Source organism: Aythya fuligula, chromosome 27 (assembly GCF_009819795.1).
Source record: "Aythya fuligula isolate bAytFul2 chromosome 27, bAytFul2.pri, whole genome shotgun sequence".
Classification (NCBI taxonomy): domain Eukaryota; kingdom Metazoa; phylum Chordata; class Aves; order Anseriformes; family Anatidae; genus Aythya; species Aythya fuligula.
The window spans coordinates 3,040,682-3,166,745 of record NC_045585.1 but is presented as its reverse complement, the minus strand read 5'-3'; the positions used below and the strand labels follow the sequence as shown (position 1 = coordinate 3,166,745).

The window sequence follows — 126,064 nt, the reverse complement described above, 5'->3', positions numbered from 1 at the left end:
CGCCGCCAGTATTTCCCTCCCCCTGCTCCAGAGCCTGATGACACCAGCAAATATCCAAATAGCTTCTTGCAAAGGCTTGCCTTAACCAGAAAGAGGATCTCTCATTAAAGCATAAAATTAAACACTTCAGAACAAAGATATCGGCACATTAATATGGAGATTCTGCCTCCCCCCCCCCCCCCCTTCATCAAAATGCATTAGCCCTTCATGTGCAATTTGCATTGGAAAGCGTAGGAGCCACATAGCATTAACAGCTGTGAAATTGGTGTCATTCTTAAAGGTTAAAATAAACCCAGCTATTCTCTAAAGCTGCCAAGCATTTCTTTGCAAGATCTATGGCCAGAGCCTTCATGAATCATGAATTTGCTTTTTTTTTTTTTTTTTTTTTTTTTTTTTTTTCTTCTTTCTCTCGTGTGTGCTGTGGAAGGATCCTTGTGAAGATCTTTCCCCTGCTTACAGGCAGGCAAGAGCATTCCCTGCTCAGCCTCTCGCAGGGTGTCCTCAGCACTAGGTGTGAAATAAGGCAGGCAGGAATCTGCCAGCAATATACGTTTCAATTTGCACAACAGCTTTTTTTTTTTTTTTTTTTTTTGTTAAAGAAATAAAGGGAATGACATGGCAGCATTCTCACTTTACTCTTGAGAAAGTCTCTTGAAACTTTTCTAGCCAATAGTTACTGGAATTTGTTTTGCAAGAGTGTCATTTTGTATTTTTTCTTTTTATTACCGTAACAAGTTACAGATCCTAAAGTTAGTATATTAAACATTCTGGTTACTCTACTGACAAGAACATTTAACATGGGAATCATTCTTTCCCCGTGATTTTCAGAAGCTAGAAAAATTATTCTCATGGAAAAACTATTAATTGCCAAGCCCTAAATAACACAGTGTCTTGTTAAATAAGAGGAGCTGAGTGAGTAGAGCGTAATTCAAAACATATAGGAGCAAATGGGAAAGCTCCCATGGGGATTACGGATCTGGAGCCCATGCCAGAGGCTGACTTGCAGCCGATGCAAGCTCAGGGCTGCAGAGGTCCCTTGGAATCACTGTGCCTCCAGGATCTGGGGCTAGTCGAAGCTCAGACCCCTGGATGCTCCTCGTCCTGGTCCCAGGTGGAGGCCAGGAGAGTTTTCCTTATCTTCCCTGAGGTTCCACATCCTCAGTACAGACCCTTGTGCTCTTTGTAGGGCTCCTGGTAGAAACACCCAGCTCAGCGATGGTCTTGGAAAGAGAGACATCCCCCATACCCTCACCAACCGAGAATTCAAGCAAAATGAGTGCGTTTCATTGCCCTTAGGAGCTTTATCACTTAATTTTTGTTGTGCTAACTCGAGGGCAAGGCAGCACCATCCTCCTCTTTGCTCCCAACCCCTCATGGAGATGAGCTCGGCTGCTTTGCCTACCAAGTCCCGCTCGCCATGCAAAACCCCAGCAGCATCCGGAGCATAGCATGACTTCCAGTTCAGCCAGGAGGTTAAATCCAAGCAGCAACAGGCCTCGAACAGTTTGTTCCCAACCCTGCTCTGCCTGCCGCCCTCCGTGGCGCGTGCTCTCCTCCCCATCTGCTGCTTTGGATGTTAAACCCTGCACGTTGCTGAACGAGTAGGGCTGCGAGGAGTCGCGTGTGTTGTCTGGCTGAAGTTCGCTGCGGGTTGGCCTCCAGGGGAGACGCAGATGAACTCAGCAGCACACTTTGGGCGGCGAGAAGGGCTGGGTAGTGTCAAGAAACAAGTCAGCATCTCCAGCCCCTTGCCTGCCACCTCCTCCAGCAGGTACAGCGCGAGCAGCGTTGTCCCTGCCGCTCACACCTCCTGCCAGCGAGCAGGAAAAAGAAGCAGGGAGCTCTGAATAATGTATTGTGGCTTCCAAGCTGATTCCTTTTTTTTTTTTCTTCTCTCCCCCATCCTCTTTTTTGATCAAAACTGAACTTAAAATAGAAGAGGAAAAGGGCTTGCATAAATATCTGACAGCTGCTCCGAGCTTTCTCGCTAGCGCAGTAAGCAGCAGAACAGCGAAGAACCTGATTTTTTAGCTTAGTCAGAGAACCTGTTTTGGCCCCTTTATTAGGATTAGAGACTGGAGAAGGTGCTAGCAAAGCAGCTAGCGGAGGGAGGTCTGGGGACATAAGTGTCTTAAAAGAGACCACAATCTGGGGAGCAGACCGAATGAAAGGGAAAAGGATAAAGGACACTAAGGGGGGCGACAATGGAAAAGCTGATCTGAGGCTGTCCCCTCACTGGGAGGAGGCCATGGGAAATTTCACCTCCACCCAGTTCCTAACGGGGCACGCAGTGATGCAGGAGAGGTCGCAGCTCCGTGCTTTTAAAACAGGCTTTTGCCCTTTTCATACCATTCATCACAAGGGAGAGGGTGGAGGATTTTCCAGGACAGAGCTTCAAACATCCCCATCACCCCCACAAAACTCAATGCCAGGGCAAACAGGTGAAATTTAGGGTGCGTGAAAAGGCAGAGAGAGAAGAGGTGGGATTTTAAGGGATTGTGAACGGTCCTTTCTCAGTCACAATCCCAACACCTATGGCCCCAATTTTTCAGCAGCTCCTTCCAAACCAGCTATGGGAAAGCAGAGACATCACTAAACGGGACAATCAATTTGCACGGGAGATAACAGCCTGGACGGCAGCACGTTATCTTCTGAGAGAACAATCCCTTTGTAGTCCTAAATTGAGATTCATCTTCCAGATTGCAGTTGCATCAGATGGAAACTAAAACCAGAGCAGCCACAAATTGATTGTCTTTTCTAATTGTCGCTTATCTGGTGTTCAGCCCTAAGAATATGCATCGTAAAGGCCTCATACGAAGTGGGAATTTGCTCCAGCCAGCACATTGAAAGATTTGGCCAGGGATTCCTGGTTGACATCTGCCAGCACGGAACAGCAGCTTTGTCAATCACAAACACCTAAAGGCATTTTTTTTTCTGGGAAACTCCACTGTCTAAGCCGAGAGTTTTAATTCTAAACAGAACAAAGGAGTTCTTTTATCCCCTTGAAAGTGTTGGGAAACTGATACAGGCACTTATAAGGCCTGATCCACAAGTGGATGGTGGATATCAAGCAGCTAACGTCTCAGCTAGAACACAGAACAAAAAAAATCAGGATTTGGGTCCTGCTCTGCCTGTACTAAATGAGCCAGGATAGGATAATAATGGCCACAATCCTCATTTCAATATTAGCAGAATTTAATCTTGCATGCTTTTCATTCAAAACTTCAAGACTGGGCTCTACGTAAAACAAAAAGCCCCCTCTCCTCCCCCCCCTCCCAAAATAACCAACCCTCCAAAAAAAATCCCAAACCCATTAACTTAATTAGAAAAAACAATGGAATTTATGAAGCCTGCTGTGATTTTCAAATCCATCCTTGGTAATTTTAGCCTGATTTAACAAGGTGACATTTCCACAAACGCACTGCATATGCATAGGCGTGAGCACATTTCTGATCATTTTAATTCTCTGGGCACCTTCAGCTGCGTCTGATGGAGGCATAAATGCCTCAGAGTTCCCCATCACCCCAGCTTTGTGAAAAATAACTTGCTAGCAAGGACAGTTGTTAGAAGACAACCCTAAAAACCCCCTCCACTCAAATCCTACAGCATCTGAGCACCCCACACTGGATACCAGAGACTCCAGGGGGAAGAAGGGGGAAGGGAGAGAAGGGAGATGTCAAATGCCCCAATTGTGGGAAAAGCTTCAATCGCAATTAACAATTGCCCACAAGACACAAATCTGTGGGAAACCAGGCTTTGTTAATCCCTGTGCTCAAGGAAATACTTATTTGTACCCTGAGGAAGGGGCCCGCTTCCTGCCAGCTGCCTTCCCACTTAAGGGACCCGGGTGGGTGTCTGCAGGCCCCGCGTGCACCATGGCAGCATCCAGCCACTCACTGAGATCTAAATATTTAAGACCTGGCCGGACATGATACACCAGTAATCCGAAGCTTGGTCTCTTGTGATATTTAAGACATGGCTGGACAAAGCCTGAGAAAAGTGGAAGCCAACCTGTGCTATTCAGAAGGGCGGGCTGAATGAGCGGATAGATTTTACCAGTTTTATCCTCATTCTTCCACCTTTTGGCCAATTTATCTGGAAAGTACCATTCTTCCCCAAATACACCCTGTCCTTCACCAGAGTAATCATACTTCCCAGCTGGTGGCAGCTCTGTGAAAGCTCTGATGTTGCACATTGCTCTAGCTGGGGAGCTACGAAGGGGTCTGTAAGACGATGGTGACCCCTGGATAGCTACTGAGCACCTAATCCAAATTGTTTGCCAAATCTTTGAAAAGCTTTAAGCAATTTTATACCAGAAAGCTCCTGATTTCTCAGCTGAGATTGTCTCTCCTTATGGAGAACTTATGCTGGCTGACAGGTATTTGCAGGTATTATTTTGAGGGATTTCAGAGCTATGCTGAAGCCTCTGAATTACCACATGGCTTTCATATGAGAAAAAGGAGCATGGAGTAATAAGGGAAAAATGCTTAAATCTTTTCCAGAAATCACAGGCAAGAATTGTGGTCTCACTTTGAAATACTCACCATGCCTGGATCAAGGGTAGCAAAGACATCCCAAAGCTCCAGGGTGAAGACCAACCTGTTAATAGCCCTTCACAGACAACTAGAGGGGTGGGTGCACCAATGTCATACTCGAGTCCATGTCACAGAAACCAAAAATCACTTCTTTGGGGCAATTATGCTTTTGGGGCTACTGGAGCAACAGTGTAGCCCAAAGTAGTGAACAATAGGGGAAAAAAAAATCAAGGCAGGAAGCTTTTGAGAATGCTCTAGTTCTAAAAATAGCCTGGAGTTTTGGTTATTTTAGTGTACAATGCCACCAGGCAGCCAGCTCACACAGCAAAATCTGCAAACTCATTCCCTTCACACCAGCTCTGCACTTCAGCGTGGCTTCCGGGAATAAAAGTGCAAATTTGGGCAAGGATGCAAAGAATGCAGAGTTGCTCAGCTACTCTGGTTATGAGAAGCAGTGGAAGGCCCTAATACAGGCACAGAATCCCATCTAAATATATAGACAGAAACTGAGAATAGCCTGCGACAGCCCTGCTCCGAAAGCCCACTCCAAGCTCTCGGAAAGCCTCCCTGACTTCAGCAGGCTTTGGGTCATGCCCTGTCCATACCGAAGGGCATGTTAAATTGGGTTTACAATAGCCCTTTTCCATCCGAGCTGTCCGACGGGCAGGCAACGCCTCCAGGAACCTATTGACTTTTTTTTTTTTTTCTTTTTTTTTTCAGAGGCTACGAGAATAAAATTACAATTTGGAACTGAAATCGCCGCCGTGGCTGTGATGGAGACCAGTGCTATTTAGGGATTAGATTAACACAGAGACTTTATGAAGCATCAGCTGTATGGCCGCTGTGAGTGAATCAGCAGGCTGTTAGCCTGGGGACCAACTGTTAATTGAAAAGGGGGGCAGGGAGGGGGAAGGAAGGCTGGAGTTTCATATCTAACAGTTAAATACATTTCAGTCGCTGGTCCAAACTGTTCAAAGGATTTGCCAGACTTGTGCTTGCCTTCCCATCCCCCCTGCAGCCGCTCAGCCTCAGCTTCCTCATTAAAAAGGCTGAATAGAGCCGCATTTTTTTTTTTTTTAAGCACTTTTCTCCCTGCAAAGGCAATAGCAGCCCTGGCATCCAGGCAACCCTGCTCCCTTCCCAAATTCATCTGCAGGGTCTTTACCTGCATGGTAGAAAGCTTCTCGTCGTAGCAAAATTGATCATTTTTGGGTGGGTGGAGCGGGTGCTGCAGCCCGGCGGCTGTAAAACACATCTTAACACCTCTGGATACCACGGGACCTGGCACAGGCTGAGCACAGGTGTCCTCGGCAGAATTAAATAACACAAAATCTGCTCACTTACACTCACCGAGACACTGCCGTGCAGGGGAGCTGTACTCCCTGCACACCCTGCCCATTTTTAGGGGAAGAAAATAGGTGACAGCACAGGACAGCGCACGGCCAGAGCTCCATCAGGTATCCTCTGAGCGACCTATTCAGTATCAGAAAGCATTTAACACAAAAAGTTTTGTCATCTGTTAAACAAGGTGAGTTTTCCAGCACAGTTACGGGTAGAAACAAGAGGCACGAGAACAGGCTGTGAATTTCTGGGCAAGAGATGCCTTGCATAAAGTTTTTCTTGCAATATATTATGTAGCTGCCTGAAGTCTCTATGGGTTATATTAGAGCCCTAGACAGTTGTCTGACAAATTCCTGGTAAACAAAGAAGACAAAGCTGGAACTCAAGCTATGTGCGAGTCTATTTATGTTTGTTAGTTGCAAGTTATTTCTTCAGTAAATGATTCCTGCTTAAGAAACATACAGATTTTTAGTTCAACATGCCTGCAACGAAGTGCCTCTGTGCCCTTGCTCAGAAAAAACAATCGTCATTTCCCAGCTTATGTTGGTCAGATCCAGCCTTTCTCATACATCAGAGGTTTAAAATGCATCTTTAAGAGATTTTATCTGCAACGTTTTTTTTTTTTCTTCTTCTTCTTTTTTTTTTTTTTTTTTTTTTTTTTTTAAATAAAAGAGGCCTAACCAGGAGTTACTGCACCGAACATGTTTCCAGGAAATTGGAAGCACTCATCACTACAAAGTTAATCTCTCCAAGCATAACTCACTTCCAACTACGTTATTACACAAATGAACACTACGATGGACAGCAGCTTTTGAGAAATACACATACATAAGCTATGTGATATGGTAAGCACATGGTGCTGTTGGACATGCAATAAAATTTGATTTTACCCTATTTACATTCACGTGCTGATTCGGTTTGCCTTTTTATTTCTAAGAGAATAAATACAAGCCAAACTGACGAGTTCATTTTAACCACAGAGTGCAAAACATGAACACAAGAAATAAAAAGGACAGTGTCTCTTCTCCCCCCAGCACCGTTGAGTGTATTTAATTTGTGAAGGTTCATAAACTTTGATCAAGGGGAACCTTCTGCCCATTTTTTACAGAGGGAAAAACTGATGGACAGAGATAACCAGAACTTGATGAGGTCTGAGGCATCTTGCCCCTTGAATGATCACCTGTAGATGAAAATCCCTTCCTAGAGGCATGACCAGAACCTCAAATCCCCACCGCTCCCCTATTTCACCACCACATCCCTCTTTCTGCCAGCACAGGAACATCGCTCCGGCATCCCAACTTCTCCTCTCCTTCCCCCCTCGCCCTCCTGACAGTGCTGCTTATTGCTCTGGAAGCCCCAGCTGCTTCGCCCTTATCAATTCCAAAATCATCTTTGGTGACATTATAACAAAGCTGTTTGCCTTTGCATCCTCGAGCATATACGATGCAACCCCTCCCACACGCGCTTTTGTTCCGAGCCAGCCGATAGCTGGGAGGGGAGGCAGCACTTCAGCCTCCCACCCAGAGCGTTTCTGTGGTCCCAGCTTCCGCACAACATAACGGCATGAAAGGAGCAGGGAGGCAGCTCTGCTCCCTGCCTCTGCTCTCAAAGGCTCAGCGACTCTTGTGTCAGCAGAGCTGTGGTAAGCCACATGCCGCTGCTTCAGTTCAAAGCATCGTTCCCGGGAGGATGGCCAGCAACATCCCAAACTGAAACCACATACTTGATAGCGAGCACCCTAATCAGCCTCATCTCAAACTTAGCACATATTAGCTCATTAAAAAAAAAAAAAAAAAAAAGAGAAAAACTATGTGAATCCAACCGGGATCCTTTCTTTGGGGCCCAGCTCAGCAGGTAGTTTGGTGCATGCTTAGCTTCATCATCGGGTGCAAACCAACTGCTTCCCAAGGGCCAGGCTCACAGCACAGCAGATCCTGATTTCCACCAGCCTTTAGGCTCTGGAGAGTCCAGGTCCTTCTCTGGATGATGTTCACATCGTGAAAGGTCTCTCTGCACGTGTCCTCCCTCTTGGGTAGGGCAGATTTTGGCAGGCAGGCCACCGAGCAGTGCATGTGTAGCTCATTAAAGCCAGAGCCTTTTTCACCTAATCAGTTCTAGAAGTTTTTGAAACAAAACATAAAAGCCCTCTTCGTTTTTATCTCAGGTCTTACGGAAACGTGCCAACAAAGGACAAAACACAGGTGGGGTACAACAAGCTCTCCAAGAAATGATTTCTGCTTTATGCGATGCAGACACACCACGCTACACGTTGCCCTCTCCCCTTCGACAAATTTGGGCTGGAGCTGAGCTCTCCAGTCCCTGGATGCTGGCACAGCAGCAACCTGAGTGCATCTCCTCCATGCAGAAGCGAGAGGGGCTCGGAGGGGCTGCGTGGCGACATGGGAGGTAGAAACACACCAGCTGTGAATTTGAATGGAGCTGCTTTGCAAGAGAGCAGAACGCTGCTGCTATATTTGGCTAGTCCCTGAGAGATTTTGCTGGGAAGGAGCATCTGTTTCATTTGATGCGGTGCCCATCACCCCCTAAACGACAGCATCTTGCAACCAGCCATCACCAAGAGCAGTACGAGAGGGGACAACCTGTTGCCAGCCTAAGGGGGGTGGCTGGGGGCTGCCTCTCAGAGGATGGGGATGCTCATGGCAAGATGGGGATGCTCGGGTTTGGTTCACCATAAACACCCCTTCCTACCTGAGCTGGAGGGCTCACAGCAAGACAAAACGACACGCTGCATCACACCCACCAGGCAGGGCGGAAAGCACTGAGCTGTGCCTTATTCTTCACCCGGACAAAGACGTGACCTAACAGCAAAACCTGTTTTTCCATTAGCTTCATGTTGTGATGAACGTGTGAGCGATACCGTCCCCTGCTCTACCTATTTCATCTTGGGGCCGATCCAAGGTGCTAAGTGTCTTTAAATTACAGCAGAGAAGAAAGGAGCAGGCAGCCACCTACAGAAACCTGATAGCCGCCTGCTGTAGCTGTAAACCACGTCCACACGCAGCTCTCCCTCCCCAGAGGCCACAGGTTTGTCCTTTCCATTCACCTCACGCTTCCCCCACCTCCAAAATTCATCCAAAAGAGCAGAACCAGTGCAAGGACCAGACTTTTCGGAGCATCCAAATTGAAGTATCCTTGTTTCCGAAGGCTTTCTGTAGATCCAATACTTGCTACGATCACTGCATGGATTTCAGCATAAAACCACTGTTCTGCCACAAAACTGAGAATTACAAAGCAACGTCATGCTGCCCGAGCCCAAGGCAACATTTGGGAGCCCAGAAGGGCATTTTGGGGCTATCACACTGCTCATGGATAGAAATAGAGCAGCATGAGCAGAAGGGACACATCCTAAAGCACCACAGGCTTGGAGGTCCCACGCAGGGCGGTTGCGGCACAGTAATACCTACACGCTCACCGCAGCTGGGGCTGGCCATCCCATGCTGGTCCCAAAACACAGCTCGGCGGGGGAATCAGGGCGAGAGCGAGCCGCTTCCTCCCAATAGATGGCAGCAATGCATGGAGACACGGGCGCTTCTCCCAGCCTTCGCCCAGCCTCAGCCCCAGGTGAGCGGCCGGGCGCAGGACACGGCCTCCGCTTGCGAGGCAGAGGCCAAGAAGAGGCTGGCCACCAGACCCCGCTGCCTTCCCTCCCGAGCTGCTGCTCCTCCTTCGGGCTTTGTGCCTTGAATGCGAGCCTCTTCCTCTCCCCAGCCCTCCCGTCGCTCTCATCCTGCTCCGTCCTCCGCGACTTTTGTTCGGCGGTGGAGGCTACGAAACGCCGACCGGGGACGAGGCCGTCGTGGCGAGCACAAGCACTAGACGTACTCTGAAAATAGACCATGTCAATGGAGCTGGGGTTTTGTTGCTAAGTGTCCCTAATCGAACTCTTTGTGACTTAATCACGCTTTTGGCAGCTGCAGGAGAAACAAGCAATGAATCAAGTTATTGTATTTCCTGGATTTTTACTCCGCTATTGTAGTGTGCGACCCCAGTGAATATGCCGACTCCGCTTCTTCCCTCGGGTTAATTCCTCCAGCCCTCTGAGCCCAGCCAAAAGTTTTTTTTTTTTTTTTTTTTTTTTGAAAGAGTAGTTTCACTACCACTATGCAGTATATAATGGTTGAAAAATCTCATCTAGGACTTAAATCTCTGCAGGAGGAACAGGGGCAAGAGCAGAAAGGGAAAACGGAAAAGGTTCAGACATGTTGCAAGCCGGGAAACTGGGGAAAGAAAAAGCAGTAAGAAGTTGCTTTACAAATACAGGCCTCCTACTTTGTTAACACGTTTAAGTAATGTTAATTGCAGTGCACTGCAGTATAAAGAGGCATTTGTAATTGATTAATCTATGTTTGCCATTTTCTAATTAAAGAGAAAAGAAACCCTAATTATTCCACTCTGTACTAGGCAGCGGAACAGTCATTATGGAATAAGCAATTTTCCCTCCTCAGACACTGGGCTCCCCTATTCTCCCACGTTACATAAAACCCTCGCCACACAACGCTGCCTGCAGCACGGCCGATTTCTGCTTGTTAGGCACTACCGGCGGCGCTGGGCTTCACAGCATCCCACTGTGCAGGAGCAGGGGGAGAGGGCCGCGAGCTTCAGTTCAAGCTCCAGACCTAGACAGGATGATTGCGTGAGGTTTTCCAGCCCCTCCTCATCTCTATAATTAAATCAGAGGGAATGATGGATTTTGGGACCCACTCCCATCACTGCAGGTAGATTGGAAAGAAATTGAGAGGGTCATTACAAATAAAAAAGCGTGTGCCCTAATAGAGGGCCTGGGTCAGGTGGGAAGAGATGACATCAAGCTTGAGCTGCTGCTGCTTTGTTCTGCATCATTTCACCAAGAGATAAAGGCAGAAATGGCATTTGCTGTCCCCAGGGTGGAAATCACAACCTCTGGTCCAGGGCGATGGAGCCAGTCCCAGCTGCTGTCGTAGCTCCTGACTCTCTCCCAAGAAAAAAACACCCAGCCTGAGTCCAGCTCCCTGTCCTGACCCCTCTGAACAGCTCCACGTCCTCTCCCATCCCCCTTTTTGCACCCCAAACTACTGTGATCCTCTCCCCCTTGCTTGGGGAGGGCAGTCTGTGGTCCCAGAGGTGCAGAAAGGGGAAAAGCCTCCAGGAATATTGGAGGTGCTGAGTCTCTCCTTACCCCAAAAGGTTGATATCTACAGTAAAGTTGAGGAAGACAAATTCAGAGCTAGGTACATTATTTCAGTGATGTAGAGGCTAGCTGATGGAGAAAGCTGCAAGAAGAACAAGTTCTCCTCTCCTTGGCTTAAATAAGGCAGGCTGGAACATTGTAATTTGGAAGACATGATGGTGATACGGTGCCTGCTGATAAAACCTACACCGTTGCCTGACTTGAGAAGCTGGGAAAATTACAATATGCTCATTTGCTGCAATCATACACCTGCCACACAAGCCGTGGTCATTTCAGCACACATCTCCAGGAATAGTGAACCCGCACTGCTGTGCACCTGTAGCACAGGTAATGCGACTGGCTGATTTTATTCAAGTTTTTCGGTCCTTGGTTCCTGTAAAGGCCCTGCTGGTGCTGAGGGGACGATGCTGATCACGCACCACCCAGCTCAGAGCAGAGTTTGGAGCTCTTGCTGCAGAGGTATTGTTGGGTTGGGCTGTAACTTTTAAACTTTTCTTGATTTTTTTTTTTAAAAAAAGCTTTGAGAGAAAAAATATTTCATAATTAGACTCATTATTCCAAGATATTGTTGAAGACACGTAGGAGGATTTTTAAAAAGAGCTTAGACATGAATAAAGATAAAGAATATGCAGTTTTAAGCCAGGCAAGGGTTTAAAAGGGAACATAAAACCCTCATGCTTCAAATTGAGACCCATTTTTAATAATTGGGGGCTGAGAGGAGTACTATTTTCTGCCAAGCACCAATGTTCTCCTCCTTGCTAGCACATCTTAACTGGTAGAAGAAAGTTGTTGTCAATCTCACACGGAATCATTATTCCCAGCCTCAAAGCAGACCCAATGCAATGGCTTACATTACACAAAAAGCACAGAAGTGACAGAATGGGAGGGTTTTAAAGTAAAGCTCTTTCAGGGCAGATGAATAAAACATGGCGAGACTAAGTTTCTGCCCCTTGGCTGGAGCAGATCCTAAAAAAATATTAAAAAATAATTAAAAAAAAGGAAAAGAAAAAAAAAAAAAGATGCTAGAAGTGCAGGTAGATGACAAGGATGGAATCAGTGCAGGGTTAGCACTCAGCTTTTCCTGTATTGGTATAGCAGAGGTCCCAAATAATTGCAGGTGTCCTTTGTGCTAGGTGCTGTACAATCCCCTAGACATTGCTGATAAGATTATTTTGTTAATTACAATAAAATGAGCTACATGAGCATAGGAGGTGCTGTTGCCTCCAAGATAGAAGCGGCCAGTTCAGGCGCAGAGAGATTGAAGATCCAGTTCCCTGTATCCATACATGTGTATTTAATTTTAAGCATGAGTAATCCTTTAAATCACAGACTTTAAGGAACCACTCATGCTTAAAATTAAGCACACATGTGCGTGCTTGCAGGGTCAGGCCTGGAAGATGGTTTGCCTCAGTTTCCACCTGTTAGGGGAGAGTCCCTTTTCACGTTGCCATTTTGGCTATTTGGCCCCATTTCAGCTCCGTCCTGCAGCACCTAGACCTGTGTGGCACAGCAGTTAGGACACGCTGCTCCTTGTGTTGGGGCTTGAGAGGTTCCTTTTATACAAGTAATACAATTAGTCCATTATCAGCAATCTCCTGAAGAGGCAAAAAAAAAAAAAAAAAAAAGTAAAATTGAAAATGCAGAGAGTAAATCAAATAGAGACTCTGCCATTCTGATTCAGTGCCAAGGCAGCTCAGAGGTGAATTTTCACCCTCCCATCAGCTGGATTTGGCCATGTCATGGATAGATGAAGCCCACGGCATCTCCCCATAGACTAGGAAACCAGGAAAATAAAAATTTCCTGCCAATGCCAGCCAAAGGCCTCCTTGGGGAAGAGGCATCAGAGGGACATTGGAAGCCCCTTGGGCCAACACCACGGGGTGTTGGTGGGTCCCCCAACCTTTCTCAAAGGACAGATAAAAGGTATCAGGGTTAGTCCTGAGATGAACAATTACTTGCTTTTAAGTGGCAGGGGAGACTTTGGTTGGAAAGCTCCTGTTCTGTATCTGTGACGGCATGCCTGAGAACAGAAGCAAGATTGCCGCTTTGTTGCCTTATTTTGCTGAGTTACAGACCCTTCAAATAAATAATTCCAGATATGACCTACTCCTGGAGCTCCCTGCCCTGCTGATAACACAGCTGACATCTCCTCTAATGACTAAAACAGTCCTTTATCATCTCGGGCTGTTATTATTACCTGCCTTCTCTTCAGGAGCAGGCTTACAATGTTCCTGTGATTAAGATACACATATTTCATAATCCGAGGCACACTCTTATTCTGGCAAATGTAGTATCTGAAGACCAGCCAGCCCATTAACTGTACATTTATGGTTAACTAAATTTGGATAAAGGACTTATTTGAACTGAAAATTGAATTTTATTTGTTCCCAAACTGAGCCAATGTTTGCATGGAAACAAAAATATCCTGTAAATGATACACCAGAATATTCGCACTGCAAAAGTCACGGCTAGCTCCACACTACGCAGCAGCCACAGGACTATAAATATTCATACAGTTCACAATCAGTATTTCAGAGCAAGACACAAGCAAATCGGCAAGACATTATGAGATCCATGGCCTATTTCTAGCTGTGCTGCACAATGTCGGGCAATTTATATAATTTTTGTGCCCCTGTTTTTCCTACCTTTCCTCTGTCCATCTTGTCTATTCTTAGTTGAAGCTGCTCAAGAGAAAAAAAATGTATTACAACAGTTCTTAGAGATCCCACCTGAGCTCAGGGCTAAATTATACCAGACCTCAGACAAGGCAGCAACCACCAGAAGCACCACAGGCAGCCAGGACAACCAACCAAGACCATAAACAAGTTGGTGTTTTTTTTTTTTTTGGAAACCACCTCTTTCCTTGTGTGAATCAAACCAAAGACTCAAAGACACAATCAGCCAGCAAATCAGATGCACCTGAAAACCTCAGACAGAGCTTTGCATATCACTGAAAACCACTCTGAGCAGTTGCTTTTGATGGCCTACCATTTTCTTTAGAATAAAAAGATGAGCAATAATGAAAATTACAAAATGATCAAAAAGAAACAAACAGAAAACTTACCACTTAGAGGGAATATAAGCCCATAGGAACCAGCTGGCAAACTGCTACCCCAGCAGAAACACATTTTCTCTCTTTCCCATCCCAATTTAAAGGGCCTGAGGGCAGGTAAACAGTGAAATGCAACTCAGGCTTGATTTTTATTTCTGTAATAAAAATAATAAAAATGAAAATAATAAAATGGGAAATTCTAAACCTCATAGATCTTCATTTCAGTGCATCTTGTGAGACTATAAATTGTTACTTTGCTCAGGGAGTACAAGACAAGTTGGAGTATGACAGATAGATGGCTAACAAATCTGGGGAATGTAAATGGAGGAAGAACACTACATAATAACAGGGTGTATTGGTAAAGAAGACCGTGGATATGTTTTCCCATATGATGCTTGCTTTAGTGTTTAGGTACATGCACGTGGGCACTCCTCTGGTCTACTGAGGTGTTTCACTGATCCTGGACTTGGTTTTCTTTATGGACACTGCCATGGCCTGCCCTCAGCACATTCCTCAAAGGGGAAGGACAGGAGATCTGCCAGTCTTCCTAGACGAGGTTGTGCTTTGACCTCTGGATGAAATGCTTCTGAGCATCTTTAGAAGGGCAATAGCATCATCCCAGCACCAAACCAGCACTGGATGTGTAGCAAGTGATGTGTGATGGAATTTCATTCTCATTCTGTGCCCATTTGGTCCTTTTTACTCTGCTCACTATTGGAGACTCTCAGCCAGTCCTTGCCTTCTCCCCATGCCAAACATAGGATGCAGGAACGAGGGGGTGAAATAACAGAACTACTGTCCTTTCAGTGATTTAGAGAAAGAGTGAAACTGTTGAAATCCTCCCATTGTTAAGCAGGCGATTCATCCCTTACCTGTCATCACATTCAATTTCAGGAGGATTTTCTCCTCCTCTGCCTTTACGCTCAATCCGATGGGCTGGGAGCCCTCCTGAGCAGATGTAATCCCCAGGTACAGCAGTGCGAGCGGCTGCTCCCAGCAGGATCTGTCCATGACTCTGTTTCATAGCCCTGAAATGTCACCAGAACATAGTTCTCTGCAGAGGGAACTAAATGAAGGAAACCACCAAGAATTTGGCTCCACATTATCACCCAAATCACTAGTAAATTATCTACTTTGTTTTAAGAAAGAAGTACTTGGAGCAAAGAAAGACAAGGAAGTTCATCCAAACCCTTGATCTGAATCCCCTTTGGGCACAATAAAAATATGTTCTGGCTTTCTATTCCTTTATAGATTGTAGGCAATGAAAGCTTCAAGTTCACCAACCCTCCACAGTGCTTGGCTTCAATCAGCATAGATGGTATCTGGGGCTTTTGGAAAAAAATTAAAAGGGTTGGAAGATGTCTGCAGCTCTGACACGATTATTTATGGGCCTTCAATGAGCGTTGGCTGGAAAAATAATCAAGAGTGGGAAGTGAGGGGAAAAAAACAAGACAATGAAGCTCAAAAGGCTTCATTTTGCTAATACAGAACCCCACAAAACTAATGGGGCTTCTGGCCCTCTGTAGGCATCCACAGGGTTCGCTGCAAGATCACTGTAAGAATTTAAATGTACAAACAGAGACAGGGCTCATTTTTGACCTCAAACAAAACAAAATAAAACATAAATCATCGATCATATTGGGAGTAACAGTCACTTGAGGCATCCTGGCTTAAAGCCTTGTGCCTGCATGGGTACAAACCTCTAAGTTTCAGTGCACAGGTGCTTTGTAGCCTGAAATGATAGAAAAGGGTCTATCAGCCAAAGAGCTGAAATTAGCCTTCTGCTCAGCAAGAGAATACACAGGGGAGAAGACAGACCTGCATTGAGAAGACAGACCTGCATTTTCCCATATTTTGGGGCAGTCAGAGGTTTTGCCGGGCCAGTGCAGTCCCTAATGGGCAGCACAGAGAGCCTGAACAACTGCAGTGCCCAGCAGAAGCTCCAACAAAATCAGGGCTGAAGGGGGACAGGCAGAGCCTTGTGCTCTTCTTCTCCCCAGAGATGCATCTACCCATGGAGAGAACAGCATCCAGAACAGTAGAAGGCAACTTTCTACGGTCTCCAAACATATTACTGGTGGAGAAACTATTAAAAAAAGCAGATTTATGGCCTCTGCTCCAGCAGCCCTTTGGTGATTTCTTGTTGAGTCGCAGACAAATGTGCTCTGAGACCTGCGGGAGCGCTCGGAGCAGCCTCTGGTGTTGGTGAGGCTGAGCACGGAGAGCAGCACAGCCCAAGGTGGAGTAACAGTAGCTGAAGCTACTACGGGTTAGGATCCTAGAGCCTACGGAGAAGGTGGGGCTGAGAGCCCTTCCAGAGAACTGAGCAGGCTTTGGCAAGATAAACAAACAGTAGTTATTCACTTCTCGGGAGAGACTTAAACGGGATTCAAGAGTTTTCTCATGGCTCCACAAACAACTGTCTTTATCCAGAGCTCATCTCTGTGTCAAACTGAGGTTTCTTCTCTCCCTCCGCCCCCCCCTCCCCGACATGTTGAAAGAAGAAGTGAAAAGGTTACACATTTATCTTATTTCTTCGTCTCCCAGGACTTGTCTTTACTTTTCTCCTATTTCCTTAATGCAGGGGGAGAGAAGGAGAGAGAGAGAAAAAGGAAACAAAAAAGTTCTCCATGGAGAATTCAATTCAGCAGAATTACACTGCTCTTACGTCCGCTTCGAGGCTCTCTCCCACGCACAGCCTGTGGCTTCCAGCACAATATCTGCACAGCCCCAGCACTGTGTCAGCTTTGATAAGAGCCCCTGTGTAATCAGTGCAGTACCAGTTATCCGGCTACAATACTGTATGATTTCCTCTTGTGGCTTCTTCATTCCTGTTTATAATTAAAGAAGGACTTCTTGCCATGCCAAAGGCTATATAAAAATAAGTAATAAGTAATAAAGCGATGGCACGGATCCAAGAGCTTGCTGCTGCCGCTCTTGTTCTTGCAACATGGTAATATCCAGCAGTGGTTAATAGCATTAAGGTTCTGGGCTTTGATTAGACTATTTGCTTTTAGCAGTTACAGGAGGATGCAGCCAGCCTAGGTGAAGAAAAGGGCTGATGTGGTTTAGGATTACTGGATATTTAGCCTTTATATTTAGCTAAAAGTTGGATCATTTGCTGGGCTATCTTGACGGCATTGTGTTCACTCTGCGGCAATCAAGTTGGCCTAAAGTCATAAGCAGGGCAGGTGGTTAGAAGCTCAACCCTGGAGCCAGAACTTGTTCCATCCATTAATTATTTGTGTTGGATAATTAGCACGAGCGCTATGGAAATCGTGGCCCCATTGTGTAAATACATATGGTGCCCCCAAGAGCTTCAGATTTAAATAGCCAAGAGAGACAATGGGCAAATTAGCCAGTGCTACACAACAGGTCATCAGAGCCAGCGGTCCCACCCGACTTCCCATTTTCCAGGACAAAGTGTTCTCTTCATTAGCCCATGCAACTTCAAAGTGCTGCAACTCACAGCCCCGCTTAAAAATTCCTTATCTCCCTCCAAGTGCCTTCAGTCCCTGTCTCTTAGCCCAAAGAATGAAGGGGTAAGGAGGAGGTGTCCCAAGCCATGCTATTTCTTTAACCTTGCTTGCGGGTGAAGCTTGTGGGAGAAGCTCCTTCACAAACCAAACAGCCTTGCTCTGTTGCATGTGGGAGAGAAATTCTCTTCCTAACCATGTACATTTGTGGGGCGTAGCTATTGAGCAATGCACTGTTATGTATTCTGACTTCTTAAGTAACTTCTGAAGGCTTTGTGAAATCAGCACAGGGCTGGGGACGGCGGACACCCAGGCAGTCACTTCTCCAGGGACACTGCAGGTGTTGCCATTTTGCAGGGGAGGGTCTAAAAATGGAAGGAGTGGATTATTTAGGGTCCTGAATGAGTTAGCACCATAACCACAAGACCGTTTGACTGCATTCAGCACCCTCTTGCTGAGGGAACCATGCTCAGAACAGGCACAGGGCAGGACTTATCTAAGCAGTACTAAAGACCATTTAAAACGCTTGTGTTAAAAACTCAGGGAGGTTTCTGCACCTGTCTCCAGCATGTTTTATCTGCTGACCTCACTGAGATGAACTCGCTCGGGGAGTAGCAAAGGTTCCCAAACAAAGGCTCCTACCCATTCCGATTACACATGAAAAACATCGCTCCCCGTCACTCTGAGTCACTCCTCGGCTGCTGAGCCAAGCCTAACCAAACCCCACCAGCCCAACAGCCTGGGGAGGGGGTTCCCTGCCTTTGATATCTTTGGCTAGAAACAGTCTTCCCCTTTCTCACACCTGAGAAAACATTCTGCAAAGAGTCGCCTTTCCTTTCGCTTTGCTGCTGTCTTGAAGACTCCCTTTTCTTCCTTTACTGACTCTGCTTTCCTTAATAAGAATGTAAATACGGTGCAGCTGTGCAACTACGAGGCTCTCAAAATACTTAATAAAGATGGATCAGTTAAACTTACAATCCTGCATGAGGCAGAGAGGCATGAAAGTGCTTCTTGGAGCCATCTTCTATTGCTATGAAGAACCTTTCCTCATGCACTGTAGGCATCATCTATTTTACTGGGAGTCCTCAAATTTCGCCCGTCTCAGCTGGTACCCTCCTCTGATGGAGGCTCCCTTACAAACGCTGAATATGGCCACCAGAAAAAAAGGTACTTTCTAGGTACACTCCCCTTTTAAAAGAAATTACAGTCATCTGGGGTGAACGGCAGGCAGAAGGGACTGGATGAGACTGGTAACAGTTTGGATCATGCCTTTAGGATGGCTCTTATTTTATTACCATTATTATCCCTCTACTTCAGTGTTTAGGAGGCTCTGGAGTATCAGGTTGCTTAGAAAAGTTTCCATTATTAGGCCTGATTTTCTACTCATTTAGGAAGACACAATGCTGAAATTGTTGGAGCTGCATTACTGTAAATCCTTCTGGAAGCTCAATTCAAAGCCCATTGTGGTTACGGCCTCAGCCATTCAAGCACTCTGCCTTAGACCAGAGGTGTGATGTGTATCTGTCCTGGCTTCTTCTTAAAGGACTTTGAAGCCCTAACTGGCAGCTTGTTTAGTGTCTTTGATTCATCCTGGTGCTCACGTGCTCAGCACCACACCACTTAACCACGTTCCCCTTGGTGCAGAGCTGGAATTGGGGCTGTTCTCTGCCCTTGGCAGATCTCGTGGGGAAGCTGTCAGGACAGGCTGTTTCTAATTTCTCCACTTTGAGTAAGACTTGCTACTCCAGCGTATCCAGCTTGGGCTGAGAAGATAGATGCTAGCCACAGAGCCTCCCTTTTGTGGTTTCCCAAATGTTTTGGTTTGAGACTCCTTTTTCCCCCCTCTCCCTGCAAAGACTCAATTTTATTCCGGAGATACGGAAATCTGCAGTGCAAGCTCCTTAAAGTACCAGATAGTTTTTGGTGGTGTTGGTGGTAGAACAGAACAGATCCTTACTGGTTTGACTGAAGTTTTCCCAACTTAAGCCTGCCACAAATATGCAGTTGCCTTCCTGCAAGAATGATCTAAACAAGAGTGGACATGTGGATGCGGCTACTCAACGCTCCAGCCAAACAGAGGGCTTATTCACTGGTAAATCACAACCAGAAGTTACATACCTGGTTGCCCACTTCTCATTTGTGTTTACTCTCCACTTCTCTCCCTGCCACAGGCCAGGCAATGGTCAGATCCAAACCTCATTGAAATGAAGAGGGATCGTTCCCCTGTTTTCACTGTCCTTTGGGATACCGTGTGTTTTTTTAACCAGCTATTTTATTATGTTTGCCATCTTAACTTTAAGAATCCAGCACATCCTTGAAAGAGGCTGTTTTAATGAAAATAACAGGCTAAAGCTCCAGGTGGGATTTATCCATCACATGTATTTACACAGGCCACAGTACCTGGCATCTGACACGCCAGCGTTTAGCCGTATCTATCCTCAAATCACCCAAACTAAGGCTATGAACACCCTGCTGCCTGGAATTTCCTCCAAGACCAGCTTGAGGTCAAATTTGCTCCCTGTCCTCATTGCTTACCTGTTGCTCACCTTCCTATCTGGTTCTGGGGTGTCTCAGCAGCTCTGCCTGGATGGAAAAGCCTCAGCAACACCTTTGCACTGCCCCTCAAATTCTTCTTGTGGTTCTGAGCAGTTGAAGCGAGTGAGGTTGTATCGTGATCTCCTGCAGATTTTCTCAGTTTAGTTCCTCCTAAGAATAAAAAGGATGCAAATATGAGTTATGGGAAAATGAACTGCCTGAAATGACAGAGAGCATGTGAGTTACTGGGCTTGGAAGAAACCTGCTCCCGAGCTTTCTATTGCCACTAAAATTTCGACAAAACCAGAGAGTTTTGGCAGACAAAGAAGTCCAATGGTATATCTTTGTTCAAAATGAGAAGTGATACTGTAGGGCTGTAATAGCGTTTCTAACAGGACAAGCTCTGCAAGCAAACACGATGAAAGCTGTGTTACATCAAGCTGCAGTCTCCCCTTAGGCATTTTGAGTAATGCAAAGGTAAAGACACGTTCCTGTCTTTTTGACCATGTTCCTTTAAATCCCATCCAGCTGTGCAGATAAAGATGATTTATGGAACATTTCACTACTAATATCACTTATCTCATATTCCAAGAGATGATGACATGTTATCTTAAGCCTTTTTTCGTACCTGATCACTGTGTCTTCCAAACAGATGAACTAATGAAAAGGTTGAGGCTGATGGATATGTGCAATAAGCAGATGGGTCACAGAAGTGTAGAAAAAGCAATAATGCAAGAGCACAGGCTGCAATTTTCTACTTTGGTTCAGGAAGATACAGATTTTATTCAAAAAAAATCAGGAATTGCCTGGAACAAGAAGAGCAAATGGGTTTGTCACCACTTGCACTGCTTAGTAACAGGATTTCAGAAAGATTAGAGGCTTGACTCCCTTTATCATGAAATGCCTTTATCGTGTATCTGGTTTCAATAACTGTGTTTGCAGTGAAGATGAAACTAAGTGTTACTGACCAGAAGGAAACGGAGTAATTATCAGGACTATCAAATCTGGGCCTTGAGCAAGTGCAAATAAAATCTGAACAGCTGCTACATTAACTCTGACTACAGCACAGGTATTTTTTATCTTGCTCTAGCATGCAATACTGATCATGAACTGAGAGGAGATGAATGGACATAAGACAAATCTGACTCTTCAGCACAAGTGAGGTGGGCCAGAAAGGCCTGTTTAATTCTTTTGTTATTAAACATGAAGCAAAGTGCCACTTATATATCACAGGCACACAAATGAATTACAGCTTCCTCTGGCATGATAATAAAAGAATCTAAATCACAACAAGGTCCTGTCTTAAGAAGTGCCTTTATGTTTCATATGTGATGTGACAAATTGCTTCAAGTGACACAATGTCAAAGTGCTAGTTAATTTGATGAGCTTAAATTATATTCTATAGAGGAAGAATCCATGTTCTTATACATCAGATTTTTTTATATAGTATCTCCTATGGGAAAAGCCTCATATAAAAGAAACCTACTTGTGTCTGGCTTTTATTATTTATTGAACAATGCTCCATTGAGTCTCAGATCCTCTCCAGACAGCTCATAAACAAGGCCTGTAGTGCAAAGTTTAGACAAGGACAAAGATTTCTGAACTCTTAAGCATAACACAAAGCTCTGTGATTACCCACACCGGAAGGAATGGACGGAGCTGGAATTTATAAAAGAGAAATGCAAGAAATGCAAAGATATTTTTCTGAAGAAAAAAATCAGATTTCTATGAAAACTTCAGTTGCATGCTTTCTTCCCTCTGTACCATGCTCTTTGTACACTTGTTCCAGAAGTGTTTCTAATGAACTTATTAACTATTAGTTGTTCCAGAACTTCTTGCCCTGAGGAACACCCAGCATTTTTTTTTTGGATCTGCACCCAATTTTTCTTAGACCTTTGGTTGAAAGCTCTATCTACTTAAAATGCACATTAACAAGGAGGGTTTTGTGCAGTTTGGGACTTACAAGCTAATATAAAAAAGGGCCATGTTTCAAGCAAAAGGTTTTCTGGAGTACCACCTTGTTTCCCTGTGGCCTGTAGTGCTAGAGAAAGCTTGAAATAGTATTTCTGCTGGACTATCTCTCCGGCAGTTCATGTGAAATCAAACTGTGATCATGACAAAATCAATGTCATTCAAGCTTCAAATCATGCCCTCACTTTCCTGGGGGCATGGTGGGGCTGGCTTCACCTCCCTTTCACTTTGGGGCCTTACGAAGCTCACTGTCCCAAATTGGTGCTCAGGTCTGGGATTTCCACAGACACCATATATAAGCCCTTAAATTGGCTTACTTGCTTGGAAGCCAGTCCAGCTCCTAAAACCAATGGAACAACTTTAGTGGCAGTCACATCTCCTTATGTCCAGCTGTTAAATCATTTAAAGGCAGCTAAAGCTACATTCAATTCTCTCCCATTACCGTCACTTCCCACGTAAGCAACTGCTGAAGCTGCCTCTCTTTCCAATGGAAGGAGAGGTGGGGTCCGTGGGATCATGTTCTCACCAGAGAATCTCAGCACTAAAACATCATCCACCCTACGAAAAGGGTTGAGAACCCCTTGGCCTCCGTGAACCCTGAAGGAGCATTTCCAGCACTGTCAGAGTGGCTCCCTCTGTTATTGCAGGCAGCCCTGTCCTAGCCTGGCTCTCGTTCGTGTTGATGATTGTCATTTCTAATCTTTTGGCAACGTGCACAGTCCAAAAAAAAAAAAAAAGTAAAAAAAAAAAAAAAAAAAAAAAGTTCCTCTGAGTTGGCTGCATCTCAGCTTCCTGGCTTGAGGGATGAACTGCTCTGCCCCAGATCCAGCTCTTCTTAATATCCAAAATATGCTGCAAGAAAGGTCATTGGAAGGGAGTGGGCTAATTCAAGGCACAGTTGTATGCGACTTAAAAACATGAGGCCGATGAACCTATTTTCCACCTGACAAGCAGTACCCTGCAATTGTCAAAGTACTACAGTCCCACTGAGATTTCTATACAGAGTCCCCGTAAGCTGAATGACATTAAATTTCCATGTCAAAATTAAGACAATATTGCAACTTTTTGTCTTCCACTGACATTTTCTGCCACCTTTTCTCTTCCACTGACATTTTCTGCCTTGCTCTCTGTTCCAGCCTGGGTACTTCACCCTCCGGTGTCACCGAGAAGGGACATGCTTTAGGCTGGCATGAACAGCGATCTGTTGACTCCCATGGCATTACACACCACAACCCCCCGGCTGACAAACACAGCTCATTAAAATGGAAGCTCCTGCCTGGTGGGACATGAGGCACACAGGGATCCAGAGGAATTTGGTTTAATTATTTTGTTGCATAAGATTCTTACTTATGGTCTGGGCTTTTGATTATTAGCAAATATATTCCCTTTGATATCTCAGTAGTTGTAGTAAAATCCAGGTCATTCCTTTATATGACACTGAGAAGTCTGGTGTCAGCTTCATTTTCAGGCCAGTCAATGTTATATCTTTACACATTAGGCTATGAAAGATACACTTAGATTCCTGTTCAGCAGAACAAATACCCCAACTACTCCCAAATAGACTTCCATAAAGCCATCAGGGCCAAAGATTTCTTTCATATCAAGTAATAAGTCAGTATGTGATGATATTTGTGCCCAGAACATCTATTTCACTTCATTTCAAATACAAAATGGACTGTGGTCATTTCTGTAATTGATGCAATTATAAAAACTTCCTAGTTATCTACTCTTTTAGTGTTATTGTGCCTCCCTTTGGAAATGGTTTCAGTTACTTTTCCATCACTGGATTCAGAATATTCTGGTTTCTCGGCTAAAAACTATAATATTGAACCCTATCAGAGTCTCTAGAATTCACTTTAGCATCTGGGTTGTGTTTGGGTTTTGGCTTTCCTTTATAGAATAGCAAATAGCAGCTGGAGGAGAATGAAAATCGTTGGGATTCATCTCCTGCTTCAAGACAATGAAATTACATAATAAAATAGGAGCTTTAGCAGGCAAACTGAGAGAAGTAGAAAATCAGTTTTACTGCTAAAAATTATGCAGAGGACCGGATGCAGATATAACAAAAATAGCAGTGTATGTGGAGTCACGCCTTTGGGTCCACTCGCTGACTTAGCTCCATGGATGTACATCAGCCAAAGATCTCGCCCATCAGTGCTGATTCATTGTCATTTATTAATGCTGAGACACATCCCTCCTTCTTCTACTCGTGGCACGCACTGCAGCACTGTGCCTGGGCCCTTTTCCCTCTCACTGATCACAGCCTCTCTCTGTCTTTCCTGCCCGATTCAGATTTCATGAGAGCTCCAGTAAAGGAACCAAAACCAAGGGGAAGAGGAAGGAGAAATTTCCCTGCTGTAGCAAGAAGATATTTTCTACTCTGGGAAACGCTGTCCTTTCTGAAGAAAACTGCTGTCCAATAGAGACTGCATATCCCAGAGCAGAGGTTTCAACCACGAAGCTATTATTTTTAAGAAGCTGTAGCTGGACTCTTACGGTCCCTGCCTAAGTATTATTATCCCTGGGAGGATCATTTTCAATTATGTGGGATTAAAACTGGAGTTCTTTTATGCTGTAACAACATCAATACCTAGAAGGTAGCTACAATGGCTATACATTTTCTATTGTCACGTCTATATATTCATCTCAGTAAGAAACAACTCCCACTGGGACTGGAAACTGTCTTATGTTGTTTTTCTTTTTCTTTTTCTTCTTTTTTTTTTTTCTTTCTCTTTCTTTTTCTTTTAAGATTCCCTTTCAAAACTTAAAAAATCAGATTGCATACAAAAATACTTAAGAGGTATACAGTTAGCTGCATTCCTTTAAGGTTCAAGGAGGAGAACTCTGTCCCCATAGTTAAAACAGCCAGTTAGCACACAGCACGTCTGAGTTAAAACACCAGCACTGGGAAAACAGCATGTCCTAGCAGCTCTTGACAAATGCAAGGTCCAAAAAAATGTCTAGCAGCTTTCTTAGGCAACAGCCTGAGCAGGAATATGAGGATTCCTGCAGGAGAACAAGTTGCGTTGTCATCGTGCAAAAGAAATATAAGTCCTTAATTTGGGAGATCTGGCATATGGCAGTTACTGTAGGTGGGACACACTGTGTAAAACCTAATCTGTTCAGCATATGCTTGGGAATAGTTCCTGTGAGAATATTCAAAGGCTGTGTGTAGGTATGAGTGAGCGCGTGTGGTCTGCCTCCCCACCCAGTGGTGACTGTGACACCTCCAGACAAAAATATTTCGGTCCCAACAAGGAGCATTTGCCATCTATCAGCTCTTGTTTTCTGTTACTCTTCCAAGCATTTGTTGCTATCTTTGTGGAGTTTCAGGAGTTTATATTTGCCCAGATACTCCGATGCACAGAGGTGTAATCCTGCTTTGAGTGGTATCCATGGCAAAATTCCAGTTCCATTAAGTGAAATGTGTATTTATGCAGGGAGCTTAAATGAATCATTTAAAGCTACAAGAAAAGGAGTTAATTAGGACGTGCAGGGCTTGTGTTGACTAGCTGGTTTTAATCCTTTCAACGTAGAAAGGATAATATGTAATGGGAATTTTTCATTTAGTTTTCTGAAGCTTTGAAAAATGTTAGAATAGTGATGCTATTAATGCTGTTTCACAGTCCAAAAAAATGTCATCCATTTCTACTGCTAAAATAAAACAATCTGCTTCTGAAATGAAGCTATATTTAGGGCCATAATCTGGTATAAGGACTTAAGCTAACATCTAACAAGGGAGTCTGGGAAGGAAATTCCCTGAAGGCTGGTTGTTTCAGAGCTGTTCACTGCAGAACATGCTTTCTTTTGAAGCAACTGGTACCAGCCATTACAGGAGGCAGCTCATGAGGGCAACTGGGCTACTGAACCAGTCTGGCCCTTTCTCTGTCCTATCTATAAACATTTATCTGCCTTGGCAGACCTTGAGAGACTGAAGGACTGTGCATCACACTGTAAGATAAAGGTTTGTTCAGCTCACACGTGTATCTGTGCCATGGCGTGAGTGTGCCCAGCACTTGTTATCAAGGCTCTATCACACCAAACATCCTGCAATAACCAAACTTTCCACAGAAGGCTTTTGCAACTGAACCTTTCTCATGCACTGAACTCAATGCCCTCCCCGCAAGAACAGCTTTTATGGGCACTGCTCCTTTCACCTTCAGGACTGTGCATTTGAAGATATAGCAAGTTAAGAATTTCCTTATTGCATATTAATGCCCTTTAATGTGCTTTGAACCTTTTCATTTTAATTACATTAGTTGCCATTCTATTTAAAGTTCCTACAATCTGGTTACTCTTATTCAAATCAGGTTTCCGATTCTCCACACTTAGCTGCTGTTTTTCCGCTTTGCTAAATGCAGAGCTCTTTCTCCCGCGACCTTAAAATCAGCATTAGCACCTTGCAAAGGACAAACAGGAAAAGACGACCCCCCTTCTCTGCAACATAGGACCCGATCCTATTCCCACTCAAGCAAAGGAAGTGGGCAACTGGTGATTTTTCCCTCAGGCCTTTTTTTAATTTTCACTTGTCTGCTTAATGTTTCTGGATGGGTGAAACTGAGGCAAGGATAAATCCATATTGCTGGTGGAAACTAGCACAGTCATCTGTCCTTGCCTCAGTTTCCTGGTGGCAGGAGGTAAGAGCACAGACCACTGAAGTTTTATCCTGCTGCTGTGCCACTATGTTGGACTTGGTAGAAAAAAAAAATGCAATTAAAGAGGATCAGCTGCAATTAAGCAGGATCAAAATAGTTCCCCTCCCATTTAAACACGCAAATTAAGGGCAAATTTTTTGCATGTGCCCATTTATCAGCTGTTTCTATGGTAACACTTGTTTTTCTTAATACTGTGTCTCATTTGTATCATGGTAACACCCTGTAATCCTGGTCCCATTGTCCTGGGTTCAATGAAAATGTGTATAAAAGAGAGTCCTTTCCTCTAAAAATCTGTCTACTCACAGACTTTCACATTGGTTTACTTCACCGCTACAAATTTACAATGGTCACTTTTATTTTGGTTGCAGTGGCTTAGCCCAGCATAGGCTAAATATTCTCCTTCCTGGCTTGAACTGAACTGAAACAAATCTGATTGAAGTTGAAGAATCAACATTTACTCAGCAATTTGCAACCCTTCAACTGCACTAGTTTAAAATCACAGCTTCAATAAACTGCTTTAACTCCCTTGAGTGGAATGAGACTATTCCTCACTGTCAGATGCTTTGTATTTTCTGTAGTGAAATACTCCTTTTGGTGTTAAATTCCAAAAGATATAAGACCATATATTTTTTTAATCTGGATGCAGGTAACAAATATCTGCCACTGCAGGGCTGCACCATCCTGTCCAATCTACTTGTTTCCACAGCCTTCAAGTTATAACTTCATGCTTTTTGTTCCAAACCTCGTTTTAATGTGGTGTGTGATGAATGACCTGGAGGTGCTGCAGAACCTTCTGCATGAGGAGCTATTAAGCAGCTGCGTCATGGTGGTTGTTTCTTCCCGTGGTCATCTCATCTAATCACCATGAAGAGAAAACTACCTGTCATCTGAAAAAAAAAATAATAAATCAACAAACCAAAAACCAACAACAGGATTTTCATGGAGCAAAGTTGCTGCTGGACTGATATTCTTGTCTCTCTTTCACAGACAGAAGGAATTCAGAGCATCTCTGCAGAACTCCTGTAAAGCTGCTCTGCTGTTTTTGGGTCTTTGCAAGTACAGGTCCTCTTGGTTTATCCCATCCAGCCCTTAAGACAAAGCTGCAACCCCTACCACCAAGACAAACCTTCCCTGAAAATCCCTTAGGCTCTCTGAAGCACACGGGGATACCTGGGTTTGTCCTGAGGACACATCCCATTAACGCTTAAAAGTGTCCCATCTGCCATACACTTCCTGAAGATTAATGGATGATTGAAGGCCATGTACATCGGTCTTTCCTGCTAGCATCTCTCAGTGAAATTAATATCACAACAGAGATTACACGGGTGCTTTCAAATGACAATTAATTATATTCAGAGGCCAGAAATAGCTGTGTGCTATTTCTACTGTATGCTGCCTTTGATCTGCTTTAGTGAATGTACAAAAGTTTGAGGAGTCTCTGATGAGCAACCTGCATCTCCAAACTTTTTCTCATGTGAGTGGTTGAACATCTCCTAGCAAACTCCCAAGACTGGTTTTTGCAGCCTAGGACTGCTTGCATGGGTAAAGTTTTGCAGAATCAGGCCCTTCTTGGCCTCTGCTCCCTGCTTAATTTGCTGTTATTTGTTTAGCTCCTGTGCAACAGAGGTTTCCTTAGCAACTGCTGTATCCTTTTACAAGTCATTGTTAATGACACACATTGACGTCGGCTGTGTACGAGGATGCTAAAAAGGATGGCACCCAATAAAAAATAACCTTTGTGATTACCCAGTTTCCTTAAGTAAACACCACTATTATCCATCAGGAACTTGCTAGAGGCACTTCTCTTTTGAACAATAATGTATGTTGCCTTTAGCATTACCAATGGGAGCCTTTTTCAAGTTTGCAAAGGTCAATAGGAAAATCTCTTGTCCTTTTCTCTTTGTGCCTAATGCCAACACTTACTGGCATATGCCTGGCCAGGAGAGAGGCAATTGCTCTCTAGACTGTCTTGCCTCTAAAGACTGAGATCCAATTTCCTGCACAGAGAAAAATATCACTTTGTTGTTAGGTGACGGGAGGTGGCAGAGATCTGGGCCCTGTGCTCGGCTTTCCTCACACACTTCCCGCCTGATGCTCCACAAATCACTCAGCTTCAGAGTCCCCAAAACAAGGGACCTTGGCTGCTCCCTGTTACAAAGCAAACGAAACTGGTGGTTCATTTCTTCTACAGATTTCCCCATACTGAAGCTGTAGAGAAGAGACCAGGTGCAGAATAAAACTCCCCAACAGTGAAGGCCATAAGTTTTCTTCACTGGCTGTGTTCACCCCAGACATCTGGTACTGAAGATAGAATGGGACCTGCATTTTTATTGCTGAGCTCATTAATGTTTTTCCAAAGATATTGGCCAAAGGCAAAGGAAAAAAAGGCTCAGAGCCACAATCCAACATGGCATGAATAGGAGCTTGTGCATGTAGCTGATTCCAGTCAGAGAAGTGGATAGAGTAGTCTATGCTGAGTTGATATTGCCAGTGCTAGACTCTTACTGGTACTGGAGCGAGCTAGTTTAAAGCTTTTCTGTGTATCTGTGTTATTTGTCTAGAATGTAGACATGCCCTTAAATGGAATTTGGAGGTTTTCCCATGGAAAGTTATGACTTTGCATAAAAAAATGATTATACTTCAATTCTGATTACTATTTTTTGACAAAAAGCTGAGACTACTTGTTTGCAGATAAAACTGGATTTGCTGTTTTCTGATGGAAACATGAAAAATTAGGGCAAATGTTTTCTGTGGGTGTTTTCAATTTAGCTTGAAAACTGAAGTTTCTGTAAGAAAATGAGAGAAGAAAGTTTAAAAAGAATTTTCTACCATTCCTGAAGCCTTGACTTTTCTGATTTAGCACATTAAATGGGTGCTTACATTTTTTAGATGGGAAACCAGATCCAGCATGGGAGACCAGCCTGGGACTCTGTTTTTACTTTTCCCCGTATATTTAGGGGTGTACAGATCCAGGGTTTAATTCAGGCTTATCTCTGTAAGAATTTCATCCACAGGCTAATTACATGCAATATACTCTTGCTCTTCCCTCCAAATTCAAGAGAATCCTGGGTTCAGTGGGAAGGAGATTTGGTTGATATCAACAATGAATTCTTGATAAGCTTCACACTAATTCCAGGCTTGGCTACGTAAGTAAGGTAACATAAGGAGAAGCAGTCTATAATTTATCATCTGAGCTGAGAATCTCACCAATACCCCCTGTATTTTAATGGCTGAAACCCATTTCAAAATCAACACTATCCTTTTCAAGTTCTTGAATACTAAACAATGTTAAAATTAGAGGACAGTGACTGTAACCTCAAAATAAGAACAGTGTTCTTGAATAAAAATTGCTTTGCTATTGTAATTGGTTTCAATCTCTGGACACAATCATTTAAAATGAATGGTCGTCACTACTACTGTAATGACCAATATTCCTTTCTAATTCTTAATTGCTCAGTGTATACTTGCTGCATTTTTTAATCACTTTTCAAAAGTGTCAAAAAATTATCAAAGAAATGTTATTGGCTTGGGAAGAATTGCATGGGCCAAACCATTCATCTTCAGGCAGCTCCTGCCTGCTGTGACAGTGGAAATCTCCTAGAGCTGGTGTGACTTGGTACTGCACAAATGCTACACACTGTCTGTCGAGCAAGTGCAAGTGGCCCAGAAACAGGCATCCCTCTGGCCACACATTGGTACTCTAGTCCATACAATGAGCTTTTGAGGAGCTAAGCTAGAAGATAAGTTGGTCTGGATGTACTGGTCTACTCTTGAACAGCAGGTAAAGGTTCCTTTCAAATGCTGAAGCAATGAATGAAAGTCTCAAACTTGAAGGCAGAAAAGGCCTACAATGAACCCATTATTTACTTTTATTTCTTTCCTTTTTATTTTTATTTTTTATTATTTCTTACTTTTTAGCTTGCCCCCATGGAGAACAGACCTAAGTTCTACTTGCAGTTTTGCTTCATGACGTTGGATATGGCCTTTCACTGCTCTCTGCCTTCATTTCCCATGCATAGAGTGGGGATATTCATAGAAGCAGAGTCAGAAGTGAACTCTAGGTCACCGTCCACTACCCTCTTCCAAGACAGGAGCTGTTTTGCCCATGTCATTTCCAAAACTAGCTTTTTAGGCCTGTTCATAAGGACTGCTTGATCTGGAAATTGCACTTGAAAAGCAATAAGTTCTTTGTAAATGTCTATGAAGTTTAAGCTCTCAAAAACTTTCTTTCTTTATTGCTAGGATGTTTTTCCAAATAGTTAACCTGAGCTACTCTTGCTGCAGCATAAGCCTGCACATTAATTTGTGCACTGGGGCCCTGGAGAACAAAGGTCTATAGCAGTGACTTGTTTAAAGTCACTTTAATTGCATTATCAAACAATTACAACTCTACACATAGGAAGCAGTATCTAAGATGCAGGTATCATCGTTACTATTACTGTTTTTTCATCAAAAGGAAATCTTCTATACAAATATTCAAAGGATACACGAACAAACAACGTGCCTAATCTAAGGGATTTGAGTGCACAGCTCCCAGAACTGGAAAACAAAACACATTTAGCGTCAAAACAGGATGTGATTAGAGACTGATGGCATCTCTATGACCACAAACTTAATTGAACCTTTAGTTCTCACTGTGGAGCAAAGCTGCCCATGATGAAGAATTCTGATTTCTTCTACCTTCCAGAGTAATTGCAATTTTTGAGCATGTAGGTTAGAGCCTTGTTATTAACCTCTGGCAGGAAACACACTGTCAGGCTTATGAACACAGAACGTGGGCATTTTCTACTCAAACTGAGGCAGCAGTTTTTATGAGTACGAATGACTCCACGTGGTATGAAGCAAGGGAAAAGCAGGTTCTTTTAGAGAGTGATTGCCACTAAACTACAAGATGCCTTAAGTGGTCTACAACCAGTCTTGCTGAATCCTCCCTGTTATTACTTTCTTATTGAAAACTAGATTTGCATCCATATTGTGTGGCTGAATCTCTCAGGATACATTTCTCCCTCCAAAAAAAGTCTATTTAATGTTACTTGAGGTAGGAAAAACAAGGATAATTAGTCCTACTGAAAACTGCAAACAGTCGTGACCGAGTTTGAAGTCATTGGATAAACTTCTGTGACTTACTGTTCAGTGTGACGTGAAAGAAGAATACATGGTCGTGCTTTGAAGCACTAGATGTTCAGATCTCTTACCCATGCATTTATAAGCAAACACTTTTCATTGTCGGAAAGTTGCAAGGAAATAATAAAAAATAAAAAATAATAAAAAAGCAAGGTGCTATTTCAGTCCAAATAAATAAATAAACACATCAATGTTGATAGTAACCAAGCCTAGCAGCTTAATATCTAGTGAAAATCCTGCTCGTGGCTTTTCATTCCAGCATTAGCTATTAGAGACCACATTCTGTAAAATACATAGAGCAGTGAAAACGTGCCTGGTTAATCTGCCCAAGCAATCTTGCCCCTTTCCCACTAAGGGGGAGTTTATGAGAAGTTTCTTTGGATTATTAGAGAAGACATTTAAAAGGATGCATAAAAAGGCTATTAGAAAAGTCAGTGTTTAGCTGTAATAATAAACATGACTTTGGGGAAGGGGGAATAGTCATAAAACTGTTTAGCCAAAATAATGATTGACAACGTGTGTGTGTATGGGGGGAAGCAGGGGTAAACATCCATTACCGTATTTGTTATTTGGAGAGAGGTTAGCTGGAACAGTTTCAGACCGAGAGATTTGAAAAAAGCAGGATTCTTTCTCGGCAGGATGTTTATAACAACTCCGGGCCTGACGATTGTGTCCTTCGCCCATCCCTCCATCTGCATACAGCAATGCTTTGTCTTTTGTCCCCACCAGTGCGTCACCCCACTGGTCCCTTGCTGCATCATCCACTTATCCTTTGTCCTCTTCTCCTTCTTGCTCAATTTCTACTGAACAGCCTGCCTCTCCCTGGCACACACAATGTGGGATGGTCCCCAGCTCCCGGCCACTGCTACCTGCCCGAGCCACCAAGCCTTGTAGCCCTGCACCTTGCAGTTTCACCTCCTTTTTCTCCTCCTTTTCTGGCTCTACTCTATTCAGCTCTGATCCCTCTCTGTGACATCTGCGCTCTGCTCTGCACTCTCCTTCACCTCAGCCCCTTTTCCCCCTCTCGCCTCCCGGTTCAAAGCCGGGATGTGAAAACACTGGTGCCTGGTATCCAAAACAGATCGATACGAAGAGACACAAGTCCCACTCACATAGACTAACCCGAACGGGCTTCCCAGCTGACTGCTGAGAAAGTGCATCTGAGCTGTTGACTCAGCCCCCACCCCCGCCCTGCTCTTTTCCTGGGGGCCTGGGAGCCGGCGCAGGGGGGGGACGCGCTGGCCCCAAGCCATGCCAGCAACTTGTTCGAATTAAAGTCTCATGCATTTACTTTGGTTATTCCGCTCCTGCCTCCCAGGGGGAAAGGGGGGAGGATGCGCACAAAAAGGCGGCGATGCTTTGCTTTTCTAGCCTTTGCTTGCTGATTTTTTTTTTAATTTTTTTTTTTCTGTTCTTTGTCGCTTTAAAGTCTTGTTTTAAAGAAAGGCTTCACACTGTCACTGGGGACCTGGCAGGGCTCCTGAACAGGGAGGCAGGATGGGAAGAAGACAGCATTGGAAGGGAAGAAAAGGGCTCTGATTCACAGAGCAGGTCTGTGACTCAAAGTGCTCCTGCTCTTTGAAAGGGCAGCCTTTTACAATGTTATCATTATTACAAATGAGGCAAGCAAAGGAAATCACTGGCGTGATAAAGACGGGAATGCAAATGGAGAGAAGAGCACAGGCAGCCTAGAAACCCTGTGGCACCACCTTCAGCAAAACTCCTTGACCCCCTTGTTCGTAGGTCTGTGACCCCAGAAACCCAGAATATGAGACATCCCCACAGCCCGTGACTTAGCAGCCTGGCAGAGCCCTTGGGCTCCTCCTGCAGATATATCCTAACACTCAAGCCCCAAAGCAGCCGCTATGGGATGAGAGGACTGACCTGGTGTGCTTGCTGATGCTCTTGACACAAGGGCAGGCTGAGCATTTTACTCCTGAGAAATGCCCCAGCAACTCCTTCAACCCTCTGCTTAGGGACCCTGTGATTCAGGGGCTCCATAAATCTGAGCATGTTACTGTGTGATTAAAACAAGCTGCAGGGCCGAGGAGGCAGTGAAGAGGGAGACTCTGAACAATGCGCTGGTTGATTAATGTTGTGATGAAGTGGGGAGATGGAAGACAATTTTTCTTGCACGGGCCAACTCGCAACAAGCGGAAGTTGTAAGCACTCTTTAGCCCTCCACAGCAGGGAAGAAAAAATCATCTGTAGTCATTCTCAGTGGACTTGCAGAGATGCTGGTGCAAATCTCCCTGTCTTCAAGTGCTCGTCTTCACTTGAGTCCTACCTGTCCAGTGCAAAAGAGAACAGGTTCACATGTTCGGATGTTTTAGAGGGCACTGTCTAACTTAGGTTAAGTGGATACCAGTAAGGGTTAGCTAAAGCTGTTGAAAATTCAACCTTGCACTGTAGGAAGTGTCTCTATGACGCTGATTATTATCCTAAGCATTCTTAGTAAAAGAGGAATGCGAAGAACATATCCTGAAAGTACAAAGTGCTTCATCCAAGGCAGTTTGCAAGCAAGCTATTTAGTTTAAGAACCTGATGTACCAGAAGCAGTTTGCTTTGAAAAAACGTCACAATTCCTTGAGATATATTAGAAAACATGGTCTGAAAATGTCATGCGGAAAACCAGGAAGGTTTTTGTCTCCTCTAAAATTGTGCCTCGAAATTTCTTTTTAGTACTTTAACAATGTTATTTCATTTACTTTTATGTAAATGAGTTTTTAACGTATTTTTAAGGAAGCGAATTACCCTTATCCTAAATGTCTGTAATTGGTTTGCAGAAAAATAGTTGAGATTTCTGATCACTTATGCATATAATTACCGGTCTTAGAGAAAATTGAGAGTTTAGTTCCTTTGTAAGACAGTAACATGCGAAAGGAGGGGGAAAAAAAAGTAAAAAAAAAAAGTAAGAGAAAGCAGAAATCATTTGGAATTAATTAAAGTCTGGCACAATGCAAAATATTCCATAAAATTAACCTGGGAACTGAAACAGCAACTACTGATCTGCAATGTTACTGAACCTGAAAATCTAGTTTGCTTACAAACCACTGTAAAATTCCACCGCCTTCATCATCAGATGTTATTTACATGGAAAAAAAGGATATTATGGTGGTTTGGTCGTCAAGCTCCATGTCAGAAGTTCTAAGCTCTGGCTCTTTAGTCACTTCCAGTTACTTCTTCCCTCTGTTCCCCAACATCCCTCTACAATAAATGACGACAACCACAATATTTGTTTGAACTTCTGTACGAAACCTGAAATGCCTTTCTGCAATGCAATAGCTCACTTGACTTCCCCCAGTTTATCCCTGCAGATGCTGTGCTATTCCTCAGAGCTTCTCAGTGCTGAATTTAACCCAAACCATTTAGAACAACACATATTTTAAGATGCCCAATAGAATTCATCAAAAGCATAAGGAGAGAAATGTTGAGTGACTGAGAAACTGCACTCGGCCAGAGAAGAAAAAGGTAACTGTGCTCCTAATACAGGCATCTCAGAGCCTAAAATTAGTTATTAATATGGAGCTTGAGCAGCATTAGTAAAATGACTCTTCTGAGGGGTGGTCGGGTGAATATTGGATGTAGGAGATTTAAATTGTTAGGTACATAGCACCCACAAGAAGTTAGGATCCTGGTTATCTTTCTGAATATTGTCCTTAGGACTTCTTATTTTGTTTAATTTTACGTTTGAGGAGCTGAACATCCTTCTGACACTTTGAGGATCTTATTTCAGCTTCTTGGCATAAGGACTACTGTGACCTGCATCAGTGAGCTATTCATTTCAGGGAATCACAGGAAGGTTTTTATTACAGACACTTCTCACTTCCCTGTGCTTTCCTGACCTCTGAGCAGCGTTCCATTGAAAGAAACTTGGGAGAGGGGTTTCGAGCAACAACACTGCTTAACACCCTCTCGTTTTCTGTTTTAAAAAATGGCCATTAGTGGAAGGACTAATGCTCAAGACTTCTAATATTTAACAACTTATCAAGACGTGTGTATGCCCAAAAGCTTACAGAATCTGTAAGAAGGTGATATTACAACCAGTCTCCATATAGAGAAGAACTGAAAGAACAACATTCAGCCAACTTAATTTCACCTAATGTAAGGATTTTCTTCAAGACCATATTGAAAGCTTTCCTTCTGAATCTTAAGAGTTTTATCTGCTGAAGCGAAGATTGCCACCTCTGCTGACGATCTCTTAGAGGACCCACAGTGAGGTCCGACTGGATCTAAAATGTCCTATAAACATTCCTGCCCTCTATTCATTTGTGAGAGTTCACTGTGTGTTACAGTATTTAGGCATGATTCAGGCACAGACTCCTTACTGTGTGTTTGCCTAGTGTTGTCCCACTTCAGTACCGGGCCTTGTTAGCATTACTGCAATAAAACGAAATAATTAGTAAAGCCTGTAATAATGGAAAATCATCATTCAAAACAGCCTCCAAACAAGACTGTGGTTGAACAGTTTAGACCCTCCAGTTGTCTAATGTATACCGCAGAGTCTGGTGACTGGAGCCAGATTTATTAGCCTTCGAATGACAGTCCGTAAGTGAATGCGGTTAAAAAGCAAGAACCCATTGTGACGATCACTGCAGGCTTAGGGAAGACGACCTATGAATCACTTTGTAGGAAGTCCAGACTGGTTCCCTAATAAAAATGTACATCGAAGCAGCTGAACAGAAGGTTGGTTGTCCAGGCTGGTTCAGTTCCAAGGGTTTCATAACGAATTCAGGCTTGAGGTTCCCCTGTTACCTGTTAACATGAATGATAGCTTTGATGGATAAGTACCGAGCGAGGAAGTGAAGCAGGTCTAATGGCGGGTGGCTGCGTGCCTTCCATGGAACAGTTTGCAATGGCCTGTGCAGACAGCGGTTTGAAAGTGTGGTTAAAGTTCTGTGGTCTTTATTCAGGCAGTGTTCAACAATAATGCTGCCATTAATAATATTTGGGCTCCTTTTTTTCCAACGGGCCGATAAAACCTGACTACTTCTACATCCCTCACATTCTGTCCCCACTCAAATTTTGTTGGTCTCCAAGCCCATAACCTGAGATGACCGAAAACCCATCTGAGATTCCAAACCTACACTTTATAGAGGTATATGCACCCATTTCCTCTGATCCGTTTTAAAGCGTTGGGTTGGGACTTGGGGAATCTAGGTTGTCACCCTAGCTCTACACAATTTTTGGCAAGCCACTTCCTCATCCTCTGCCTGTTTTTCTATTTGTGGAAAGGAACTAATAATTCTTCCTCTGTCATACTATTTCCCTGGCCTATTTAGGCTCCTTGGAGAAGAGTCAGTCTCGCAAATTGTTTATGCAGTGCCTAGCGCAAGGGAGCCAAGATCTTGACTGGGACCTATGGAGTCTACCATAAATATATACAACGAGCTTACTCCAACTATATGATACATCTGCTCTCAAAGAGTTTAGCCTTCGTCTTCAGCACAAGTTTTATTCTGGTAACCACAAACATTAATAAACGTATGCAAATAAACTTGTTATTTCCAATGAAATTTGACATCCTCAAACATCCTACGGCCATCATATGCATTTTATTGAAAGACAGCTGCTATTTGTTCAGCTTTTTTCCCTCGTCCCTGAGACAAAGGCATATTGACTTAATCTATGGGTTATGAAAAAAATGCTCCCATCAGTTCATAAGTTTACAGAAAAGAACGGAAAGAAAAAGTGAGCTTATATCTAACCAATAGTTGAGCTACGTGGCAGCTGCAGTATATGAAAATGCAGACAACAGGCAAACATATTTATAGGAACAAATGTACCTCCGGCTGAAAATAAGTGCACTTTTTTATGCTTGACTGCGAAGACAGAGATATGCATCTACATGTATAGAAAGGCAGAAATGGAGAGATAAAGACATAATGACATGCATATGTTTGTGGATATATCTATCTGTCAGGGTTATATACCTGCATTTTTATATGACATTTGCAGTCCCCTCTCCAAACCTAAAGCTATGTACAGTTAGATACATGGTAGGAAGCAGATCATTGCTTTGTTTGTGATGTAGGGGTTGAACATGAAAGGACGTGTTTCCTTGCATGTTCCTCATGCCACACGAGCAGCCAACAATGACAGTCAACAACGTGTCCAAGTTGTTATTTGAGATATTTTCTAAACCACAAAATAAGTGGATTACTAACCAAAAAATCACAACTCCTGCCAAAGCACATTTATAAAAGAACACAAAATGAAAAAAAAAAAAAAAATTAACCCATGGGGGAAAAAAAATTTAAAAAAAAAAAACAACAATAATTTGAGAAAGAAAGAGAGAGGCTAATCTGGTGGGTAAACTAAGGTGTCAGGAAGAATAATTTTTCTTTCCTGCTCTGCCAGAGAAATCACAAACGGAATCAACTATGCTCACCAGAGCTTTCTTTTTGCAATCTCTCAAAGAGGGACAGGAGAACTCTGCAAACTCACAGTGCTGCTTTAGGTCTTAATTCCCTTGAAGCAAATTGAACCTTGCAATCTAGCCAGTAAACTCTTTGACCACAATGTGTTTAAGCAATGCCCAGGCACACAAGGATATGGAGGTATTATTGGCTTGTAATCAGCAAGATAAAGGAAAAGGGTGTATCAGTTGTTCCTGGTTACATAACAGTATTAATATTAAATAAGTACTGGCTGGATTCTCAGCTGGTAGAAATGGATGCTATTCTGCTGCTGCCAATGGAGCCACGCTGGTTTGTACCAAAAGCAGTCCTTTCCTTCATCAGCAGTAGCACCAATCCTAAAGCTATTTTCAGGGTAACAGCTAATCAGTGCGAGTGAATCAGAGTACAGCTGGTTGCATTATAACAGCTATTGGGAAATATTTTATATCCAGGTTATGGTTCATTGCCTATACTTTAAAGAATTTTGATTAGCTTGGCCTCCAAAGCTTCTTCAAGTTAATTCCTTACATAGTTCGTATTACTTTAACCGTGAAATATAAAATATGGCCATATGTGTTGTTCAGTAAAATTCTTCAGTGAATACCTCATGCCATGTGGCCCTCTATCAGTTGTGTTTGGTTGGGATGTCAGTCAGAGCTGCTAATTCAGAGTCACTCTAATGGGATAACGCTGACGCTGGCCCGGTGTTACTCTTGCCTTGGATTTCTATGACTTCCATGCTGTGATGCAGATTTGATGATCTAAAAGGCCGTTTCTCGTCTTTGACATCTATGATCCTCTGACATTTAAACAAAAGGCGATCATCCCACGGCTTCAGTTATGAAGAACTGGAACCCGGCCATTCACAATATTACCCTCATCTTTCCACTGACGCGGTAAAGACTGCCTGCGTGCTTCAAAGGAGCGTTTAAGCAGGATAAATCCATAGTGCCGATCAGTAAAAACCGCGCTATAGCTTCAGTCAAAGGCTAAAACAGGAATGGCATAGTTGCTTAATCTACAACTTGTGGTTGATAATCGTTAGGGCTGGTTGCAGACTGTTAAAAATAGTTGGTTAAAAATCAAAAGTCTTAATGGGAAATGGTCACTTAGGGAGAATTTCCCCTTTCGAAACAAGTCCAGAAAAGCAAGTCGTTATTTACAATAAATTCCATTTAAATGTCATCATATGCAAGTGCTCCTTCTGAGCCAGGGGGTGTCAAAATATCTCCCAGATTAGAACATTAAAACTCACCTGTGTAAAGAGAAGATACACACCTCCCAAAATTATTTGAGAGAGGTAATTTGGAAATTATTCAGCGCTTAACTTCTTGCCTCACCTTTGGAAGGGGAAAAAAATTCTACAGCTCTTAAACTCTTCTAGGACTAAAAAATTGTCGTCTGCTCTTGCCATAACACTAGCAAAACTGTCCTAATGATCACTGAGTTCTCATAATGGCTGTGCCACCAGTTTTGCAGGGCATAAGACGGTGGAGATAGACTCCATAGATCCTATTCCTCATGCAATGGATGGTGATTCATGTGCAGATTGCCCAGCTATGAGCTAAGCCTGTTTAAGTGTTCTCTCTCTCTGGTGTGTACTCCCCTCCCTTATCCCAAGGGACCTGCCATGGCAGTGATTACTTCTGTTCTGAATTTCAATTTGTCTCAAGAGAGAACAAAAGATGTACCCTGTGACTTATATAAAGGAAGAAATATACTGTCATCATCAAACAATTAAGAATAATAAAAAAGGTCATAAAAACATACACAAGGCCAACATTTTAGCTGGTGGAAGTAACTGAGTTCCACTGGTGACACTGCTTCATAAACTTTAATGGCATGATGCAGTCATACGCCATTTGGAGCTGCGGACCACAATTTGCTGATGAACAATTTATGAATAGGAAAAAAAAAAGGAAAACAATCCCAAAAGTCCAGCCAAACCTAGCAGATACATTACTTTCAGTACATGGTTCTTTCTGATTTATTCCCCAGCTTCTTGTTGATGAAATACTCCTTTTCAATACGTTCTTATTTTCCTCTTTATTGCACAACTGTTTCAAAGGATTGCAAAGCTCCAAGGACTGCTAGGGCTACTGGCTAGGTTTATTTATTAAATTGTTCCCTGAGTCCTTCATCATTAAACTGACAACTCCAGATGGCACAGACCAAATGCCATTCACTTCAGCTGACTGCTCAGTGGCCTGCGGGGAGATCCTACAGAAACGCGGTATGAATTGCAAAAGGCAAATGTTCGGTGTTTTATTGGCACTATTAGGATGAAGATATCAAGGACCCCTTTTCTCTACTCTCCTTTTTCCTTGTAGTATCCCTTAGGCTCGCCACAGAAGCAAATAGCGAAGGGAGCCACCAAGGTCCTCACTGCTGTTTTTTGAGGCTCGGCATTCCTGTTCACTAAAAGCCAAATCTCAAGGCATTTACTCTTCCAAACCCATCCCACTCCCTTCACTGAGGGTTTTCCATAAGTAAGAGCTAAGATATGAAGGAGAGAGGACTTGAGAAGCTGGCTCTGGATGCATGGAGAATTCTTGTCTCCAGGACTGTTAGCAGTAACACGCACTCATTATTATTTTGATGTTGGATATTGTTCCAAGCCAAAGTGCCGCTTTCAAAGCCGAATAAAAGTTCTTCCTCGTGATGAGTTTGTCCCCATTTATTTATTGCATAACCAGCCCTCGAAAAAAATTCAGAAAGGTTGAGTGTGAGGCAGGCTTGTGCCGTTTACACGCATGGGATATTCCCTTTGTATTAGTCACTGAACAGATGTGTCTTGTCATATGATGCATGAAATAGCATTGGGGAAAAAAAGAAAAATAACTTATCCCTCTGAATTGGGGAAGTTCGTTGAGAATTTTCTCACCCAAGCATCAGATCTACCTATTTATCCTTGGTCATTAAGACCACAGAAGGGCAGAAAAGAAGTAGCCAACAAATCCATTAAAATTTAGCTGTCCTTTCCAAGCAAGACATCAGTTGGACGTCATTTGGATATCTTCAAAAAGAAAACCAAAGTGTTTCTTTTTCTGAAAAAGTTATTGTGATGATGTAGTTATTTCAGTTCCTTGTTTTGGGAGGTAGTAAGTTAAATTTAGGTTTTTCTTTCCCTGGGTGGTGGTGACACATGGGAAAGTTGTAGAAGATGTAGAAAGACTAACCAGAGCACGCTAATTTTACAGCACATAATCTATTGTCACCAAGTTCAGTATGAACGATAAAAGCATGAAATCCCCATATTTTGTCGGACTGATGAAACGTATACAGTGCAAAATCAATTTTTTGGTATCTGCTCAAGCTACATCTTAACATTACCTCTCAGACTGTGCATGACCATATATTTCCCCAGTGTTTCAGTTCATGATGTGGGATCCCCCTAATCTTCCTCGGGCTGTACTTCCAGATAGATGGCTGTGATTCCTGGCAGAAGTGAAAATGAGAAACAGTTCCTTGTTAGTTCCATGAAGTTGTTTAAATCCATAATGCAAACCAAGACAAAAACTATCTTCAGTTGCAGACAGTAATGCTGAATGGAAACAGTAGGGTATTTCCCTGATATAAGACACGTGTTGGTGCTACTACTAAAAAGCAAGAGTTGAAAAGTGAATTCTATTCCCATTGCTGGAAAAGCACAGGAGCTGTAATAAATACAATACAACTCTAAACAGGTCTTCAGAGCCCTGGTTATGATACCAGCATCTTGACCATTGGTGGGAGCTGTGGTTTTATTTTATATGTAAAAATAAAAGAGGGCCCTGTGCATAAGAGCAGCAATAAGCACATGTGGCAACTTACTTTAAGGTAAGCTGGGGCTCAGATCCAGCCCCGACCCTCCTAGCAAGAGCTTTTTATTGAAACTGGAAGAAACTTTGCAGGACTGACCAATTTTTCAGCTGCAATTTAACTAGACAAAACAAAGCAAGTGCCACACCTTATAAAAGGGAATTGGTGTTGAATCTTTAGGTCACAACCTCCTGAAGATTTGGGAAAAATCTTCTCCCATGCCTCTTCGCAAACTCACTGATCTTTGTCACTCAGCCACTACAACCCCCTTAAAAATAGTAAAATGTTTCCTATTGCATATAAAAGCTTAACATATGTCTTTTGTAGGAGGTTTTTCAACTTTTTTTTTTTCTCTCCAATGAAATAAGAATGTTCTGCTTACTAGGCAGCATCCTTTTCTTTCTTAGAATTCATATAACAGACTGGCTAGGACACTGTGAACTTACCATGTCTCCTTCAGGTTAAAAACCTAGGAAATTTGGCTTTCAGCACATATGGGAACATAATGGAAAACATTTTTATTATGTTTCTCCTCTGGTTCCAAATCTTGTCTTAATTTAACTCCCGTGTCTGAAAACCAGAATTTTTGAATTTTTTCTTTTCAGTTTTTCAAACTGAACATAAATTTTCTTTTTCTCCAGAACTTGAGTAATGTTAATTTCTACTAAAAGAAGTTTGTAAATCTTTTACTATTAAATCAGAGCAAGATATTTCAAAATGCTTGAAACACACTGCTTCAAGTACCCCAGTCCACATTTTTAATCTCACTGTTTTTCCTTTTTTTTTTTTTTTTTCCTTTCAAACGATCAATTTATGAGCTGCTGCTTTTTTGTCCCAGAGAAGAAAGTAAATGTTGAAATAATGATGGAATGGGAAAATGGTGAACTACCAGTTACAGATTATTGAGAGGAGCCCTTACTTTCTATACCCCAGCATTTTTTCCTGTCAGTGCAAAAGCTAATCCTTGAAAATCCACCACACTCTGGAGAGCAAGAGGTGCAGCTCTCAGACCTGCCAACTGAAGACGTTGCTATAGGTCAGAGTTGGCTTACTGAAATCCCTAAAAGAGCTGATGCAGACCCAGGCTCCCTGGAAGCATGATGCAGGGACCCATCTGGCCTTCAAAGTGTTTGATTCAAAAGTGCTAGAAGAGTTTTCCAAGGCAAAGCCTTTTAAGTGACATGAGCAAAATAAATGACCAATCCATTTTGGGTGGATGGAAGAAAAAAGATTCCAGAAAAACGTCCTTTGAATGATGATGGACAGCCACTGACAGCCATTTACAGCCCCTGCAGTGCATGCATGCAAGCTGATTTTTTGTAAGCTGGAAGTGCTTTGGGACTGAAAGGCTTTATTAGAAATGGAAAAGCTTATTTAAAGGCAGATCTGAGTCTGGTCTGTTAGTGATTCCTCTCCTACACAACCCTGAAGCTGAAACTGGGGTCGGGTGAGGAAACCAGGATTTCAGGTCCTAAAGCTATTTCTGAATTTCTCTGCTAGAAACAGCTCTCTGATGGTGCTTATCCTGATCTGAAACAGGATTAACTTAACTGGAATCAACAGCAATGGATCCAGGTGGAATCAGAACTGAGCTCCTTAATCCTAACACATTTCATGCTGAAACACAAGGTAAGATCCCATTAGCCACGGTGGAAACAAGAAGGGGGGCCTAGTTTTTTTAATTCTTTTTGCCAAAACAAAGTTCCACCCTTGTGTCATTGGTTCTGTATGCTTTGTTGAAGCATCCTCCAATACAACACAATTAAGTGCAAGGTGTCAATCATATCACATACAGCTCCAGATTTATGAAAGCTTATCTGTTTATTCCGAACAAGCTTTCCAGTTGTGATAATTAGGCAGAGCATCCATCTCCTCATCAGCTGAAGGCAAAAATACACCTTTAGCAATTTTTAACTCAATAACCCTAACTTCTTAGATGAGCCTCAGTGGACCAGCTTTTCTGCTGGCATAAGTCACCGTCATATCATCAGCTCCTATGGGGACAATTTGTTCCAGATTCCTTTAATTACCTTCTTCTGCCTGCTTGCTTGTCCAGTAATAATATTCCAATCCTGTCTGTCTGGTGCAGTAGCACGACAGACCTGTGGCTGTTCTGTATCACTGCAGACATTACACTTCATCCTTTGCACAGAATACAGATAATGCCTTGGTCTTACTTCTTGTTCCAGGGTGGATGGTTGGTGTAATTTAAGAATAGATTTATACACGAGACATTAAAACCCACTGCAGATAGCCGGATGCTGCTGTTGATAATTGCCAGGTGTATGAGAACTGCAGAACCAAGGTTGCCTGGAGCAAGAAACACTAATTTGTTACTTGTGTGGGAGACTGTACGCTTGCAGGATCTGCAGAGGTATAAGATCTGCATGCGTAAAGCAAAAAATCCCATAGAAGTTACCCTCGTAGCACAGTCAAACAGAGATTATTTGGTTTTCAGAGGCGACGCAAATCCCTCAAGTTCTGGGAACAGTCTCACCACCGTCCCTGAAGAGGAGATATCAAAGTGCACAAACTGATCTTTCTCCTTGAACTCGTAAGGACAGCTGGCTCAGCAGAATGACAGACTCCACGAGGTGATGGCAGTCGACAGGCTGAAGCTCCAGCACTGCCTGTGTCTGTAAATGTAGCCACAAGAAGAATTTCTCAGTGGAAAGCCATTCATGGGAATGAGCTGTATTAGTGGGTCTGCAACTAATTAACTTGGTGACTTCATTTCTCCATACTTGTTCCTCTCCCGTGTTATACCCACCTCGCTAACCAGAGCATTGCACCTTTTATCTACTTACATAACGCCTTCTGTAACAGGGGTTTTATTTTTCCTGGGAACTCGAGGAGATATTCATAAACAATAATAAAGTGGAAGAAATGTGTTTTGAATAGCTTAGTGTTTTGTCACATGAAAATTCCTAAATAATGTGGTGGTAAATAATTATGTATATATGTTTGTTGACATTCACTGACTTCAAAGCAATTCACAATTAACTTAGCTAAACTTTCCAGCAACCGGTCTATACTCGCTGGCTTTTCTTAAATTTGTTTGGGAAATTGCAATCTATTCTTTGTGGTTACATTTGCATTTAAGCTCTTTTCTTCCACTGGCACTAATTAGTAGCCTGGTCATTAGTCCCAGATGAGACACAGAACAACAACAAAAAAAAGATGATGACTGAGGACTCAATTCAACATCGCTATATTCCCAGTTCAGGGTATAAGGCTTCTTGCTACTCTTTGGGTTTCTACTGAATTGTGTACTAAGGTCCTTATGTCCTCAGTAAATGGTTGGTGCCAAGAATCTTGGAAAGACAGGAATTGAGGCTGCATAACATTCAACAGAGCAACATATGGATGCATCAGGCTCTACGTTTTCAAACCTAAAGGTCACCTCTGGAGCATACTGTTGGGCTATTGCAGCAAACCACTCACCTTGCTCTTTGTCTAAGCAAGTAATTGTGGTCACAGAGCCACATCCATCAACATTTAATAAAACATTTGCCTTTATCTCCTAGCTCATTTCTGTGGCTTTCTAACCTACTGTTTAAATTTCCCAGCCTTGCTCCTGTAGCTAAGCCAATCAGGTACATGACGATCTCGGACCAGACTCTTTTCTCTGGCTACAACTGGTGCAAAATAACTCATCAGTGGGAATAAGATGGAGAGCAGCCACGTCCCTTCTCAGCACACCCCGCATGGCTGGAGAGGGCAACCGAGTGCGGCAAGCCTGGCAGAGTTCTGCACCATTAATTCCCTAGGAGCATAATTCAGCACAGCTCCCAAGATGTTTTAACTACACGCAGAACCTAAGAGCATTAACAGTTTCAAGTGGCAATGAGGTGATGTTGGGCAGAGTTAAATACACACAGTTTGGTTCTGGACTATATTCCTTTTAAAAATAGGAGGAGGTTGCAAAATATAACAATCACAGAAGCCTCTTATAGTCCCATCCCCACTTCTGTTATGAATAATCGTGTGGCAAGATAAGTGGGTGAAGTATTACAAGATGACGTTTCTGTCGACCGTGATTATAAACAACAACAGAAAAGAAATGTAAGAGCTCTTGGTTAATTTTTCCCATTAGAAAACCACTTGGTATTTCAAATGAAACTGCCAGGGAAATGCTTGTTTTAAAGTTCCACTGATGTAGCTACAAATCATCTTGTTTGTAAATATTGGTTATTGGTGGTGGGAAGGGGATGCAGGGGAGGGAGGGATCTTGTTTACTTTACGTGCTGCACATCCAGCCTGGTCAAGGGCCCTGGCGCAGCGGTTTTCTTGCTGACACACTGTCCGCTTACATCAGCTGCAAGACGCCCACTGGGGCAGGGTCCCAGTGGGAGAGAGGATGCCGGCTCCGGGCTGTGTTGTGACCGTGATTCTCAAGCACTGGTATGTACGAGGCTGCAATGGTGTCTGTGTGAATTTGCTGTTCACTGCTGCTGTTGTTTAACAGAAAGAAAACATGCATTAGCCGTAATAACACTCTGGGAATATTTAATCCCAAGAGGGGTGAAGGGATAGGGCCGTGTATTTATTTGTTTTAGGCTTTTGTAAAATGTCTATGGTAAAAAACATCTGGATTGTTGAATAGAGAGAGCCAGACGCTGACAGAAATGGGCCTGAGATACCAGCCATTCTTATAACCCGCAGAGAAATGGGCAAATGAAAATCTGATCCACAAACAACAATTAACAAAGGACGTAGGCTAAAATGACCTAGGGCTGCCTGTTCTGCTTTGGAAGGCACATGCCTGGTGCTCTATTACACTACCTACAATTTTTTAACACTCTGGGGCATATGGGATCTCTAAACTGGACACCAATTTTATTCTCCTGAATCCGGAGGCAATAATATAAAGGAAGCTTGGAAGAATTCAGATAACTCCTTGTGTCTCCAAGACTTTAGCCAAACAATTCCTGGGCCTGCAATGTAAAAGTGAGCTCAGAGCTGTTTTGACACGGTCAAGATGAAATTCTGCGTGTGTTAAATTCAAACCTGCAAGAAGGTGTTTAACGCAGAAGGGGATGTTCTGCTTGGGAATGCAGGAATTGAAAGTCTGCCAGAAATAAGCTGCCATTTATCTGCATTCAAGGTCATGATACAAAAAGGATCTCTTCCAAGCTCCACGTTTAAGCAGCAGACAGGGTAAGATGTTCATCCCAGACAACAGGATGTTTTCTTTTCTCTTCTCCTGATGATGTATTCGGCATCAAAAAGGGCTGGGGTATTTAATCAGTGCCTTCCAGTAATCCTGGCTAATGCTTTTCCCTAATTACTAGGCAATGGGAAAAGTCAGAGAGACCTTGAGGTTTCAGACTTAGACCAGACTCAAAAATTGGACAAGAATTAAAACCAAAGGCAGTTAAGGAAATAGTCCAAGGCTCATTCATTAACTACCACTTGATTGGACTAGGCTTTACTGGGGCAATTATTATCTTTGCAGAGGTCCAACAGAGGAATCACAAACTACTGAAACCACATCTAACTCCTAACATACGGGGTCATACAGCCCTTATATACCTTTCATTTGCAGAAGGGATGGATGAAGGGCAGATGGGTAAAGTGTAAATATAAGTTTCAGAGGAATAAATAGGTTCAGCAGGCCTGAAATCCTGGGAGCCTTCCACTGGGGTGTCTGGTTTTCATATTCAGGATTGCTTGGATTGCATGCCTATAGCTCATTAGCTGCTTTGTGGATCAAGTTAAAAAGCGTATTGTTTTCAGAGCAAACTATAAAATTAGCGATGCTGTATAAAAGGAAATAACTCAAATTGGACCTTTGTCCTTGATGTCCTAACTGTAAAGAGAATGCTGCCTTTTGCAAACCCAAAGCAAGCAGTGATAAGGGAGGGAAGGCCCTTTAATCCTCAGTCCAGGCAACTAGACAAATTAAAAATGGCAAATCTTCTGACAGCTTTGTTATAAGGATCTTAACCTGCAGTCACTGCCTGGTCTTTTAACCAATGCTATCTCGAAGTAATGAGTTCTATAGGATTAACAAACTTTACTCTTACATTTTATTCCCTTTGGTTTGAGCATGCTTGCAACTGAAGTACTCACTTGTCCCTATCCTAAACTACAAACCACAGATGAAATAGGCCAAGTGAGACAGAAAAACTGACTCATGGCACTGCTCTGGACTCCTAAGGTAGCTCAGTCCACCGGGTGGCCAGTCAAGGTCATCCTGAGTGGCCTAACTTATACGACTGTGTGCTGTATCACAGACTTAAGTGTTTGCAGAATAAATACCTTCAGGAATAGACAATAGTTCATATATAATTCAGATTTTTATTCAGACTCTACTTGGGAAGGTGTTTGTACAAGACTGTGCCCAAATGATACCTATAAATTCCTGTTTAATAAGTTCCCTTCTGCTACCACTGGATCCACTGATTTGCCTAACTACTGCAAAAGATATTTCCACAGACACAAGCATAAAACAGCTCTTGATTTTAAGAGGCAACAGATTACAGGAGGTCCATGGCATGACATGTGTCTAAGGACAGCGGTTTTCAGAGAAGCATGGTCAATTTTTGAAGAGGGAGTGATTCAAGGTGGATGCTTTAGCCTGATATTGGATAATCTCTCACCTTTTAGTAGAAATTTTTCAGTCGAAGTTAATCCACAGTGACTGCAAAGGACATCATCAGACAAATGACACAATAAGGATGCACCTTTGCTGTTACAAGTCAGGAGGATTCAACACAAGAGGGCGACTAATGGGTCATGTAGGCTAGGAATTTGAATATTCACCTCTGATGTAAACAGCATAGGTTCAAGTTTTTTGTGTTTCAGGCAAAAGAGGGATTTAAATGTGGGTTCTCTACATCCCAGGTGATGTAATCACTGAGTTATTTTCTTATTTTGGAATCTCTCAGCTTTTTCCATGAAACACGTCAAAATATTTGTTTTATCCTGTTGCGAAACACAAAAAGTTCAAAATCTTAAAAAATTTTGCAGAACAGGAAAGCTATTTCCCTCTCAGCTCCATTTCTACATGTGCTTTGTGTATCCAGATATACATCTGAAAGGGGGATCTTAGCACTAAGGCTGGTTGTAGTCGGACAAGAAGCACTGTTCAGGGCCATCCACATTTATCCTTTTTCAGTAATTCCAGATCTCCTTGGTTTAGCTTACAAATCAGATAGCAATTGCATCACATCCTCTCCGTCAGAGCAATCATTGCCCAAGCAGAACAGCCGTCTTTCCATCTCTATTGTTACTAAATGAGAGTGTTTGATGATCAAAACTTTGCTGATGCTGTTTGTCGGAGAGCCATGAACTAGAACAGCCTTGAGGGGTTCTCTCTCAAGTGGAGCTGGCTTCGCAGGGCGAATGGGAGTGAAAGCTGCTTTTGAGAAGGGAGGCCTTGACCTTGCAAATACAGAAGCAGGCAAGTAGCTCTTCTCCTACAGCCAGCCAGCCAGCTGTTGGGCAGAGACCACTGTCCATCAGATTTGAGCACCAGTGCACAATTGTTTCCTTGTGTTTTTCTGTCTGCTTCTCTCTGTCTGCCATCCATTGTTGCAGCTAAACTCCCTGGCATGGAGGCTGCTGCTTTGATTTATGTTCCTACAATATACAGCACTTCGAATTCATGCTCTGCAGTGAGAACGTGTAAAAGCAGGCAATGTAAAAAATAAATATTGACGCAGTGGATATCCTGCAGAAACTCACAGTACCACTCACATAAATAAAGCTCCCGATGTGCTCTGAGTGTCTCAAACATAAAGGTGTAACAGAGAGCAGGTGGTGTCTCTTGAGAAGATGCCGTTGTGTGTCATCGCTTCCTGTCAGTTTAGTTGCTGTAATGTCACTGAGAAGGAGATGGGAAACAAACACTTGTCTATGCATAGTAGGTAAAATGTAACAGGCAAGATGTAGGGCAGATCAACAACCAGACTTCTTGGAAAGGTTTGCCAGCTCTCAAAAGTCTACAGGTAGCATCACAGTAAGTGAAGAAATGCTCTTAACAATCTACTTCTATTTTGCCACAGCTCCAGTATTATTTTTTTAGGAAAGGCACATAAAGACCTAAAATCTGAATGCTGTTCTTCTAATCGAACCACCTGGTTATACTATTCCTAACTCTGCTCTTTCTTTTGGCCGAGTTAGTAACCAAAACCTTTGTGAGCAATGCTGATGGGTACTGCTATGATGGGCCCTGATCCATTCTCTACGCTTGACTTGGGACATTATACTTTAAAATCAGTAGATCATTACAAATTCTACACATTCGATAATTGGTTTGTGATTATTTTTAGCCCCTTGGGCTCTTTTTAGGTTTCAATTAAGTGCCACTAGGTAATTAACTCACAGATAAAGTCAGCTGCTAGGGCCGATAAGTGAAAAAAACATATGTTGAATCCTGAACGAATGGAAAGCTTTTTCCTTGGCAGATACTTTTGGGGGACTCTTTTTTTTTTTAAGGTCAACATTTTGTGCTCCTATTATGGGAGAAAAGCTTTGAAAACATAAACTAATTTTATGATGTATCTTCTCTGCTCCTCATTCTGTACTCAGAAGGAAGAAACACACATATGCAAGTGTATGTAAAAGCAATCATGATAGCTCTATACCAAAACCTTTTTTTAAAACCTTAAGTAAATGTTTAAAGAGTTCCAGAGCTGAACAACTCCAAAATCAAATTTACAACTTCCCTTCCTCAAAGCCAAAGGAAGTGGGGAATTCTTTACAAGCTCTGTTTGACAGAGTAGAATATTTCAGCTTCTCTTAGGACATATTCCAGGAGGTCATTTTGACTGCTAATAATTTCAGCCATATTTTTTATTACGCTTCCATTTATAAGTGGTTTGCAAAAGGTTAATAACTGAAGATGAGCCCGCTAAAGATAGCAATATATATCACAGGTTAAGAACACGTCCCTTCAAGATATTATTTACGATCATAAACACGTTGCTGGAAGCATTGCTAGCTGGTGCAGATAATTAATTGCCCTACAGGATTAAGTCATTAAAAGTAGTCGATCAACTGTCAGCATTCCTTTAACTCTATGAGCCATGTGCAAGTGGAGCATAAATTCTCCATATTACCAAGTTCTGGATGACAAACACCCATTGTAAGTATTGAGCCTGCAGAGGCTCACAAAGATACGATATGAATTGTTGTGTTTTTGTAACTCCAAATAACCGAGCTGTGATAGCAGTGTTAGAGGCTGGGACTGGATAAGATACTAAGGAGATGCGGCACAAGGAGCATCCATAACAGAGCACGCAATCAAGTGCAATCAGAGAACGCAAGCAAGCAACCCTGAAGCAATACATATGAATCAAGGTTTGCAGATATATAATCCATCAAAAATACGAAGTATGAAAGACATTATTTAAACCTAGTTCCCCTGTGAAAACAGCACATAATTGTACAGTACATCTTCTTTCTTTTTTTCTTTTGGTAGCAAACAGAACCAATTCCTAGTGGATAGGAGATAAAGCACATAAAAAGAGAAATAAATTTTGAAACGAAATAGTCTCCTAGGCCTGCTGGAAATTATGGAATCAGATGTTGGTCTGGTTCTGGCAAGGATTTCTTTTCCTACAGCCATAGCTTTGGTAAATTTCATACCACACCTTTTTATTGTGCTCAGGCCTCTCTTAGGTTCTCAGCCTGCTTTTCCATCCTGGGGCTTTTTAAACTATGCCTTTAGTGGAGTCTTCTATGGTCTTATTTGATCTGAAATGGCGGAGTAGAGCAGCAGTAGCTGCAATGAATCATCCAACTCTTGGGAAGCAGAGCAAAATCTGTCTTTAAATATATCATCTCGCACTGCAAAGCCTTCCTGGAGAAGCCTAGTATCTTCCCAAGAAAAGCTCTGACTTGGGAACCTGGCTCTGAGTGTTTGGACACTAACCAGGTTTCAATATTACTATGAACTTCATAGAAAAGGCTTTGTCCCCACCTTTACAAGAACTCTTGTTTGGAGGACACAGAGTAAGCTCCTGCTGTAAAGCTTGGCTCTGATAACTCCCTGATAACTGGGGCCTTTTAACTACGCAATAAGATCTCTCAAGAGTTGGCATCTTCAATAAGAACCAAGTATATTTAAGAATAACACTGAAAGCTGAAGTTCAGTTATGTGGTTTAGGCCTTACTGGCATCATCATTCACTGAGCTTTACAAGACAAATGTCACCGATCAGTCAAACCAGATGGAGGACACAAAACCAGCAGATCAACGACAGAAGGAAGGAGAACCCCTTGGTCTCCAGGCAAATCCGTAGAGTAGTTTAATACAAGGATTTTTTAGTCTACAGAGTACTATTTATTAAGAAATCGATTCACAAATTTACACATGGCCCCATTATGCTGGAAAAAAAAATTAAATACTCAGATCTTTTGCAAGTGTGTGTAAAAATATTCTACCACCTACAGTGAAGAAAGCTAAGACTTCAGTAGACTTAAAATAAACAAGACAGCGAGAGAACATCTCACAGACTTCGTTCCAACTACATGCCTCTATCTGAAATATCCATTGCTTCTAAAGCCATTGCAAATAAAATAGAAGTTTTATAGCCATGCAAATAAATGTAAACGTCAAACATATTTTATTGTCTGTCTTTTAGGTTTGCAATAAATTATAGTGAGTAGAACCCAGGCCTTTAATGAGAATGGTGACTTCTCTCAGATACCCCATAACTTACCCATCTGTACGGTTGCAACATGTGCACTCTCAGCAATTTTGCACACTTTGGGTCTGAAGACATCTGATGTGTTTGAATCACACACAGCAATTACTAAACAATGCTGTAGCATTCATTAATGTACTCCAGAGACTGCGTCTTACTCAGGTAGATGGAGAAAAGAGGGACGGATGCTCAGCTAGCAATCCAGCTACAGGCAGGGCCACTGAATGGTGAAGTCATGGTGTTTCCTACATATGGCTCCAATTAATGAGTAGGGACAGCTACAGAGACTCAAGCTGAAGGCACGTTAGCAGATATGCTTCTGGTACAGCTCAGCTGCTCAGTGAGTTTATAAGCAAGCAAAGAAAGGTGGGAGAAGGAGCACTGACCTGTGCCAAAAAGCCAACTGTGACTATTTGGTAGCAGCTCTGCAGGGAGTTGAGTCATCCATGCAGTCAAGTAGGAATGCTAAACAGAAGGACAGATGAATGGAAGGGCCCACACCACTACACGAGGATAAACCATTGCTACTTACAAATTAAAGCTTTGAGTCTTTGCTTGGAGCAAGCAGAACTCTTGAATCTCAGGCTGTTTGAAGCTCTTTAAATTTAAGACGTTGAGGCAAGAACAATGTGGAAGCGTTAGCAGTGCTTTATCCCATTCAATCCTAAAGAGTCAACATCTGTTCAGAGGTTGGTTTTGTCCTTTGGGTATACTGCTACTTTTAGGGAAATTAATGTTATGTCTCTCTGGAGAAAAAAACACACACACTGTCAAGGGAATATTGTTTAATTCCAGCTAATGCATTGGGCTGGTGTCTTTTCTTGTTAACATGGCGTTAAGAGGTTGGGTCACGCAGACAGGCTGCCTAAAAGACATCTCGGTAGAGCAGCAAGATCCCACACAGATCCTCTTCACTATATTCCATTACATCAAAAGGAGCTTATCCAACTCATGAAAACGAGCTTGTCCAACTCACAGCTCCTGAGCAGAACACAACACAGTCAATGGATAAAGTGAGGAGGAAAAGACAATGAAAAAAAAGGAAACGACTTCACTGGTGATCTTACTTACTCCTTTCAAATGACAACGAAAGCTACAATTTTACGTCAACTGTAGGGATTGAAAATAGTCTCAAACTTTGGATATTATGAGCTTTTGAAAAGGCAACAGCAAAACCAATTACTTTATATTTCTTTGGCCAACTGGTTTAGTAGGCCTTTGAAGGAGAATCTGATTTTGTAATTAAAGCTGGCTCTAATAATGATGTGGGATAACATGTCCTATCACCCTCCCTTAAAGCTCCGTGTTTAGGAAAAGGGAAGATAAACATTTCCTTGCATGGTATCCTGCGTCCAGCCCTACAAACACGCAAGCAGAACCTCCAAAACACCAAATCTGTGTTTTCACTAGCAAAACGCAAGAGGACATTTAGAAAACTGCATTAGCTATCTACAGTTCACAACCAGAGATAAAACCCTTGCAAAGAGAAGGTAGTTTTATAAGCATTATCTCATTGATTTCAAGGCTGTATGGGATTCAGGGGTGTGCTGCCATCTTTTACAGAACACATGCAGTGAGGATGGCACAAGTTTCAAACCTCCCCGGTTTCAGGAAAGGAAACAATTTCTATATATCTTCATTTCTTGGGAAAGAAGGTGGATTCACACATATATTAATAGCAGTTACCACTTGGCAATCAAAAACAACTTCAGATTATGTTAAAAAAATTAATCTAATTCTTCAAATGTCTGACTGTAGCAATTTCCTGGCAGTGCATGCAGCAATCATTACATACACATTTATAGTAAATCTGTGCCTGCTCTAGTCCTAATCTAAAACTGATGGGCAGAATTATTTTTAGTTTAACCTTGGTATTTTGCTAAAAGGAATGCAAATGTCATTGCTAAACGAGAAAAAAAAAAAAAAAAAAAAAAAGAGAGAGAGAGAGAGAGAGAGGGAGACAGAAATAACAACTTGGTGGAAAATTAAAGCACAGAGTTGACTATGACCCCAGCAATTAGACATACATGGGTAATTGATCTTTAGTTGCCTGGGTTCTAATGTCAGAAAAGTGACGTTTTTGACTCTCCCATAATGAAGCCTTAATGCGGGTAACGTTCCCTCAGCCCAGATAGGAATCACCAGGGCAGACATTTAAAACAAACTGCATTTTTGTTTACACGGACTTTACATCTACTACTAGAGTACTATTATTCTATTCATTTCCTTCCTGCCTTCCACCCAGCTAATTTACTTGCTATACAGTAAGTATATGCTTCCAGTTCCAACACAGCTGTGACCAAGTCCATTTTGCCACCATGAGGAAACCTGGCCACAGTAAATCCATGTCCTAGATTGTTATGAACAGCAACACCCTTTCCAATATCAGGTCAGGATATATATGCATGTGTTATCTTGTGGGTATGTTAGCGTTTTTCCCCATCTTATTCTTTGTAGGGTTAATGGACTCGATCCCCCCATTGCTTTCTGACTTCAGTACTCATTTACACCAGTGTAACAGGATTCAAGCGCACTTTCCTATATTCATTTTGTCCTGATAATAATGAGTGAATTCTGTTTACAAGCATAGCATGAAGTCCAAAAAACAGCTAGTTTATATAGCCAGGCATATCCTTGAAGATTCTCTTCCATCCTTGTTTTTTAAATGTCTGTAAACAGCCACAGAAATACCCTACTGTTTAATATGGGTTTAGACAGATAAACATTACATTACTGTGATTAAACAATACATTAACTGGAAGCTAGTAACTATGCTACAAGTTAAAGCTATAGCACAAGTCATACCCAAACACAAGAAATTCAGACTCTGAACTTTAACCTGAGCTAACGTTGCAGCTTTGTTCATGGTGCGGGACCAGAGACCTCCACGGCTCCCTTCCCACCTGAATGACTCTGTGCTTCTCAGCTAAGGATGCTCTGAAATACCTGATAACATCTTTGAATTTTAAAACAAAGCTTTGGTCCTGCATTAGGATTCTTCAGTCACCACCACTGCCACCCCAATTTTCACAAAAACAAAACAAAATAAAAGCAACCAAACAAAACAAACATCTTTTCCCTTAATTTAAAATGTCTCTTTTTTTTTTTTTTTTTTTTTTTTTTCCAAGGGAAATCTAATAAAAAACATGTTTCACTGACTAAACAGAGAACTCTGGTGTGTAAACAATGGAGATTCTTGTGTGAAAGTCAATTTTATCTGGCTTCAAGTAATTCCGCAGGGATAAAATTAGAAAGACCTATACACGGCTTAGGACTTGCAGTTGGTGGGATGAATACTGATGTCAGTGTTAGTAACAGCCATCACAGAACAGGAACCACAGCAATTTCCTGGCCTTTTTCTTTTTCCAGGACTCAGAGGTCTGACAGTCGCTCACAGACTACATCACCAACGGATCTGCTCTCGGAGGTGCAGGTGGAACAATTTACATGAGTAGGACGCCTGCACCTAATGCCAGCTGTCAGCCACGGTGCTGAGCAGCGATGCGTGACCATGTCCGATCTGTGACTCCATGTGCATAGTTCAAGAAAAGCTTCGAATCTGCAAATCAAATGAATGACTGTTTTCCCCTTAATACTACCAGTATAGAACAGTATATCCCTCCCGTTTCTCTCTGTCTCTTCCTCAACAAACCTCCACCAGCTGCATTTTTGAGACTTAGTTTAGGTGAGAATGTATGGTCTGGTTTTCAGCTGGTGTAAATCCGGTTTTGCTGGCTTCACTGGAGCAAAGCTGATTTACATGGGCTGATGACCTGTCTGTATATATATTAAGATATATTTATCCAGCAAATCTGTCCACGATGCTTTCTATTCCTTATTCACTCAAACTCAGCTGGCTCTTTGAGGCTGGAATTGCACTCATCTCCCTTCTGTGTTGTGTCTCTCGTAAATGAGCCAGTTGGAAAGCACACTGTCCACCCTGCAGGAAGATTACGCTCCAAGGTTATATATTACAGCACGATGGGTGAGCTCCTGAAGGCTTCAGAGTGCAGGATCAGACCAGACAACAAAACAAAATATCTCAGAAGCCTGGTTGTTAAAGCACAGCAAGAATATCAGCACTACTAGAGAAATGCTGGACAGAGACACACAAATAAAGATTTTGCATCTGTTTGAGCTCTACATATAGGGGCAGGGATGAGATAGCTGAATGCAGGGGTTTCTAATTAAAGTTTTTCATCTCCGGACTCCAGCTCTGAATTCTCTTCTCCTCCTTTAACTCTCCAACTGGGAAATTGCTGCAGCTCATTGCACACTTCAGTAAAGAATTTGTCCCGGATCTAGACATAAAGATTTTGGCCATTTCTTCCACAAATAGAACGAGGGCCCCTTGCCCAGACACAGGACGTGGATCCATGAGCCATAAACTCTTTCCCTTGCCCCGTTAGTCCACCTCCTCTATTCACACGCAGAAAGTTTGCTGAAAACAGGAGGCTGAAGGAATAACTTCAAGAACACGTGAAGAAACAGCCGCAATCATTTCAGCCTCATTTGTGCTGGTAGCATAAAAGCACCTGCTCCTATCCTTAGAAAGACATCTTCTCAGATAAATGAAACTGTGGATGTCTCTTAACCTCTAAGCTGACCTAACAAGCCAAGGAATTGCCCCCTTGAGTCCTGACGTCAAGGCCTTTTCTATTCACATTCTTTCGTATTTAATATCAGTGGATACCACAGGGTCCACTGCAGTTCCACAAGTACTGTTCTTTTATTTATTGCATTTCAAAATTACCTAAGCAAGCTTCATTTGATCTATATCTAAACTTTGTTTTCCTAATGTGGGAGGCTAGATCTCTTCCCCAGCTTATTTCATAATTTCGAATCCTAATTCATCCCCATCCTCTGGGAGGAATGCATTTTTTGCAATACCTATGTTGTAACTTTCTAGAGCACATGCTTCTAATTTGAGCATTATTTTCCAAAGCTCCTAGCACTTAACCACAAAAGTTCTTCATTTATTTTCCTTTTTATTCTCTATTTAATTCATCCTCTCTTTATTTTATGCTTTGGATCATCTTTATATCTCACACTATGGCCTCTAGTATAAAAGCTTTTTGTTTCAACTAAGTACTTAAAACCCCCAGGGAAGGACAGAAATTATATGGGGGGAATTAGGCAGGACTACCCTTTCCTCTCCTCATTTACTTCCCAGTTTTCACCCTCTCCCAACCCCAAACTCTAAAGCAAAATAAAAACTTCTGAAGAGCTCTACCAGCTTCAAACCAGCATTTGAAGGGGAAAAAATGTATCAGAATCTACTTGCTGACACTAATTTTCTAAGTGACTTTGGCTAAGTCATCTTCCCTGCACTTCAGTGCCCATTGGGAATGGGAAAGTTTTGTCCTTGTCAGCCTAAATATACTGGGCTGGGTGGCAAAGATCCTTAGGCAAAAGATATTTTATTCCTCAAAGTTATGAGGCCCCTCTATTAGCAGGTGTAGATTAGGAGCTGCCAGAGTGGACGATGAATAATGAGACATGATTTTGATGCATTTCTAGCCTGAACAAGGTAAACCATTGTGAATCTTCAGACGTGAGGTTCCAGAAGGCTTGTGGTATGAATGCCACGCTAACTGTGCCAACTCCATAGCACATTTGCATTTAAAGCAGAGCAAGGTCCCAGGAGAGATGCAGAAAGAGAGGGAAAGCCTGAGGACCCCAGAGCCAAAACCTCCACTGTTCTACCAAGACATGACAGGGGGCCAGAAGCTTCTCTCTCCCTCTCTCTCTGCCTCACCCATACCACTGCAAACATCTGAGCTTCCTAAGTCCAGTTTATCCCTTTCAACACAGAAAGGGATACCCCATTTCTGAGTTCATACTGCAGAAAAAGACGCATTTTCATCAGCTCTGCCAGCCCCTGTGAGCACTAACTCTAAGATTCAGCCAATAACTTTCCCTGGGTAACTACAACTCAAATCTCTTCTTCAGCTGTGAATATTTTGGGGCCAGTTCTTAAGTTACTGAAGACTACAGGCAGTTTGCCATCAACCAAAAGTTGGCTTTGATATTCTTTACCATCCACACTGCTTACGAGGGGGATGTGCGAAAAATTGGCAGTTTACTCAAAAGCTGAGCCACGTGCTCTCTCTGTGGGGCATTTGCTCAAAGGGGTGAGACAGTTTAGGAACAGCAATCACAAGGGTTTACTTCAGCTGTCCCAAAGCAATTTCTATGTGTGCTAAATTATGGAGCAGTTTCTACCCCCTTCATGCTCCGTGCAAGGGATGTGATTAGGGTCAAGGGAGTAATAAGCTCTGGTTGTAGAGCACTTCACAGGGCTCTGTGTAGTGGCCAGGAAGCACTGAATAACAATACAAGAGTGTACAATACCCTCAAAACTTTTGTTTTACTGCATTGCCCAATATCTAGGCCCAGCAAGTCCTACAGTTATTGCTCTGGGAGGGTACCTAGTAAATCCTAAAGCGCAGTGGGGTGTTGAGCAAATTTTCTTGGTCTAGCACACAAAAGATTGCACAGAAGTGCAGTGAAATGGCTGTTTCAGGCTTGGACACACCTTACTAATAAACAAGCTGGGAGAAAAGCTTGGGTGGCTACAATGAGGCTCCCCAGCTGTATCCATCTCATGGCACCGTGTCTCTGCAGAGTTAGTACAAACTTAACCTCGGTCCTACTTGTGCCTGCAGAGGACAGGACATTCTCATTTCCATACACAGCAGTGCAAGTGTTTGCTTTTCCTTTGGAAAACAAAAACCAACAAAAACAACAAACAGCAAACTAACAAAAAATAGAACAATAAAGCAAATGAATTACAGCATACTTTAGTTGGCTTCCAATAACAAACATGATGCCGTTCGAATGAATACGATTCCCTCTCCAAGTCTGTATTTCCCTGGTATGTAAATCATAACAAGATGGAGAATCCTGGGCCTGTAGATTTACGATGAAGCCTGCGTTTTGCTACTTTGCATTTTAAGATGTGATTTCAGCATTGCCACTTGTATGGGCTTTAGCTTTCAGCTAGGGTATCTGTGCATAACCAGCCTTCTCAGAGGTACGGGCCAGAAGGTAGCATTTCCCTGAAAGTTTCTGGTACAAAACAATAGTTTGGACAATTCAACGAACTGCCTGGCCAAAAGGTTCACAAATCCCTCCTCCTCTTACACAAGCTCTTTCCTTTAAAGCTTGTCACTTTATCTGTTGTCATAGTAAAGACTCAAAGTTATAAGCTCTGAGTCAGACAGCTTATTAATAACAAGTGAAGGACAGTACAGAACAGATTTCATTAGGAAGATTCCATTTAGCAAACAGAGTAAGATGCCAGGGTCCCAGAGGGCGTATTTAGACCATGCTGGAAAATATACTATCCCCCTGTGCCATCACAGGCCAGCTCAGCTGAAACCAGAGCAATGTTTGCCTACAGGAATGGAAGGTACACTGGTGTAGGTGTCCCAAAGCTCAATTAGCTATCTGCAGCCCAATCTAAATGTTACTGTTGTGGTGTCAGCCACAACACACAAGAGCTTTGAATAGGGAGATGGTACCTGAAAGAAAAATAAACTGCTTGCACCAACCTAAAAAAAATAAAAAGTCCAATCAAACTACACCCTTTTCTTCGTCATAGCCAAGGGAGAGGTCTTCTGGGACTCAAGAAACAAGAAATGTATTACCCCAAGTTTATTTAGGGACAGGATGCAACCAGAATCTGTACAATGGGTACACAGTAGGACCCAAGCACTTTGGAAAGTTTGATCTTCATTGAGATGCAAAAAGCACACACATTTTCCTGAAAATCCTTGCCTCGTCCCCCACTGGGTCTGTTTAAAAAGCCAGTGGAACACTCCTGGTGTCATACTGGAATAAAAACAGTGGAGAATCAGCGCCAAGGCACAGCCACCACCAAAAAGATCTTGATAAGTGGCCCTGGTTTATGACTGTAGGACTGTGACATCTGCAAAAGGATGGGGCCTTAGACTGAAATCCATTTTAGTCCCAGCAGAGGTAAAACACCTACAGAAAGTCAGCAGGGTTGAAAGAGATTCTGCATGGCCACCACTCAAATTATACGGTCCGTTCACAGCACTTTCCCTGAAGCCATCTACTGCTATCAGTGACAAGAGTGGTTTAGTCAACTTTTACAGCTGCAGCCACAGGGTCCTGCTTGGAAGCTCTACCTTTCAGCTTTGGGTTGCTATTTTGGTCTCTGCTGTTTTGCCAAAGACAGCCCGAGTCACAGCAGGACAAAGCTAAGCAATTGCTTCTGTTCCTTGCAAGCCTCACAATCAATTACTGTGAATAATAACCTGTATTTCATTAAAACTCCATCCTGGTGTTACCAGAATCCATCCTGCCACTCACACAAGAGCTTGGGGGTAGAGGAGGAGGATTCATCCGACACTGTTCTGTCAGGGATTTAATCTTTGGATACAGCACATTAGATGGATTAGAGAAAAGACGCAGGCTATCCATATTTTTAAAGCCTGATGACCTTTAACAATGGGAAATAATAAGAGGAAAAACGTGAATCCTGACAAATTCATAACTACAGCACAGGGGAAAGGAATGTATTCTTCTAACATATGAAAAAACATTGCACGAAATATCTATTTTCTTTTCAGTCCCGTAGCTGTTATGAATTATATACAGTGTTATTTAGCCGTCATTTGTTCTTTAGCCTTTTTGTGGGCGACTACTTCGGCTATTCTACGCTTTTCTCTTTATCATTAATCCAGCAATTGTATGAAATACCACTTGTTTTGTCTCTTCAGAATCCTGCTGTAGCACCGTGTTTCCATCCTACTGATAAGCGCTTGGAGATAGGGTTTTGCTCTTAACCAGCACCATCCACGCAAGAGGCACAAAGGCATTTAAAGAAAACCGGCATTTTTAATTAGCTCCTACTAGGATTATACAGGCAGCTGAAGGAGAAGAGATGGCATCAATATTCCTCACCTCATTCTGGAAGCATTTAGGAAGCAACGAACCAGGTTTGCCAACTTACAGGCCCCAACCCTATCCACCTCTGTCACGGTCAAAAAACCAGCACCGGGTCATTTCGTGCATGACAGCAGTTAGCCCGGCTGTGGACTGGCAGGATGTGTTGTCTATTGCTGTTACCATTTTGGGATGCAGATAAAAGGAACCAGGCTGCAGGCCTCAGTGGGCTGAGAAAGGTCACCCTTTCTCAAAGCAAAAGCAAATGTGCACACTACCTCATCTCCAAGTGCAATCCCAAAACAATGTCAGATGTCAGCAAACAGCTCAAAAACCCACGGAATTTAACAAATACCAGAAATATAATAATAATGAATTCTTTTTAATATGGAAAAGTTACCCCCAGTGTCTCTCAAGAAGTTGAAGATGAAGAAATCCCATCCTTCTGTGAAATTTGCCAGCATATTTATAAAAAACACTGTTTATTTTTAGTCAGTTGAAAGCTTTCTTTTCGTTATGTTTTCCTCATTCAGCAACAGGCCACATACCAAAGCTGAAGTTTTGTTTAGAGGGGGAAAAAAGAAACACAAGACACAGGAAGAGGTTTGCAGATCTGAGGCTGCTTTCCCTGCAAGGGCACTGCCTCTGACACGGCCCTCCTGCAGCCACTCCACAAAGGGCCCAGCTTCCTTAAAGAGGGTTTTCCACATCTTTTTGATCTAAAAATCACCATTCCCCAGGATATGTGATGGCAGGTGGGTCTGTGATAAGGGTGGAGGAACTAGAATCATAGAAGCTCCCAAGTTGGAAGGGACCCACAAGGATCACATCCAACTCATGGCTCCAAGGAGGACCATCTAAAAATTCAACCCTACATCTGAGAGCTTTGTCCAAAATGGCTCTTGAACCCCAGCAGGCTTAGTGCCATGACAACTTCCCTGGGGAGCCTACTTCAGTGCCTGACCACCCTCTTGGTGAAGCACCTTTTCTTGATATCAAGCCTGAACATCCCTGACACAGCTTCATGCCGTTCCTTCAGGTCCTATTGCTGGTCACCAGAGAGAAGAGATCAGCCCACAGAGACACAAACACCCATGTGGCTTTTCATCCAGAACAAAAGGGAGATGAGGAACAGCCTCAGCCCTCTCCAGTTCAGTGTGAGAGCAGTAAAAAATTGCAGTAGACATTTCTTTCAAGCAGGTCTACTGCTGGTCAAGAAAGGACTCTTTTCCTCTCCATCATTAGACATTGGTATCACAGCTGTAAGATACATCTCAACATGATTTTTTTTTTCCCTGAATACTTTGAGGTAATCTGGATAAGTTTTAGTTCCCTTTGCCATGGTGCATCAGACTCCATCACTATGTACTGAGGATGCCATTGGCCTTACTCCTTTTCATACAGGAACAGCAGATAAAGACACTGAAACCAAAGGTGTTTCTTCTGAGAGTAATGTATTTGGCTCCCTCCTGTGGACACCAGCGTTGCTCATCTTCCAAAACATCTGATTTAAACCAGACAATTATACCAGCTAATTCTACAGCCGAGTCCACCCTGCCCTTGGCAGAGCCTTGTACTCACCTGGCCAACAAGGATTTTTCTCGGCTTAGGCATTACCAACAATGTCATAGAAACATGAAAATGGCACACAGCAGTTTTAAAACAAGAGAACTGTGCAGGAATGATCCAAACCATGTAACTATTTCTGTTTAGAGTACGTAAGAGGTGTCTTAGTGCTATACTGCCTGGGTAAATACAGGTTAACAGTTTACTGGCTTTGAATTTTGCTGTGTAGTTTTCTATTACCTCTCAGAGTGAGTTTGACACAGTACTTTCCAGGTTTATTTCCTATTCAGGATCCAGCTACTGAATGTGGTAAACTCAAAGAGTTTTAACTCTGTTTGTTAGCTGTTCTTGTTATTTATTTAATAAAAACAACTGCTGGGAAAGGGAGCTCCTCTCCTCAGAACTAGAAATCAAAGTTTCTGCCCTGTTCCCTTCTGTGAAGATTTCCCACAGAGCAAAAATTCTAGGCCACTGCAAGGCAAATGTATCATGCCAACCCTAAAAAAAACAACTTAATTCTGTCTCTATGTTGCTCAATCCATAAAATTGTTCCTTCCTTCCCCCCCCCCCCCCCCCCCCCCACCCCCCCCCCCCGATCCCCAGGATTAATTGCCTGAGCTGGTGTACTTGCCAGCCAGTTTCTCTGCAAGCACAAAAATAACGAGGGTGCAGGTAGCAGCATTTGCTATGAGATACAGATACCTCTCCCCTGGGTTTTTGGAAAATTTCCTCCAAACCTAATCCTTTTCTTCTCTGTTAATAATTTTTTATAGGAGACTAACCATGTCCAGTACCAGATTCATTGTTTCTATAGCTTAAAAAGGGAATTTAGGGGGTGCAAGAACAGTTGCCAGAACATAGATAGCTAATGCCATTTGAGGTTCTAGGATATTTGCATGGGGCTGGGAAGTATGGCCCCTGTATAAAACCACAACCTTCTGGATTGGGAACTGAAATGGCCTTTCTTGGAGGTTTTCCAGGACACCTTGGCTAGCATTACCCATCCTTGCCTGGACAGCTCAGTCTCACCTGAACTCTGAGAGGGCTGGAAGGACTGGCCAAAGACTTTTAAGCAAGAAAAGCTCAGATGTTTTATCTGCCTGCAGGGGAGTAGAGGAAGGAGGGAAGTGGGGACCTGTTTTCCCCTTCAAGTTTTCCCAGGCCATGTCATCATACCACTGTGGCATGGTAACAAACAACACTTTCTAGTGGTTTCTGGTGAAGAACAGAGGGATGACTGAAAGCTCGGTAACTTTTCTTCCTTGCTTGCCAGCTTCCTCTCACAAACCAGGCCTGAAGTCATCATCTGCAGCACAGAGTTCATGCACTGCTCCAACAGCCCTGTAAAACTTGGTTTGTGTTGCAGTTAAGAAGCTTTTTGATCCCTGCCTCAGAAGTGTGAGGTTTTGGCCTCTGAGATAGGGAGTAGAGAACAGAAAGCACCCCGAGAGAACAGGCAGCAGAGCCCAAGTTGCTCTGGAGATGCGGAGAAGGACGAAGGCCAGGTGAACACCACAGCTGAGGGTCCTGGCACCTCTCCTGCTTCCACCAGAAGAAGTTAGTGTGCTCGGATCAGCCTCTCGGATGAGTGATACCGCTCCAGGCCCGCTGCCACGCAGCCACCCACAGCAGCATCGCTCTGCTTCTCACACAGCACCCACGGAGCAGTGGCGCTGAGCACCTTCTGCATCCTTAAGAGGGTGGGAACCTGACCTGCTCCTGCCTGGCAGCCTTTGGAGAAGGGAAGGAAAGCAGGTCCTTAAATCCCTGGCACTGCCACCAGTCAGGTAAGGCTTTGTGTCCTCATGGCTGTACCCATCCTCTGCTCTGCACAGCTTTGGATCGCTCTTTCATCAAAATCAGCCTAGGGAAAAAGATCTGGGCTAACACCAATCTCTCAGACTCTGTTCCGTGTGACACAGACAATCCCTCCTATTGCGTTTCTTCCCATTTAAATGGAATTGAAATGAGACCATACTGACTGCTTTAAAACTGCAAGTGAAGCAGTAATGCTCCACCAATTCACCGTCTGCCTGAGTTATGTATTATTCAGCTGTCACTCCAAAGACACCTACTGTACAACAAAACTAGGCCTCGGCAGTGACCAGCACACCCTTACTAGGGCTCTGCTTTGCTTTCCCCAGATTAACCAAAGACTGAGGCTTTCTGTGCAGTTCCCTGGGGTCCAAGGAGAGCAGAAGAGCTCTGACAGCTCCCACGGGCTCGCACCGACTGCACTCAGGCAGCCTCGGCGAGGGGGTTAACCACTTCAAACAATGGGGCCTGGCATGGCTTGGCCGGACACATGACGAATGAGTAATTCACGAGTTCACGCAGGTAGTGATTTACAGTCTGGATTTGAGCTGGAATATTGCTAGAGGGGGAGTGTGGAGCTTTCAAGTAAAGAGCTGGATGACTCACTTTCTCGGTATTTGTTTGCTTGCTCTGCCTCTGCTCCCCGTTCCCCGTGCACACTCTCGCAACCGAGCCTCGCTCTCCAGTAAAACGGCTGAACTTTCTCTTACACCAGATCAGTAGTTTTAAAATTAACCAGCAAGCCTCAGTAACAGTGGGTTACAAGTGCCTCTTTGGGCAAGTACAATCTGGTAATGCTACAAGTTAACATGCCAGGCAAGATACTTGGGTCACCTGCACTGATTTCAACAGAGTTGGACAGCCAAGTCCTTCCATGGAAGCCAATTCTTTCATTTGGATGGGGCAGCAGAAAAACAGAACACCAATTTAAGTGTGTTGGGTGTATAGGAATTACCGTACAATCTCCACTCTCTAGATTTCAAACCAACACTTGAAAAATAAGCAAGAAAGAAGCAACATTAAAGCGTTTCCTGACAACCTGGAGTGGACTAGAAGCTGGTTTCTTCCAACCATGATGAACATTGCAAGAGCTCACAAAGACACACAAGCAGAAAACCATAAACTCTGCTATGTTTTTTGTCAACCCCTCTCCTCCTCATTCCGCAGTGCAGAAGAATATCTGGACAAATGACCGTGTTTCAGACAGCTGCTGTGTCTGAAATGCAGGCCACAACACTAGACCCTCAGTTCTTAGATCTGCCTCTGGCCCAACAGCAATTTTCCCAGTGATACAATTCTCAAGTTTCTGTTCTCTTTACAATGAGAATTCAGAAGGCCTTATGCAGTAATGCAAGCGATAGATTCACACTTCTCTTCACTTTTGATGTCTAACATCACCATAATCAGCAGCAGCCAAAGTTACACCTATATTCTATACAGACCTACCAAGAGTCTTTTAAGAGTAACTGAATAAGGTTACAGAAATGCTAATCTATGAGCACTAAGCCCCTGCAGGTTCTTTTGAAGCAATCGTGTTCTCATTGAAACCAGTCTCTGGGGGAAGAGAGAATGGCCTGAATATGAAATGAAAACAGACTTGTTCCAGATGTGGTAGATACAGCTTCCAGTTCTCACTGGAAACTGAAGCTATTTTGGAACATCATCCTTTATTTATGGCATTTATTATTTATTGCCTTTTACCTTGCATGACTAGAACTAGCGGAGTATCATCTTCAAATGCACCTTGCTCCAGTGAGCTCTGGATGGCAGCAACACACAACACAGAAGCCCTGGCCCCAATGCTGACTGGTGTAAATTCATATTCTTTGCCTGAACAAGGGGGACAGGCACCCCCGCATGAATTCAACTGAATGAGAAAGCTTTGCTTTGCCTCTGTGATTCCTGATGGCTTCGACACTTTCCAAACAACCATCACACCTGTTTCTAGTGTGATGAGAAATTAAATCGAAGGGGGTAAGAGAAAGTCTATATTTCCCATGCAAAGCTACTGTAAGAAGAACACAACTCATGAACTTCATACATACACTATCAAAAGCAGTTATTTATAGTATAATGTGAATCCAGACCTCATACCTACACTGCACAGGCATGACATTAAAAAAAGAGATTGTCAAGCAACCTCTAAGAGTATGAGTTCCAACTCTCACCTTCCAACCACATCACCTGTCCCTTCCCTACCAAAAAAACCCACAAACATTAACCTGCAAGGGTCTTACACTAGCATCACACAGCTAATTGCAGAGAGGAATTATCTCTGCTTTATTATTCTCCTTTCCCCAAGGCAGCTGAACTAAATATGACTAATGTATAATTTGCTTTCCACACATATTTTTCAAACATAGTTTGTCAACTGTTTCTGGGAAGGCTTGTATAACATGAAGTTACATGGAATCAGCAGTTTTCTATCTAGCTCTGGTCACAAACACCAGACAGTACAAACTGAGGAAGAAATGAAATAATAGTAATGGCTCCAATGAGGATCAAAGCTCTCTGATACGTTTAAGTTGCTTTAAGGCAAAACCCACTCCTCCCAAATCTATCCGTATGGAAGAGTTCTGCTCTTACCTAATGGTCAAAATTTTGCCTTTAGCAAATGAATCCATCTCTCTCTGCTTGAAATATCTTAATGAGAAGTGACGTTTTAAGAGTGCCTTAAATATTCCTCAGTAATGTGAAACCCAGGAGCATACTGGGAGGCTGAGAAGAAACTTAGCTAGCATCAGTTGTACTCGCTTAGTTTCCAAAACGCCGTTGGTTCCAAGTTGTCACAGAAAGTAGGACCAGAAGGGCCCCAGGTACTTGAGCTTTTCTTAACAGAACTGATTCACTTGTCTCTAAACCTGAGGGCACAAATATCACTTTCTGAGTGACTCATCTCGGAGAAAACGGAAACGTTGCTACAGACCTGAGTAGGTGCTATCTCTTGTTTTGCAGGATTTTTTTACAGATACTGCTTAAAGGTCTCAGAAAAAGCTTTGAGAATCTCCCTCACATCTTAATTCTCCTCCCACATCCTTCCTCTCTCCTGACTACTCTATTTTCAGTAGTCACCAGAGCATTTCCCGGTGCTTTTTATGTTTTTAGCCTAGCTATAAGTAACACTTGTAGAGTTTAGTGTCAGAACTATTGAGATATGGAAGAGTTAAGCATGAATGGAGGTGTACTTTCATGAAAGCACCAGGAAAAATAACAAGCAAGGGTTAAAAGAATGGCATCTACTGAGAGCAATTATGCTGGCAAACACCAAGGATGGTATTTTCCACCTCAAGAACACAAGATGAATTTTCAGCAGAAGACCCACGCTTCAATAACAGGAGGATAGCAAAAAAAAAAGAAAAAAAAAAAAAAAAAAAAAAATTGTACGTACCTACCATGCCTCTTCCTCCTACCCTAACAGGAAAACAGCCTGTAGCTACAAGATACCCAAAACAAGGAAACAAAAGGTAATTGCCTAAGATGTTGGGAGAGTGAAGTAAACAAGATTCTTCATGCCATAATAACTGCTGGCTTCAAAAGGGTATAAAAGACCTATTCAAAACCCGGTTCATTGTCACCATTCAAGAGGAACGCAGCAGATGTAATGGGGACACAGTGGCTGCCATCCTTTGTTCTCTGTGTCACCACAAGTAATAATCCTGCCCAGACTTCTTGGACAAATACATATTGGTGGTTTCGAGTTTGCAGGTATGAGAGAATGTGAGTAAGGACAGCTTTAAAAAGTTCAGTAAAATAGAAGTTTCCCTTCCCTTCCATAAGGTCTTCCACTGAATTTTTTTTTAGTGTTAATTCCTACACACTTACTTGGGTTGAGTGCTTTGATGACGCAAATGTAAAGTCATTGGCTTGTAACAACTAAACTGCATTAGTCAGCGATGTGAAACCTGGCAAAGTATAGACCGACTGTTTAGCAATAAATCCTTATCTTAAGTACTTTTAAAAAATGTTTAGAGCTATAGAGAGCGGGCGAATTGACTTTGTTCGCACTCTTTAATCACTTCTGAGTCTTAGTCTCCACTTTCCCTCTCTGTTTTTCTTTGTCATGGTGCATACTGAAGAAAATCATTTACAAAAGGAAGGTTGCAGCTGGGAGCACCTTTTAAAAACCTCAGAATAATTTAATGTAAATTCCAGTTTTGCGAAACTGTTCCTCTCTAAAGTGCTCAAGTATCACTGAAAGTCCTAAATGCCCATAGTTTCCAAGGGTAACATTTCTGTCAGTAATGCGCAACTGAGAAGCCAAAAATCCTACTTGTCACTTTGTGGGGATGGAAGGATGATGTGGTTTCTAATTCACTGAGAGAAGTGACTCTCCTCACTCTTTCCTCCCCTCCCGATCATTACAACTTGATTTCCATCTCATTGGCATTTAGGAGCTGTATTCCCATGGACTCTTAGAAGCAACAGAACATAAAAGCTTTATTGAGCTGTTTGAGCCTCCGCAGTAGACTGCCTCCAGAGACCTCGATGCTACCTCCAACTTCAATAATGTGGGGACCAACAGAACCTAAAACTGCAGGGAGCTTGGAGAATGAACTGTGCTGATCTTCACTCTCAGATCACCCCTGGTACTTGCTTCTGGATTTCATTACCCATCCCAGTATAGGAATATTGTGGGGACTGAAATCCCTGCAGCCCATCCCCAGCCCTGACAATAACACTGTTAACAACTCAGGCAAGTAGCTTCTGCTTTCCACCTGTGAAATAGAGCTAATAACATTTACACAGCTTTGCTGGTCCAAGACACTTACACAAGCTCATGCAATTAATCACAAAGGTAGATTTACTAAACTAAGAAGCTCAGCATGAACATTTTGGTGTTACAGCAAAAGCAAGCACGTCTTTAAAAGGTGCAGTGTAGTAACAAAAGTTCACATTTAGAGTGTTCCCAGTAAAACAATGAGTCCTTGGTAAAACCTGTTATCCTCATCTGACTTCTCTTGGCTAAAATAACTGATCCTATGAGCAAGAGGTTCAGGAGCACCCACAGAAAATTATTATAAAACAAGGGATTAAATATATATTCCTGAATAGGAAGAGAAGAAAAGCCTTATTTATTTTTTTCTCTTAGAAAATAGATCTTTATCAAGAAGATTAACACCTTCTCTGCGTAAACACGCAGACATCTGCTTGTCTCTGTGCACCTAGATGTGTGTGTGTGTGTTTCTCCATACGTCCCCAAAGCTCACTTGCACTGCATCTCGTTTAACCAACCCCCTATGGCCGTGGCCGTTAGTGATGTAGAGCTAAGGAAGAAATTATTGTGATTTATGGTGACTTTATTTCCTCTTACAAACAGAGTGGTGCAAAGAGGCTTAGTCTGTCTGAGAAGCAGAGCGCTGTGTGAATGAATAAGTGAGCAAATGTGTGTTCATGTATACTTGCATTGTGTGTGAGCAAGAAGTTGGAAGGAAATGTTCAGGAAACGCATCCCAGCCAAAAATGGATTTTAAAGTGCAGAGCTGCTTTATTTGCATCGGAACTGCTGGTACCATGCAGGCAGGTGTATCTCTGGGCAGTATTTATATGGACAAGTCAGGAAGCACTGGCTACCAAACTGCAACAAGAAACCCTTTTAGGGCTTCATTCTCCCCATTCATTCTACCTGTTATCCAAAGCTTTAAAAGTATAAAGTCACCGGGCTAATTTTAAAAAGGGCATTCTGGAGATTAAACTGAAGTTTCAGATTTTAACTGAAAGACTATCAGATTCATTGCATCAGCTCCTATGGCAATACTTTAATTTCTCATCAGAACCTTTTGAAGGAAATATGAATGTAGTGAGGCTCTGATGAGCACAAATAACAGTGATGTGGCAGAGATCTCACAGCCTAAAGCTATGGCAAACACTGAACTGTAGAAATTTGCTTTCAAGGCATTTATCAGCAGGACAGATTTTCTGAAACGTGCTAAGTAGATTTCAGCTTTAAAAATAACATCTTCTAAGGATCAAATATGCTCTAATTTGCATAGGGAGATACATGGCAGCTGCCATGTAAGTTATGTTCCATGTCCGGAATAATTTCCCATCAAATTTCATTTGGACAGGCCAATTTACTGAATAAATTGCAGAATAAACAGAACTGTTTGAATAAGCTGTTATCTTGGCAGTTGTCTCAGTGACCTGGCTCTCGATTTCTTCCTCCCATCAGAAGCTGGCTGACGGTCCAAGGCATTTCTGTCAATGAGAATTGATAGTAAATCCTTCCCTGCAATGAAAGGGAGGTCTCTTGAACAGCTACAAGTCTGGTGAGCTTCATGTCCTGCCTGTCCTCTGTCCCATGCTACCTCTAGATGGCTTGTAGGGGATCTGTAACTGGCTGAGGTCATGCTGCAGCATCCCCTAGGATGCCAATTCAGGCCTTGCAAGATGGTGAGTAGCTAAAAATGATCAACAGTGCAAGATCTGCAGGTGATTTCCTGCCCTAACCAGGGTGAAAAGCACGAGGAACAGAGGATCTCGCTCCAGGGATGTTCCTGTTTTGATTTGTTTATGGGCTAGGCTGCGACATATTTACTATCCAAATGCCACCACAAGGAAAAGACTTTCTCACCCATCACAGGAGAGCTTTTGTTTAAATTTTGCAGCTATTACTGGAGATACGGAACACAGGCAGCATTTTGCATGCTGCATTAGAGTACTCATTCTTCTAGGAAGAGGGCTATCCTTTCCGTGGGATAAAGGTAGATTGCCAGAACACAGGATTATTTAAAATCAGCCAGGTACTTCAACAAGAAGCGTATTATGGGAGATTAGAAGTAGATGACTAGCCCTGGGCTCTTTTTATTTAATTTATTTCTGTGTATGTTCTTGCATGGTCGAAGAAGAACGGCAGACAAAAGTCAACTCTCAGTTCAACTTGCTCCCTTGGAGCACAAGTGTCCTGTGAGATTTTGGGTTGAACCAAGTACACACTGCTGCAGGAGCTGCACACCAAACCCCTTCTAGCAGTAACTCAAAATCCTCCAAAAATCAGAAAGCAGAGACTTTTTTTTTCTTGTTTTCTTCCATTTTTGAACACCAAATAGATGAAAAGGTATAATGATTAAATAAATCTGTGGATTTTATTTATATAGAAGAGAGCAAGAATACATTGCAATTCAATAAAACAATTTCATTTTACACTTCCCCATTTTTATTCGTATCCCTATTGGACTTGCCCTGGAATCTCTTGTAAAACCATTTACCTTTAATGTGAATAGACACAGAAGGTTTTTATTCAATTTCGTACTCTGTTCTACAACCAGCAAAAGTTCTTAAATTTAGGGTGCTTTTTTAAGAGAAGAATTGGGCAATTGTATCCCCAAACTTTTCATTCTAGAAATCTTGTAACATTTCTTTCTCATGAATTTTTACTACTTCACAGCACTAGCGAACTTGGAAATAGTGCAAAATCAGCTTTTCTTAAGGCATTCTGGCACTTTTTTGCACAGAAATGACCAAGGCCAGGATGCTCTGAAGAAAACAAAAATTAAAAAAATGTTTCCCCAAAGTTTTATGAAGTTTAAAAAAAATAAAAAATAAAAAATAATCTGGCGCCAGATTAGTATTTTAGCAAGCTTCCAAGGTTACTATGCCCTTTCCAAATTTTTATGCTTGAAAACAAAAAGGGGAAAAAAAAAAAAAAAAAAAGCATTAATTTTACTAGGCATCAGATCAGAGCTCCAAAATGTCTACCAAACTTATTTTAAGAAAGGCACTTGGAAATGTTTAACTCAACCCACCAGAGAAATTGCCACACACACAAAAGCAGGGTCTACGTGGGTTATTTACTTAAAGATTTTGTAATCTCCTCTATACCTCTTCTTGTTCTCTTTCTGTCTTTTCTATGCACATGTGGAAGCACAAGTCAAGACTCTAGGTGAAGATAATGAATATACACAATATATCCATGATGAAGACTCAGGTGAGGGGCCATTTGTTCGAATATGCAGCAGAATTTAATTTGTGTGATTTATTTTAGTATTTAGCTTTAGTATTCTTCCTTCATTTGTGCACATGAGCTAAACCCATAGCTGTACACCCGGAGGCAGCAATACCAATGTGAATAATAATAATATATTGGCTGTGTGTGGAAGACAAGTGCTGGATGTTCATCCTTGGCACTACAAAGCCAACGAAATGCTCAGTTTAGGGACAGTGATGCCTGCAGCTGGTGGCACACAGGGAAGAGGTGTAGCTCTTTAGCAAAATACACAAAACATCCTCTCCTTACTTCTCAAAAGCAATGGAAATTTAAAGCCATCGCTTCATTTGAATGGAGTCGGGGCAGTGAAAAAGAAATTGGTTAGCTCTTATCTCACATTTATATTAACACTTTAATGGCTATATTTGAATGGTATTAGCAAATACCTTAATATCTCTGGCACTGTTTGCTAACCTAAGTAATTGCTAACAGCACATTGATATGGTGTGGGAATGTGGGGAATCTTTACCGATCCTATCAGTCCTGTCAGAGCCTCAAATAAATGAGGTGATGAAGAGTGGCAGCATAGGAAAAGTCAACCAAGGCAAGGAGCTGCTAAGGAAAGACCCTGACAACCAGAGCTGCCCTACAGCAAGTGCCTGTCAGTGTTAACCTTGGAACTACTGCCATTTTGAACATGAAATATTTCATACAGTGCTGGCGAGCTGTGCTAAGCTGGAGTGCACATCACTGCTGTTTTCTGAATTCCTAGGAATTATTTTACTAAGTTTGTTCTTTTAAAAGAGTTTTCATTGTTTTCTGAGTGTCAGAACAGCAACAATAACAGGAAAGTGTGGATTAACAGCTCAAAAATACTCAGCTAATAAATGTACACTATTCTGCAAAGTATACTAACTTTCAATTAAATGCATTTGGAAGTTTATTTTACTTGATTTAATTTTCAGCATTTTACCTTTTGCAGGTAATAATTTGAAAGGACCTTTTCTATTTAATGTACCTGTGTACGTTTGGGTTGGCGCTCAGCAAATGTCCTCTTTAAACAAGACGGTTAAAAACTCCTCCTGTACAAATGTAATTTTAAAGCAGCCTTTACTTTGCCTCCAATTAAAATACTCAGACAGGCCAAAAGTCACACAGAAACCAGGAAAAGGTGGTAAATAAGTTTTGGCTGAATGATATCAATTAAAAACTGGACGTGTTCCAGCTTAGAAAGAAAAACAAACTCAAGTCAGAGAGTTTTGAGTTAGCTGACGTTTACACCTGAGTAATGATAGGTGAGGACGATGGACTAAGCAGTTGCCTCTGTCCAAAGATGTGGACAGTGAACACAAAGCTTGCCTGCCAAGCCCCATGAACCCAAAATGCCACTTACAGGCTTGATCCCTCTCTTGTACCCTTCCTGTATCTCATATCTCTGCAGATTTAGGGCAGCTGTCCACCTCTGTATGGCAGATACGCTTTTTCCTCCATCCCCCCACACAGTTCACCCTGCCTAGTGGGACAGGTCTGGTGCTGGAAACCATACACAGGTCGCAGGCACACCTTGGAGCAGGATGAAACTAGAAGGCAATCTCTGCACGAGAATCACAACCAGTTCTCCATCACATGACTTGATGGGGCAGGTACACACCTGGGACAGAAGAAACCTGAGAGGTCTGGTGTTTGTGTCCTAGTCTCTGATCTCACTTTTTCTGGCTGATCTGGATCTAGAAATGCTTCACCATACGGCCACAAGGCTTATCTGATGGAAGACAATAGCGCGTGAAGTTAAGTAAACAGCCACACCAGGCTTTGCCTTTGCTCTTTCTCCTCTATGCTCGGTGCCTGTCCTTCTCACGGGCGTGGCGAGGATGGCAGGAGAAACATGATGCATGTAAAATGAGTTCCTGATCAGAAGAGGGTAGCTGGTGGGCAGAGATCCCTTGCTACTGAATTGCATTTGGGGTCCAGGAACATTCCTGTTAGAACTAATGCCTCCATGACAAAATCACCAGAGCTCTGGTCCCATATACCCAACCAAGGACCATTCACAATATTTTATCTTTTTTACCTTAGGAACAGCTCACTTTGAGCTGCTCAGAAGCTACACAGCATCATTAGTAGAGTGCTGAACCTGGCCTATTTTGCTGCAGGGGAGACTGAGACTTAGAAGATGTGAAATCAGTTCTTCATGCTGCTACAGACCACCCATGAGACCTTGAGTCCCTAGTCTCAAACTCTCCAAAGCAGGAGAGCGTGCCATCTGTAAAGTAGGATTAAATATATGCTTTAATTCGCCTTTTGTCTTTTCGTGGCTCACAGCCTCTTTGGAAAAGGGAATGGCTCAGATCAGGGCTTCAGACTGCCAACTACAAGCCTTCAAAACCATAAGTCAGGACTAAAAAAATAGAAGAAAACAAACAAAACAAACCCATAAAAACACATGGATTAAAAAAAAAAAAGTCATTTGGAATTCTTATTATTTGCTTTCTCAGGTTTGTGTTGCTCAACTTCATGTTTTCAAGCATTTGCCCAGATCCCTGAGACCTAGAAAACTGCTTTCTTTTTAAGGAAAATAATAATCACTGAAAACTGAGACTGTGACCTATTCACATGACTCCAGGGATCAAGATTTTAGGAAAACAATAAATACACTGAGACTCATCACAAACCATGTGAGCTGGCAGGCACTGTGTGCCTCATGCCTACCAGGCTGAGGTAAACACGCTGATTTATAATTTCTATCTTGCCATCGTTAGTAATGGTCCTCCCTTCTCCAAAGGAAGATACATCCGCATTCATCACACAGGGCTTTTGGCACCATCCTCACCACTTGCGCTGTAAATCCCCCAACAAGCCATGGTTTTCAGTCCCCAGCTGCCTTGTCCCTCTACTTTGCTATGACTTCAGGGACTCATCTCAACGTGAACATCATTATACAAGTAACACTTTTCATACACCCCACTCATAATACAATGGGATCAAAACTCCCTGACATACTACAACATTTCAAACAAATTGTTAGCATGCTCTTAGCTAAGAAAATGTTCAGCCACTGCTTGCACAGCTGTGGTATGCAGAGCAGTTTAAATAAGTAAAAAGAGGTGATATGGATACAGAGCAGAATTCATCTTTAAGGATACAGCACAGCTCAATCTCTTGAGTTAGCCTATTACACTGATTAGGGGTTGCCTATTGTCAGCAATACTAAATAAGTATTTTCAAGGCTCATCTAATGAGGACAAAAGAAGTAATGAAACACATTGAAGTACTGCAAGCCCCCGTAGCCAAAATATCAACAGATGATGCAGCTCATCAGTGCTTTTTTTGGCTTTGTTGTTTTCAGTGTGGTTGTTCACATAAAAACAATAAAAAAAAAAAAAGAAAAAAGAAAAAAGAAAAAAAAAGATGAGAAATATCTGGCCCTGAGTGTAAACAAGGTCCCTTTTCTCTCTCAAGGTGTGATAGCTCATCGAGAAGTTGCAGCTCAGTTTCAAACAAGCCCAGAGGTGTATGTCTGGTCCACAAGGTTGCCACCAGACTTGACAGACTTGCAACAAACAACCCAATTTGTATGCCCCACGTTTTCCCACCTGTAAGATGGGAAAATGTTAACCTTGCAAGGACGGTGTCAAAGAATATCTGGGGTCAGTCACAGCCATGTCTGTTGCTTTACAGGCTTTTTAGCCTAGACTAATATGGCTAGAGATAATTAGGGAAAGCTATGGTCCTCACCCACGTGGGTAGAGGTCGTGTCTAGGCAGACAGCCTGGTCATTCTCTTGGGCTGAGACTCACCAAGTAGCTGGAAGCAAAAGGAGGAAGCGGTAAACACAGGAAGCAAAATGCAAACGCTGCTTTGGGGTGCATTCATCACAGCAAGCACTTCCACGAGGAGGTCAGCAGAAGATGGCCTGCAACTTGGCTCCCTTCTCACCAGCCTGCCTTCTCAGCAGCCTTAGAGCATGCACGTACAACTGTTATTGCAAAGGTATGGGGTAAACCTGCAGGTTACCCCCCCGAGCTACCACCTCACACTTGCTTTCATCTCAAGAAAAGAACGTGCTTGTTCGCTGCAGGTCACAGTGTCTCTCGTTGTGCAATGAGCATGACTGTGGGGTGTAGAGAACTTGCCAAGCACTTATTTCCACGTGTCTCCTCTTTTTTGCTTGCATTAAGTGGGTTGGGGCAGGGATTCAGCCAGCCTGTATTTGTCTGGAGGTGCTGCACACCTAACTGCTCGCTGTAACGTCGCTGAGTCACAGAGAGCAGATTGGCTTCAAAGACGTCATTAATGGGTTCGATTTTTGCCTGCTTTGTGTCTTTTGAAGCCATTTCTCAAACCGTTGGGATGCAAAACCTGCATGTTGGAGGCCAGAGCAGTCTAAAAGTGTTTTGGGGGAAATTCTTTGGCAGGATCGGGGCCTTAAAAGGTTCATTAAAAATGAACCAAACCCACCCATTGTTTTTTGAGGCAGCAGACCAAGCCAAGGTGGTAGCTTAGGCTACAGATAGAGAAGCCACTGTTGCTCTCAAAGCCTTGACTACCTTCACTACATTGTCTATGTCACATAAAGATGTTAACTGGGGTAAAGATACCCTGTGCTAGACATGGCATCCTAATGTAGACACACCATAGCTGTACTCCAGCTTGTTTCACTCGAGCAGAAGGCATCTTTACTCTGCTGGTCCAAAGCACAGCTTGGCTGGTGGACAGCCATGTCCACACTGGGAGCTTTTTGTCGGTAACTACATCAAGTTTCCCATGCCAGGAAAAACCTCCTGCTGCAGGGTTAGCTCAGGTTGGACAGTTGCTTCTTTGTTCGTGTTTTTGCCTCAAGTGCAGAGATGGGATGACTCAATAAAATGTTCACTATGTACTCTGTGTGTGGGAAGCAACTGGAGTCCATCAGACTGGAGGCACCAGGACAGGTCATCCAGGTAAAATAGCTCTGCTTCGCCTTTATTTGTTTGCCAGAAAAAAAAAAAAAAGAAAAAAAAAAAAAAAGAAAAAAAAAAGCTGTGTGTCTTGCCTTTCTCCAGCTTCCCCAGGAGGGAAGGAGCTGAGCTGAAAGGCCTAACTGTGGCAGAGCCGGGGTGGCAGGCAGGTGCAAGGCCCTCCATGAATATTGTGGGGTGAAGGAGGGAGAGGATGGGCAGAAATGAGATCCAGACAATGTAGGTCTATGGTGTGCATCCTATTCTTTGTCATGCACACACATTGCCTTGTACAGATCTAACACAGCCTAAAAAGCCTACCCACAGCCTTGGGTGGTGTCTTCTCTCTTCTAAAACCCAGCTCAAAGAGTTGAGCTACTCTTTGCCCTTGTGCCTAGACCCAGATGGATGCTCTTGTAAATACCATGCTGTATTGTGCAGGATTCCCCAAAACCTTGGCAAAATTGAGCTAGGCCTTAGGTACTACAAGAATAAGCAATAAAAAAACAAAAGGAACTAAGACCATGGTGCTTAATTTGCAATGATTTGCATTGCCACTCATGTTGTGCAGGCAGAGAACATTAAACAGCTCATACACATGCCCACAACTGTGTAACACATAGCACAGCCAGAAGTGGGGTTGTGTGTTTTCTGAAAAGTATTAGCCTTTAGGAAAATCACCTTTTATCATGTACCTTGACTTGGATACCTACAGTCTGCATTAGACTGCTGCTATATATACCACATTATCCGGCTGCAAGAGAATTAAGCAAAATGTAGCTAACAAAGAGATTTAAAAGGAAGTTGATGTAACCTTTTTCATCATTTATTTTGAAAAAAAGGGAAGGAAAGAAGGAAGAAGCTTAATACTTGGAGCATACCATATATGTCTAACTTCTCCAAGGCACACAGGATGAGAGATGTAAAAAGTTTGTAATGAGGTTTCATTACAATGAATCAGAAGAAAGATGGTGATCTAGCTAGAGTCACTTGAGTAATATCTCAGCTGATGCTGCTAGTTTCAATTACAGTTTTACTGAAAGCATTTTACTTTATGTTAAAGCCTGGAAACATAGCCAAGTGCTGCACATAAGCCGAGGAACAGGCAACTATAAGCTGGAAGGGAGGTAAATGTTCAAATACTCTGATTAGCAGCCTAATCTGATTATGTCTTTCAACAGAAATCCAGAAAGGAAGGACAAAACACGGAAGACTGGTAGCTGAGGAAAATGAGGATAATTCACCTTGTGTGAGTCAACAGAGACACACACAAGAAAATACTTTATGTAAAGATCAGGTTTTAAAGAGGAACTGTAAAGCTGATCCAAAGGCCCTGGAAAGCAATAGAAGGTCTTCTGTTGACTTCAATGGGTTTTGGATCAGCTCTGGAAATGGAGGGGAAGGGCCTGGGGCTGGCACGGAGAGGCAGGTTGTGGGGAGACTGGAATGCAGCTGCGAAGAGACAGAGGAAGCAAACGGGAGCACAGGGCTGGAAGGCAGATGCAAAAGCCACATGGTTTTGTTTGTATGTCAGAGAAAAATAACCTGCAAGCTGGCTTGGGTTGAAACTCTGGGAAAAGAAAATGGAGGAAGGTGGAAGGCAGGTTACTGTTTGAGCTGAAGCAATAGACCCATGGTTGGTCTGGTGACGGCTGAGTGCGAAATACCACATTCTTTCCCTGAAAGCCTTCCCAGAAGGAACAGGATGTGGACACTGCTCTGTAGTAAGAAGCAGAGCTACCGAGCTGTTTGCTGAAGCTCTCCCAGGGTTAGATGGGGCAAAAGCAGAGCAGAACAAATGGAGATATGGGGAAGAACAGAGTTAACATCTCTCAACTTCTTGACCCTGGCTGTAGGAGTTGCATGGGTGTTCCTTACTGCCGTGCCAGAGCTTATATCCACTGAAGCGCAGGGGAAACACATATCTGCATTGTTTACACACGCCTGAAAATTCCTCTTAGGTGCATTAACATGTTTGCACACCTAGTTCAAAGTGACCTAGATTTAGGACAAGGCAGTAGCACAGCTCAACGTAGTGCCCCAGCGTTTACTATCTTTTTGCTTTTAATACACATTTTAACCTCACACAGGCAGGATTTCTATGACCCTTAGTGTAGGGGGGAATTTCCCCCTTTTCCGTTTCCCTCTTTTAATTAAGCAGATAGCACTTGGGTAAAAAAATACCAATTAAATTACACAGAACCCTGATGTTCTCTGCAACTGAAATGAACACCTTCTCAGGGGTATGTCCATACCATTAGTGAGGACACTTTATGAATTCCTTGCCTGAAGCACTCTTTCATAACCCAGGGTGGCGACATGGTTTGGCATGGTATGCCCTTTTCCTTAGAGCAAAATCAGCTCGCTCTGGCTCCTGGCTATGGTGCCCCAAGGAAGTTGCCACCAAAACATTTCTGTCCCAGGAGTGTCAGGTTGCGGTCACAATGGGGAGAGATAGGGAAGTCTACAAAAATGTCCTTTGTCAGAGCACAGTGCCAGCTAAAATTAATGCTGTTATGCTAGCAGAGGACAAAATATTAATATTGACCTGAATTATGACACTGTTGCTGCAGCTTACCAAAACTCCCAAGTTCCAGTCCTACAGCAGAGGAAAGGTTTGAGTCCTGTTACCAGAGCTGGCAAACAGATGTGCTTTTCCTCTCTCAGACCCTCTTCCTGCCACTAAACTCTTCCAGGGGCTCTCCAGCCCCTGTAGAAACCATTCAAACCCAATGTTATTTAGGAAAAACACAGTAAGCACACATGCATATACACATCTTGGAGCAGGCTTGGAGGCCAGACAATGAGTCTGGTCTAAACTTACTCTTGTGAAGGATTATTTTACATTTCCACACCCCCTGTAAATAAGTCACGCAACTGCCAAAGCAGAGGCCATAGCCTTCAACAGGCTATGTTGACTAGAATAATAATAAATGATATAAAATATACAGAAAATATAGAAATAGAATAATAATATAAATAAAACACAAATGCTGAGGGAAGACCCAAGAGCAAGGTGGCAAGGAAAGCTACACATAGGGCTTTTGTTGGTGCATGCAGCCCAGCATCCCTCGGAGCAACTGAAGCCAGAACAATGCGTTTGGGGTGCGATGTTAGCACAGGGGATTATAGGACAGGTATTCTGAATACAGCCTCAATAACCTGCATCTCTGCAAAGCAAATACAAAGAGTCATGAAGCTCTCCTGCTTCTAGTCAGCAGCATTTGACATCCATTTTAAAATCATTTTGCCTCGCTATAATGACTAAACAAAATAAAGACAAAGATTCTCGTGTCTTAGAATCAAGTTTTACTATTAAACTGAGAGTTCTACACCTTTAATGCAATTAGCAGTGGACATAAAATGTTATTAACTGTTCTTAGAGAAAGCTCAGAGTCTGCTTGTTGGAAGTTCCCAGTCTGTCTGCAGAATGTCTGCAGATTTAGGAAGTGTTCTTATTCTAAGGGGAAAGTGGGCATTTACAATTTCAAAGTTCAAAAAATCAGAACTTCTTAACACATACCTGAGACTTGGGATATACATTTTATTGCAAAACTATTTCTATTAGAAGTATGAACATTTTTTACCCGGTTAAGGCAGTAAAAATTGTCCTGTAGATTTACACTGAAATGATTATTAATTTATAAATGAATGTAATAAATTAATAATATATATATTATTGTGTAATGGGTATCACTAATACATATTCATGCACTGCAGTATATAGCATGATCCATTCTAGTTCTATGTGCTCTGCAATACCTATTCTAAGCATATGAAAAGTTATTCTTCTATAAAGCAGCTCTATACTGATAGCTGTGGCCCTGAGAAGAGCACAGTACTATTATATTACAGCTGGCTAAATTAATACAATGAGTTTTTAGCATAGACATTTAGGATATTATTTGGCAGAAATCACCTTGATGGCTCACTTGTCTACAGGCCCTTTTATTTAGGTATCTGTCACATGAACCGAAAGCAAACATTATTAATACGGATAGAAGGGGCAGAATAGGACGCACTTTGTGCTTATAACACAGCTATGACTCATGGACTTAGAATTACCTATACCAGTGCTCTAAACCCATCCCTTCCATACAGATTAAATGGTAATTGGCAGAAACTGAAACATCTGTATCACCAGCCCTGACCACCTGTTTTATCCCAGACCTCCTGCAAACTTCCCCATTCCTCCACCAGTGGTGCTTGCTTCTTGTCAGTATCAATTCCTGAGTTTACACACTCAGCTGAAAATTAGTGGCTGTTTCTATTTTAGCTTTTCACCAGCCAGACGAAAAAAAAAAAAAAAAAAAAAATAAATTATGAGAACTTCAGTATCTCATTTTCCCCCTGAAAAGCAGTTTTAGGGAACTTATTCCTAAGAGGTATTCAATACATCACAACTTGTGTGACATTAACTAACCAGCAGGAACTTCCGCTTGCTGTAACACTCTGTGACTTGAAAATTGTGCAACACCTTTAGTAAACACTTCCTCATATAGGAACATGAACAAGCTGAGCAGCTCACTCCTTCTCATTCGCTGCTCAAGAGGACTGCTCAAAGCAGAGGGACTGGGAACCCAACTTTCCCAGCCCGAGGAGACCACGGCCAGACAACTGCGACTGAGATGACAAACAAAGTTCTGATTTCTGTCCTTTTGCTATGTTTTCTCCAACAAGGTATGTCTATTTCTTTAAATTCTTTATCAGTGGTTACTATGGGTAATTTTAAATAACTTTGTATAACTTTTACGATTTTTTTTTTTAATCATTAACATGAAGATGACACTGAAGAACAGTGAATTAAAGCCATTTAAGAAAAAGGTATTACTGAAGTTGGGGAGTTTGCTTTTTTTCTCTTTCAGTTCAAAGTGACTATTTAGTTAGAGAAATATTTACTTGTGTGAACACTCACCATACATTGGCTACAGACCCAGAACAGGTTAGTTTTGTGAGCCAATTAAGAATGTGCTTCCTCTGCAAGTGATTGGAGAATTTATCCAACTGGGGCAAAGGATTACACTGACAGCCCTTTGGCTATAAAAGAAAACACTTTTATCTGAGTTCAGTTAATGACATTACCTGAATTAAAACAGTTACCACCCTCACTATCTGTGGCATACTTCAAGCTGTGAGTAGAGAAGCTTAACCTAACAGACCACACCATATTTTTTTCCCCATGTGCATTGTTTCATTCAATTCATGTCATCAGGGAACTTTTTTTTTTTCAGACCTTGGCATGCACAAGCACGCACAGGTTTTATACACATAATTACACATGTAATTTGTACTCAGGAGGTATCTTTTTGATTTCGTTATTTGCACAGAATATCTGAAAATGTGTACAGCACTAATGCTTAAAGCATTATATATTTAGTTCCTCGAAAAAAATCAAACCTTCATCATCAATGAAATCCTCACTAATGATATTTCTTCCTGGTTCAGGCTCTTGGAAAATTACTTAATTATTTGCTCATTATTAACATTTTTTTCTAGCCATTATAGAAAGCCTAAGGAATTTCTTTCCTCCTTAAAGCTACTGACTCAAGACAATGGCTGAAGCTAGCCAAAGGCAATGCAGTGAGTTGATTAAAAAATGACCTCTAAGAAACTGTTTGTTCCAGAACAAAACTGTTTTCCTTGAAATGCGACTTGCATCCCTCTGCAGGAGAAACACCAGTTTAGTTTTGAGTCCTTATTTGATTCCAGCCTAGACTTGAATTATCTGGGCTGCAGTTGGTCTTGTAAAAGGGAGCAGGCAGATAAAATTGGAGCACAGAACTCAGCTCTTGAGAGGCCTAAAATATTACTTTGATCATTGCATGAGAACATGCTTTAAGATCATAGGAAGACCAAGCCTCCAAAGAAAAAGGTTCCCTTTTTTTAAGAAAAAAAAGTGCTGCTTAAACTAAAATATAAAGCCCTATTGTTATTTACAGTAATGGACTTGCATTTTTTACTCTTTAACAGCATGCACATGGATAGTTACTGTGTACTTTGTAATTGCTCTGCTGATCTAAGATAACTTAGGATTTATTACCATCATACCATCATGCCCTTCTCTCCAGCATTCAACTTTATCTACATACAGCCACATTTATTCTGCATTTTTTTTTGAAAGGGTTTAATCAAATAAACCAGTTCTGAAGAATTAATCTATCTATTTTACTGGAACAATGTGCATGAGGATGTACTCTGCTGTTGCAGAGATTAAGGATTATAGAAAATTGCAGTAATGGGATGCCCTACTCTTGTAAAAATCTGGCCTTGAGGCAGGCAATTAAAATGGGAGTTGCACTCTCTCTTTGTTGTTGTTGTTGTTTAACACAGTCTCTTGTGCTTGAGCCCTCAAGAATTTGTCTATTCAGGTGAAATTACCTTTTGTAGGAGATTTAGGAGTTTATGAAGCATACAGACCTCCCGTTGACTGGTTGGAAACTAACACATCCATTGTAGGATCCTGTTCTCCCCAGTGCTGTACACCAGCTGCTGTCATTAACTTCAAATGCTGCAGTGCGTGCTGACCACCTCTGCAAAGTGTGCTACAAATTAACTTCTGTCATTATTCACTCATGCTCAAAAGCAGAGAACAAAATGCAACACTGCTCATCAGCACTTTTTCTTCCATGTTCTTTATAGCCACTGCAGACATCACACCTCACAAGCAAGACCAATAAAAATTGGTTATGTGAGCTATTTAATCTGGATTCCTTACCACCCGCAAGATTTTCCCATTTTACTCTTCATCCCCTATTATTTCACCTGCCCTTGCTGAAATGCCTTCTCCAGTCTTTCTGCTGTCACTCAGTCTGATTCAATAGATAAGAGCATGTCTATTGAAGAACTGTTGGGAAGTATTTATGTGAGAAGATTAGCTGAAAAGCTTTCTAAAGCAGAAATCTAGGCTTGTTCCAGACTTGTGGGGAACTGTATGAGTTTATTTGCTTATATCGAGGCAGTCTTAACTTGTATGTCATTATGTGATAAAGTTTGAAGGTTATTAATTTCACAGAACCATACAACTTAAGTTATGTCATTTGCAAAAGATGAAGGTTGCACCTTGCGTAGCTGATCTAGCGTGTTGGTACACGAAACTGCTGGTTGGTGCTGGGGAAAGAAATCCAGAGGGAATTGCACAGGATATTTTGACACCAAGAAATTGCCAGGTATGGCAACTCATCCAAAATCCAGGCTGTACAAACGTTGTTAGCTCACACTGTGGGGGGACTGCCTTGCAGAGCAGATGACCACACACTAAAGCCAGAGCAGAGAATGCATGAGAAATGAGTGGCACAACAGATCGATGACTATACAGCCCCAGAGAAGCAGTCATGGCAGACATGAAATATGGTGTTTAGTAAGTTAATGCTGTGTGTTCATAAATATACATCTCTTTCTCCCTAGGAAGCACAAGCAAGATATTACCTGGAGTTGAGCAATATGAAATAGTTTATCCACGGAAATTGCACACAGTACATAAAAGAGACGTAGAAAGAAACAAAGAGGTATTAAAAGAGAGTACTCTTTTTTTTTTTTGTTGTTCTTTTTTCTTCTCTGGGAGATGGGGAAGGTTGAAGGTTTTCTGGAGTCAGAGCACTCTTGGCTTTCAAGGATAAGACAATGGCGAGTCAGACACTTCATCTTACAAAAGAGGAAGGAAAAAGAAAACCTGGAAGAGTGATTCCATGTCTGGTAAAAATAGACTGTGAGGTGGGCTCAGTGGGCAGCCAAGTACTTGTATGCAGTAAATGCATCTTCTGTACTTGTATCTCTGCACAGATGTAGGTTTTGATAGTACTCAGATTTTGAATAACCTGTGGGCATCCTGATTTGTAGTAAAGTAAATCAAATGCTTAAAACTAAGCACATTCTTCCATATTTCAATAGAGTTATGAAAATGGTTGAATTTCAATATCCACTTCAGCACTTTACTGAATGTGCAAATATGTGCTTGTGATGGTAGAAATGCATTTGCAAAATTAAGTTTGTTCCTCCAACTAAAAAGTATGAAACAAGGTGACCTCCTTCTTATTCTGTAACTGCCAGAGCACTTATTTTTGGTGGGAAGAGGAGGAAAAGAATGCAGTTGGCAACTCAGCAACTGCCAGCTCATGGTGAGGCCAGAAATTGTAACAGTCCATATTCTAACACTTAAATCTGTTTACAGAAAAAATACGATGACACATTGGAGTATGGAATCAAAGCCAATGGAGAGGAAGTCATACTGCACCTCGAAAAAAATAAGTATGTTCAGTTCAGCTCCTTCCTTGAACATTAATCCTCGCTGTAAGTGGGTTTGTAGGGCCTGCAGAATACAAAGAAACAGGACTTGGGCTCTTATAAGATAAAGGTATTATGGATTATAATGGTTTCCAGTCCTAAGAGAGAAAGGGGAAGAGAAAACATCATGTCACTGTTTTGGTAATGAGAAATAACCACATAGGCATGCAAAATTACTATGACAGAATGACTTGCCTATACCGCTAACCGTACTCTCCTGTTTGTTCCTTAAATGGCTAAATCCACTGAATGCTTAAGATGGTCATATTATTTCACAAGATTTCTGTGTCTATGGGTAGTCTCAGGGTTGTATTTTTTTTGTTGTTCTATACTGGTAGTAAATACAGAGAAGAACCAGAGAAACATCCATGAAAACGGGGCTGTGTTGGCTCTTATAAATGCTTCAAAAATGGAAAAATATTAATAAGAAGTGCAGTATTCCTCAGAAAAGGCTTCCAGCATGCCCTACCTCAGCACTACATCTGTTGAACTTTGAGTAGTGTAATAAACACGGGCATCAACAAAATGCTTTATGGAAACTGAAAGCAAGGAGAGCTTGCCTGTTCTGCTGAAAAGATTAACAACATTTTAACAGGCCATGAAGAAGGTGCGGAGAAGCAGTGGGCTTTGAACAAAGCACACAAAGAAAAACCCCAAACTGTACGGAGCAAATGCAAAATAAAGCATGGTTGTGATTTTCTGCTTGCTGGCTCCACCATAATATTTAACATGGTATCAAACAAGTCAGCTTTAGTAGGTTCTTTTCTAATGACTGTGTAAATACAACAGAGCTATAATCAGTTGATGTCAAATATTTATTATAATTCAATGTTTGCCCCTTTTTAAATCTAATCTGGGTATTTGAAAGGAGGGAAGGGAAATCAGCTTGCACTAAACCCCACTCTTTAAAAAGGAATTGGGCTGTGGGATTTGGGGGTAGCTGCCTGCGCAGAAGTGAGTAGTGCTCTGCTGCTAGCTCAGCAGCCCTGGTTTTGAGTTAAGTGTGGCACCAATCTTGAAAATATATGTTTGTGTGATCTCTGAGCAGTATGTCTGAGTGTGCACGCATACACATGTGTGAAGCAGACAAGGCAGCTCTTCCACTAACCTCTGTCTTGGCTATTAAAGTTTAGTGCAGGTAAACCAGGAGGAGAACACAACAGTACCACTGTGGAGTGCTGGAAATGTCTGCATAAACTGGAGGCCAAAAAAGAATAAATACTGGATTTATATATGTTTACTTTCAGATCTACTAGGAGACTACTTTATACCGACGAAATAAGTAGACTTTAATTGCTTTCTTATTTTAGAAATGTCTCTTTGAGTAAGGATTACAAACAGGCAGAATTCCCCACCCAGCAGTTTTGCTTCCTCCGTCTTTTGATACTAACCATAACCTGAGTAATCATTTGAATTCCCTAAATACTTCACGTGTGACACAACTGTCTCATTTCTAGATGACTAATTTTTAAAAAAAAATTTTTTTTTTTTTGAATAATAACTGTGCTTTACTCTTTGCAGGGATCTATTAGCTAAAGACTATACTGAAACAGTTTATTCAGATGATGGTCAACAAATAACAACGAGTCCTCAGATCAAGGTAATAAAGGTTTCTTTCCCCTGTATTTGCAGTATTGAGGTTTATATGAGATTTCACGGGTCCCTGAAATTATAGCACAAATCATATGGAAAGAAAAGATTTTAAATCAAGATATGCTGAAACTTTGGATGCCTCAGAAGGGTCAGGGGAAGATATTCTTCGTGACTCCAGGCAGTCACTTTTCAGCTCACTGCTTGATGAATGCACTTGCTGAGCTGGGTTTCTTCTCTCTTTTGTCAGGAAAGGGAGTGGAGCTAGGACAGACCAAACATTTCCCTGCTCATTTGACTTTGCTCATTCTGTGCAACTCGGTGACTTGCTCTTACACCCTAATCTCAGTGAGATCATGGGCTCCGATAAACACAGATTTCCTCCTTGGCTCACCTTATCACCCACGCGTTGCAGGTTACCCCAGGTGGTTTCTCTGAGCCATGACAAATCAGTTATTCAGATACAGACACAGAGGAAGTGGCTGTTCCATTTTAGTTAATTTTTAATTAACTGTCTGCCCACTGGTCTTATCCTTAAAAAAAGCTCTCACCTGAAGCTTTTTGTCCAATGTCACACTGTGTGTTTTAATCCATACCGTTTGGAATGCAAAACTTTTTTCTCTTATTTTTTAAAGGGTGTTTCCCTGAATTCTGGCCACGATAAAATAATTCCGTATGGGCCAAATTCAGCCCAATTCAGAGCACATTAGTTTACATTTCATTTTGAGCACTAAATCTGCTTATTCTTATTTTCATGTTGTGTTCTGTATTAACCAGAGCCCACCTTAACTGGATTTACCAACATCTGGGTCTGTGTTGAAGGATAACAATAATAGCACTGTAGCAAATATGGAAATGGTCACAAGCTGTTTTCATTTTAAGAATCTCCCCTAATGGGAGATCTTCTCAGATGGCTTTCTGAAATCATTAGGCCAATTCATTGCAGTCAGTGAGATTTGGCCCAATTTGACAAGGATTTTTTTTTTTTTTTCTATACAGGATCACTGTTACTATGAAGGTTATATTCAGGATGATGCTGATTCAATAGCAAGCATCAGTGCTTGCACAGGTTTAAGGTAAGGTGGGGCTCTGGTTTCCAATGGGCACAGATAGCATGTTCTGTGAGGATGTATTTTCTAATGTACATAGAATCAGGATATAAATAAATGGATTTCATCTTTTGTTCGTTTATGCTCATGAGGAAACTAGTTTACAAAGGCAAGGGGAAGAAGTAAAAAAAAAAAAAAAAAAAAAAAAAAGGTTACTTTGCTACTTCAGTCTCAGAGTTTACAAATAAGAAGCTAAAGGAATTTCTATGTCAAATTTATGTGACTAATTCCATATTAGATCAGGTCATAAATCATAGCATAGCAGACTTTCTTTGTGAATAGTTCTTAGCTTGTCCAGTTTACGTGTTAACACTGAATGCTTATTTTAACACTTACTGATTGAAATGACACAAAACTTTAAATTGCTTTCAATATTTCAAAATTTCATCTGAAATGAAAATTAGAACTTATATTTGAATTCCCCAGTGAACTGAAATTCACTTTTCAATCATCCCTCTCAAGCACAAAACCCCCAAACGTAAAACTAATTCATTCCTAATCCAGTTTCATTTTGACTGACAGTTTCCTATTCAAGAGACCTCTCCTGACCAGCCAGAGCTTCAAATTTACTCAAGACCTTTGATTTTTGCCTTTAAACCATTGCACACTCTGCCTGCATGCTGTCAAACCACGTTCCATAGCATCAATGTGTGCCACGATCCCTACAAACATGCAAAACGTTGTTAGAGATAATGTTGCTGTCTTGACTTAGTCTTCTAGATTTAAAAGATCACAGTCTAACCTGGAGAAAATTTTCACAGTGGGTATTTTGAGACCCGTGGTCAGAAGTACCTTATTGAACCATTGGGATCTTCAGACAGAGATGAACACGCGGTCTACGAGTATGAGAAACTCAGAGAAGATGAGCCCATAAAAACCTGCGGTGTAGTCAATAGTAGTTGGGATGTTCATTCGAAATACCGCATCAGTGACATCTTCAAATCCAGCAACAGTCCAGAAGTAAGTACATAGGAGAAAAGAAGTTGAGGGCTTAGCAGAGCTGCATGAGTGGCACAAGTCCCACTGCCTGGTGGCACCTCTAGGAGAGATGCAACTGCAAACAGTGGGGCATAACCAAACCTTAAACAACCAGTGCAGAATCTCACAGATCTGAGTTTTTGTAAACACTGTCCAACTGGTGCTAACTGGTGCCCATGTGCATCTTCAAATAGCTAAATACTTTTAAATATCTAACCTACTTTCACCATTTTAATAATTTTCATCATTTTAGAAAGCCCTATTATAAATTACTTATTGAAAGAAATTGCCTAATAACCAATACGTAGGTGTGAAGTTGCAAAGACTGAGACTGAAACAAGCTTTAATATTTATCAAAATTTATCCTTTCTTTAGATGAAGGCATATCTGAAAGCAAAAAAGTATCTGGAAGTGTACATAGTCGCAGACAACACTATGGTGAGTATTGAAATAAGTTTTTCTCGTTTCATCAGCTAGAGATAAGCTTTCTGAAGCCGGTGCTATTCATTCTGGGCTCCTGCCACAATTACAGTGCTACACTATGCTGGGAGTGAAAGCAGTCCCAGATGCTACCAAATCAGAGATTTATGGCTATTTTAACAGACACAAAACTGTTCGAGGTAAGGTATGCATATCCGTGCTGACAGACCCAAGCTCCCTCCTTCCTCAGTGTCATGCACAAACCCCATGCGAGCTAATTCCCTGCATCCAGCGCTGCCTGGCAAGCTCAGGAGTGAACATGGAGAAAAAAACAGACACATTTTCCTCTCCCTATCACGCATGCAACTCATTCCCCTATGCTTAGAATCTCTATAACGTGGAGTTATATGCCTGCACTTTTTCCCAGCTCTCTCCTCCAGGCTTTGTGATACATTGTCTGATAAAATAAGGAGTAGAAAAGATAAAACTAGGCCATGTATGGTGTGATTTGCAATGCAATCTGCTCTGGGATATTTCTTCTCCGACAAATCATTTATTTTTCCTTTCCTGTTCCTGACATCATATATTTAATTTTTTAGTATAAGAAGTATAACCAAGATGTTGAAACTGTGAGACAAAGGATATTTGGAATAGTCAATTACATCAACATGGTAAGAGAAAAAACAACAAAGTGAAATTGTAATAAATGTGATTTATATATACTTTTTTTACTTTTACAAACATCATGATTTTTTGTTAATACATCTGGGAAGGAATGAAAAATGTACTGTTTGAAAATTGTAATGTAATTGTCATTTTTATAACAAATCTAACACATCTGTATTATCCCGTTGTTTGCCTTCAGACTGGATTTTTTTTTATAAACTCCTATTAAAAAAGATTTATACCTTATTTTCTTAGCACCTGCTAAAGTGAATGATTGAAATCCTTCACAAAGAATGAATTGATTCTTGATTTCTTTCACAATTTAAATCTAAGGATTTTTCAAGTATTTTTAAACCAATTATAAAAATGGTTTTAAAGTGGGGAAAAATAAGATTTTATGTTTTGTTTGGTCTTTTTTTGTTGTTGTTGTAACTTTGAAGTGCAGAAAAGCTTAAATCAGGTTTGGAGTGGACCATATTGCAAGTGACAAAAGGGAACCAATTACCAAGTTGAGTGTGTTTCAGAAGTCTTCATAAAGTACTTTGTTTTTACAGCAAAAATGTTTCTCTGCTGCAGGTTTATAAGGCCATAAATATTTACGTGGCTCTAATTGGCCTAGAAATCTGGACAGATAATGATAAATGCCTCTTGAGTCGTACTGCAGGATTCACTCTGGACAGCTTCTCAAAGTGGCGTAACTCAGATTTATTAAAGAGGAAAAGAAACGACAATGCTCAGCTAATCACGTGTGTATCATTGTTTTCTAACTGCATGTCCAAACGTGTTAAAGGAATTTGTTCTTAAAAAAATTGGTCACCAACCCAGCAGAGACACTGTACAGAACTGGATTTCATCCTTTCCAGCACCCAGCTGCTCTAATTCTAGGACAAAAAGATAAATACAGGCTCTCATTTCTTGCTTTTGTTTTCTTCACGGAGCACAGATTAGCTCCTAGGACATACTGTTAGGACATGTTATCTAACCCTTCTACCTGAAACACTGCAAAGCCAGGCAATGACTTGTCACATCTCTGTCTTTCCTTTTCCCTTCTCTGGTCACACAACAGTTGGGCGTCCTGAGGACTGCAGCATAGTCTGACAGCCTGAAGAGCCACGGTATGAAGCTTAAAGGCTGGGAAATGCAGATTGCCAAACCAAACCAACGCTCACTTCACTATTCTGGCTCACATTCAATGGCCCTGATTCATCCAAGCACTTTGCTGCATTTACAGCACTTCATCAAGCACTTTGCACCCAAACAGGTGCTCAGATCTCATGAGCTGCAATGTAATTTAGGTAAAAAAAAATAAAATGAAAATGTATTTAATTGTTTACTGGCTTGCAGTGATCCTCAGCATGTCCTCAAACATTTTATTAAATCAGGGATGCAAACCAGAGCTGGAAATGAGTTCATGCTTCAAGCCTTCTGCTTGGTTAATGGAGCTGGTGCTGCCTTCAGATGTTCTCCCTTGTAATAACACTTCATCTCACTCTGCCTTTCTTCTTCCTTACAGGGGCTATGACTTTGAGGGGACAACAATTGGATTAGCTTTTCTAAAATCCATATGCAGTGATGTATACTCTGCAGGTATAATTCAGGTCTGATTTATTCTTGTTTAATTTTTGAAAGCTTTTCTATGTTTTCATGCAACCAGCAAAGGATGGTTATGGAAATTGGTGGTGTACAACATTTTCACTTCTCTGTCTGGTTCATATCATTATTAGATCAGGCTGCAGAAACCACAATCACAAACTTTATCTTAAATGAAGTGCCGAGGTAACAAAAGCACAAACAAAGCATGGTAGTTGGGTTATCTAAATGCCAACATCAAACTCTGACACCTGTGTTTAGAGCTCCAGACACTTGTAGAGTCAAAGGAGAAAAATAAATGATTTCATGCCTCCAGCTTAAGGTTCCCATTACAAATGGGGAATTGATTGTGCCTGTCATAGCACTTAGCCACTATATTACCACTGCCTAAATTATTATAATAAGCCTCAGCCTAAACAGGAACATAGACCCCAAACTTTACCAACAGAACTGGGAACTCGTCTGCTGTGCCCAGCTTCAGAGGCTGGGCCTGTTGGTAAGAGGAACAACCCATCACATGAAATTCCAGCTTTCCCACACCATAAGGAAATCCTGGGATGACTGTAAATGCAGGATGTTATTTTGGGGGGCAGATGCATTTTTTAGCAGCACGATTTGCCATGCCACGCTGGAAGAGCACGACCAGTACACTGCATCACATGCTTTATGCATTTCCTCTGCCAGCTGCTTTTAAACATCTGCATTTCACTCCAAAGAGTGGGACTTTTCCGTTCCTCCCTCCCACCATAGCACCAGGCTAATGGCAAAGATGGAGCACAGCATCTGCCTTTCCCTTCTGTGCACGCACAAGAGTGTACACAACGGTTACTTGGTGTAATGAGCAGTAATTATAGCACACCCACATAATTACCCTAAGCACAAGACAGCTATCCAAAGAGAGGATTAAGGGTTTGAGATGCTCAGTTCCCCTTAACGCTCAGTTGTTACTTGGCTGCCTAACTCCCTCATGTTTATTTAAAAACTAATTACACCAATTTACTGATGTTGGTTAGCGGTGTGATCTCATTGCTGTTACACAGAATGCAGCATAAACATTGGAATAAATGCATGAACAGACCAATGTTATCACATTACACAGGATAAGGATGTTTTCACTTGAAAAAAAAAAAATGTTTTTCTTAGCCACACAGCTTCTCTGATGTTCCTATTTGTTCTAAAATGCTCGTAGAAATAATAGGTGGTTCTTGTTTCCACAGGATCACAGCAGGAATGAAATTGCAGTTGGAGCTACCATGGCACACGAGATGGGACACAACCTCGGCATGAGTCACGACACCAAAGCCTGCATATGTAGTGCTAAAATCTGTATCATGACAGATACCGTCAGGTAGGAGTTTGGAAAAGGGCAAGTGCATTAATGAACAGGGGTAGTAAAGCACGGGCTCTGGATAAGCTTCACAAAACAGAAAAGTCATTAGTTTTGTCCTTTAAGATTATCTCATTCCAATTATACAGAAAGAGACAAAGGAAGAAACTCCACAAAGTAGTGAGCATCCCATTTTCAGTTCCAGGCCCTTCTTAGTTATTCCTAGATAGACACCCCCCAAAATAATAATCTTTAGTCCCTTTTGGATGACCTTTGCTTTGCATGCATTGTTGTGGCCTTGGCATTATGCCATAAATTGCAGCAATCGCTTCTTCCTTAAAACTGTTAGCATGAAATTGTTGTGGTTATCTCAGATGACAGAGTTTCTCCAAGACTTACCTAAAATATCTTTTTGTTATAAACCCTGAAAATATTTCCTGTAAAAAACACACAGAATGTTGTCATCTTCAATAAATACTAAATTGGTAGAGGCTTAATTTGATTTTCATCTTAAGTTGAATACCCTGATTTGGACAGCCCTGGGGAAAACTCTTCATGCTTGAAGCATCCAGACACAAATCGTGTAGACCGGGCTTAAAGCTTTGAGATGTAGGATTCTTTATGTGAAATATTTACATTTACCCCAACTTTTCTTCTGATTTGCTTCCCTTGTTTTTCTTGCTAGGAGATAGCCATTATATTTATTAATTTTTTACATTTGGAAAAGTGGCTGCACCCAGTAGTTGGGGTTATGCTCACTTTGTGTCCTTTTTCTTTTGAGGGGTATTGTTTCTCTGTTTCTATGCTGATCCTAATACGAGTCCTCCTCCTTTCTCAATATAGCTCGATCATCCCCAAGGTATTCAGCTCTTGCAGCCTCCAAGACTTTGAGAAATACATGCTGAATGACATGCCAAAATGCTTAACTAACATCCCAGATATAAACACCATCGTAGCACCTCCAACCTGCGGAAATGGCTTTGTGGAAAAAGGAGAGGAATGCGACTGTGGTACTGCCGAGGTATCTGCATAACTGGGGATAAAATAATACCTGGAAGAGGCAAACAGTTTTATTGAGGCTGTAGAGTAGTTGGTTTCTGAGGTAGCCAGCTCAAAGCTAGCTGAAATACTTCTGTAGGAACGCTGGTCATCAAATTGCTTATACGTACTACAGACGTGCCTATGAAGTGCGTGATGAGAAAGATGATGGCATGGTTTGCGTTGTGTCGACACAGGAACTGAGAATGGGGAAAAAACATGCATTCGAAACTGTTTCAGAGGAAATAAGCAAGTTCCCCACTTCTGTCGGCGCATTTGTAATCCCACTTAGCGTCCTTTGTGCTCTCTCATGATGTCTGGTCTGGTTTCTAGAAACAGTGGTTTTCAGAGAAGCAAAGTCAGGTTCGAGGTATCCCTCCCTCCCTCAATAAGCCAGTACAGGGTGGTTCACTGAGAGTGCAGTGAGGAGGGGACCAAGAACACGTCATGCTGTACCAGAGCTGATTGCCTGTTCTGTCACAGGAGTGCACAAACACCTGCTGCAACCCCGAGACGTGCAAACTGACGGCGGGATCCAAGTGTGCTCATGGAGAGTGCTGTGAGAATTGCCAAGTAAGACTCCTCTGCATCTCTGTCTCCTCATATTTTCTAGGGTAGGGGTTTTCTGCCTTTGAGAAAGCACTGATACATCTCTCAAGAGAATCAATCCTCGTTACTGGTAATTACTGACATAGCGTTGTAATTACAGGCACATTTTGCCCATCCCAATGCACACCACAACAACCAGTACACCCAGTTCACCCTGGAGAAATGAGCCTTTTGATTACCCAATTTTCTCCTGGGAAGAAAAGCTCAGGCACAGCCAGGCAAAATCCTGTAAACTGATGTAACCAACTTTACATTAGATAGGGATCTGGCCCCAAATTTTTACAATTTTTACAGTGAGGATGGAATCTGTCTCCCCTAATTTTCAGCCCTCTGGTTCAGTGTGACTTTTAAATGGCAAGGAAGAAAATTAAGTGTAGCATTGCTTTCCCCCCACTTCAGTATAAAGCAGCAGGAGCTGTTTGCCGAGCAGTTAAGGATGACTGTGACCTGCCTGAGATGTGCACCGGTTATTCTGGGAATTGCCCATCGGATCGATTCCGTATGAATGGACATCCTTGCAACGAGGGAGAAGGCTTTTGTTACATGGGGAACTGCCCCACCCGGGAACAACAGTGCAAAGCTGCTTTCGGACCACGTAAGTACAAGCTGGCATTGAAAAACTGTTGTCAAGGTCAAAAGAGAGAGACATAGGAGGCTTTGCCTGAGAGCAACCCAACAAAGCTCTTTTGGAAATCAGGAACAGCACAGCTAGATAGCTGAGTTCTCGCTCATACCATGTAGTTTATCAGCTCTATATTTACATCGTAAAAGTTTATCGCCACCCAAACTGAAAGTCACGGCATATAATATAGTATACCTCTAGAGAAATAGGAAATCATAAGTATATTCCTCTTTTGCACAACATTAAGATGACTTTGATACAGTCGATGTGCACTTGATAAAATGAGGAAGTATCTGTATTTCGAGAGGAGTGGTGGCTTACCAGCTTCCTAGTCCTGACTATGTCCTTTCTCTTTAGCAAAGTCCATCGGTTTGTACTAGGCAGTGAACACAGAGGGATAGGTGCTGCTGAATGCACACATTACTGTTACAGAATTAATGCATGAAGTGTCAGTGAGTCATTTAGGCTCATGGGTAACTTTACTGGAAAAGGCCATATCCTAAACAGATAAAGGAAATGCAGTATTAACAGTTTTTGCAGGCAGAGAACCTAAACTAATCCCAGCTCCTCTCCTAAGCTCTTTGCATCATTGCATTTCTTGTTTTCCTCTTTAACAGAGGCTACTGAAGGTGCAGCTTCCTGTTACCGGATGAACGAGAGAGGGGTATATTACGGATACTGCAAGAAAAAAAGTGGTAGTCACATCCCGTGTAAAAAAAAGTAAGCACTGTTACAGAATTTGCTAGAATTTGTGAAGAGAGATCATTCCCATCCGAATTAAGAGACTGAAGCAAAGAGTGCTCTATTTTAGGTGGCACATAAGTCTACAAGTCTTTGTTTCTTATTCCATTTGAAATATAATTCTAAGAAATCTAATTTCCAAGTAGTACTCCTATCCAGGGAAAGAAGCAAAGTAATTTATCTCAAGATCAGCCTGAGAATGAACAAGAGTATGCATGTGTGCAAGCCTGCTTGTGAGGATGACTGTGTACATGCACGTGTGTGTGTGTAGGTAAGGACTGGGAAAGGATTTTTGAATAGGTAACCTGAGGTGAACCTCAGAAGTTGAGCCAGACCAGCTAAGTATTCATTTCTGCAAATTCCCGTGGGCTCCCTAATAAACTCAAGAGGTATTAGGGACCTGCCACAGTCTACTAACAAACTGACCCCAAAACCATCACGAAACAAAACTGATACCTGCAGTTATTTCTTTGGAGATCCTATATAGCCACAGCAAATTCAGGCTGTGCAACAGACCAGCTCAGAGGGTTTTGCTGTGCACTGTTCTAGTGGCTTTTGTTCTCCTTCCAGAGATATAATGTGTGGGAAGTTGTTCTGTACCGGAGGGCAGGAGATGCCTACATATGGGAGCCTGGTGACTTTTGAGTCCTGCAAAGCAAGTTTTCCTAGGGATGGAGAAGGAGATTTGGGGATGATCCTCAATGGAACCAAGTGTGGGGATGGAATGGTTAGTAGAGATTTTTTTTTCTTATTTTTTCCCTCTTTCAGTCTTGCTTATATCATTAGCATTTTTTGCCAGACAAGGACTTTAAACCAGAAAGGCTGAAGTGGATGTGGAGCTTCTGATCAGATTTGCCATAACTTCTGCCTTACATCTAGCATGAATCAGCAGCAAACAGGAACTGCTGTCCTTCTGACTTCCTTTTGTTTGACTGCTATTTTATTAATTTCTCACTGACAAAAATATATGTGGCAGAAGAAACATACTTTGTACTGAAAAGTTAAAAGACCATATATAGATTACTGTTTTTAATAATTTCTATAATGGATGTGTTACGCCTCACTGAGTGCTATGTCCAATTTCTTTGTCATATTTTTACCTGGGAGGGTTATTAAGGGAAAAACAGGATTTCAGAGGACAGGAAAACAATGATATCTCTACATCTTTGTCACTCCCTTGCTATAAAGTATCCAAAGGTCAAATGAAAAATTCTGTCAACATATCAAACTCTATTATAAGTCTAAGTGATTTGCATACCTCCTTTCACACTTCATACCTTTACACAATAATGTGCAAGCTCTGTGTTTTCTGAAAGCTATAAATCTCTTCGGTGACATTTGCCTTGTACATCGCAGGTATGCAGCAATGGAGAATGTGTCTCTGCTGAAGATGTCTTTAGATCAAGTGACTGCTCTGCTAAGTGTCCAGGACATGCTGTAAGATAACAAGCATTTGATGCTATTAACTTAAATAATAATAATAATAATAATAATGCATGCCAGCTATAGACCTTGTTGATGCTGGTATCTAAGTTACTGGAATAGGAATTTGCAAAAGTCAGAAGCTTCTTATATTTTTATAAAACCAAATCTAACCTGATAGGGTACCAATATTTTTAAGGAGCTCACAGGAGGCTGACACAGTTTCTGCCTGGCCCTGCCTCTGAACCAGTATCACACCTATACGTTCAGGTCTCCTCCCGTTTTGTGAAGATAACTGTGCTCACAGTTGAACATTAAGAGAGCTACAGATGTAGAGACCAAAGATGCTGCTTTGTGCTATAGCTTCCAGTGTAAAAATACTTGCAAAAGACAACCAAGCCTGTGCAAAATTGCTACTCCCAGTGCTAAAGTTTAGTCCAAGTAAAATAAGAGAGGGTTTCCAGATCTAACTGTAATAAGCTTAATGCTGCCCTGTTCCTGAGCCAATGATGTTTTACTACATCACCTTCACTCCTATTTCCATCCTGAAGTTTTTCCATCCTTGTGTTTCCCCAGGTATGCGACCACGAGTTGCAATGTCAGTGTGAGGAAGGATGGGCACCACCGACCTGTGACAGCTCATCAGCTGTTACCAGTAAGTGCTGTATGTCCACACATGGGGTTGACTACCATCAACTGGTTGAAACGAGACCTTCTTTAACTCCAGTGAAACAGCCCCAGCTTGCCCTGGCTGTCAGACTGTTTCTTTGCAAATACTGCATATCTAGGTTTCTGATTTCTGTGCATCTTTCAGTAATTAAAGCTTGTGTGAACGACTGGAGGAAATTATTTTTTCTTCTAAATAATCTCCTGGGTGTATCTATAACGTTAGGGTGGTAAGCTTTTTCCTTTTCCGTCCTGAGATAACAAGCACGTGCTGTCAAATTTCAGTGGAGCCAAGCTCCCAGAGGCTTTACTGTGAAGGAGGCAGGCAGGGTCATTGCTTTAGCATTTACATGGTGCTGATCTGTAACTGAGCTACCTCATGGGGAAAATCCCTTCTGTACAAATACCCAACTGTCTAGGGGAAGAAAAAAAAAAGATTTAAGGAAAGAATTTTAAGCTGTTGATATTATCTTTGTCCTCTCTTCACATTCACTAAAGCACCAGCAGCTCTCAACACTGAGTCTTGGTTGAGGCTGTAGAGTAGTTTTGTTGAAGGAAAATTGTGAAGCCTCACTTGTACGCTATGCCAAAGGGCTGTGCCTATGTTGGTAACACCCTTCAAGAGAGGAAGAATGACAGCGCAATGATCTTTGAGGATGGATTTGTTTAGCTGAAAGACAGCCCAAGCAATAACCAGAGTCTTCAAAAACAGCAGAAACAAATTTATTTTAATGATTACTTGTGATAGGAGAAAAAGCTATAAGCCTGAGCAACTATTAAGATAAATAGTGTCTAGACCTTGAGGAAAAAAATACTTTGCCAATAGGAATCTGCTTAGTAATAGCACATCTTTTAAGAAATAACAACTTGTGTCTTCCTGACAGGTTTCGCTATCATTGCTGTTGTGCTGGTCATCCTTACTGTCACAATAATTGCAGCAGCGTTACTTATCTACTTCCGAGTATTCAAGAAGAGGTAAAGTATTTACCCTGTTGAGAAAAACAAAAAACAGAAAAGAAAAAAAAAAGCAACAACACTAAAACCAAGCAATTCCTCGATAGTTTTTAAGCTGGGGCTTTCAATGTGGGTGAAGGAAACCTTAGACAACTAAGGAAGTTGGTCAAGGAGCTTTACTGAGCTGCTTCAGTGGTCCTGAATTTGGGAGAGGACTGCAAACTTGAATCTGTGGCACTCAAGATTAATTCCGCAGTAATTAAAAAAAAGTGGGTGGGAGGGAGAAAAGAAAAAACATGACTTTATAACAGACCAGTAGGATTAAGACAGGTATTTGACTTTAGCAGGTAGTTTTTGCTGTTGTTATTTAAAAACAAAACAAAAAAAAAAAACACTTCAGACAGGGTAAGATTTACAGTTATTTGTAAATTCACATAGCAGGCAGACCAGAAGGGGACCTGGAGCTACAAACCAAGTCTTTGTGGATCAAGAACACGGAGAGCACCCAGGCCTGGCCATACCTGCCCAGAAGGTAAGAGCAGGGAGGTGCTGGGTCAGCTACAGCCTCTCTGCTGTAAATGAGGGGCTGAAATGTGAAAACTCACCAGCTGAAGTGGCCTACACTTGCAGGAAGGTTTCAAAGTGCTTGTTTAGGGCTGAGAGGAGTGTGCTGTGAGTCCCAGCACAGGGAGGAAGCGGGTACAGCACATGACGTTAAGAAAAGCCCCTAACTGACCTGCCTGTGGCAAAGGGTGCATGTGAAGACAAGATGAGGTCTCCACCAGACTTAACTGTTCCCTTTTTTTCAGATGAACGATAAGAAACTTCTCCTTCCTGTACCCCCACCGCAGGAAAACAAACCACAGCTTCGGAGTGTAAGTACTTTGAGAGAACGTGTTGGCTTTTATGTTGGTTTTGGGCAGGGCAGCACACAGGAGCTCACGTGGAGACCTGCAGTGACCATCTGATCCCAAGGGCAGGGGAAATCTTTGCACTCCAGATAAAGCCCTGCATGTTTCTCAGGGCCAGGCAGCATAAAGCATCCCAGATCTATTTCTGAAATGAATACATCCATTTACTGCCAGCAATGTACTTTCTGTATAAAACACAAGCCCACACATTCCCATGGACCATACAGATGCACACGTACAAGATGCGTATATAGGACCAACATCTTTTGTACTCTCTTCTCTTACAGCCCATCATAAGACCAAAGGGTCCCCCACCTCCCATCCCTCCCACCAAGCCAGCCTCTTCTCACACACAAGAGCTGTTTGTAAGTACAACCCTACAATGTTTCACATCTTTCATCTCAGCTGCAGATGAATAGCAGACGCCAACCAGTATTTTCAGTTTCTGACTATGATTAAAGGAATCCCGTCTTCAGAGATGCTTTCTTCAACATGTACCTTGAGCACACAACCAGCTTCAGCTTCCTGAGTAGTTTATTTGAGCACAGCTACTTGATAAAGATGAATTTACACATTGAGAATAGCCCAGTGCTCTTCTGAAGCAGTATATCTATATCCCCTGTGTACTTATATTATTGTATGCAGTCAGATTAACCTGACTCACCCCGAGCTTTTCCACTAGGAAAATGCTGCAGTAAATACGAGATAACTGCAGCAGCAGCTGAGGTCTGAGGAGGTTGTGCAGCTGCTTAGATATGAAAGCATAATGCTTATTAAACTACATTTTTGTTACAGGCACCAGAGAAAAAACCTGCTTGCCTCCCAGTTCCCAAAGGCAAACCTCCACCTCCACCAAAGGTAACCCGAGTTTAAATGTGAACTGCAAATCTTTTGGGATGTAATTTGGTGAAACTGCATCAGGCACAGTCATTTGTTTGATTCTTTTTCATGCAGGCTTTAAAACCTCCAGTTAATCCCCGTGTATGAAGCTTCCGAAGTAGGGCTGATCAAGGTCCCTGAAACGTTCAGGGACAATATCACAAATGTCCAGTGATTACTCCACTTTTGGTAAAGGCTTCCTTTTTTTTTTTTTTTTTTTAATATATAAAAAAAAAAATGGCTTACTGACAGCTGCTTTGAAATGAAAAGTCTGGTTTTCAAACAGCAAGAAACCCTCTGGTGATGACATCAAGCTGCTGTCTGAAAGGAAACGAAGCAGAATTGCTACTTGCACTGAGGTGTAAACTAGGAGTACGTTACGAAAGCTGCTTAATGTCCCAACTCCTAGGCCACCCCCACAAGAAGTGGCTGCACTGGGATACCTGCACATGCGCTGCTTTTCTCTGTAGAGACCTGAGAAAGCCAGGGAAAAGCACGGTACGCTGATTATTTTTGTAAATTAAAAACTATTTGCTGCATTTCTGGATCTTTGCCAGCCCTCTCTTCAGCAACAGACCAGATCTTTTGCTTCACGTGCAAAGTTGCAACCTCCGGAACAAGAAAAATCCTTCCTGCCCTTCGGAGAAAAGTTTGCGACCCTGAGGCCTGAACAAGCCTTGGAATAATAAGATTACAGAATGGAAACCAATTGATTCTGGAAGGATCCTTTGGGATCAGATACTCTTATTAATCCTTAGATTACCTGTTAAACGGGATTCCTCTGTTCAGTTGGTAGGACTGGAGTTATGCTCAGCAGCAAAGCATGCGGGAATCAAACCGCTTGCTGCTTGCAAGCGCTCCCAGAGCTCAGGCTGTGCCAGCTTAAAAAAGAGCTCCAGCTGCCATCATTGCACTTGGACAGAAAAATTTAGAGAAGCGCAGTCAACAAAATCTTTAATCGTTAATTTTATTCACCCCTCAGCTCCAGAAATATCTGGATATTTCTCCCTTCCAGGGTATACACACCTTGGTGTTTTCGTTTAATTGCTCTTGCACCGGGGTGTGTTATTGTAAAGTTGCTAATGAGAACTCGGCTGGGCACAGGGGTTTGTTATTGTGGGACTGCAGCGCAGCATGAGGCTTTGCACACTGGTTCATTACTGAGGGGTTCTTCATTCGTTCTGGCCTGTTGGCATCCACACTGTTGACACTCTTGGCCTGCTGGCATAGATCTGCTTGATACTGTTGGCATTGCTGTTAATAATACTGTGAGGGTGCTGGCACTGATGCTATTGTTACCGTTGGCACCGATACCTTTCATGTGGTTGGCATCGATATTTTTAAGTTAAAGCACACAGAAGTGTTTTTCAAGGAATAAAAAATTTTTTACCAGAAAAAAAAAAAAAAGGGAACAAAATTGTCCTCGACCCAAAGTACTCAAGATTTTATGGAGATTCCAGTTTGAACTGGATTTGTGTTTGGATGGGGATCAAAATCAGAGCAGTCCTTTGGCTTTCCAAATCAATTACACTGTGCCTGCAGTTTCCAGCCTTTGGGCATAGTGGCCAGAGAAGATGGCACGGCTGCCAAACTGCCAAAACAAAATCTGGGGCCTCAGGCCAGCACTGTGCATGCTTGTACCTGGATTTGGCTCTGCCCAGCACACATTAGGATTTTAAAATAAGCCTGATCCTCAGAGGGTGCGAGAACTTCTACTCATGTTCACCAACCAGCTCACACCCGCTGAAATCCCAACCCGTATTATCTTGTTCTGGTGCTGGCCACACGACGGGACAGTCACTTTTTAAAAACAGAGCCTCCTTACACACTGTGATCATTACTGCAGACGCATCATCTCTGAGACAGAAATACATATAAAATTCAATTTTTTCTTTGGGGCTAGGTGTGCTTTGACAGTGCCAATCAGTTATGGTACACCCTGCAAAATACAGTTGTGATGAAATTACCGTCTTCGGTTTGAGGAGCAAGGGAGTTTTGGAAGAGCATGGCTTTCTTCCGCTTTGTATAATTGCTTTGTTATTTTAGTCAAAAATGGATTTTAATGTATCCGTATTTGACTCTGTTATAAAGATTTAGAACTTTTTTTTATGAACTGTAATTAATGTATTTACAATATTTTCTGTATTAAAAGTGTTCTATCACAAAACAACTACCTCCAGTTTAATGACAATCATTTGCATCCAATACACTTGACAAGAGTGTAAAGTGGAATCATATAAAACAATCACCAAATCCCTAAACCTCCCAGTTTGGACCAAAAAGATCATTCACAAGTATTTCAAACCCCTGCCAGCTTATCCAGTAAAGCTGGGTTGACAAAATACTACATCACATTTTCTCTACCTACTTAAAACCTATTTCTCCATGGTTTTCAACCTTTTCCACTTTGTGAGTACTCAAGATCTTTCTGAGGATGTAGAGATTTGAAGCAAGCTGAAATTTAGACGTGTGTTTGCGTGAGTACCTTTCCAAGACCCAACTCCCAAACCATGCAGCTTGGGCTTGTGTTCTCCTGCTGACTGTGCTTGACCTGCATGGGCAAAAACCGCCTTAATATCTGAACACTTTCAATAGGCAGAGTCTGCAACCCAACCACAAATGCTGTGCTGCTATCAAACATCTTCAGCACTAGAAACCTAAGCAAAATGTATTACAGAACACACCTGTAGCTGTTTATGATTTACAGCTTTTCTTGGCCCCAGCATCCGATGGAAAAAAGGATGATAGCATCCTCTGCGACGGAGCAGGAGCATGTGTCCTACAGCTCCCAGCCAGGTCTCGCACAGCAGCACTCGCTGTACGTACAGCCTGCTGTTCTGTTATGCAAACGTGACATCTACTGTCAAAAAGTCTCTACTGCAAGAGGAAAGTGAACCCAAGAAAAGTGAAGGCCTCTACAGTGCTCCAGTTGTCCAGAGCCCACAGTACGTAGTCCCAAAGGACTACTGCGTTATCAGATGATTTTCCCTCTGTGCTCTCACACTTTGTGCTGACTTGCAGTAGTTTATCTGGGTCCAGCTGTCCCCTTATTCCTGGCTAAGGGTCCCTTGCTCAGCACGGTCTGCCACATGTACGTGGTGCGGGAGAGCAGCAAGCCATCTGCTGGCATCATGCAGAAGGATGCAGAAGGGATCTTGAGCATGGTACAGTCACCCTCAGAGAACTGGCCTTGGCTGAATTTGCATCTTCTCTACAGGGACCACATGCAGCACCTTTGTCTTGCTCCCAGTGCAAAAGCAAAGCCGTTTCACACTGTTGTTCCTTTCTTCCGTCTGTATGAATGAGCACTCTGTCTCCCCTTACTCCCAGGGACCCCAAAATGTCTCTCTTCTGATTCTTTCTGACCTCTGAATTTACCATCTTCTCTCATCCCTCTTTTCCCTCTCTCCCTCCCTCAGTCTCTGAAGGATGTCACTACCAAGAAAGCAGAAGCCCTTTGCTCTTACACCCCCAAATCGACCTTCATTATTAATAGTTTTGGAGGACTATTGGAAACAGGCAAACACTGGACCATCACAACAGAGCAGATTCCTCAGTATTTCTCGTCTGGCTCTCTTACTTGTCCACTTTGATGTGCAAATGCAACACTGGCCGTTAGAGGGCAATGGGACATGGAAAAGAAGTTTCTCTGGCTGGCTATCGGATGACTGCTATCACCTCAAACAAATCAATTCTGAATTTACTACATCCTCTGACCTTGAGCTATGGATTCGGAGACATTAGCAAGGACACCATCAGCCAGGAAGAGTGGGGAGATTGGAGCACGTTCAGATTTTCAGACACGGAGGCACCAGGCATCTAATAAATAGCCTCAACCCAGCCCTAACATGACACCACAGACAGTACATGCTTTGAGCTCCACACAGCAAGAGGCAGACCTAATCGATTCTGGGTTTACTGACCAGAAAATAAAATACTGTCCAAACTCGGAATCAGACCTATCAAAACAAATAGCAAATGTCACTTATAACATGAAATTAAAGATTTTCTCCTCTTTTTGCTTCCTTATGCCAGTAGATCTTTCATAGCTTCTGCAGAAAGAGTCTACTGATGTGCAAATCAGTCAAAATTCATAGAAATATTGTAGATTTCCTAACTGACAGACCCTGAAAATGCAGGCCCTTCTGTCTTTCTACTATCCAGCTGGGGTAATGGCTATCCAGTGCCACAAAGAAAATGTCTCTCCCTACGATGTCACTTGCCACTGATGGGTAATATCAGTAAGTGTGAACCCCAACCATCAGCTCCTTGGTATTATTTACCAGGGGCTGAGAAGTGCCAGGCTTTAATCGTCAGTTTATCAATAACTTCCCAAGTACAGCATTACTGGATGCCTCTGATCTTCCTCCGGTGCCGGGGAAATGGGAGGCCCTGGGGAAGGAGCAGGGATGTCTGTCGGGCCGCCAGCAATTGCCACAGCCCCCGGATCACTTTAAAGCAATCTTTAGAAAAGTGGCACAGATATTAATGGGCTGTTACTGACATTAGATCCATAAATAATTCTGCATAATGCATGGCCCCGGCCTTTTGAAGGTCTAGGGAAAAAAAAAAAAAAAAAAGTGGAGGCTGAAATATTGATAGATGTGTCTGCAAGAGCTATTAAAAAAGGGAGAGCAGTTGCCATGGGATTGGTCTATGCTGATACCCAGGACCAAAGGGTAACGTTGGTCATATGCCTGCTGAAATAGATCTGAGTACAGAAAACAAAGCAGCAAGATAAATAAAAGGAATAGCACCGCTTAATGGGACTTTGGAAACAGCAGTTTCCCCTCTTCAGGGGTCAAAAAGTGATGTGAAAGACAGGAGAATTTTTCCAGCAAGCCCCAGTACAGGTGAGGACGGTCTGGGTGTGCTTACTTTGTGCTGCAAATACAGAAAAGGTCTCTTACATCCGTCCATGCATGTAGAGAGAAAACAACTGTCCTACCATGCACTGAAACTATCTTTTCAAGTCCTTAAGTGCACTAGAGTAATGTATTTTCCATGTCAATTTGCAGCTGTCACAGACATGTCCCCAAATCCCATCAGCGGGTACTTCCCATTAAAGTGCTGCGACGAATTGCTAAACATGTTTTATAAATTAGCTCCTCCAAAAAAAAAAAAACACCAAAAAAACCGCTACCCAGCCCTCTTCCGTGATAAGGCTTCACAACAGTAGAAGACCCGCGGGATGACTTGAACAGACGAGAAAACTGAAAAAGCACAGCGCAGTCTCCCAGTCAAGGTGCTGGAACAGATGAATAAGATTCCCCCCCTGCAGAGATGCCGACTGAGCTCCTACATACTTGGCTGCGGGCATCTGAGTCCACAGCTCTCACACTGCATACAATGCCTTGATGCCTTCTTTCTTGTTACACACACCTGAGCACAGCCCGAAAATCCCCACTGCCAGCGTGACACCGCTCATGTAGCTTACAACCAGATTTCAAGGCACCGTTCCCTCTGTGACTCTCCAAAGGTGCTGAGGGACTGGCTCCCATGCCAGCGGTCAGATTTCTTGGCACTTAACAGCTGCAGTCGAGGGCTGGCTTTTCAGAAGAGTTTAGCATCTCCTATACACCCAGTCCATCAAGCTCACTCACCTGGAAACTCAATTCCAGCCTTAAGTTCCCTGTGCTTCAGCTCCACGTGTTCAAAATGAGGACACCACCTCCTCTTTCCTCTCCAAACTCAGGTCCTCACTCACCCCTGCAGGCTGCAGAGGGGATGCCCAGCTCCATTTGGGGCTGAACCTGCTGGGACCAGGTATCTAAACTTTCATGCTGTGTCCCCATGCCTTTTGGGATCCCCTCTCCTCTTTTTTTCGAGGTGTTTGCTGTAGCACATGCAAAGGGCTCTGTGTTGATCTTCCCTAGAAAAAGAATGGCTTGCAGTAACCATGCTAAGGTGCATATCAAAAACCACTGATGTGACCACCTAACACACAATTTACTGACACACCACTCTGCCGGGAGAGATCTTTTTTGAGAATCCCTCTGGTGAAGCCCTGAGAAGGATAACAAATAACTCTGCCTAGGTCCAGGCACGCTGCAGCAGCCCAGCACCCAAAAAGGGTGAGGGAGAGGCAGAAAACGCAGTGGGGACCTCAAGCCTGAATCATCCGGCAATCACCAGACCTCCAGAGAGCTGTAATTCACTGTGAATTTTTCATGCTAGAATCAGCTGTGTGCGGCAGGCACGTAGCCGAATGGAAAATAAACCTGAAATATTAATGATCCACAGCAGAGTGCAGGCAGGAAGAGATCCATAAACGAGGACAGGGAACCTTAGATAGCCTGCTAGAACTGCTCCTTTCTCGTCTAAAACAAGTGAGTTAAAATAACAGACTTTGTCCCGCAGGCACTAGGATGGGAGAGTGATGGATTCCAGGTTTTGGGGCATGCAGCAGCTGCTCTGGGTGCACCACGCAGGGAACCTGGGTTAGCTCAGCCTCACAGGGCGATTTTGGGGCTCAACCACCACAGCTTGGCTGGTACTGACACCCGGTATGTCCTCCCAAATTGTGGGGCTGAGCAGCACAAGTCACAAGGCAGACAAAGCACAGAGAAGAGGACGGAATGGGTCTCGTTCTGCGCTTATCAGTACCTCTGGGCAGCTGTCTAGACATTGTAAATCAGCAGACTTCCCCCTCTTGCTGATAAGAGCTGACCCCAAACTCTTTGAATTTAACCAGAGTGGAAACACAAGACCTCTATGTCAGTAACAAGCAAGAGCTAATTCATACCACCATAATGTTTTTTGTTTCCCTTGAATGATTATATTACTGATTTTACACTTATTCCTTATTCATGTTACCATTTCCTTGCCTTAAAAGCCATCCTGACACAGGGTTAGAGTCATTTACTCAATCACTGCCATCATTAGGAGCGCTGCAATCAGAAGAGTAGTGCCTTCTCATTACTTATTTAAAACGTGCCCAGCAGCACGGATGTTTAAGATATATGCTGAATTATGCCCAACAGAAAGTGGAAGAAAAAGCAGGTATCCACGTGCAAATTCTGAGCATCTGCAGAGTACCCCATGGTGTGGGGGAGGAAAGTAGAAGCTCCAGTATTAAAAAAAATAAATAAATAATGGGCCAGCAGTTGCATTTTTACACCAAGAATAAACCTGGTAGAAAGTGTTACTCAAAGTGAAAAAAATGGTGGATATATTTGGCCCACTGAATTATACACCACGTTTCGTTAGGAAAGAGAGGATACAATCCCGGTTAGAGGAAACCATCTCAAAGTTGTGTAGCATCTTTCCCTCAGATTGATTTTGACATGTTTGCATGAACACAGTTTGCTAAACCATACCCCAGCAGCTGCAGCAGAAGGCAGATAGTGGGAGGTTTTGCAAAAGCTGGGATTTGGACCACCCTTTTCCCCGTGAAGTGAGAGCTGCTGGTGCTCGACCCTGCTGCAAAGCGTGGGTGGTGCAGCGTGTCCTGTCGCTGTGAGCCTGGGAAGAAACAAGACCCTGGCTGGAACTGCTATCGCTGCTCACTTCCCTGCAAGCCACCGTTGCTGCTAATGGCACATCCCAGAGCCTTCAGCCAGGGTGTGCTTTGTGAATCCACCCAAACCTGGAGCAGGGCTGCTGTGAGGCTTTGACTCAGCCCATCTTATCTGAAAATGTTAGCCGCAAAAGAGAAGTTATCACTCAACTGTCTCCTAGCAAATTTTCAGCCCCACGTGCAGGATTCAACCTCTGACTGCTCCCCGGAGCCCCCAGCGCTGGGCTGTGCCCTCCCTGCACACAAGAGAGGTTTAAGCCAATGGACAAAAAATGACCTGGAACAGCACAGGGCTCCCTGCAAGCTGCTGCATTCCCCAAAATGGGGTGCCAGGAGCCAGCCTCTCATTGCACAAGCTCCCTACGAAAAGCACCTGTCCTGTGCAGCCCAGAAATGCGGCGTGGAGCCTCATCCTGCCCCGTGGTCCCAGGCAGCTCACCCCCCAGGTCTGCATTCACAGAGACACTCACTGCCATCAGCTCATGGAATAAATCATGAGTGCTGCTCTTATAATTTATGAGTATTACTGTGTTCTGGAGAGGGCTGCATACGCCCAGGCTTGGAAGTAGACAGGAACAAAGGAGAGTTGTAGTCTTTAAGAATACATGGAAAGCATGAGAAGAATACTGTGCTCATACCCAGAATACTCGGTATGTAAAGGCACATGTAAACTGCTACATAAACATCTATAAGTGCTAAAGACACATATATAAATCATTCTATGATATAAACCAGATAGAAATGTGCATACGAGTGCAGAACACTGGCCATTTAATGCCATCTACATGTAGAGAAGATATTCATTTAGAAAATATTTAACATAACATGGAACTATTACAATTTTATATATATGTATCACTATGTTTTGGGGCCAACTTATTTCTTTCCATCACAAGTGTTACTCAATCTGTTAACCCCAACATTTGTAGTCATCTAATATCTCTTCCAGGCAATCCTTTGATAGATGGCCAGCAGAGCCTGGTGTGTTTTGCATGTGACATTTAGAAAAACCCTTCAGCAGAATTTTACATTGTTTTTCAGGTAAATCAGATATGGAATAAAATCTATAAACAGTTCTAAAACTGCTGAGCAGCTGAAATAGTAATTAAACTTAAAAAAAAAAAACAAAAAAAAAAAAAAAAAAAAAAAAAAAAAACAAAAAGGTAGTTTTCTTTACTAATTTTTCCCTTGCATGTATGACTTGGATCACTATGCTCAGCTGGACAAACCGTACTTCACCCTGTGGTATTTCTGAAATTAACAGGGCCATGGATTTTTATAAGTTAAAAAAAAAAGGGGGGGGGTCCATCTTCAAAATGGTTGTTGATTTATTATTATTTTTTTAAAACCTCTGCAGAATTTTATTGTTTTGAAGAATGAAAGTAGTTTCACTCCCTGTTCCAGGCTTCTTTATTTCCCTTTCCTTGGTACTTATAGTCCTGATTTTTTAATTTATTTTACACAAAGAAAAGAAAGGAGAAGAGGGAAAAAGAATAAAACCAACCTCTTCTACCCTCCATGAAATAATCACTTTTTATTACATCAGATGGAAAGCTCTAAATATTTTTTCAGTGAATTTTTAAAAATCTACATTCCCTAAATCTTTTATGCTTTTCCAGCCATCTCTAGAAGCTTTTTAAGACAGATTTGCTTCCGCATTACGAACAGGGAAGCAGAGGTATGAGATCTGGCATTAAAGCACAAACTCGGTGTCTTTGTGCCACATTCCTCAGGTTGGGGCAAAGTGTTTTGTGCAGGGTACAAGGACTGCAATGTAAACAGCACCCTTCAATCTTTATATTTAGTTTTGAGCACATACTTAGATAAGAAACATTCATTTGTTATAGCATCACTGATTTTTCCCTTTTTTTCCCTTTTATTGACAAAGCTCCTCCAACTGTGACATCAGGGAAAGCGATAAGGATGCTGTTAGACACCACACATACAACTTCAACCATAACCAGAAACATCTGTAACATTACTCTTACTGCTTCCCTGGCAATATTTGCATCCCAGTTCGATCTCTGCAGAGGTCAGTGGCAACACTTTCATAGATTTAACATGACCTTCACAAACGCTCCTGTTTTCTATTTATACTGTAACACTAAAATTTCATTTTCTGACTGAGCTTGCGTCGAGCTGCCTGACAGACGATAAATATAATCACACTTAAGTTAATGGGCAGGACACCAAAACCAAAAGCTTTTATTTTCATTAAACATCATTAGATGTGGCAAGTCTTTTATCAAATCTGTCTCCTATATTCACTTTATTAAAAAGTCCATCACCCTAGACTGCTTAATGTAGTCAGCAAGGACAGAGAGTAAATTTTTATTAAACACAGGTGGAGACAGACTCCTGAGAAGTAAATACATTCAAAAAGCCTCTTTAGAAAGGATTTTGAAAGGACATGCAAAATGAAATAAATAATTCAAAGGCTGTGGGGAAGGAAGGGGGGTTATTCTACAAACAGTAGAGCCTATTTCAGCTAAAAAAATAGCACGAGTCTTATAAAACCCAAATCAACACTATTTAGATGAACATGGAAGTTAAATATTTAGATACTTTTGAATACCCAACCTCAGTACACACATTACAATGAGCTTCCAAGCCCGCAAACCACCACTCACCAACAGACTGATGTACAGTCTGTGGCTCCAAGGACTTCTAGGAATGGCTACGTGAGTTATATGATAAGGATGGCTGCATCAAAAAGTTACTTCCCCTCATTGTCATCTGCTAGCTTTAAGAACTATGGTTAGGACATCCAGAAAAGTTATTTATCTCAGGCTGTATTTATAGTTTGAGCATTTACTTTCAGAGCATCTAAGGGACCAGTTTCTAAGGGAGCAGAGGAACCACTGATGTGAAGCACTTTGACTAGGGTTGGGGCTGTTCACCCAATAGAAAACTGAACCAGCTAATTTTCTACCTGTCTTTGTGACTCCAAAAGTTAAATAAAGAAGGACAAATAAGTCAGACTTGTAGGTTCAAACTAGACAGGCCTTTATGATTGCTGGTGTGTCTGCAGAGGAACAGGAAGGGGAGAGATCAGGCAATCTGGCCCCCCATTCCTCAACACCCAAAGCACTGGCAGACCCTTGGCTGTAAGGCATTAGGACTAGACCAAAGGTTTATTTATTTTTTTCCCCCCATGCAGCTTAAAGTTCTGCACCTTCATGTTCAATTTAAAAACCTTCAGTGCACATAAGGTAACATCTCTTTGCAAGCACCTGAAGCTACCCCAGCCTGTAAGAACAACATGAGCTGCAACATCTTGAGGACAGCTTCTCTTGGGTGAGCCAGCTTGTCATCTCCCATCCGTGCTGACAGTATTTTTGGGCAGTAGGCAGCACTGCTTCACACGTAAGCCTTGTGAGACCTCGGTCCAGCACACTGGTGCCACGAACCAGCAGAGCACATCACTCCCAAAGCCAGGGAAATCAGACTCCAGGCTGCAGAGAGCGCTGCTTCCCCAAAGAGCCTCTGGTATGAAGGAGCATTTTGCACATGGATGGGGCCTAAATGGTCTCAAGAGTGACTTTTAGACAAGTTGTACCTGCCACACTGCAAGGTTTCAGGATTTGACTTGGAGCAACCTCAGGAATTTCATTAACTTGTGCCTGTGGTAATAGGTACAGATGTGATCTGGTTCTGCCCTGAGCTCCACACGGGTTGGATTCGAGCTGAAAGTCAGATTCCACAGTGCATAGAAAACTTGCTGGACTCTGCATATGGAGGGATGTCTGTCTCCTTTTGGAGAAGGCTCTGGAAATTAAGTGATGATTCTGAAGCGATGATTCAGTGAGAGGAACCTACCAGAACTGCTTTGGAGTCATGCACTGTTCACGTCCAATAAACAGGAGCACAAACTGCATGTGAAGAGAAGTAGAAACAATTGTGCACTGTGGCAGATGTAAAGTTACAAAAAACAAACAAAAACAAACAAACAAAAAAAAACCAACTCAATATTGAGCAGCATACTGAAAAAATCAGATTATTGCTTGCTTTCGTGTTATCTGACTAGTGCGTGGGATTTACAAACCACTTTGAAAGCACTAACTAATCCCCCAAATAGGCCTGCACAGTCAGCACAGTAGAGTTTAGCCTTGCAGCCTTCCAGATGGGTAAAGTGAGGCAGCAACTTTATGCAATCTTTCCAAAGTCACAAGGGAAGCAGCTGGCAAGGGCAAAACAGAAAGGTGTTAAACCTCAGCTTTCTGTAACTAATGCCCTGTGCAGCCTGAGGACAAAACCTTTTGGTACAAACTCAATCTGTGCTCACAAGGCAGCCTCCTCACCTCTTTCATGTACAATCCCAAATTCCTGGTCTGCAGGAAATAGTCTATTCCCAAAGCTACACATCTGTTAAAAACGGGGAGGCTGCTCTGTGCTGGTGCTTGCTTTCTGAGTTTGATTTAGAGTTGTTAACATTGGCCTCTGAGAAAAACCTTTGCTTTGCAAGAAAGAAATGCCGAGCTGGGTGTTTTCCTGGTGTTGTGTTCACCTCCAAGCCCAGGACGAGAGGGTGCTTTTCAGTAAGGTCAGCTCTTTGGAGAAGTGCTGAAGTGCACAGCAGCAGTGGCACGACCTTTCAAGCCATCAATTAAACACCTAACAAACTGCCCGTGCTGTCAATTAAGGGGGTAATTTTCTGTGACACCAGCTTTTGAACAAGTTGTCAGTGGTATCCCCTAGTCTAGGAAAAAAAAATAAATTTGTCTCACTGTGGGGCTGATCTAAAAATCACTTAAATCAGTAGAAAAGGGAATTTTTTTGTTTGGAATCTGACAGACAAGGAACTGAGCAAGAGAACTAAGTGCTGTTTTCTCATCAGTTATGTTTTCTCATCGGTTATCCTTGGGAGCAGCTTGCATTGCTATTCATTTATCTTATATGTTATTAGTATCACATTATTAAGTTATTAGCAAATTATCATAATATTTACGAATGCCTGGAATTATGAGTAATGACTTACTGGGAATACACAACGTGCTATCCCTGTAAGAGTAAACACGTGCAAAACTCAGGCTGTAAGTATCTCCATACAGAAAAAAAGGAAGAGTGCTGCACAGTGCACAAGGAGATATCATGTTGTTGTGCTGAACCCCGATGCTTTATCTGCTGTCAGAGCTGAGCTAAGGGCATCACGCCGCAGGGAGCCAACCTCGGATGTCTCAGAAATGAGAGCAAAGGCACCCTCTCGGTGACTGCTGTTTGTCAAAGTGCTTTCAAATGGGCTCAGATCACAAAGCTAAGTGCGTGCTTAAGTGCTCTGCTGATGATGGAGAGATGTCCAAGCATGAGGCCAGGATTACCTGCAATTCCCTGGCCGCTACAGCCTTTATTCAGGCTGGTAATCATCCCAGAACTGCCTGCACAGGACCACATCCTTTCAAAGACAGACCGTTGTCAGATTAGTATCAGGTCACAGCATTGCATCATTTCTGAGTGCCTCCAACCAAATTAAACCCAGATCTGGGGGTGCACACACCAGCTTTATTTTGCATAACAGGACTCATCTGACTACAAAATTCATTTCCTAGCTTGTGCAACCTTACTACATCACTGCATGATTTGACACAACTTCCTTCCACATTCTCACTGATTACATTGTCAGAGAGAGGAGTGTTAGTAGCTGAGCAAACCTGGAACGAGAGGGTTGCCTCAGCAAAAAGCACTTAAATCAGGAACACCTGAAAATAGAGGTTTCACAGGCAGCCTTACACCTCTTCTGGCAGATATTTCAACCTCTACAGAAATAACACATCAGGCACAGCGGGGAGGAAAGGGCTTGAAACAGATGGCTTAGAAATAAGGTTTGTCAGTGCAGATCCAAGACTTAATCCTCGAAGGAGTTGGAGGCAAAAATACTATAGGATCAGGTCATTTAGAGAGCAAGAAGTAAATCCAGTGATATAAACCTGTGCAAGACTGTACGCGGGGATGAGGATTGTTTAACTGTAGAGAATTACTTTACATCCTTTACCATTACATTAGCACACATTGCATGAGAATACCAGTACATTTAGAATACAAGCACATTTGATTTCACACAGCAATGAACCCCACAGCTTCACTACACAGAATTTAAAATCCATTGCTTCATCTGACACGTTTTCACCCACCCACCTCAGGGTGGCACATGCAGCATCACTGCCAGCACGTTGGTGAGGTGGGAGCCGCTCTCTCCATCAAATTGCCCAGCCTGGGTTGCAGCCATGTGCAGCAGCCAAGCCCAACATCTCCAGAAGCAGCAAGGAGCACTGCTGACAGTAACACGCTGACAAGGAAAAGAATTCCAGTTCCTGACTGCTTTGCAGCCAACACATATGGGTTTGCACCCAAGCAGGACTCCAAACTTTAAATCCTAGTATTATTTTAATTCCATGCATGCACACTGAAAACTAGCATCCATTCTACGAGCAGTTTTGGATCTCTACAGTAACTTGACAAATCTCAACAGAAGGAAAATTGATGCCTAAGAAATCCTACACATCAAGAACATCAGCTTCTGCAAAGACAGATGTTAAAGTGTAGATATACAGGGACTAATTCTCAGTACTTCACTGAAATGAGGCAACAGGAGAAGTAATATTATCTTATAAGTACATCTGCAAGCAGTAGGCTGAATGTTTGTCCTATAAATCTTAAGAAGGTTGGTCTTTAACAAAACACTTGCTGCAGAAAGGACACATATATCGCAGGCTGCTCCAGGCCTGAGATGAACTGTAACACCTTAAATGTCTTTATTAATGTCTCAAAATAGCATGATTGATGAGAGCCCTTCCACGGCAGGTATTGGATTCCATTGAGAACAGCAGGCTGCTTCCTTGCAAAGAATTAATCTTTGTGAAATTTATCATGTGTGTCTGAGCAGTATGAACATCTCCAGCTCTAAGCTGTGGTTTTCATTCCCCTTTAAAATAGGGAATTGCCTTTTTAAAAGGACTTTTTTTAAAAAACACAAATAGTGGAACAATTGGACAAAATGACCAGAACATTACTTATCATATAACTCATGACTCAGTGTGAAATTTTTGATTAGTTTTCAAGATTACGTGAGTATCATAGCTTGAAAAACAAAAAACAGGTTCCAAATAGCCAAGCAACACTTTAATATCACCTAAGATTTTCTTTTCACAGAACGCAGGGAGAGACAGGATTTCAAGGCAATCTTGTCTTTGCTATACTTGTTTAAAAAAAAAAAAAAAAACAATGTGACCTCAAGGCATGCACCTCTTATGTTAACCTCGGTATCTGCTTTATTTTCAGAAAGGCTGACTCTGCAGAAACCTTTGTTGAAGCATTCCCAGCGGGTATTGTAGATTACACTGGGACAGCTGAAATGTCCTGCTGCCAAGACAAGCAATTAAGAAAAACTAACAGAAAAGGGTGAAAAAAGCAGCATCAAGAAACTTCACGTCAAGGTTAAAAATAATGGATGGATTAAATGGAACTGCACTCTGATTACCTCGTCCAGAGAATTGATGGCACTTGATTTCACGGCGTGGAGTGATAGATGAAGAATTACATAGATAAACACAGCAGGCTTATTTTCCCATAACATTTGTTTTGTTTTATGCATTAATCAAAAGCATGCGGACACTCAGCTGACAAATGGAAAATGTTGCCTAACATTTCTATTTTAAAGACCTACTTAATTGGCAGCAATTTTACCACAAAGCTCTTTCAACTCAGCCATGGTTAAAGAACCTCTTCTTTGCTTACAGCAAAAAAGCAACCTGCAGTATATAAATTGTTTGTAATTATTTTTTTTCCCTCTGCCTGTAACAGCCTCCTAGCCTCTTATTAGAGGGCTGGATTTTAATTTTATTTCCTTATTCCCACCTCCAAGCAGGCAGTCCCTGCAGGTGGAGAGTGCAGCGTGATCACCAGGGAATGCATTCATTCAACACGGCAACACAGGGAAATTAAACTAAAGATCCTGGATGCAGAAACTCATGCAACTCTGTCACAGGTAGTGTGTGTGACCAGAAATAAGTCATTTATCTGAATTACATCTGCTGTGCCTTGCCTATGAAATGACAACTACCCTACCTGCTTTAATACCTCTGACTGAGGTTAGAAGTAAGGGCTTTGCTTGTGTTGGGGTTCTAAATGCAAAACACTGGTTGCAAATATTGTCCCAATTCCCTGGCACTGCTTGTTAGTATGATTTATTTTTTAAACTCTTAGCCGATTTTCCCATCAACACATCGTTTTTCTTGGGAATTACTGGTTTTCTCCTTCCAACCACATCCTAACCTTGAAAGCAGACACAGGTCAATTTAATTAAAAGCCTCAGAAGTCAGTGTAGCATCTTAGCTTTTACTCAATCAGCATCTTATCTCACCCACCCTCAGACACTCTTCATCTCGCTGCATTTCTCCCACTCCATCTCAGCAAGGCAGAGATACAGCAATTCACCAGCTAAATGATGGCATCAGCATTTGTCCCCCATGCTGATAGGACAAATGACGTCACATTTTCACAGCCTGACCTTCCTAAACCCCTTACTGTACTCAGACTCATAGGACAGCATTTCCTTCTCCCAGAAGGAAAGGGAGAGGGGCGAAGAAGCCTACTGATGCCAAACCATACATTAATGTAAAATACTCTGCTTTGAAGATATGGGAAGATAACTCAATGTAAATTAATTCTGAATTATGTGTCATAAATTGTGGATGACTACCCACCCACCCCGAATTTACTTCTGCATTGCAGTTGAATCCTTGCTATAACTCGTTACACTGCTGCCTGCAACTCCAGGCAGCCCACTCCAGCTGCTCATTTAATTATGAATATTCTTAATGGGATTGAGAAACAATGCATTTTAATGAGAGGTTAATTATGAATAACCAAATATTAATTCTGAAAAAAGCACAAAAATATTTTAATATTTTAAAGTTCATGAATGCAGCTGTAGAATGTATTCCAGAATGCCTAAGAACAGACAGTGAAGTATGCAGGACAAAAAAAAAAATAAATCAACATTTTACCTTCTAAATGTTCTTCTCTAACTAGGCAGCAAACATCATTACCCCCCTCTGTACAGTGCCTGGAGTCCTACCAAATAAAGAGTCCACAGCAATTGCACAGCCTAATCTCTCTTGCTGTAAAAATACATGATTTGAAAATGAGTGTGCTCATTAAATCTTTAGACATTAAGTTTACCTAAATGCTTCCTCCTAGATTTTTTCCTGTTTCATCTTTCACAAGCACATCGTATATACATCAGTATTTACTATACTGAAAACAAACGCTCATTTAAAGTACAAGCTATGATACTGAAGTCCCTGAAAGGCATGGAAAGATGTGGGAGAACACAACCATGGAAGCCTCATAATGTGCAGAAAACTAGAAGATATTTATTTTTAATCAGATTTTAATTTTAATGTAGATTTGTTTATACTGTGAAAGTTCTCTCAAATTCCTTGTGTGTATAATACTTTTAATTTCATATCATGCTGCAAAGACACTGGCAATGTCTCCTGTCTTTACAGAGAACTGGGAAATCAGTCAGGCTAGAGTAGGCAACTCCCTTGCACCAGCTCCACTCATTCACAGAGTTTGTTTGAAGCAGGATCCAGATAAAGAAACATTGTCTGGGTCTCTGGTTTCCTTTCAACTCGATGGGCTGAATGAATGAAAGAATTCAAGCATCAGATGCTGGCTTTGCTGATAATCTGATTTAATATCCAAATTTTTCCCTCCCTGATCTCTTTAAAAAAAAAAAAAAAAAAACAACAAACAGGTAATTTTAGATTATATTTTGCAAGTGATAAAATATTACAGCATTTTACTTTTCTGTTTATTTTATTAAACTACTTCAAGTATGCTAATGCTGTAAAACACTATTATATTATACTAAACTTTTCCGGAAAGTAAGGAAATGTCACCCGAAGGGCAACTGCAAGAAGTTTGCTACATGCACCACATCAAGAAACTTGAAAAATCTTTGCCGTTCCCCAAACGAGGGTCTCCAAAGAAATAGATGCCAGAGTAATAAACTATTTATTGAGCTAGAACTGAAATACAGACATCTCAGCCTCTGAATGACAAGCCAGCAAGGTCAAAGCTATGTACAACCCAAATGACAGCTATTTTCTCTCTGACACAGGAATTTCTAGCATTGAAACCAAATTAATTTGAGAAACAACCCAGCAATGACACTTACTCCTAAGCTCCTAGGAACTACCCACTCTATTTGCATGCAGTTAAACGGTGACACGTTGCTACTACGACTGCACAGAGATGTTTATGCATCCAACCAGGATTTCGACTGGCAGGAAACTGAAACCAAATGCTGCAACACATTACTAGGACAGTGCTCGGCTTTGTCCTACTTTTGGGTACTCTTGACAAGCTCTTGAAGGTTGAAGAGATCTGTGTTAGACAGAAGGTCCAGCCTTATGTACAGGAAGAGATGAATTATAAGTACTGGCACTGCGGCAAGATAAAGTCTCAGTTGCAGGAACAAAACCTTTACATATTGCAATGTTGTCAAATACATTAAATTATTCTGTGAAAGTTCTCTCACTTGTAAGCAATCTGGCAATTTGTTAAAATTACCACGCAAAGTTGACCTAGCATGTTCAGCCAGTGAAATCACATTCCTCCTTCCTAAGTTCATTCTGTTGTACACTGATTTCACTCTAAATTCAATTATACCTACTAAGTACCAACCTGCAAGTCCCTACCATGTGAATTAGACGAGGCAAGACTGGCTTCATACAGAGCTAAGCACAAAAAATCACGTTCTAACAAAGCTGTAGTGGATACCAGAAACCATCAAACAGTGGAGAAACTACATGCATCTAGTAAACTAGCTTATTATTTTATTATTTTATTTTAAAGCTAGCTCAGCTATCCTTGCTTGGCACTGCATTGTGCTGTGCAGACAATAGCCCCTTTGTCTGCAGGGGATCAGGAAGAACAATCATCCCTGCTAGGAAGAAAGATGAAGGCAACCTCAAAGACAGATTGAGCCAATGGGAGAAATAGATGCGACCCTGCTGAAGACAAGTATCAATTGTGAATTTTATTGCTATGTTGGCTTTTTTTTTTTTTTTTTGAACTGTTTTCATTGTAAGAGTAGAAATACGTGAAAGACAGACACTCTCTGCAAAAATAAGTAACATTTTGAAGATGTGGACAAATTAGGATTACTTCCCATGGCATTTTTATTTTAAAGAACAAATTCTCTGAATTGGAAAACATTTAGGCCAAATGGGTTATGAGGCAGTTCTATATGACAAAGTCATCAGAATTGGAAGGTTAGTCAGCTAAAACATCAGTTCAGGGGAATGGCTTGCAGTTTTTGCAGACAGTCCTGCTTCTTTGAGAGATGGTGCAGTAAACTATCAGGCATAGCTAACAATTGATCAATGCTCTCTTTCTGCAGCTAATTTTAGCACATTGTAAATACATCAGGGATATTTATAAAACAACACATTACAAACAAAGGCTTAGTGTAAACCACATAGTAGGAGAAAACCATTCTATCAAACGCTGAAAGTGACAGGTAGGTTAGAACAAAGAAGTTGCTCAATAACGATGCATAAAATCAAATTACAGCCAGAAGTGAAAGCAAGTTACACTCCTAGCTGAAACTACAGAATAAATGTGCTTCAGCATTTAGATCTGCAATTCATTTTTCTACTTTTCATTTTAATATCTCCTTGGCCACCCCAAGGGCCATTTCCCACTCTCACCTATGCCAACAGCTGCCCTTCGCATGACTTCAAGGCAAACCAGCTTACAGTTCAATTTTTTATTATTATTATAAAGCACTATGATGCGTTCAAACTCTTCTCTCCAGTGCTTCCTACTGATGTTTGGATTGCATTGCAAATATTTACATCAAACAATAACCCTGAATTATATTTCATATTTCCCAGCAGTTCTGGGGTAACTAACACTCATACAAGATCGTTTTTCCTCTAGTCTTGTTAGATTTTCAATTTGCTCACATTTAATAACAGGACAACAATCCATTAGGGATGAAGTTAAAGTGACTGCCATTAGTTATTTATTGATTTACTATACTGAGGAACAGAGTATGAGAAATAGACTTTTTGCTTTCCACTGGCCCATAAAATTGCCATAATAATCTGAAACAACATCGCTTGAAGCTTTTATATGTTCCGCAGCTATTCTGAAGCGGAGAATCTTCCTCATCTCATTTTGTCAATGAGCAGTTCAAAGGAAGCTGTATCCATTTGTTACCCACTTAACATCTGCCAATGCTAAGTGTATACATGAATATATACATCCTAAAATGACCAAAGAAAATCATTCCTGCTGTATCACAGGCAAGCAGGACACAACTTGAAGAGATAACTAAAAAGATCTGTTCCTATTAAATCAGGTTTTTCATTATTCACCACTAATGAGCTTTTCACGTAATTAATTATACCTACTATAATTATTTAATATCACATTAATATTAATGCAAGGAAAACCAGTCACTACTTTGACTTAGATGATGATTCAAATCTGTGCCACTGACAGAGTAAATAAAAGCTCCTTTACCATTTACCTTCACTGTTTCAAGATCCTTTTTCAAATAGCAACTGGCCTGTTTCCTCACCTAACCTGTCAATGAAAGTTTAGCCATAGCTATTTTTCATCTTTTTTTTTTCTTTTTTTTTTTTTTTTTGCCCAAGGGAGTTTTACAATCATGCCCAAGTGAAAAACATCATTATTAAACATCCCTACTACTTAACATGCATTTTATGGGGCATGAAAGTTGCATAAAGCAGTACAAGCAAAATTAATGTTGAACATGTTGATAAGTTGGTTATGAAGAACATCAAACACTTAATCATGCGATTAATAATTATTCCAAGCACATCATAAGATAGCACAGCATTTATGATCTCTCCCCCTAAACTAAACGCAGCTCTCCCCTGTGTTCTCCTTTCATCTTCTGAGCCTTTAGGGGAGAACTCCTCCCTGTGCAGCGTGCTTGTGCAATGCCCACAGGCACCTTAGGTCTCACTTTTTCATCTGCATTCACTGGTGTCCCCAGTCCATCTCAAGAGCTTTTTTTAGCACTAGTTCCTTCCCTAGCCCAATTCTGTTGAAGTCAAAGCTTTGCCCATTGAGACAAACCAAGGAGCTGGATATTTAGGGAACACGGGAGCACTGGAAATTTGCAGAGCCCCTTAGTGCAGATGGCTAACTGCAGTCCTGAAGTACCATCTCGTAGCCTTCCACATTATTTGTCCTGAAATAAGTCAGACAATTCAACAGGAGGTGAAGCACAAGATCTTGCAGGCTAATGACCAAGTGGAAATGCCACGGTTGGACTCAGGAGCATGTCAGCACAACTTTGCAGGCTGCCTCAGCCATAAAAATTGTCCCCTTCAAATGAGGCAGCATTACAATCCCCTGCAGATGTGCACCTCCTCTTCAAAATAAACTGATCATCAACTGTAGCAGCTCACTGGTTTCACAAAACATGTATTAGTGACTTGCATCACAAGCTACCCATACTTTCCTTGTGTCCTGAATAAATCCTAATGAAAGTTCCTATTTGAAAATGTAAAAGTTACTGGACAGAGCAGTGGCTCACTCACAGAATCAGTGGAGAAAATGTTCATTTGGTACATTACAGTGCTCCAAAGATAAACTTGCTCAGGACACAGAGGAATTCAACAGATTCTGAGGAAGCCAATTAGTTATTTCTGGAGATTTTCCAAGCTTATCAGAAAAAAAAAGTCAGGACTCAATCTTATTCAAAGGCACATCCCAACTGAAGTTTTAAGATGTTATCATCATTTACTTCCTTAATGAGACAATATTTGTCTGGAAAGAACACAACGTTCTAGGCAGCCTGAATTTCTCTGCAACTGTGTCTTTTTTTTTTTTTTTTTTTTTTTTTAAATCAATCACTGTATCTGGAGGCTGGATGTCAGCACGCAGAGAACCCTGCAGGCAGACACTGGAGGGCAGAAGCTGGCCCCTGTGCTCCGACATGCTGACTTGAGTTGCTTGATGAAGGTTTGGTTTCATGGGCTTGGCTCGCCGCTGCCTTGCATTGGTATAATTGAGTCATGCCAGCCAAGCCCAACTAATGCAAGAGCAGCTAGGCCTGTCTTGATTAAGGAAGATGTGAAAGTCAGCCAGAAGGAAAAAAATACAAGCTCAGCTATTCACTTAATAACTAAGGAAGCTTAGCTATAGCACAGCGGCTCTTGCCGATCCGTATTCCACAGATGATTCCCAACACTTCATACCAGATATATTATTGTTATTCAGAGTAGAACCCATGCATTCTTGCAGGCATTTAACCTTGCTGAACCACAGCTATATCACTTCACATCACCTTTTTCCAAAGATTTTATTTGACACTAGGCTTCCTTTTGATCTTGGATTTTTTACTAGACTCAAATTAATCTATTAGGCTGGAATCTAAAACCACCATTAAAACAAAAATAATAGTGTGCACGAATCAAGTTCAAGGATCAAGGTCCACATAATCTTGTTACACTAAGACGTTAAGCCCTAATAACCATTAAATCAAGAATACCAGCCCAGATGATCCCAAATATTTTGGCATCAACTGACCTCCCCCCTGCTTCACTTCATAAACTTTAGCTCAAACAGATAATATATTCAATTTATTGTTGAATAAGGCTCACGTCACTTTGCCTTCGACATGACAACCAAAATAATTTAAGTGGCAGTACTGTTTTAAGATGACTTGCCCTTGAATTGACAATACAGAGGCCGAGCTTTACATCAGCTATTTCAGAGGAACATGCTTGTTACAAGCACTGCAGTGATGAAATCAGAGCGCAGTGTAACCACAAATTAATGTCACTTCCAAAACAATCAGCCAGTGTGGGACATTGCTGTGGCTTGGCTAAAGCCTTGAACTGAAGCAGCAAGCCCTGGCTTCTGTCCCTGCACACTGTGTTGCTCAGGACTAACTTTAACCTTTTCCTTTCAACCCTTCCATCTGCTCAGTCCTGCAGCTGCTTGTGTCAGGGACTGTCTGCACAAAGGTGAGTGTAGCTGCGGTCTTACTGCTTGGCACTTAGTTCTGCCCTGACTGTACAAGAACAGCTCTACGAGTTAATAGAGCTACCTGCTAAGGGACTGAGTCCAGGGGAAGAGTCTTCTTTCAAAATTCATTATTTTCACCTCTAAAATTGCAAATAAATAAAATGCTCAAAGTCATTCTGGTTATAATGGTGAGTTGCTGGAAAAAGCAAATCAAGTGACTGAAGAAATAGAAACCACAGGTGGATGCTATCAGTTAGCACAATTCCCCTCTTGGCCCTGCAAGGCATCAGTGCAGCCTATTAGAAGCATGGAAGGGACAGCCACGTCACCTCCAGAACTGGGATTGTGTGCACCTTCCAGATTCATATACCAATCCTCAGGGTCTGGGACAGGGTCTTACCGTCCTTCAGAATATAACTGAGCACATTTCAGCCACCTTCTTTATTGCTTTTTTTTCTTTTTAATGGCATTCTGTCAGCAGAGTTGATCTCCATGCCAAGGAAAGAACAATCTCACAGATTTATTTATTTATATGTCAAACTGTTCCAGTTCCTGTTAAATGGCTCTTGAAGCAAAATGATTAAACCCTGGAGTTTGGACCTGGATTACAGCATGGAGGGACAGCACTAAACTCACATGGAATTAGGGATTTCTTTGGTATAATTTTTATTTCTAAGCTCTGTGGCTGTTTTTACCTTGTAAGTGAGCAGGGCTGGAAGTCAGCCCCACAGCAGCTCTGGGTATAAGCTGGCTTTTTTTTTTTTTGCCTCTCTGCCAGCTCAGTCAACTCTAAATTTCATTATAATTCCAGATACGAACTTAAGAGAGAGGTTGAGCACATAAAAAAGCTCAAGATCCTGGGATGAGATGGCTGCTTAATTCCCCTCTGTGCATCATGTATGCTCAGGACACATCTGCAAACTAGGAGTCCTGAGTCCTGCCTTCAGATGATTCTGAAATGTCAATTTTCAGTTCCTACTGCACCTTGGCTTTGCCAAATACAACTCACAGGGGCAAGAGAGACTGAATTAATGTTCCATTATTGTCAGAAAAGCATTGACTGACCTGTCAGAGCTTGGAAATGGCCGATAAGAACAGTATTGTGACTTGGAATGCAGAAGTCCCTTAGTAGAAGGTTTAATAATAGCCACAGCATGCTAATTGGGAGAAAATTACCCATTACTTGTTAATAATCTCATCAGGTCCTTAATGCCGTATGTGTTGGTATAATATCTTTTTGGGCACATTCAGCCCAATGGCCCTCAGCACTGAAAGCTGCTTTGCATTTGTAAGAGGAAGGTACTTTAATTAATGAAGTTGCATAATACAAAATGGAAAAGAAAGTCACACAGAAATAAAAGCAAATACAAATGCTTCCCAGCAGGGCTCAAAGCACCAGGTGAGTCCAGGCACTTTGTTCTAATTGCATCAATTAAACAGGTGCTGCAAAATTAGATGATCCATATTAATTGTAGGTCAAACTTACCCAAAGCCTGGGAGTCCCATGACTCTTACTCAATTCATAGAGTGAAGCCTTAAAGGGGAAAACTAAAAAGAGATATGGATTGTTGCAGGGACTGCAGATCTACAACCCTAGCACTTTTCACAGCCCCAGAGCTGAACCAGCAGAAAGGCTCATCCACCTGCATGCAGCATCAGTGGCTTCACTTAAAAGCTTTGATCTGCAGAGGGAGCAAAGGTCTTCAAGAATTTGCCTACTTGAACTCCAATACCTGTGTGCTTGCTGGCTGAATAAAGGCTCCGTAAGATCCCACGTACATTGGGATAGGACAAGTGTTGTGAGTACATATAGTCCTTAGGGCAATCTGCT

At 42.1% G+C, this 126,064-nt stretch overlaps 1 protein-coding gene and 1 long non-coding RNA gene across 2 annotated transcripts; one reads left to right on the top strand and one right to left on the bottom strand.

The window, feature by feature from the left end:
- Positions 1-14,988: 14,988 nt before the first annotated feature.
- LOC116499410 lies at positions 14,989-125,774 on the bottom strand. The gene is made up of 4 exons (XR_004254233.1): positions 125,720-125,774; positions 41,612-41,716; positions 20,128-20,298; positions 14,989-15,144 (listed from the first exon to the last, which is right to left on the bottom strand). It is a non-coding gene; the product is annotated as an uncharacterized LOC116499410 (long non-coding RNA).
- On the top strand, positions 82,494-101,821 carry LOC116499409 (zinc metalloproteinase-disintegrin-like ohanin). The gene is made up of 24 exons (XM_032204129.1): positions 82,494-82,574; positions 85,299-85,399; positions 86,062-86,138; positions 87,696-87,774; positions 88,764-88,840; positions 89,635-89,833; positions 90,227-90,289; positions 90,871-90,942; positions 91,514-91,683; positions 92,451-92,535; positions 93,745-93,875; positions 94,698-94,875; positions 95,376-95,465; positions 95,901-96,096; positions 96,741-96,843; positions 97,435-97,591; positions 98,221-98,301; positions 98,863-98,941; positions 99,837-99,927; positions 100,345-100,438; positions 100,716-100,781; positions 101,105-101,182; positions 101,613-101,675; positions 101,772-101,821. The coding sequence occupies exons 1-24, from the start codon at positions 82,523-82,525 to the stop codon at positions 101,802-101,804; spliced, it is 2,415 nt and encodes an 804-aa protein (XP_032060020.1). The 5' UTR covers positions 82,494-82,522; the 3' UTR covers positions 101,805-101,821.
- Positions 125,775-126,064: the final 290 nt, after the last annotated feature.

Bases quoted from the DNA above. Each gene is read 5' to 3' on its own strand.
- LOC116499409 (XM_032204129.1), top strand. From the start codon at position 82,523: ATGACAAACAAAGTTCTGATTTCTGTCCTTTTGCTATGTTTTCTCCAA. The intron at 85,400-86,061 runs GTATTAAAAGAG...ATCTGTTTACAG, and splicing joins ACGTAGAAAGAAACAAAGAG to AAAAAATACGATGACACATT. The intron at 93,876-94,697 runs GTAGGAGTTTGG...TTCTCAATATAG, and splicing joins ATCATGACAGATACCGTCAG to CTCGATCATCCCCAAGGTAT.